Source organism: Moschus berezovskii, chromosome 2 (assembly GCF_049115385.1).
Source record: "Moschus berezovskii isolate FMDL1 chromosome 2, NW_MosBer_1.0, whole genome shotgun sequence".
Lineage (NCBI taxonomy): Eukaryota > Metazoa > Chordata > Mammalia > Artiodactyla > Moschidae > Moschus > Moschus berezovskii.
This window is the reverse complement of record NC_142461.1, coordinates 99385602-99529780: the sequence shown is the minus strand read 5'-3', so window position 1 is coordinate 99529780 and position 144179 is coordinate 99385602. Positions and strand designations below refer to the sequence as shown.

At 39.7% G+C, this 144179-nt stretch overlaps 2 protein-coding genes across 4 annotated transcripts; one reads left to right on the top strand and one right to left on the bottom strand.

Moving 5' to 3' along the window:
• Positions 1-39062: 39062 nt before the first annotated feature.
• On the top strand, positions 39063-45738 carry ERMN (ermin). Its single transcript, XM_055398221.2, has 3 exons — positions 39063-40065; positions 40712-40804; positions 44304-45738. The coding sequence occupies exons 1-3, from the start codon at positions 39825-39827 to the stop codon at positions 44819-44821; spliced, it is 852 nt and encodes a 283-aa protein (XP_055254196.2). The 5' UTR covers positions 39063-39824; the 3' UTR covers positions 44822-45738.
• Positions 45739-48587: 2849 nt separating this feature from the next.
• On the bottom strand, positions 48588-104823 carry GALNT5 (polypeptide N-acetylgalactosaminyltransferase 5). Of its 3 annotated transcripts, XR_008682175.2 has the most exons (11): positions 102882-104823; positions 89319-89485; positions 87671-87790; positions 72305-72440; positions 71605-71724; positions 69008-69125; positions 67680-68003; positions 61739-61819; positions 58074-58235; positions 55220-55729; positions 48588-53678 (listed from the first exon to the last, which is right to left on the bottom strand). XR_008682175.2 is itself a non-coding variant. In XM_055398218.2 (10 exons), exons 1-10 carry the CDS (start codon positions 104336-104338, stop codon positions 55589-55591), a joined length of 2826 nt encoding a protein of 941 aa, XP_055254193.2. In that variant the 5' UTR covers positions 104339-104823; the 3' UTR covers positions 48588-55588. The 3 variants fall into 3 exon arrangements, 2 of the variants coding, with proteins under 2 accessions (XP_055254193.2, XP_055254195.2); XM_055398218.2 differs by having other exon boundaries at positions 48588-55729; XM_055398220.2 differs by lacking the exon at positions 61739-61819 and having other exon boundaries at positions 48588-55729.
• Positions 104824-144179: the final 39356 nt, after the last annotated feature.

The window sequence follows — 144179 nt, the reverse complement described above, 5'->3', positions numbered from 1 at the left end:
TAGGATCCGATGCTATAAAGAGCAATATTGCATAGGAACCTGGAATGTTAGGTCCATGAATCAAGGCAAATTGGAAGTGGTCAAACAGGAGATGACAAGAGTGAACGTCGACATTCTAGGAATCAGTGAACTAAAATGGACTGGAATGGGTGAATTTAACTCAGATGACCATTATATCTACTACTGTGGGCAGGAATCCCTTAGAAGAAATGGAGTAGCCATCATGGTCAACAGAAGAGTCCGAAATGCAGTACTCGGATGTAATCTTAAAAACGACAGAATGATCTCTGTTCATTTCCAAGGCAAACCATTCAATATTACAGTAATACAAGCCTATGCCCCAACCAGTAATGCTGAAGAAGCCGAAGTTGAACGTATGAAGACCTACAAGACCTTTTAGAACTAACACCCAAAAAAGATGTCCTTTTCATTATCGGGGACTGGAATGCAAAAGTAGGAAGTCAAGAAACACCTGGAGTAACAGGCAAATTTGGCCTTGGAGCACGAAATGAAGCAGGGTAAAGGCTAATAGAGTTTTGCCAAGAGAATGCACTGGTCTTAGCAAACACCCTCTTCCAACAACACAAGAGAAGACTCTATACATGGACATCACCAGATGGTCAACACCGAAATCAGATTGATTATATTCTTTGCAGCCAGAGATGGAGAAGCTGTATACAGTCAGCAAAAACAAGACCAGGTGCTGACTGTGGCTCAGATCATGAACTCCTTATTGCCAAATTCAGACTTAAATTGAAGAAAGTAGGGAAAACCACTAGACCATTCAGATATGACCTAAATCAAATCCCTTACGATTATACAGTGGAAGTGAGAAATAGATTTAAGGGTCTCGATCTGATAGAGAGAGTGCCTGATGAACTCTGGACGGAGGTTCGTGACATTGTACAGGAGACAGGGACCAAGACCATCCCCATGGAAAAGAAATGCAAAAAAGCAAAATGGCTGTCTGAGGAGGGCTTACAAATAGCTGTGAAAAGAAGAGAAGCGAAAAGCAAAGGAGAAGAGGAAAGATATAAGCATCTGAATGCAGAGTTCCAAAGAATAGCAAGTAGAGATAAGAAAGCCTTCCTCAGCGATCAATGCAAAGAAATAGAGGAAAACAACGAAATAGGAAAAACAAGAGATCCTGTCAAGAAAATTAGAGATATCAAGGGAACATTTCATGCAAAGATGGGCTCGATAAAGGTATGGTATGGACCTAACAGAAGCAGAAGATATTAAGAAGAGGTGGCAAGAATACACAGAAGAACTGTACAAAAAAGATCTTCACGATGAAGATAATCATGATGGCGTGATCACTCACCTGGAACCAGACATCTTGGAATGTGAAGTCAAGTGGGCCTTAGAGAGCATCACTAAGAACAAAGCTAATGGAGGTGATGGAATTCCAATTGAGCTATTTCAAATCCTGAAAGATGATGCTGTGAAAGTGCTGCACTCAATATGCCAGCAACTTTGGAAAACTCAGCAGTGGCCACAGGACTGGAAAAGGTCAGTCTTCATTCCAATCCCAAAGAAAGGCAATGCCAAAGAATGCTCAAACTACCGCACAATTGCACTCATCTCACACGCTAGTAAAGTCATGCTCAAAATTCTCCAAGCCAGGCTTCAGCAATATGCGAGCCGTGAACTTCCAGATGTTCAAGCTGGATTTAGAAAAGGCAGAGGCACCAGAGATCAAATGTCCAACATCTGCTGGATCATGGAGAAAGCAAGAGAGTTCCAGAAAAACATCTATTTCTGCTTCATTGACTATGCCAAAGCCTTTGACTGTGTGGATCACAGTAAACTGTGGAAAATTCTGAAAGAGATGGGAATCCCAGACCACCTGACCTGCCTCTTGAGAAACCTGTATGCAGGTCAGGAAGCAACAGTTAGAACTGAAGATGGACAACAGACTGGTTCCAAATAGGAAAAGGAGTACGTCAAGGCTGTATATTGTCACCCTGCTTATTTAATTTATATGCAGAGTACATCATGAGGAATGCTGGGCTGGAAGAAGCACAGGCTGGAATCAAGATTGCTGGGAGAAATATCAATAACCTCAGATATGCAGATGACACCGCCCTTATAGCAGAAAGTGAAGAGGAACTCAAAGGCCTCTTGATGAAAGTGAAAGAGGAGAGTGAAAAGGTTGGCTTGAAGCTCAACATTCAGAAAACGAAGATCATGGCATCTGTTCCTGTCACTTCATGGGAAATAGATGAGGAAACAGTGGAAACAGTGTCAGACTTTATATTTTGGGGCTCCAAAATCACTTCAGATGCTGATTGCAGCCATGAAATTAAAAGACGCTTACTCCTTGGGAGGAAAGTTATGAAAAACCTAGATAGCATATTAAAAAGCAGAGACATTACTTTGCCACCAAAGGTCTGTCTAGTCAAGGCTATGGCTTCTCCCGTGGTCATGTATGGATGTGAGAGTTGAACTGTGATGAAAGCTGATCGCCGAAGAATTGATGCTTTTGAACTGTGGTGCTAGAGAAGACTCTTGAGAGTTCCTTGGACTGCAAGGAGATCCAACCAGTCCATTCTAAAGGAGATCAATCCTGGGTGTTCATTTGAAGGACTGATGCTAAAGCTGAAACTGCAATACTTTGGCCACCTCATGCGACGAGTTGTCTCACTGGAAAAGAGTCTGATGCTGGGCGGGATTGGGGGTGGGAAGAGACGGGGACGGCAGAGAATGAGATGGCTGGATGGCATCACCGACTCGATGGACATGAGTTTGAGTGAACTCTGGGAGTTGGTGATGGACAGGGAGTCTTGGCGTGCTGTGATTCATGGGGTCGCAAAGAGTCGGACATGACTGAGCGACTGAACTGAACTGAACTGAATGAGAAATATAGAATTATTTGCTGTATACATAAGAGTTGTGAAGGCCAATCAAATGGGAAAAGTATGGAGAAGGGAATGGTGAAAATCAAGGCTGAACATTTGGCTAGTGGTGAGTTTGTCATCTAGAAAAGTGCCTGAAATTCAAATGCCCAATTTTCTTCTGAGCACCAAACAAGTACTCTACAGTTGCTTGAAGAATGTCCTTTGATAATTGGGAGGAACTTAATTGTAGGGCACATCAAAGTTGCTGGAGTAGCAAAGAAGAGAAGCCCAGTCAAAAGCAAAGCCAATCCCTGGAGTTGCTGTGTTGGGTCAACAGAACAGTTCTTTGATAGCTAAAGGTGTTTGAATTCTGGACGTCAGTATGTAATGTTCTATTTCTTCTGTAAACACAGCTATGGGATTTCTGGGATTTCCCTAGTGGATCAGTGGTAAAGAATCTGCCTGCCAATGCAAGAGTTGTGTGTTTGACTCCTGGGTCAGGAAGATCCCCTGGAGTAGGAAATGATAACCCATTCCAGTATTCTTGTCTGGGAACATACTTTGATAACTGGAGACTTCCTTTTTTACTAATGAATTTCCAGAGTGAACCTCTATTAAATGAAGTAACTGGAAAATGCCTCCAGTTCTTGGTAACTTCTAAGAGACTAGATAAGAAGTCTAATCATTCATCAACCCATATTTTTCTCAGATACCTTAGTGGATCATTTTACCATGTATAATAATAAACAATCCCTTATCACTACAATTTGTTAGTCCATGTTCATCGCTCTAGAAAAACACCAACTAAGTCTACACATTATCCTTATGACAATCTGTTAACTGTGGAAGATAACTACCTCCCCTCAGCAGCCTCAAGCCTCTAGCCAAATATTTATATCATTTAAAATATTCTCAGATTCCCCAGTAATGTCATGTGACATTGTTCCCAGAACGTTAAACATTGTTAATGTCTGATTCTTCTTTAAGGTTTCAAGGTTTTATCCAGGGTCAGACATGCCTCACTTGATATTGGCATTATACTCTTTTTAATATAGCCTGAGATTTCATTGACTTTCAGCTTTGTTACCATCTTTTGACTCATGATAGCTCTGCTCCTGAGCATTTTAAATAATATTGTTGCCATGAATTTTGTTCCTGCATAATCAGACTTTCAGTTCAGTTCAATTCAGTCGCTCAGTCGTGTCCGACTCTTAGCGACCCCATGAACCACAGCACGCCTGGCCTCCCTGTCCATCACCAACTCCCGGAGTTCACTCAAACTCATGTCCATTGAGTCGGTGATGCTATCCAGCCATCTCATTCTCTGTCGTCCCCGTCTCCTCCTACCCCCAATCGCTCCCAGCATCAGAGTCTTTTCCAATGAGTCAACTCGTCGCATGAGGTGGCCAAAGTATTGCAGTTTTAGCTTTAGCATCAGTCCTTCCAATGAACACCCGGGATTGATCTCCTCTAGAATGGACTGGTTGGATCTCCTTGCAGTCCAAGGGACTCTCAAGAATCTTCTCCAGCACCACAGTTCAAAAGCATCAATTCTTCGGCGATCAGCTTTCTTCACAGTCCAACTCTCACATCCATACATGACCACGGGAGAAACCATAGCCTTGACTAGACGGACCTTTGGTGGCAAAGTAATGTCTCTGCTTTTTAATATGCTATCTAGGTTGGTCATAACTTTCCTTCCAAGGAGTAAGCGTCTTTTAATTTCATGGCTGCAATCAGCATCCGCAGTGATTTTGGAGCCCAAAAATAAAGTCTGACACTGTTTCCACTGTTTCCCCATCTATTTCCCATGAAATGATGGGACCAGATGCCATGATCTTCGTTTTCTGAATGCTGAGCTTCAAGCCAGCCTTTTCACTCTCCTCTTTCACTTTCATCAAGAAGCCTTTGAGTTCCTCTTCACTTTCTGCCATAAGGGTGGTGTCATCTGCATATCTGAGGTTATTGATATTTCTCCCAGCAATCTTGATTCCAGCTTGTGGTTCTTCCAGCCCAGCGTTCCTCATGATGTACTCTGCATATCAGACTTTAAAAATATCCAGTTTCTTCTTTAAACACAGCTCTGGAAATTCTGAGACTATCCAATGCCAGATTTAACTTGCCCTCTATTAAATTCCATTTTATTGGCTTAGCTCCATTATAGCTTTTGATATCTTTTCCAAAATGCTTCCCATAGAACGTTCATGTGCTCACAAAGGTAGCAAGAACACACAAACATACACACAAACAAACACACGCACACATTTCCCGTTATGTTATAAGTCTGAGAAATTTTGGGTTAAAGGGAGGCTGAAAAGATTTCTCTCTGCACAAACTCTCAGAGCTTAATCTCTAGAAGAGAGAAATGTGATAAGCTGCTTTTCAAAAATTATTTACTATGAAATCCTTTTTTGTAAAATACCTACCAACAGTTGCAGAAACAAAAATATCTGTGTGACCTCAAGCACTTTATGAATCTTCTAGAATCACGGCCTCCTAATCTAAAAAGTAAAAATAATAATATTTGTCTTATAAAGTTATCACAAATATTAAAGGAAGTGATATACTTGACCTCAAGAAAGAGTTTTCTCTTTTTTATTCTCTTTTGTTAAGATTTTTAGTTCAGTTTATGACTTTTATTGACATATGATTATATTTAGTTTTCTAAGTCCAGCAAAATGTTTATGTTTGTCTTTAATTTTTCAATGAAATTACCAGACTCTTTTATTATTCTTTCTCTATTCTTCTATTCTAGAATTATTTCAGCCTTCTATTCAAATATCACATTGATATTCTACTTTATTAGCTAGTTTTAAGTTTTAGCTAGTTTTAAGTTCAATTCAAGCTGTTTCTTGAGCTTTCTTTCCAAGCTTGTTGACCTCGGCCTTCTTAGCCATGCATCATGAATCCTCATTCCTCCTCTCCATTCCCCTCTCCTGGGAATACTGTGGCAATCCAGTGGTTAGGACTTCTTGCTTTCACGTCTGAGGGCCCAAGGTTCAATCCTTGGTTAGGGAACTAAGATCTTGCAAGCTGTATGTTGCCTTTTCCCACTTTTCAGGGTGCAATCACATTGAATCTAAGGTTTTTCCGACTCTTTTGACTGTCTCAGGGTAACCTCTAAATCAGTCATTCAGCTCTTGTCTATTGAGATGAATATTTGTTTACAATCAGGTATTTTGAGGGCGCAATCTTTAAGTGTTCTTGGCTGATATTTGCAAAGGTTTTTCAAGTTTTTTGGTCTTTTAAATTTTTTTCTGTGGAATAAATTGAAAGAAAAATTAAAGAAACACCCGGGAATTAGACAGGGCTTAGAACCATACTTGCAATTTCTCTGTTTTGGTGACTCTTCTCTTCATGCAGAAATTGCAGTAACTCCTCTGACTCCCCACCCAGATGTCTGGGGCTGCCCTAGAGAAGGCCCCAGATGCCTCTTTCAGCTGTGATATGCAGTGACCCAGAAAGGGGCAAGGTAGTGAGGAGAAGGAAGCCAGTGTGAAGAGAAGAGCAAGTATATTTACTTTTAAAATAACTCCATTTGGGAATTTTAGAATCCATTTTACTTTCTCAGTGCCTCTCCTGATAATGTTAATAATTAGTCTGCAGAAAATTCCCTGTTAGGAACTTACGTGTATTGAAATTACTCTGAGTTTATCCTCTCTTCTCCTTTGGGAATCTGTAGTTCCCACCCTGAATGGCAGTGTTCTGGAGAATTTACATGGGCCAGCTCTTCACCTGCCAGACAGTGGATGCAGATGATCAATGTCCGACTCAGGCACAGAAGGGAAATCAGCATCCCCACTTTTTCATACCTCACAGTTTTCTTTACTATTCAAAACTGACTTGTTTCCTCAATCCTGAAGAAGGAAACTATGTTAGACCCATAATTTTATTCCCACAAACAGACTTGGCTTTGATAAATGGTGTGTGTGTGTGAATTATGTTGTCACAATTTGAAAGGACAGCATTAATCTTAACACCTCCTTCTACTCTTAATTTCCTTCAAAAAGGGCAACATCTTCAGGATTTGTCCTCCCTTTCTTAGCAAGACCCAAACCTATTCCTCTCTTGTATCCAGTCCCCAGATTCTTTCTTCCTTTGTAGTAATATGAAAGTTAATGTGTTAATCAAGTAAAATAATTTCTGTATGTAGCTCAGAAGATTTGTATCCATGTTATGGCAATGGCACATTCCCTCTGGGTGATTCTGGCAAGTCTCAATAATTCTGGGCCTCAGTTTTCTCATCTGTAAAATGAGACACTGAACTAGAATAACATCTAAGTTGTCCCTTAGTACTAAGTGAAACTTTCGTTAGCCATGGGTAGTATATATATGTCCAAGGTGGTGAAAATTTCCTTACTGTCGTAAGTGTGCCATTTATTTCTTTGTAGAAAGAGCATGGGGCTCATGGTCAGATAGCCTAGGTTCTTAGTCTCATTTTTTATTAAATTATGTCATTATATCAATCAGAGTTTAATTGGGAAAATAGAAACCACTGTGAGGACATAATGGCCTGCCTACGACCTAGAATTCACTGCTTATTCTTCAAAGAGATATGCAGTCCGCTCTCTGTGGAACTAGAGCAGTGGTGATAAGCAGTTCCATTAAATGATAATAGTAGTGGGCTTCTCCTTATGATTTTGTTTGTATTTCAGAAAACTCTGGTCCAAGGGCTTCTAAAACTTCACAGAAGCACTCTTGGTATAGAAATCCTGTTGGGGTCTCTTTTAACAATTGGTTTATTAGAATAATTCAGGGAAGGGTGGTAGAAATGTAGAAGGAGGGCATATTTTGGAAATAATAAACAGAAAGAGTTTTGACCTAAAGTTATGGTGAAGGAAGGAAAAACTATTTAGGAAAATGAAAATATATGCATGTATACTTATATATAATATGTATACTACCAGCAGCCTCCAGATGCAATAAGCAGATGCCAACATGTATTACTAGTCAGAAAATTTGGGAATCACAGACTTCCATATGGAAGTGTTCAGTAGGCAGCCAACTGTTCCAAGCTTTGCTTTTCTCTAGATGAAAACATGTCTTTTTTGAGAAAGTGGAAAGGGTCATAGACTATTTCCCCAAGGTCTGGTTATATATACATGGGAGGAGTGGGACTCCCCTGATGGTCCAGTATTTAAAACTTTGCTCTTCCACTGCAGGGGGAACAGTTTCAATCCCTGGTTGGGGAATATCCCATGCTTTGAGGTATGGCCAAAGAAAAAAATTTTAAAGAAAGAAAGAAAAAATATTAAAAAATTAAGTGTGGGAGGAGTATTATTTTCAGATTACTCAAGCTTATTACATTTCCAAGTGCTGTTGGTCTATAAGAAATACTGTTAATGAGGTTCAGAAGGAAGATATTCTTGAATATGATAAAACAGCAACAGCAAAAATTATTAGTGGTAAAGAAAATAATCAATAAGGTAAAAAGAAAAACAATTTAAACAGAGGCTTAGGAGTCTGAGCAATGGACTAAATTATAAGTATTAGTAAGATGTGAAATTTGCCTTATTTTCTGTATTTCCTGCAGAAAGGACAGGGCAGAGCAGACATGTTTGACTATGACCACATGTGCACAAAATAACTGTAATAACAATTGAACACAAGAGCTGTTTTACTATCTCAAGTTTGACAGAGGGAATATGAAATATCTGTTGAGATTGAATTTTCTTATTGAACTGATGAGGAAAAATAGTTTCTTCTTAAGGGAAGTGATAAGCTAATATTGGATGCAAGTCAATGGAACACTTTTTTAATTATTGTAAAACACTTTTAAGACTGACATTATGAATAACACTGTTTTGGAGCTGGCTAGTGTAACAGAAAGAAAAGGACTTCTGTAGTGGGACAGACCTGGATTTTAACTTGCTGCTTTTTCGCAAGATCCATAACCTTGAATAACTTAGTTAACTTTCAAAGCTCAGGTTTCCTTCTCCCTATAAGGCAAATAGTAACACTTTATCATTGAGTTGATGAGAGGATGACGGGAGAAGTCACAGAAACAGGGCAAAATGGAACTTGATCTTTCACGAACAGTTACAACAGATTCCTTCTTGAAGGCAGGTGAAATACTGGGAAAATGCTTGCTATCAGCCAGCAGCCAACCTGCCCAACATTCAGAAGATTCAGAAATCTAGGCACTGTTGAACAACCTAGCATAGAAGACATATGTCAGAGTTTGGAATTCTAGTCAATTGTGTTATTTTGGCAGTCAGCCATTTCATTTTTGTTGTTCTTGTTGTTATTGTTAAGGGCCTTAAGAGTAAGAGTCAGAAATAAAGGGAAAGCACAGTACTATACTAGTTGAGAGGATTACACAGGCTTAAAGAAGAACCTAATCAAATGGAAGTGGTGTGAGCTCTATTAGCACAGCTTCAAGGGCAGAGAATTTTAAATCTGCCTTTAGCTGGCCTTCATCTGCAGGCTTTGGTTTTCCTTTTTAGATATTTTAATGGTTAATAATGCTTCTCATGAATATTGAAATATCTTCCAAGATGAAGTTCCTGGAAATATTTTTCATTCCTTTTTGGCTTAGGATTTTGAGCAGCCTTCTTTGTGATTAGAATGTAAAGACGTTATTTTTTTTTCCTGTTGGTTATAAAGGATTTATATATTTCAGACATTAGAAAGTCAGGATTCCACATGAATAGAATATGAATGTGGATGAGATCCCTGAAGAGAAAAGTCAAAAGGTCTCACCTTATGACTGCTGATAAAGACTCTCTTTACAGAGTATGTGTTGTCATGGTGATGGGGAACAGGGACTGAATTGGGACGGGGTTAGATAAGACTTTATAATTACACTTAATGATATATAACTGTAATTGTAGTATATATAAACTCTGGAGGAAAGCACACTTCCTTGCTCTAGTCTTGGGCATCACATAGTCTGCTTACAGGGTACTGACAGACATTATGCTAAACAGTGAAATGTTGTTTGAGTCAGACTGGTTTCCTTCATCTCTACCCTATCTGAGCTATACCCTTAAAGTGGAGAGTAGGAGTTAGGTGTGGAAATTGTCCTGCTAGTTAACATCAGGAGATACCTTGAGAAGAGCTGGGGAGGTACTGATATCATAAATCAGAAAATTCCTTGATATCCCTAAATGTCAATTTAACACATTGAAATATTTACTTAGCAATACTTGTGCACTCAGCACTCTGACAGTTATTGTAGGACACGCAGAAGTAGGATGGTATCTGTAATTTAAAGGAGACAAAAGTCAAATTGCATTTGAATTCTTTTAAAATTCTGTGTAAAAGCATTGGGAATCTGGTGTAGGAATGGGTACCAAATGCTGATTTTTCAAAGAATCGTTTTTAGTAATAAATAACAAGAATATAATTTCATTGGTGATACCAGTATAATACATGAAAATGTGTACACTGAATTATGGGATATTTCCTGAGTCCTTTTTATACTAACTTCATGATTTATTCGAAACCTTAAACCATCTGTACTAGTTTTTATTCAATTAAAATGTCAATTTTCTTTTCATTTCATTTATTTGAAAAAGAAATGGAATTTGGAAACAAATATAGCTGAAATCAGATTGATTATATTCTTTGCAGTTGAAGATGGAGAAGATGGTCAGCAAAAACAAGACCAGGAGCTGACTGTGGCTTAGATCATGAACTCCTTATTGTCAAATTCAGACTTAAATTGAAGAAAGTAGGGGAAACCACTATATCATTCAGATATGACCTAAATAAAATCCCTTACGATTATACAGTGGAAGTAACAAATAAATTCAAGGGATTAGATCTAATAGAGTGCCTGAAGAACTATGGACAGAGGTTTATGACATTGTACAGGAGGCAGTGATCAAGACCATCCCCAAGAAAAAGAAATGCAAAAAGGCAAAATGGTTGTCTGAGGAGGCCTTACAAATAGCTGAGAAAAGAAGAGAAGTGGAAGACAAAGGAGAAAAGGAAAGCTATACCCATTTGAATGCAGAGTTCCAAAAAATAGCAAGGAGAAATAGGAAAGCCTTCCTCAGTGATCAATGCAAAGAAATAAAGGAAAACAATAGAATGGGAAAGACTAGAGATCTCTTCAAGAAAATGAGAGTACCAAGAGGAAATTTCATGCAAAGATGGGCACAATAAAGGACCGAAACAGTAGACCTAACAGCAGAAGATATTAAGAAAAGGTGGCAAGAATACACAGAAGAACTATACAAAAAAAGATGTTAATGATCCAGATAACCACGATGGTGTGGTCATTCACCTAGAGCCAGACATCCTGGAATGCGAAGTCAAGTGAACCTTAGGAAGCATCACTATGAACAAAGCTAGTGGAGGTGATGGAATTCCAGCTGAACTATTTCAGGTCCTAAAAGATGATGCTATGAAAGTGCTGCCCTCAGTATGCCAGCAAATTTGGAAAACTCAGTAGTGGCCACAAGACTGGAAAAATTCAGTTTTCATTCCAATCCCAAAGAAAGGGAATGCCAAACAATGTTCAAACTACTGCACAATTGCACTCATCTCACACACTAGCAAAGTAATACTCAAAATTCTCCAAGTCAGGCTTCAATAGTATGTGAATCGAGAACTTCCAGATATCCAAGCTTGATTTAGAAAAGGCAGAGGAACCAGAGTTTTCCATCAAACTCTGTTTGCCAACATCTGTTCGATGACAGAAAAAGCAAGAGAGTTTCAGAAAAACATCTACTTCTGCTTTATTGACTACCCCAAAGTCTTTGACTTTGTGAATCACAACAAAAAGTGGAAAATTCTTAAAGAGATGGGAATTCCAGACCGCCTTACCTGCCTCCTGAGAAATCTGTATGCAGGTCAAGAAGCAACAGTTAGAACCAGACAAGGGACAATGGACTAGTTCTGAATTGGGAAAGGAGTACATCAAGGCTGCATGTTTTCACCCTGCTTATTTGACTTATATGCAGAGTACATCATGTGAAATGCTGGGCTGGCTGAAGCACAAACCGGGATCAAGATTGCCAGGAGAAATATCAATAACCTCAGATATGCAGATGACACCACGCTTATGGCAGAAAGTGAAGAGGAACTGAGGAGCCTCTTGATGAAGGTGAAAGAGGACAGTGAAAAACCTGGCTTAAAATTCAGTATTAAAAAAAAGTAAGATCACGGCCTCCAGTCCCATCACTTCATGGCAAATAGATGGAGAAACAATGGAAACAGCGATAAACTTTATTTTCTTGGGCTCCCAAATCACTGCAGATGGTGACTGCAGCCATGAAATTAAAAGATGCTCCCTGAAAGGAAAGCTATGACCAACCTAGACAGCATATTAAAAAGTAGAGACATTACTTTGCTGACAAAGGTCCATCTATTCAAAGCTATGGTTTTTCCAGCAGTCATGTATGGATGTGAGAGCTGAACCATAAAAAAAAGCTGAGTGCTGAAGAATTAATGCCTTTCAATTGTGGTGTTGGAGAAGACTCTTGAGAGTCCCTTGGACTACAAGGCCATCAAACCAGTCAGTCCTAAAGGAAATCAGTCCTGAATATTCATTGTAAGGACTGATGCTGAAGCTGAAGCTCCGATACTTTGGCCACCTGATGTGAAGAGCTGACTCATTGGAAAAGACCCTGATGCTGGGAAAGATTGAAGGCAGGAGGAGAAGGAGGTGACATGGGATGAGATGGTTGGATGGCATCACTGACTAGATGGACATGAGTTTGAGCAAGCTCCAGGATTTGGTGATGGACAGGGAGGCCTGGGGTGCTGCAGTACATTGGGTCGCAAAGAGTCGAACATGACTGAGAAACTGACCTAAACTGAGCAACAAAAATAAGTACAATTAAAACTAAATAATGTAATTAAATTCTAGATAAATGTTGTCTGCCTAAGGGTGTGTCTACTTTCCCTTTGTTTAAAAAAGAGAAGTTCTAGTAAAGTGTGAAATGATACTAGCACCAGAGTTTTCTTTACATAATTAAAAAAAAATCAAAGCAGGAGGAGAAGGGGATGACAGAGAATGAGATGGCTGGATGGCATCACCAACTCGATGGACATGAGTTTGAGTAAACTCCGGGAGTTGGTGATGGACAGGAAGGCCTGACGTGCTGTGATTCATGGGGTCGCAAAGAGTTGGACACGACTGAGCGACTGAAATGAACTGGACTGAAAGTTGTTTTCTTACTGTGAGCTTTAATGTTACTTAGTACATGTCCAACAGTCATAAAACATCATGTTTGATGTCCCATATTTTGAAAGCCTTGAGGCTTTCAAGGTTAAGACCATATACTTTATTTCATTTACCCTTACAAGAACCTAATGAGGTTGGAATTAATAAATGTGTTCATTTATTATGCCAATTCCTGAGATGTGGAAACAAAGATTAAAGAGGTTAAAAGACCACCCCTACCCTTGTGTTTAGTCAGTGTTAGGTACAGACAGGGTCCCAGATTTCTTATAAGCAAAACTTTTTCCAACTATAAAGTCATTGTATTATATTATTATGTTACACACTATTATTGTGTTATACATTATGCAACTATTTCAAGCTTTTTGTTCCTCTTTTCTTCCCAGCTTAATGAGATATAAATACATAGACAACATTGTGTGAGTTTAAAGTTTACAATGTGTTGATGTGATACACTTAATTGTTATAAAATGATCACCACCCTAGTGTTAGCTAACACCAGCATCATATCACATCACATAATCATTGTTTCTTTTTCATAATGAAACTATTTAGGATTTAGTCTCTTAGCAACTTTGAAGAATATAATATAGTATCATTAATTATAATCCCCATGCTGTGTCAATAGATTCCCAGAATTTACTTGTCTTATAGCTGGAAGTTTGTATTCTGTGATCAACACCTCCCCCATTATTTTACACTCTAGCCCCTGGTAACCACCATTTCTAGTCCCTGTTTCTGTGACCAGTTTTTAAAAACTCTACATAAAAGTGAAGTCATACAGTATTTGTTTACTCTGTCTGACTTATTTCACCAAGCTCTTTTATAATTAAACATCTCAAATAAGTAAAAGTAGAAATTATAAAAAAAAATTATCAAGATATAAGAAACTGATTTTCTTTATTTCAATACCCTGATGGTTTTTGGGCTCCAAATCACTGCGGATGCTGATTGCAGCCATGAAATTAAAAGATGCTTACTCCTTGGAAGGAAAGTTATAACCAACCTAGAGAGTATATTAAAAAGCAGAGACATTACTTTGCCAACAAAGGTCCGTCTAGTCAAGGCTATGGTTTTCCCGTGGTCATGTATGGATGTGAGAGTTGGACTGTGAAGAAAGCTGATCGCCGAAGAATTGATGTTTTTGAACTGTGGTGCTGGAGAAGACTCTTGAGAGTCCCTTGGACTGCAAGGAGATCCAACCAGTCCATTCTAAAGGAGATCAATCCTGGGTATTCATTGGAAGGACTGATGCTAAAGCTGAAACTGCAATACTTTGGCCACCTCATGCGACGAGTTGACTCACTGGAAAAGACTCTGATGCTGGGAGGGATTGGGGGCGGGAGGAGAAGGGGAGGCAGAGAATGAGATGGCTGGATGGCATCACCGACTTGATGGACATGATTTTGAGTGAACTCTGAGAGTTGGTGATGGACAGGGAGGCCTGGCGTGCTGTGATTCATGGGGTCGCAAAGAATTGGACACGACTGAGCGACTGAACTGAACTGAACTGATGGTACACATTTATTAATTGGCATTCAGCCTGTGCTTGTGATTTATTTTAAGAGGAATATAGTTTAGTAAGTGAATTTCATTCATCTGCATTCATATATAGTATAATAGAGAAGGAAGAGATTTGGCCTGAGTTGCCATATAGAAAATGTACCACACTCTTCAATGACCTCAGATTTAGATCAGGAAAAATAAGGGCTCCTGATTTTGGAAAAATTTAAGGAAATAGCAAAGGGGGAAGCAAAGATCTGAAGATCAGTTTTATTTTTATTTTTTTTATTTTTTATTTTTTTAATGATTCCACCCAAAGACTTTTTATTTTAAAGTCATTTTTCTTATCTTTACACTTCACTTTTTTCACAAGCTGGGGGAAATAAGCATTAAATACACTCACTGCCCTTCATCCCAGGTAGATTTTGTATCTTTTTTTTTTTTTTTGTATTTTACAGACTTTTATCTATGCATCTACAAACATACACACACATACACAACTGTAATGGAGGATAGTGTTTTTGAATAAGATTATACAATGGCAAGCCACTCCAGTACTCTTTTTTTTTTTTTTTTTGAACAGAGGAAAATTTATACGTCGAACCTGGACTGGTCACTTATGATAATATACATGCTACAATTCCATTCTCCCCAATCATTCCACCTTCACCCTCTCCCACAGAGTCCCAAAGACTGTTCTAAATGCCTATGTCTCTTTTGCAGTCTCTTATACAGGGTTCAGGTTACCATTTTTCTAAATTCCATATATATGCGTTAATATACAGTATTGATGTTCTTCTTTCTGGCTTACTTCACTCTGTATAATTGGCTCCAATTTCATCCACCTCATTAAAACTGATTCAAATGCATTCTTTTTGATGGCTGAGAAATACTCCATTGTGTATATGTACCAAAGCTTTCTTATCCATTCATCTGCAGATGGAGATCAGTTTTAAAAAGACTAAGGTCCAAAGTGGCCTGTAACTTATGAGAAAGTCAAGGATGAACAAACAACCTTAGTTACATTTAGGACAAGAATAAGATCAACAAGAGAACAGACTCAGGAACAGGGAGTTTTTTGTGATAAGAGTATAAAGTTGCTGGCTGAAATAGGAGGGTAGACCTTTATAATTCCTAATTGTCCTTTCTGTGAGATAGACTGACTTTTATATTAAACTGTACAAAATAAACACTGGTAAGGCAGAATAGGAGATAAAAATGAGATAAAACTATCTAAGATAATTCTGCTCCTAAAAATGAGTTCAAGTTTCCTGCTGTGGCAATCAGAAGTACAATTTCCTAGGGTGCAAACGAGGAGAGTGCTTTGTGAAGCGATTTGAAGGATAAAGGAAAAGTTGAAGAGAGGAAAATGCAAATGTAGATTCAAATTTTAAAAAGAGGAATAAAAAGAGCATGCTCTGCCATTCTGGATTAGGGAGCTTTAAATTAAAGTTGGGCAAGGTTCCAGAATGAATTATTAAAGAGATGATTCAGAGAAACCTAGAAGATCCATCAAAAGTTCACTGAGATCAGTTTATGACAGAGTAACGTCATTTCCTCTTTTAGCAAGAAATATTGCTTGTTGTATGAGTGTATCTGATCTTCCACAGGCATATTGGAAGTTCCTTCATAAAGTTTCTGAGGAAAGGATGAGAAAGAATAATGGCAACCCACTCCAGTACTCTTGCCTAGAAAATCTCAGGGACGGAGGAGCCTGGTGGGCTGCCATCTATAGGGCTGCACAGAGTCGGACACGATTGAAGCGACTTAGCAGCAGCAGCAGCAGCAATGCAATGATAAATATCCTGTTGGAAAATGTGTCTGAACAAGGGCTGCTTAACAGAATGATGTCATCCAAAGAGGAAGTTCTAAATGCTACTTCCCAAGACTCTTCCACATTTAACATTTCTTGCAGGATAGATCTGCTGGTGATGAATTCCCTCAGTTTCTCTTTGAGAAAAGTACTTGTCGTTCATTTTCAAAGGATGATTTCACAGGATGTAGAATTCTAGGTGAGGGTATTTTTTCCTTGAAACACTCTTTAAGTGTTTTACTCTTGTCTTACTTGCAGGGTTTCTGATGAGAAGTCTGTGGCTATTCTTATTCTTTCTCCTCGACATATTTTGGGGAAAAATCATCCTTCTGGCTTCTTTGATTTTCTTTATTGGGGTTCAATTTTCTGCATATCTTTGAATAAGATATGGTTAAATTTTTGCTTTGCTTTTCTTATTTATTCTGCTTGTTATTCTCTGATCTTCTTGGTTTGGTATCTGATATTAATTTTGCAAAATTGTTGGTCATTATACTTTAAATATTCCTTCTTCATTCTCTCTCTCTTTTTTTTGTACTAGTATGCCAATTACACGCTATACCTTTTGAAACTTTCCATGCTTCTTAAATGTTCTGTTGTTTTTTTCTATTACTTTTTCCTTACATTTGAATTTTTGGAGGTTGCTACTGACATTTTTTTTTTAAATTTGAAATATAGTTGGTTTACAATGTTGTGTTAGTTTCAACTGTACAGCAAAGTGATTCATATATATATGCATATACATATATACATATGTATACATAGGCTTCCCAGATGACACTAGTGTTAAAGAACCACCTGCCAGTGCAGGAGATGTAAGAAACGGGGGTTCAATCCCCAATGTGGCTTGGGAATATCCTCTGGAGAAGGGCATGGCAACCCACTTCAATATTCTTGCCTGGAGAATCCCATGGACAGAGGAGCCTGGCGGGCTATTGTCCATGGGGTCACAAAGAGTTAGACACAACTGAGTGACTAAAACACACACACAAGTGTGTGTATACGTAATTGTTTTTTCAGTCTAAAAAGATAACTTTTTCTCTTATCAGTTCAGTTAAGTTCAGTCACTCAGTCGAGTCCGACTCTCTGTGGCCCCATGGACTGCAGCATGCCAGGCTTCCCCATCACCAACTCCCTGAGCTTGCACAAGCTCATGTTCATCGTTGGTGATGTAGGTCCTTTTCAGTTATCTGTTTTATATATAGTAGTGTGTAAATGTTAATTTTAACTCCTTATTTATCTCCCCCTTCCCCCTTTGGTAACCATATGTTTGCTTTTGAAGTCTGTGGATCTATTTCTGTTTTGTTTATAAGTTCATTTGTGTTTTTTTTAGATTTCACATTCATGCTGTATTATATATTTGTCTTTCTCTGCCTAGCTTATTTCACTTAGTAAGATAATCTCTAGGTCCATCCAAGTTGCTGTAAGTGGCATTATTTCCTTCTATTTTATGGCTGAGTTGTATTCCCTTGTGTGTATATATACCACATCTTTGTCCATTTGTCTGTTGTTGCTTAGGTTGCTTTCATGTCTTGGTTATTATGTATAGAACTACATCGAACACTGGGGAGAATATATCTTTTTAAATTAGAGTTTTCTTTGGATATATGCTCAGGAGTGGGATTGAATGGCAGCTCTATTTTCAGAACTTTAAGGTACTGTTCTCCATAAATTAGAGTGTTTTTTTTATTTGGAACATTTTCTTGTAATTACTTTTTAGAGTTTTCATCTCTCTTTTAATTCTTTTTTAAAATGTTCATCTCTGCTTGCATCATTTATCTGATCTTGAATGTTATCTACTTTTTAAAATTAAAGCCCTTAATACAATAATCATAGTTATTATTTTGTAAAATATCAGTCTGACCTGTTATATGTGAGTCTGGTTCTGATTGATTTTTCTCTTCAGGGTATGTTTTTTTGCTTTCCTTTTGGCATGCTTAGTAATTTTTTGGTTGAAAATTAGTCATATAAATAGGTAATAGGCTTTTAGTATAAGGATTTATGTTAATTTGGCTAGTAGTTGGTCTGTGTTTAGTGTTCACTATAGTATTACAGTGCCAGAGATTTCAAATTCTTCCTTAATTTTGTCTCTCATCTTGCCTTTTGGCTTCATGTGTAGTTTTCCTCAGAAATAATCTGTGTCTTGAAGATCCTTCATTGGCAACCCACTATTATATTGGAGCTTCATGGCTGTGGTGGAGGTAAGGAGAGCAGAAACATTCAATAATTTTATGATTAAATCTCAGTCCTTTTGGGAGCAGTGTTTCTGGGCTGTCACCTTCACAAGTATTTCTGAAGCAGCATAGCTTTATAATTTCTCCCCTAGGTAAAACAGGATAGCTAGAGGGGACTGGAGAGATAGGAATGCCCTCCTCAGTGAGAATAAACCTCAGGGAAAGTCTTTCCCCAGGAGGGTAGGCTTTCGTTATGAAGAAGACTCTGGGGCATATTTCACTATTATTTTTCTTCCCTTTTGTTTTCTGCCAGAGTCAGTAGATGATCTTTCTCAGATCTTTATCCTGAGAATCTGGGTGGATTTGTGGAGGTAAAGCCCATAAATGTGTAAGGGCACCTCTGAGACTGTACCCACCAGAAATTTCTCCTCTCATACTAATCTTCATTCAGCTTCTAGCAGTTTGTCAAAGTTATCATGTGAGTGTTCCTAACAGTTTATGACTCTAGTACTTTCTACTCTAAGTCAGCAGATAACAACTGTGCCTCTCTGGATGAACTTTTCTCTCCAGATTTGAGGGTCAGGTTTTTGCCCTGAAACCTCAGTTCTTTGATAGGTCTAAGAAAAAACATCTATTTCTCCTTTATTCACTGTGCCAAAGCCTTTGACTGTGTGGATCACAATAAACTGTGGAAAATTCTGAAAGAGATGGGAATACCAGACCACCTGACCTGCCTCTTGAGAAACCTATATGCAGGTCAGGAAGAAACAGTTAGAACTGGACATGGAAAAACAGACTGATTCCAAATAGGAAAAGGAGTACGTCAAGGCTATATATTGACACCCTGCTTCTTTAACTTATACACAGAGTATATCATGAGAAATGCTGGGTTGGAGGAAGCACAAGCTGGAATCAAGAATCAAGTTGGGAGAAATATCAGTAATCTCAGATATGCAGATAACACCACCCTTATGGCAGAAAGTGAAGAGGAACTAAAAAGCCTCTTGATGAAAGTGAAAGAGGAGAGTGAAAAAGTTGGCTTAAAGCTCAACATTCAGAAAACTAAGCTCATGGCATCTGGTTCCATCACTTCATGGGAAATAGATGGGAAAACAGTGTCAGACTTTATTTTTCTGGGCTCCATCACTGCAGATGGTGATTTCAGCCATGAAATTAAAAGATGCTTACTCCTTGGAAGGAAAGTTATGACCAACCTAGAGAGTATATTAAAAAGCAGAGACATTACTTTGCCAACAAAGGTCCGTCTAGTCAAGGGTATGGTTTTTCCCATGGTCATGTATGGATGTGAGAGTTGGACTGTGAAGAAAGCTGATTGCTGAAGAATTGATGCTTTTGAACTGTGGTGCTGGAGAAGACTCTTGAGAGTCCTTTGGACTGCAAGGAGATCCAACCAGTCCATTCTAAAGGAGATCAATCCTGGATGTTCATTGGAAGGACTGATGCTAAATCTGAAACTTCAATACTTTGGCCACCTCATGTGACGAGTTGACTCACTGGAAAAGACTCTGATGCTGGGAAAGGTTGGGGGCGGGAGGAGAAGGGGATGACGGAGAATGAGATGGCTGGATGGCATCACTGACTCGATGGACATGAGTTTGAGTGAACTCCGGGAGTTGGTGATGGACAGGGAGGCCTGGCGTGCTGTGATTCATGGGGTCACAAAGAGTCGGACACGACTGAGTGACTGAACTGAACTGAACTGAAGAAAAGTCAGTGTTTTTTTATTTTTAGGTTATCTAAGATTTTTAATCACAAGGATGGAGGTGATGACTTCTGATCTCATTACAAGTTAGAGTTGAAAGTCCTCAATTCTTCTATGTTTAACATTTATGATTCCGAGTCTAAATGTAGAGAATATGGTCAGCCAGTGTAAGGATGAATAAACAAGAGGGACAGTGACTACATAAGATGGCAATTCATGATACTGACAAGTTGGAAGAAGTTATGAATTTAACCAAAGGTAATATAAAAGGGGTAAACTTTAGTTTCTGCCCTTGGGTTCAAAACACTTTCTTCAAGGATAGGAAAAGAGAGCTGATCTTTAACAATGGTATCCATGGAGCTTTAGTCCTCATTTAGATTACTGTGAATCAACATAGAGGATCAGCTTCCAAAGTAATTAAAGCACTGGTTCATCTAACTGCTTTGGGTATTACATAAGAATAAAACTTCAGATACATTGGGTTAAACTACTTTCTTTTTTAAAAAATAATGTTTACTATCTATTTATTTTGGGTTATGCTGAGTCTGTTGCTGTGCCTGGGCTTTTCTCTAGTTGTGACAAGAGAGGGCTACTCTCTACTTGGGGTGTGAAGGCTTCTTATTGAGGTGACTTTTCTTGTTGTGGAAGACAGGTTCTAGGGCTCATGGACTTCAGTAGTTCCAGTTCTCGGGCTCTAGAGCACAGGCTCAGTAGTTGTGGCGCAGGGGACTTAGCTCCTCTGCGGCACATGGGATATTCCTGGACCAGGGATTGAACTGGTGTCTTGCAGGTAGATTCTTGACTGCTGAACTACCAGGGAAATGCCCTAAACTGCTTTCATTACTTAAAAAACTTTTTAGCATCTTTAATATGCTCAAGTTCACCATGATTTTCTATGAGGCTAAAGAACCTGTAGCATTTGTCAAATTTATCTGACCATTGGTCTGTTTTTGAATTCTGGCCCTGGCATTGAATAGTCGTAAAATGCTGAATAAGACACATGACCTCTAAAGATTTTAGTATTTTTACTTCTAGAATAAGAATAATGATGATTATTGCACAGTCGATGCTATGAAATTTAGATGAGAATAATGTTTGAAAATGCTTGCCATTATTGCTGAGCACATAAGAAGTTCTGAATAAACATTGGAAGCTTTCTTTTTGTATGCTCAGTCATGTCCAACTCTCTGCGACACCATGGACTATATCCTGCCAGACTCCTCTGTCCATGGGATTGTCCAGGCAAGAATACTGGAGTGTGCTACTATTTCCTCCTCTAGAAGATCTTCCTGACCCAGGGATTGAACCTGAGTCTCCTGCATTGGCAGGTGGATTCTTTACCATAGAGACACCTGGGAAGTCCTTTAAGTTTTCTTTAAGTTATCTTTAAAAAAAAAAAAAATTTGGCCATTACCTTGAAAAAGAACTTAGAAATGGGTCATATTTAGAACATCTAGCAACTAATATAGGAGAAGGCAATAGCACCCCACTCCAGTACTCTTGCCTGGAAAACTCCATGGACAGAGGAGCCTGGTAGGCTGCAGTCCATGGTGTCTCTAAGAGTCGGACACGACTGAGCGACTTCAGTTTCACTTTTCCCTTTTATGCGTTAGAGAAGGAAATGGCAACCCACTCCAGTTTTCTTGCCTGGAGAATCCCAAGGAAGGGGAAGCTTGGTAGGAGGCTGTCTGTGGGGTCACCCAGAGTCGGACATGACTGAAGTGACTTAGCAGCAGCAGCAGCAGCAGCAGCAACTAATATGATTTAGTCATTTACTAACAAACATTGCTCTAGGAACAGCCCTTGGATATTGGTCATGCCAGTATCAAGAGGGTGCCAGGTGATGTGCAGTGGTGAATAGTGAGGGAGAGATTTAGAACCATGGCTTTTTATTAATTATAATGAAATTATTTTAATATTTTAGTTGACAGTGTGTATATACTAGTATGTATCTGACCCTTGTCAGCCCTGTACATAGCACACAGCAGTATGTTCGGGGAAGAATGTTTGACCGTGTAAAGCTGCTCAGTACAATGTTACATGATGAACAGCCAAAGGAACCAGAGAAGTTTATTCCAGAAAAGGGAAGACTTGGGTGATGGGGGCGGGCATGAAAGCTGTCTTCAAATATCTGAAAGGTTGTCAGGTGGAAGACAGACTAGACTTGTTCTGGGTGGCTCCAAAGAGTTCAATCAAGCACAGTTGATGTGTGAAAGCTTAGGGCATGAAAGTTCACCTCCACACAGGGATACATTTTCAGAACTCAGATCAGTTTAAGCATGGCTGCCTTCATGAAGTGCTGAATTCTCCATTATTTAAAGATATTCAAAAAGAGAATAGTCAAGTGATTTGAGTGGGTGCTATAAAAGGAAATTCAACTATTGGACAGTCAGTGTTAAAGGTTCAACTCAAAGATTCCTTCGTTTCTGAGTCACTTTGATTCTCTGACCAAGAAGCAGGAGTGTCAGTGGTAATTCTTCCATTTCTGTGAACTACTTACATACATTATGTCAAGTTTATTCCCCTCTTTAACCCCCAAATAAAATGAGAGCAGAGAACTGCATAGGTTAACTAGTGAGATAAGCTGCTGCTAAGTTTGACTATGAGTTGAAAACCTCTTTATTCCTGAAGGCTACTAACCAAAAGGAGACAAAAACAGAGGTGTACCATCGTCAAGGTGTACACGGCAACTCAAACCTAACTGAGTTCAGCTCATTTTTAAGAAGCTTGTCTAAAGCTTGGCTACTTGCCTGGCTCTTTTGCCTCTTTTATGCCCTAACTTATGCTTCATGAAGCTATCCACTTCTAGGAGGTTTGAGTTTTTCCTCTATAAATGCAATGGGTTGGGTGAGATACTCTGTTTGTTCATTTTACTAGCATTTATGAAGTAGGTCCTTGGTGGCAGGCATTGCACAAGTTCTTTGTGATGCAAAGGGACATATCCTGGCTCACCCACGTGCTCTGAGCCCACATCAAGAGAGCGGCAAGACAGCTACGGTCCTGCACGGCCAACATTGTCTTTAAAAAGCTCCTCACTGGGCTTGGCCTGAAATGATTTGGTTCATTCATATCAAATGAATGATTGTAGAAGACTGTGAACACTCGAACTCTCTATCTGTACATATACTTTTATGATCCAAAAGCCTGTGTGCAGAGACTGTGAGTGATTAGACATGAGAAAGACAACAAATCACTGTTGAATTTCTTCCAGTTTCCCCTTAAGGATAACTATGAGTTCTGAGTCCTGTCATTTTTTTTTACTCAATTTTTATTTCTCTCTCAGGATTTGGGATGGAAAAAGTGGTAAGTTCCTTCTTAAAATTTGTTGCAAAAGCAAGCCTCAGGCATGAATTTTACGCTCAGCCATAGTCTCCTGAGAACATAGCCTGGGAGACATTCCCCATTAAATTATGTCTCTTACTGTAGATAGTAAACTAAGTACAATCTTTAGGCTTTTAAGTATACATTAGCTCTTTCCCTCAAAACCAGCCTTTTATAGAGGTTGCTAGAACTTTTCCACCCCTTTAGTCTTTCTGAACCTTGACTTTTAGTGAGGATGTATTGGTTTTATTAGACAGCTCTTTCTTTTTTTTTTCATTAAAAAAGCAGACAAGTGTAGATTGTTGCAAATCTACCCATGAATGCCAGACTGAAGAATGTTAACAATGCAAATTCAACATTGGGATATTGTAAAGTGAAAGAAGTAAAGCCTTTTTTTTTCTTAATCACAGCAACAGGTCTGTTTAGAGAGCATGTATTAGACACCAGTCACTGAGGTCTCTGGCTAGGATCTTATTAAACCCTTGCAAGAGGCCTCTGAGAGCACATTTTATCATGATCTTAGTTTTTCAGATCAGACTTGTGACTTCATGGGTTAAATGATTTGCCCCGGAGCTGCTGGTGAGGAGGCACACTGAGGGATGGGGTGGGGGTCTACTTGGCTAGAATCTAGGATTCCTAAAAAGGTCAAACCAGTCACATCCTGTCTGATTACATGCTCCTCCTCTTTTGATGGTTTCTGCTTTGGGATATCTGACCCAAAATATTTACCCCCAAACTAGTCAGACCTGATCTATAAAACTCTCTATGTGAAGACTGCATTAGCCAATGTGTATTTTACTGAGAGGTTCTGTCCAGTGAGCAGCCAGGAGCATGAAGACCAGAAGGCTTCAATTCAGTCACTCAGTCGTGTCCGACTCTTTGCGACCCTATGAATCACAGCACGCCAGGCCTCCCTGTCCATCACCAACTCCCGAAGTTCACTCAAACTCTTGCCCATCGAGTCGGTGATGCCATCCAGCCATCTCATTCTCTGTCGTCCCCTTCTCCTCCCGCCCCCAATCCCTCCCAGCATCAGAGTCTTTTCCAGTGAGTCAACTCTTTGCATGAGGTGGCCAAAGTATTGGAGTTTCAACTTCAACATCAGTCCTTCCAATGAACACCCAGGACTGATCTCCTTTAGGTTGGACTGGTTGGATCTCCTTGCAGTCCAAGGGACTCTCAAGAGTCTTCTCCAGCACCACAGTTCAAAAGCATCAATTCTTCGGCGATCAGCTTTCTTCACAGTCCAACTCTCACATCCATACATGACCACGGGAAAAACCATAGCCTTGACTAGACGGACCTTTGTTGGCAAAGTAATGTCTCTGCTTTTTAATATGCTGTCTAGGTTGGTCATAACTTTCCTTCCAAGGAGCAAGCGTCTTTTAATTTCATGGCTGCAATCAGCATCTGAAGTGATTTTGGAGCCCAAAAAAATAAAGTCTGACACTGTTTCCACTGTTTCCCCATCTATTTCCCATGAAGTGATGGAACCAGATGCCATGATCTTTGTTTTCTGAATGTTGAGCTTCAAGCCAACCTTTTCACTCTCCTCTTTCACTTTCATCAAGAGGCTTTTTTAGTTCCTCTTCACTTTCTGCCGTAAGGGTGGTGTCATCTGCAGATCTGAGGTTATTGATATTTCTCCCGGCAGTCTTGATTCCAGCTTGTGCTTCTTCCAGCCCAGCGTTCCTCATGATGTACTCTGCATATAAGGTAAATAAGCAGGGTGACAATATACAACCTTGACGTACTCCTTTTCCTATTTGGAACCAGGCTGTTGTTCCATGTCCAGTTCTGACTGTTGCTTCCTGACTGAGAGACACGGGCTCCGGCGGTGGCGCAACTGACCATGCGCAGAAGTGTGGCGGAGAGGAGCTCCCCCACGTCCAAGGTCAGGTGCAGCAGCTGCGCTTTGCTGGAGCAGCTGTGAAGAGATATTCCACGACCAAGGTAAGAGAAACCCAAGTAAGACGGTAGGTATTTCGAGGGGGCATCAGAGGGCAGACAGACTGAAATCATAATCACAGAATACTAGTTGATCTGATCACATGGACCACCGCCCTGTCTAACTCAATGAAACTAAGCCATGCATGTGGGGCCACCACCCAAGACAGACGGGTCATGGTGGAGAGGTCCAACAGAATGTTGTCCACTGGAATAGGGAATGGCAAACCACTTCAGTATACTTGCCTGGAGAACCCCATGAACAGTATCAAAGGCAAAATGATAGGATACTGAATGAGGAATTCCCCAGGTTGGTAGGTGCCCAGAAGGCTTAAGGAACAGGTTTTTGTGGCACCATTGAGCTTTTTATTTCACTTTCACTTAAACTCTGCCTGTTTGCCAGTAGGTGGCGTCTTCTAAAGCAACACTGCAATCTGACACTGTAGAAAACCAGACTCAGAAAACCCAGCTCCTGTATCCCTAATTGTTGTTATTGTTTGGTCGTTAAGTTGTGTCAACTCTTTTGCAACCCTATGGACTGTAGCCCACCAGACTCCTCTGTCCATAGGATTTGATTTCCCAAGCAAGAATATTGGAGTGGGTTGCCATTTCCTCCTACAGAAGATCTTCCTAACCCCAGTGATCAAACTCTTGTCTCCTGCATTGGCAGGCAGATTCTTTACCAATGAGCTACCTGGGGAGCCCTAATACTTAATTTAAGTAGATAAAAACAGATATATAAAATAAAGATAAAAAGGGATCAGAGATATATTAAAATGAATTTTTACTGTGACATTCTGATGCCAGAAATTTCTATTGTCAACTCAAACCTTGTGTATATAACATAAACCATGAACCAGGTAGTGTGCAAGGATCTGACAACGTATTATTAATAAGTAGCACTGTTGCTACCCACTCCGGTCCTCTTGCCTGGAGAATCCCAGGGATGTCGGAGCCTGGTGGGCTGCCATCTATGGGGTCGCACAGAGTCGGATACGACTGAGCTACTTCACTTTCATGCATTGGAGAAGGAAATGGCAACCCACTCCAGTGTTCTTGCCTGGAGAATCCCAGGGACGGGGAAGCCTGGTGGGCTGCGGTCTATCGGGTCTCACAGAGTCGGACATGACTGAAGCGACTCAGCAGCAGCATTGTTGCTATTATTCAGCTCTCACTGTATGTCAAGCACTATACCGGGTGATCACAGGTATTTTATTACATGATTTAATCTTCTCAAAAACTCCATGAGATAGGTATTCTGCAGATGTTCTGAAGTTCTAAAAGTTCCAGGCATGGGGGAAAGAATAAGCTAAGAATGGAAATGGGACTCACATTTGGTAACATGGAATACTTCTCTGTGGCAAGTGTAGAAAAAAAAAAAAGGGACAATCTGGGTAGGACTTCCCTGGTGGCTCAGTGGGAAAGACTCCACCAGCCAATGCAGGGAATGAGGGTTTGATCCCTGAGTCGGTAAGATCCCTTGGAGAAGGAAATGGCAACCCACTCCAGTATTCTTGCCTGGGAAATTCCATGGACAAGAGAACTTGGCAGGTAGAGTCTATGAACTTTTGAAGAGTCTGACATGACTTAGCAACTAAACAACTATCTGGGGTGATTAATCAAAAGTTGTAGTGTTATTTTACAAGGAGCTGGTACTGCATATCACATGCAATGGAACAAAGAGCAAAAGCTGAGTTTCTCTGTGTGCTTATGGAAAAGAGATAATCTTTTAAATCATGTTTTTATTGAACCTCTACTATGAACCAGATAATGTACTTGGGATTTACTATATTATTATTTGGAGATGGGAGACAGAGGATTGAAAACTGGAGTTGGGGACCAGTTAGAAGACAATTACAATGGCCCACATCACTTGGTTGTGCAGATCCTGTAGAGTGAGTGTCTGTTCTTCTCCCATGTGTGGTTCCTGAAGTGCATTTCCCTTTTGACTTCAAGTTTTAGGGGGTAAATGTACTAATCACTAAACAGAACTTTCAAATTATTGCTGTCCTCACCTAAAGGTCAGGAGAATCTTCACCACTGTCCGATGATCCTCATCTGGATTCAGCACAAGGCTTTACAAGAAATTCTAATCTCTCTGCAGACGCATTTCACTCATTGAGAGTGTGTGAATTTTTCCTGCTTACCCTGAGATAGAGTCTTCTGAGCTTAATGACCAGTGGCATTTTAGGAGAAATTATATTTTTTCATGGTTACATCATAGCACCTTGGTACAAAAAACAGAGATGACTTGTTTTTCTTTTTCCTGAATAAAAAATGTGTTTAATTATTTTGTTGCCTTTCTTTGAAAAAACAAAACAAAACAAAAAAGTCCTGCTGCCTTAAACTCCTAGTGACATTCAAAATAGTTCAGGAGGGATGCTGCTGACAGTAATATGAGCTTCATACAGCTCTGCTTCCCCAGGAGGATGATAAAATGATTTCCAACCACCAAAGAATGTGTATGCCTCTACAGTTAAAGTTCTCTTTCTGTGGTTTTATAAACACCTGCACAAATTACTTTTGTATCCCACTAACATATATGGAGTGTATGTGTATAGAGAAATTGAATAGAGAAACCATTCTTTCCATTAAAGTGCATAACAAATCCCACTGTAAGTAAGACAGGATTATAATTGCCTGGCTAAAAGCTCTCAAGAGCCCAGCTCACTGGGGACACGTCTTCATGCATCTAGGAGATAATACTCTTAGAACAGGCTAATAGAGTGAAATGATTTCATTTCATGGGGCTTCCCCTTCGTCACCTTGTGTGATTGCAATGCAAGTCTCAAACATAATTCATTTTCTAGTGCAAGGACAGGTGTGAGAGAGAGAGATCTTGGGATCAAGGTTTTCATAGTCACCTGGTATTTCATACATCTTAGGGTCAGTTTTCACCAAGTCAGTGTGCTGGGGTATTTGTAGTGGCCATAGTGGCTCATACACTAATCCCAATTTAAGGCAGAAAGGATGAAGCCATGGTACTCATACAGGATACAGGTGTGTATTATTATGTGGAACAGAAACCACTACTGTTTGCAATGACCGACAGGCCCCCCCCACCCCCCGCAACAAGTCATTCTAAAGGGTGTTGATGACTGAAGTTTTCCCAGGGACAATAGAAAGGGACAGGACTGAAGCTACATTAGATCTAAGCTAGACATATGTGTGTCAGTCTCAGGAGCAGCCCCTGCATTGCTTCCTACTGAGTGAAAAAGAGCCTTTCAATTATCTAATGCCACCTATCTCCAATGTCAAATTACAGAGTTTGGCTTGTAAAAACAATCTGTGCATGTGTAGGTAAGATCGGCCTTCTTTCTCAGATAACAATACAAATAACATCTCCTCTTCATGATTCTCTCTCATGTGCCAGCCTTGTGCTAGGCACCTTGTACACATTAACTTGCTTTTTATTGTCACGTGACAATAAAATGTGTCATCAGTCCTATTAATATGAAGGAATAGGCTCAGGTATGTTAAGTGGCTTTTCCAAAGCTACAAGGTTAGCAGTCATAATAATAGTACCATAAATAAGAGTAAAACAATAAAAAAAGAATGAATATCTACTATGCCACACTGTGCTAAACAGTTTCACTGAATTAACTCGTTTAATTTTTACAATTCTAGGATGAATATTTAATTAGAATCTATCTTCTACTGATGAAAGATTGGAATCTCTTCAAAAGGTCGGCATCTGCTAGTGTCTGGCTTTTGTTTGTTCTATAGTCCTTCTCATTGTTTTTTTACCAATTTTTCTGCTCAAGAGTGGACCCCTAACACAGACATGGCCCACTGGAGGATTCTATCCCCAAGTTACAACAACTGGCTCAGGAATTAACCTATATCCCAAAGAGGCCCAGTGAGGGCTATCCCAGGGACTTGAGCTGGAATTATGGGAAAGAAGTGCTCCCTTGTTTTACAAGAATATTTATCTTGATAATGTAAGCTTAGGGTGGCCAGGGAAATATTTGTGATGACCTAGGGAGTATTTACCCGAGGAGTGACAGGAAAGCAGAACAATAAAAAACATAGAGAGAGAATATTTCGGGAAGCTGGAATAATTCTCCTTTCTGTGGAATTTGTCTTCAATTGACTCTCTTTCACTTTCAGCCAGTGAAACATTATATATCAAAGAAATGGACACCAAGAGTGAAAGGCAGATTATAGACCTTAAGATGTGGGATTGGATCACTAGGAGTGATGAGAAGCAATGAGAATTCTCTCAGTCCTGACTGGGCAGCTGACCATCATCACTTTAAACTGTTCCCCTCGAATCTTGATTCAGACCATTTCCTACTAAAGATTGAATTTTAGGAGACTTGAGAGAAAAATATCAGGATGCTGGGGAGTTTGTAATTTTCTGAGAGTTCTTAGAAAACTGCTTTAAAAAAAACAACAAAATCTGTACTGATGGACAGATGAGAGAGAAGAAAATACAATCTTATGAGCGTATGAGAGGTCTTTTTCAGCCAGTATGAAGTAATCCAAGGTAACTGAGATTCAAAAATATATATCCCATAAATAGTTGGAAGAGATGAATTTTCTGCTCAATCAATTTTTCATTTCAATCAATGAAAATGAAGGCAGAGAAAGAAAAAGCTCCATGTATTAGCTTCTCATTGCTGCTGTAACAAATTATCACAGATGTAATAGCTAAAAACAGTACACATTTATTGTCTTTTGGTTCTGGATGTTGGAAGTCTAAATCAAGGGTTGTTTTCCTTTCAGAGGCTTTGTATTCCATTTCCCTGCCCATTTCATCCTTTAGAGACTATCCATGTTTCTTAGCTCATGATCCCTTCCTCTTCTGACTCTAGCCTTTTGCTTTCCGGTCACCTTCATGTGTTTGTGTGCTAAGTTGCTTCAGTTGTGTCTGACTCTTTGCAACCCCATAGACTATAGCTCTCCGGGCTCCTCCGTCCATGGGATTCTCCAGGCCAGAATACTGGAGTGAGTTGCCAGGCCCTCCTCCAGGGTATCTTCCCAACCCAGGGATTGAACCCACATCTCTTATGTCACCTGCATTGGCAGGTGGGTTCTTTACCAACAGTGCCACCTGGGAAGCCCCTAAGGCTGTGTCATCCAACATTGCCTCCTTTTTAGCAGGACTGTTGTGATTATTACATTGGATTCAATCTGATAATCCAGGATAATCTCCTTATCTCAAGATCCTTAATTTAATCACCTCTACAAAGTCCCTTTCACCCTGTAAGGTAACAATTCAAAGGGTATGGGAATTAGGGCTTGGACACCAGTGAGGGGTGGTCATCATCCATCCTATCGCACTCAGCTGGAGATCTTATGGGACCTAGAAAAAAATTTCACCTAAATACCTCCTATTAGTCACCCCTTTCTTGGACCAGAGAGAGAAAAGTTACCTGTGACATTGTTTAAATCTTTAGACTGAAACAATTATCGATATAAAGCCAATTCTGGACTTTCTAATGAAACGGTCTGCTAAATTCACAAAGTTGAAGATTCTTTAAATTTCTGTAATCTGCAACCTGAACACGTGTGATTTGTACACCTGCTCAGGATCACAAAACAGCAGAGCTTGGATTTCATGCCAGGTCACTTGATGCCTAGAGTCCATCCTGTTGATCACGACAGGGGTCGCTGATGATAATGCTCATTAGCCCTTTATTTGAGTGCTGTGCTTTGTATAGTCACTCAGTCATGTCTGACTCTTTGTGACCCCATGGACTGTAACCCACCAGGATCCGCTGTCCATGGGGTCTCTCTCTCGGCCAGAATACTGGAGTGGGTTGCCATGCCCTCCTCCAGGGGATTTTCCCAGCCCAGGGATCAAATCCAGGTCTCCCGAGTTGCAGGTAGATGCTTTACCATCTGAGCCACAAAGGAAGGCTCCTTATTTACAATTCTTGGTTGGTGCTCTCCCTCCTTACCCTTACCCTGCCTGCCTTGGTCACAGGGATTTACTTTGTGGCTTCTTTGTTCAGGGATACACTCTCCTCTAATCCTCACCAAATTCCTAGCCTGTTTCTTCCGGTACTTTAAAAAAAAATGGTAAAGAGTGACTCACTGGGAAGACCAGCCCCAGATTCTATGGCTGCAAAGATATGCATCTTTCCTGAGATATAAAAAAGACTTTAATAGTTAACCATCCCCTTCCAACCTGACCTACCACCAAGACTGGAAAACATGCTTTTAGTCAGACGTAGTTGAATTTTCATATTTTTTTTTTTAGGTAATTAATTTATTTTTTATTGGAGGCAAATTATTTTACAATATTATATTGGTTGGTTTTGCCATACATTGATATGAATTTGCCCCGGGTTTACATAAGTTCCCCCTCCTGAACCGCCCTCCCACCTCCCTCCTCCCTTTATCCTCCCTCTGGGTCATCCCCGCATGCCAACCCCGAGCATCCTATAACATGCATTGACCCTGAACTAGTGATTCGTTTCACATATGACAACATACGTGTTTCAATGCCATTCTCCCAAATCATCCCACCCTCACCCTCTCCCATAGAGTCCCAAAGACTGTTCTATACATCTGTGTCTCTTTTGCTGTCTCGTATACAGGGTTATCATTTGCATCTTTCTAAATTCCATATATATGTGTTAGTATACTGTATTGGTGTTTTTCTTTCTGGCTTACTTCATTCTGTATAATAGGCTCCAGTTTCATCCACCTCATTAGAACTGATTCAAATGTATTCTTTTTAATGGCTGAATAATACTCCATTGTGTGCAAAACACTCTCCGACATAAATCACAGCAGGATCCTCCATGACCCACCTCCCAGAATATTGGAAATAAAAGCAAAAATAAACAAATGGGACCTAATTAAAATCAAAAGCTTCTGCACAGCAAAGGAAACTATAAGTAAGGTGAAAAGACAGCCTTCAGAATGGGAGAAAATAATAGCAAATGAAGCAACTGATAAAGGATTAATCTCCAAATTATACAAGCAGCTCCTGCAGCTCAATTCCAGAAAAATAAATGACCCAATCAAAAAATGGGCCAAAGAACTAAACAGACATTTCTCCAAAGAAGACATAAAGATGGCTAACAAACACATGAAAAAATGCTCAACATCCCTCATAAACAGAGAGATGCAAATCAAAACCACAATGAGATACCATTTCACACCAGTCAGAATGGCTGCTATCCAAAAGTCTACATGCAATAAATGCTGGAGAGGATGTGGAGAGAAAGGAACCCTCTTACACTGTTGGTGGGAATGCAAACTAGTACAGCCACTATGGAGAACAGTGTGGAGATTCCTCAAAAAACTGGAAATAGAACTGCCATATGATCCAGCAATCGCACTCCTGGGCATACACACCGAGGAAACCAGAATTGAAAGAGACACGTGTACTCCAATGTTCATTGCAGCACTGTTTATAATAGCCAGGACATGGAAGCAACCTAGATGTCCATCTGCAGACGAATGGATAAGAATTTTTATATTTTGTTACTTTAAATTCTTGAACCTCAAGTACCACCCATGACTTCACTATTGGCTGCCAGGAAGACACCATCCTTTACTATAAGACCTTATATTGCCCAAATACACAGCTGATGCTTCATAGTAGCTCAAATATAAACAGGAGTATGAAGATGGCACAAGATAGTCAATTTAATATAATTTATGCTAGGTAGTAGACAAATTGTTCTTTGAAATAAGATACGTGATTACTGATTGATTTTATGATGTTATGATACTTTGTACTTCCATAACAGTTCACTTCAGCTGGGTTGTCCCTTCAATTTAGAATATTCGTCCCTTAAGTGAGCCGAATTAGGTTATCCTATCTCCCTAGCTGGACCTAATATAGCCTTAACATTAATCATTTGACATTTGACAAGTGAAATGTGGGCATTTACATAATGTAATTTTGATACTTTTTAGTCCCATGTGAAGATTCTTTCATTATCATATTTCATTATATATTTCAGAATGGTTACATTTATATGACATCCTTTACTAAGAATAGAGAAAAAAATACTCCAGTAAATTCTCTTTAAAAAGTCATGTTTACATATGTTTTCTAAGAGTCTCCCTTCTAAGAAAAAAAAGAATGTAAAAGGTAATTTGACCATATTTTTCAACTCAAAATTGATGATTTTGTACTATGAAGTATACAGAATTGCTTTAGGCTTTGTTCAGACTAACATACTGGAAGAGTATCTTTTATACATCTTTTTGGAAAAACCATATAGACTTATTTTTGAAAAGCATTATGGAGAAAAGTGTACATGGAAAAATCTCACAAGTACTTGAAAAAAAAATACACTTTTCTGATTATTAGATCAGCCGTCAAATTGGTATATTGATGTTAATTGAGGCTTGGCATAATCATACTATATTCTGACTGAAATGAATTTATTTTTCTTCACTACTTTGTAGTTATAATCTGTTCAGCTGTGGCCTAGACCAAGCAGATTTTACTTATTGCAATATATGCACAATCTAATAAAGCAATGTTGGATATACTAGGCTTAAAGAGGTAAGTCAGTTAAAATACTTGGAAATGACACTAATAAAAGCATTTGACTTTTCAAAAAAATGAAAAAAGCTCATGTTTCATGCAGTGAAGATTATGCAATAGTGTTTGAATTGAGAATCCTTATTGCAAATTCTAACACACTTTAAAAATCATAGGTTGTTACAAACAATGGTGACAGCATGCGTCTTGATGAATAAAATACTCTATATTTTATTTGGTAGTTAGATTTATCTTGGAGCTAAATGTTTTTTCTGTTGCCATCTTCTTGTAGGAAAACTTACACGTTACCAAACATTTTAGCTTCATTTTATAGACGTGAACACACTGGTTAGCTGCGGATGATAGAACTCTAGATCATTTTTCTATATTTATAAATCTAAAATAATTCTAATGAAAGAAGAATTAAACACAAGGTTTAGAAAATAGATAATCCTTGGCCCCTAAATTTTAATCCCCATAAAAACTAAGCTATAAAATGCAAATTGTTACAGGATCATTGAAATCTAAGAGTAAGAGAGAGAGAGACCCAAATCTGCTGTGTCCCTGAACTGAAGTGCTTAGCAGTCTTGGAACTGACAGATGTTGGAGACAGGATGTTATGGCTAATGTAGGCGATTTTTTATTTCTGTGTTTACTGCTGGGAATTCGGTTGAATTAGTACTGCCCTTAAGGATCTCACAATCTAATATGAACCCACACATTCCTAGCGTTGGTCTTAATCTCTGTATCCCCTCATCTGATATCCCCAATATTTTCTTCTTGCCCTAGACTCTGGACTGTTCTAAATCAGTGAGGGTGGACAAACCTGGCCCTGAAGCTCTGGACTCTGATTCTTGAATTAAGAGAATAGCTCTGTCATACCTGGTGGGAGAAAATTCCCTGAACATCCCAACCTATCCTCAGCACCTGGATGTCTGTCTCAGAAAGATCTTGATACTACGTCAGGTCATCTGTTGCCCTTTCCAGCCTAGAGTTGCTTCTGCAGCCTAGGCAGTTAATTCATCGAGTTGGTGGAGCCCTTTGCGGGCCCAAGGAAACATCAGCACCCAGACCAGAGATGGTTCTCAGCTTCACCTAAGTTGCAAACTCTCAACAGTAGGTTTACTTGAGCTGTGTGACCTTGAGCAAGTTTCTTAATCTCTGTGCTGAATTTTTCTATTCTGCATAATGAGGCTAATAATAGCACCTCTCTTACAGAGCTGTTTTGAAGATCAAATGTGTTACCATTTGTGAATCAGTTGAACAGCGCCCGACGTATAATAAATGCTATGTGAAAATTTGTAAATAAAAATATTAAAAACAAACAAATGAAGAGCATTAGAATTATGCCATCCCAAAATATGTCTCTTTGACATAAGGACTATTTTGAGCTAATTATTTTTGAGAGGTAGCATACATTGGAGAAGCTCAGAAAATAGAATATTATCTTTTGTAAGGGAAATTGACTCTTATAAAGAAGATCTTCCTTTGTAAAGGTGTCTCTATACCAAGAAGAGAAGAATGACTCTAAATCACAACAGACTCTTTGTCAATGGAGAAGGCAGCAGCTTAAATCTGCACAACAAACCATATCCCTTTTTACTGTGTCTTTGCTGGAAACTTCTAACTGGCCTCCCTGTTCCATCCCCAGAACACACCTTTCTCTCTTTTGACTTCAGCTGGAGATGGTAATTAAGGGAGTGATTTAGGTCATCTTAGGGAGTTACTCGGAGAAGGCAATGGCAAGCCACTCCAGTACTCTTGCCTGAAAAATCCCATGGATGGAGGAGCCTGGTAGGCTGCAGTCTGTGGGGTCGCTAGGGGTCGGACACGACTGAGCGACTTCACTTTCACTTTTCACTTTTGCACACTGGAGAAGGAAATGGCAACCCACTCCAGTGTTCTTGCCTGGAGAATCCCTGGTATGGGGGAGCCTGGTCGGCTTCTGTCTATGGGGTCACACAGAGTCGGACACGACTGAAGTGACTTAGCAGCAGCAGCAGCAGGGAGTTACTCGGAGAAGGCAACGGCAACCCACTCCAGTACTCTTGCCTGGAAAATCCCATGGATGGAGGAGCCTGGTGGGCTGCAGTCCGTGGGGTCGCTAAGAGTCGGACACAACTGAGCAACTTTACTTTAACTTTTCACTTTTATGCATTGGAGAAGGAAATGGCAACCCACTCCAGTGTTCTTGCCTGGAGAATCCCAGGGACGGGGGAGCCTGGTGGGCTGCCGTCTATGGGGTCGCACAGAGTCGGACACGACTGAAGTGAAGCAGCAGCAGCAGCAGCAGCAGGGAGTTACAGGGTTTCCCTGGGTCTCTCCCATATGTCTTCATGATCATCATGCATGTGTGCTCAGTTGTGTCTGACTCTTTGTGACTCCATGGACTGTAGCCCACCAGGCTCCTCTGTCCATGGGATTCTCCAGGCAAGAATACTGGAGTGGGTTGCCATTTCCTTCTCCAGGAGATCATCCCGACCAGGGATCAAACCCATGTCTCCTATGTCTCTGCATTGGAAGGCAGATTCTTTACCACTGAACCACCTGGGAAGCCCATATGAGCATTGTTGTTAAAAGGTTTCCCAGGTGGCACAGTGGTAAAGAATCCGCCTGCCAAGGTAGGAGATGCAAGAGACACCAGGTCCATCCCTGGGTTGGGAAATTGCCCTGGAGTAGGAAATGGTAATCCACTCCAGTATTCTTGCCTGGGAAATCTTATGGACAGAGGAACCCGGTGAGCTACACACATAGCACATACAGTGTTGAAGTAATTAAACAAGGTGGCCCTTGGTCTAATGTGGGTCTAGAGTCTGGTGGCCTACATAAGCAAACCAAAGTAAAAGTGTGTAAATGCTTCAAGCTTACAAGATCAAAATGTTAAGGATAACCAGTCACAAATAACCAAATAGGTTTGAAGCTATGAAAGTGTGAAGGTGTTAGTTGCTCAGTTGTGTCTGAATCTGTGACCCCATGGAATGTAGCTTCCCAGTCTTCTCTGTCCGTGGAATTGCTGTATGGCTCAGGAAACTCAAACAGGGGCTCTGTATTAACCTAGATGGGTGGGATGGGGAGGGAGATAGGAGGGAGTTTCAAAAGGAAGGGGATATATGTATACCTATGGCTGATTCATGTTGAGGTTTGACAGAAAGCAGCAAAATTCTGTAAAGCAATTATCCTTCAATAAAAAATAAATTAATTAAAAAAAGCACTGGAGTGAGTATCCATTCTTTCTCCAAAGGATCTTCCCAGACCAGGGATTGAACCCAGGTCTCCTGCATTGCAGGCAGATAATTTACTATCTGAGCCACCAATCAATAATTTCCTCACTTCCCTTCTGCCTTTTCTCCGTAAAAGTCTCCACATTTCCTGTCCTGTGGAGTGTTCCTAGCCACTTCCAGTTCAACATTACTCAATTAGAACTGATTTTTGCTCAGAAAAACCTCTTAAAAATTTTAAAATGCCTCAATTTACTTTTTAACAAGATATTTAAACCTCTATTCCCTTTTCTTATGAATCTATCTTTTATTACAGGTAGATTAATTTGATAGATTACTTGATCTCAGACAAGATTTCAGAAGCAGGTAGAGGGAAATTTATTTTCCACCTGTACAGAAACAAATAATCAGTGTTAGAGAGAGAGCATCTGGAAATGACAAGGGAGAGAATTATAGAATCTCAGAGATGTCCTCCAAGTATATGGGAGAAAGGGATGAGACCAGAGTGCCTTGTACTTGTCATTCCTGATGTAGACCCTAATGGGCTTAGCCCTAGACACAGTTTTAAAGGTGATATATGCACAATTACCCTCTAACCTCTGTTCTTCTTCCCTTTAGAAAAGATCCAAAATGTATTCTCTAGGGAGCAACATTTATTCATTTACTCAAAGGTAATTTTTTTCTTTATTGAGTACCTACTTATTTCAAGGACGATGCTACATGTTGGGGACACATGTAAAGAAGTTAACCATGGTCCCTGCCCAGATAAAGCTCAGATTCTACTTGGTGAGAGACATTAAGCAGATAATTGTGTAATTACTTTTTAAATCACAACTGTGAAGAGCATTCTGAAGGACCAGATAATGTGTAACAGGAGTCCCATTCTAATCCTGTGGGTCAGGAAAAGTGACTTTAAAGAAATAGTATTTCAACTGAAAGTTGAGCACTCAGAGGAGCCGGTTAGGCCAGAGGTTTGGCCTTGAGGAAGAGAAGGGCATTCCAAGCTGAGGGAGCAGCTTGAACAAAGGCTCAGGAATTATTTTGCACTAGAAGAGATTCAACAAAGAAGAATTAGCATAAAAAATGGTGCAAATGAACTTATTTATGAAACAGAAATAGAGTTACAGATGTAGAAAACAAATTTATGGTTACCAGGAGGGAAAGCAGGAAGGGAAAAATTGGGAGATTGGGATTCACGTATACACACTACCATATTAAAATAGGTAACCCTGTTGGCTCAGAAGGTAAAGAATCTGCCTGCAATGCAGGAGACCCAGGTTCAATCCCTGGGTTGGGAAGATCTCCTGGAGGAGGGCATGGCAACCCACTCTAGTATTCTTGCCTGGAGAAGTCCATGAACAGAGGAGCCTGGCCCGTTATAGTCCCTGAGGTTGCAAAGAGTTGGACATGACTGAGCAACTGACTTTTCACATATAAAATAGATAACTAATAAAGACCTACTGTATAGCACCAGAAACTCTATTCAATACCCTGTAATGGCCTATATGGGGAAAGAATCTAAAAAAAGAGTGGATATACTTATATTGATTCACTTTGCTGTACAACAGAAACTAACACAACATTGTAAATCAACTACTCTCCAATAAAAAGTCAAAAAAATAAAACACCATGGTGGAATTAAAACAATAATAAAAATAAGAACAGATGATTGTCTGCAAGAAATCCACACACAAACAAAGAATTAATATCTTACTTTAAGAAGGAAGGAGTGGTAGGTAACAGATGTTTTATATAATCACCTGTTTCCCCCAAGGGCAGACAGTATTGGTATCTTATCATTTTACAAGCATCATGCAATATCAGTAGGGGATATTGAAAGTAATTCTGATTGGGGAAAGGGAAAATTTCATGGAGGCAATTATTCTAGGGTTTTACAGGATGAATTGAGCTATTATAGAAGTGAATAAATTAAATTAAGAAGCTATAGACCGAATAAATTACTCTGAAATGTAAAATTTTTGATATTAGCTAAATGGCAGAATTTGTGTTTGTTTTTTTCTTAGGTCTATTTCCATGGGTTCCTGAAAGCATACTGTGGAATCTGCTGCCAGAGAGATGTACAATAAAGTTGCCCTGTTTACAGGTTTTTGATAAGCTGTTTTTATTCTTTAATAAATAAGAAATGATGCCATTGTCCTTTACAAAATAACTGAGGTTTTACTTGAGCAAAATCTGTTTGGAAATGTTAAGCTGGTTACACAGAACTAATATGCCTCAAGGTGGTCATTCTCTCTGGATTAAAGCTGTGGAACAATTGTGGCTCCTGTTACAAGGAAAATGACAAAGGACCATTATGAAAAGGGACAAAAATCTCTGTTCCCAGAGGGGGACTGACAAGCTGAAAGTCCCCCTCTACATGCCAACACAAAAGCCTGATTGCCTCGGATTGTTTGCTTATGTAAATAAAAAGACTGCCATTAATTCTGCAAGTGGAACTGCCGAGCAACAAACAAGGTGGTGATTGGCTGGATTCTGGCTCATGGATTGGTGCAGATCTGACAAATTCTATTACTTTTGTTCTACTCTCTATCTGGATACCTTTAGGAAAAGAAGCTTGTTATTATGCACTAAAGTAAATAATTTGTGTTCTTAGAGTTGGATTTGAAGGCAAGAGAACTTATCAAGGATCAAGGATCTTCCCCAAAGCTCTCTCCAAGTGGGACTCAACTGTTACATGATGACAGACGTATCAGTGACATTCAGTCAGGTGGAGTGTAATGGGGATACACCCCCTGAAAACGGTCAACAAAAGATTACTAAAATCACAGAAGAAGCCAGTGACGTGGATGGCACCCCACCATACTGCAGGGTAGAACCTAGACTTGATGTACCCACAGAAAGAAATCAGGAGAAAAGTGAAAAATTACAAGAGGGCATACTGCTCAGCTCGTCCATGGATGAGAAGATTCTAAAAGGTAAAGCATTTTCCTTCTCTCTAATTTGCTTTGATTTGATTTGTGAACTCACTCAGGAGTCTTTGGATAAACTGTTATGAAGGAGTAAATGGCACTTCCTTCTACTCTTGTCCTTGCCCAAATGTGGCCCCTTATCCTGTTGGGGCTTCAGAGCATAAGAACTAAACCTCTGCCTAGGGTCAAATCCAAGCTCATTTATTTGAGAGTTCTGTCATCCTGGACAACTTTCCTGGCCTCCTGAAGCCTTAGTTGTCTCATTAGAAGAAGGCAGAAAATAGTACTGATATTTGTAGAGTTATTGTGAAAATTATTATTTGTTAAATGTTAACTTCTGTTATCATTAAATGGGTAGCTCCATTATTATTTGGTTAAAGGGAATTTGTAAATTCAATTTTTCTTTCTAAATCTACCTGAAAGTATCAGAATGCATGGTACTATACCTTATATAAACATTAAAGAAAAGATTATCATTATGTTTACAAGTAAAGAACTCAGTGAAGAAATGAGTTTGAAGAGTGAAATAGTTATTTTAGTGACCACACACACACACACAAAAATCTACCTCATTAGAGTCTAAATTGTTAATTTATTTATCTTAAACTACTTAAAAGTTAAGATATTTATCTTATGGGGTTTTTCCCTCCAGAAAAACCAGAAGAGAAGCTCTATGTTGTTCATAAGGCTATCACAGATCTTTCTCTCCAAGAAACAAGTGTTGATGAAATGGCATTGAGAGAAGGTAAGAACTTCCATTTTGTACACAGAAATTGTTAGGCTGGATACGGAGGGCAGTTTTTGCATGGGATGTTGTGTGAGTGTGGTATTAAAAAAGGAATCCAGATGTCATTTTTGAAGTCATGCTGTTCTAGGCAGATAAGGGAGTCTGGACTTATCTGTGGGTTCTACCTTAGAAAGCATTATAGACTCTTCAAGACTGAAACTGCATGGATTTGTATAATTGCTTGGCACACTTTGACTTGATGATATGACATCTGCATCTTGATAAGTTAGTCAACAGTATCAACCTTTCCTTTTGATTTAGTATCTTCAAGTCTGTGTCAGGCACCTTGCAAATTGTAAATGTTTCAAAAATTGATTTACCCCAAAAGTTTACCGTTGGCATACAGTTTAAAATAATCTTATAAATTTATCTGATCTATAGGAAAATTCTAGGCCTCTGATGTAAGTACAAAATGGTTACCTAATTCTTGTCAAAGAAATCTTCTGGGTGATGAAGTTAATTCTAATTGTGTCCTTTCAGAAAATGCCTGAGTAAAAAGAACATGGATTTTTAAATGATTATATTATTTTACAAATAAACTCAAGAGTCTAAGAGACACAAAGTGTTTCAGACTTCTAAGGAAATACTTACATTCAAATAATTTCCAAATAAAAAGTGCAAGATAATAATCTATTAATTAATTATTCATATCATCTCTTCCAGGCATAAACATCTTATCTCAAAATTGAAACCAGCTTGGTAGACCTAAGTGACTCAGCTTATTTAGGACCTTAACACGCAAAACACTGAAGAATTATTGATTGAAATATTAGAACATCATGTAAAATAGTAGATGCCAAGTTTGTTGGCAGTTTCCTGAGTTTGTCCACCTTGTCTGGACACCTCTCAGATTGTCTGCTGATTGCATACAGTGGTCCACTCAAGGAATACTGTCATAAGCAGCAGTCATTGTCAAGCTTTTACATTATCACAGTTAATTTGTAAGACCTAAACCCTATGACATGAACTAAATAATCTCTTGCCCTAACCCTTCTGCCGCCAATGAGCAAGCAAACTTTCAAAGACAGCCATCTCAACTTTTATCTAGAGTCCCTTTCAAATTTCTGACCAGAAGGTCAGCTGGAGACAATAGTTCTCTAAGATCTTTCATTTTCTTTAAATGAAGAATAAAAGCAGTCTTGATTTTTAAAAGTGGATAGTCTCAGGGTGAATTTTTCCCTGCATGAATCCTATTGTGTATGGTGGAACATATGTTTCTGCTGTAGGGTTAGAATGACACATTTTGGTATCTTTTATTTTCACAGTGGCAAACAGCTAAAAAGTCTCTGGAGAGAATACTCTTGGGTTGAAAAATAGAAAAATATTAAAAATACTGAGAAAAATACTATACTTTAAAGACAGAAGTAATTTCATGTATGACAACTCTATGCCCGAGTCATGAATATGAGACAAAAGATCAGTTTCTTTGGTTCTTGTGAAAAAAAGAAAACCAAACAAGATTATAGTAAACATTATAATGTTCATTTATTTATAATGTAAAGAATACTGACTGGATGCCAGTGGCCTGATAGGAGCTGTGCACAAGTAATGAGGAGTGATGATCCATCTGCACTTCTATCCATTTGTGTAACTTTACAGTTATAGTTGGGAAAATAAAATGAAAACAGAATGAAAAGTCTTTGATAGAAATGGATTTGTTAACACCTTTCAGTGAAAATAGGAAGCTGTGGAGGAGAAAGGCAAAGAGAAACAGTGCCTCTCATTTTATTTAAAGACTTTAGTGTTCTTGTCTGGGAAATCCCATGGACAGAGGAGCCTGGCAGGCTACAGTCTATGGGGTTGTAAAGGAATCGGATATGACTTAGCAACTAAACAACAACAACAATGGTGTTGAAAGAGAATAGTGAGCATAACCCTGAGTCAGGCACACTGCAGGCTGAAGCTTCCCACTGAAGTCCTTTAGGGGTGAAAGCTCTGAAAACAATCTCTGCTCTCTCCTTATTAATTGGTTTTTGCATGCTCAATAAATGTTATTGAGGATATGCTGATAGGATCTGTTTGAAAAGTGAAATTTGCGATGAATTAAATGAGCCTTTTTAAAGTCACTGCTGCTGCTGCTAAGTCACTTCAGTCGTGTCCGACTCTGTGCGACCCCACAGATGGCAGCCCACCAGGCTCCTCCATCCCTGGGACTCTCCAGGCAAGAACACTGGAGTGGGTTGCCATTTCCTTCTCCAATGCATGAAAGTGAAAAGTGAAAGTGAAGTCGCTCAGTCATGTCCGACTATTAGCGACCCCATGGACTGTAGCCCACCAGGCTCCTCTGTCCATGGGATTTTCTAGGCAAGAGTACTGGAGTGGCTTGCCATTGCCTTCTCCTACATGGTACCAAACCACTTGAGTTAATTAGTTGTCCGCTAAGGACATGTCTAAAACAGTAGGCTAATCTAGCATTAGCTAGATATGACCTCAATGTGATTTTTAAATCTTGACTTGCTAGCAATCAGTGGCAGATCCTAGACTATACTGTGTGTCCTTTGGTGAACTTGGTGCCTTGATTAGCCCAGCACGTGTCTCTTGGCCATCTGTGGTTGCTGCTCCTTCTTTACACCTACTTTAGGACAACTCTGAGAAGCATGGTGTCAAATACTGAATTTGCTACTCTGAGTGAGACCAGTCATTGGCAGTCGTTATTTCATTATTTTTACTGTTGGAAGGAGTTTTTTTTCACTGTGAGATATTTTTCTAATTTTCTTTGAGGAATATCCATGTGTGTTTAGGAAATAGGTCCCTGTGTTTTTTAAACATATTCATATACCCAGTCATGATGAGCTAGACAGGATTTTTAAAAGTGTGTCTCATGGAATACCAGTCTCACTAGATACAGTTGCTGTTTAGTCGCTAGTTGTTCAGTTGCTAATTTGTGTCTGACACACCAGACTCCTCTGTCCTCCATTTTCTCCCGACTTTGCTTGAATTCATGTCCATTGAGCCAATAACGCTATCTAACCATCTCATCCTCTGCCACTCCATTCTCCTTTTGCCTTCAATCTTTCCCAGAACCAGGGTCTTTTCAAATGAGTCGGCTCTTAGGATCAGGTAGCCAAAGGACAGGAGCTTCAGCTTTAGCAACAGTCCTTCCAAAGAATATCCAGGGTTGATTTCCTTTAGGACTGACTGGTTTGATCACCTTGCAATAGTAGTCCATAACAAAAATTTCCATAGTCAAATGAGGTTGGGTTGCTAGATCCTAATATTCATTAGCATTTTAAAGGTTCAGATAAATTCTGAGGAAGTTTATTTGTGTTTAATGCAGTGTTTTCTGAGATAAATTGATGGGGTAGCCTGTTCCATTGTGTAAAACATATTAATAATACACAGAACAATATCTCATAAAATATATGCTGGAAAATGGTTGTACAGAAATATAATCTGGAGAATATGTGGGTATTTTGAAATCTCTACACATGTCAACTACCAATTGATTTCACTACAGGGCATCAGTGGGAGAAGATTCCTTTGAGCAGGAGCAACCAAGAAATAAGCAGACAAAAGGAAAGGATTGCTGAACAACCTCTAGAGGAGAGAGAAGATGAGGAGCTGGAGAACACAGCTCTTCAGGCAACTGAAATTGAATGGTTAGGATTTCAGAAACCTAGCCAGGTTGATATATCACATTCTAAGCAGGATGAGGAGCAAGAGGTTTGGGATGAAGAAATTAATAACGATGATGATGATGATTGCAAAGATGATGAAGATGAAGTTCGGGTGATAGAATTTAAGAAAAAAAATGAAGAGGATACTCAATTAAAAGAGGAAGGTGATGCAAGTGAGGACTCCCCACTGAGCAGCCCCAGTTCCCAACCTATCACACCTGATGAGCAGCCGACCTTCGGGAAGAAGGGTGATTTCTCCAGAAATGCTTATTCAAGATATAATACGATATCCTATCGGAAAATCAGAAAGGGGAATACCAAGCAAAGAATCGATGAATTTGAGTCTATGATAAACTAACTGGAACTGAAAAGTTCTCATGCCCACTAAAGCAAAAGCTAATTTGGTTTTCCTGATATGTATCTTTGTTGCCTTATTTGAGTTGTTCCCTTTAAAGAAGTAGAAGCGGAATCTCTGTTTCACTGTAGAGTAATGTGGAAATAACCCTAGTAAAAATTCAGTCTGGTAATCTCAAATCAAAAAGCTTTAGGCTCGTTCTTGGACATTTGTTTTTTAAAACTTCACTAATATAGCCTTATGTGCTAAGCACTAAACAGCGAGTACCACTGGGAAATCCAACATTTAAAAGTTTGGCTTTAAAAGTAGCAATGCTGGGAAATGTAGTCATCAAATGAAAGAGTACTCTTTGAAATGAAATGTAGTTCTTTTTGTGTCTTTCTTCCTGTACACTGAGGGGGATAAAAAGTCTGGTATCAGATTTCTCTTTATTTAAAACGTGATTTTAAAGACTCTGGCAATAACCTTTCCAAAATACTTTGCCTTTCCTATTATCTTCAGATTTTAAGTTGTTTTTCTTGGCATCTACGAAGTGAAATTCTGTATAGGTCGCCTTCCTAGGTGTTACCATTCACTGAATTTTCTCACTAGAGGGGCTGAGCAATTGTCAGTCAGGAAAATTCTGTTTACTAAATGTTGGCTTTATGCTCTCAAGATGAATTAAACCCATTGTGAGATTGCTAGAAGGAGGGGTTGGAAGATTTGTGGGCAATTGACTAAAGAGTTATATCAGATAGTTTATTTCTGCAACTGAAAACAAAATCTTGTCTAGCACAGTTAAAGTCATTAAACATGAAAATGACAGCTTTAGCACAATTTTAAGAAAATACCCCTCTCTATTACTACACTTTCTCTTATTAACAGAATCTCAGAATAATTTTCTTTCCTTAGAAACCTGAGACAACTCTAGTCATAACTGTACTAGTTACTATGAAAATGGAAATAATTATCTTAGAATATTTTCAAAGTAGACTGTGAGTGTGTATTTTTAGTGAGAAAGCTCTGATGGTTGTTGGGAATATATAATTTACTGGACCTCAGCCCAAATCAAGATGCTTAAAACTGTGCTTGTGAAGCTTCACTCAAACCAATGTGTCAAATAATGTATTGAATATTTATGAAAAGGGAGAATCTATATTTATATTCTTAGATCCATAATTTTTCATTTCATGCTTCTATATATATTACCCTCAACTTTCTGTCACCACAGATAAAGACATTTTTTTTGGCCCTGGGAATAAAAAGACAATTCCTTATTGTCTGAATGTAATACAGTCTTCATTGTACTATTCAACCCTTTGTTTATTTATTTTCATTTTGTGAAAAACCCTGGGTTATCCCTTCTCAGATTATTGCTTATTTATGTGTAACAAATCCCACACATTCTAAAGGCACTTTCTTTAATTCTCTATTGTCATATAATATGTTTCCATAGTATCATACACTATTATTGTTTATGAGACTCAATTTTGAATTTTTCCCTTTGTTTTTTTCAAGCAGATACTTTATAACCTGACCATATCAAAGTCTGTCATGCTTAGTCTATAGAATCTATACATTTTATTCTCGACAATGTAATTTTTCAGAATAAAGCCAGGAAAATCAGGTCTTTATTGATAAATTTAAGTAGAAGATTGATGTACTAGGACAATTACCTGTTTATTTAGTGCCTTTAAATCTTTTTACCTGGACAACCTATTTTCTTTTTTGGATTGCTGGTGACCCCTATGATTTTCTACTTAATTTCAAAGCACAGTATTGTATTATCCATCATAGGACAGGACCAATTGTTAACCTACAATCAACAGAGCCTATATTTTGAATTATTTCAGCAGAGGTGGCAAATTCCAGTGGAACTTGAGTGAGGTGTGTGGTCTGTGGTCATTTTATGTGGCCAATCAACTATCTCTAATTGGGCTCCAAAATATAGTAATCCTGGCCCTTTTAGCTTTGTGATATCTTACCAGATGATTAACCAACTATGAAAGATTTCATCAACAAGACTATTTCAGGGTATGTTCAATGAGTAAATGCTTAATGCTCACAGAGGAGGCAATGTAGTTGCAGAAGAACATTGGAACTACTATTTGGCGTCAGTGCTCATTGCCCTGTGCTGCCATGTTACAGTGTACCCCAGAATTAAGGAACCATGAGTACCTAACAGTGATAGGTGTGATTCTTTCTAACTTAGGAAAGACAAAGGTCTGGTTCCAGTTGTAGGGGGTGGGTATTTAACATTTGAAAAACATATGGGACATATTAAGAATACAAATTGGGAGCTACATTTGAAGGCTTACTGCCTTTGGGATTCAAGGTTCAGGGATGGAAGAAGGACTCTGGTAGCTGTTACGAGGGAGAACTGATTTATTATGAAAACGCTGATATGTCTTGCATGACTTTTTATTTTCCTTAGATGCTGGGTGAACAGGAAATAATAACAGCTCTATTTCTCTGTCAATATAAAACTTACCCTTCATATAATGCTACCTTTAAAGACACAGCATGTATATCAGACTCTATCGATCTACCTATTAACAGTTTAAACAAAGAACTTCTGTGTTTGCTTGTTCTCAATAAAAGTTTGTATCCTTGTTTTTTTTGGTGTCTAGATTTTACTTTCTCTAGTTGCCTTTTAAAATTTAGAAGAACCCTTGCATATCAGCGCTATTAAGACCATCAATAAATGCTTTTTCAAAAATCAAGAGAACACCTTATTTTAACTCATTTGCATTATTTATTTCTAAAAGGTCTTAAAATACTTGTATATGAAATTGCAAAAAGAATTTCTGATGGGTAGATATGTAATGTTCATGAAACATTTCTATTTTTTTTTTACGGGAACTGAACTATTGTTTTAGATGCATCTTAATTCCAACAACTTGAAACACATACATATTTATATATCTTTGTAGTCTCTAAGGTAAAACACTGATGTAAACTATGCTGATGTTTTTATAGTAACTGTTTTATGTATTTACATGGTGTAGTACTTTTGGAACATTTTCAAATGGAGAATGGGCATTTAAGTTTTTCAAAATGATAAGAAAACATTTAAAATAAGTAATAATAGAGAATTATAGAAAAAGAAGAAACACCAGCATATCATAAAGAAGAAATATGTCTGACCATATGAGAAAGGTACTACTTCTTTTAAAGCCTAAATTTTCACTGCTCCATAAAAGTAAGAGGGCTATAAAAAGTAATGTCAAAAGTATAGCAAACATTTGCTAATATTATAGAATATCAGACAGTAACAAATAAATATGAATACCAAAATGTGTGAAGAACAGAAGGTAAGTAGAACATGCAATCAACATAAACACATGGGTAGTAATGAGCAGTGGAAATCACCCAGATATATGCAAAACTATAAAATCAAAGAGCTTTGTAATTAACTACCAGTTTGAAAGAGTTTGGGATATGAATCTGAAAGGTAATTGAACTTTTACTTAGAAACTTAGGTAATCAATAACAAAATTCACTAATTAACCTTTGCCTTCTCTTTTTTTGTGCCCACCTCTTATAGTTAATATGCATAAAACTAGGAACATTCCATACAGTAGTCATGTATGGATGTGAGAGTTGGACTATAAAGAAAGCTGAGCACCGAAGAATTGATACTTTTGAACTGTGGTGTTGGAGAGGACTCTTGAGAGTCCCTTGGACTGCAAGGAGATACAACCAGTCCAAAAGGAAATCAGTCCTGAATATTCATTGGAAGGACTGATGCTGAAGCTGAAACTCCAATAATTTGGCCTCCTGATGTGAAGAACTGACTTGTTGGAAAAGATCCTGATGCTGGGAAAGATTGAAGGCAGGAGGAGAAGTGGATGACAGAGGATGAGAAGGTTGGATGGCATCACTGACTCCATGGAATTGAGTTTGAGCAAGCTCCGGGAGTTGGTGATGGGCAGAGAAGCTTGGTGTGCTGCAGTCCATGGGGTTGCAAAGAGTTGGACGTGGCTAGGCGACTGAACTGAGCAACATTCAGGCAGTTGTTTGAGGGAGAATTAAGACATATGTATAAACCTAAGCTGAATAACAAGGATCCTGATAATTTAGCTTGATTACTCCTCTAATATCTGGAAAATAATAGCCAGAGTAAAAGTCCACATGAGATTCTTTCGTACAGAAAGCCAGATGCAGACAAAGCTGTGTACTTAAAAGAGACTTAAAAATATCTCAAAACATTTTAAAATTTTTCTTTATTTGTAGAAACTCTTGGTTTTACTTTCTGTCAGTTCAAAGTATAAAATATAGAAGCATCAGTTCAGTTCAATTCAGTTGCTCAGTTGTGTCTGACTCTTTGCAACCCCATGAATCGTAGCACGCCAGGCCTCCCTGTCTAATTGTTTAATCACCAACTCCTGGAGTTTACACAAACTCATGTCCATTGAGTCAGTGATGCCATCCAGCCATCTCATCCTCTGTCGTCCCCTCCTCCTCCTGCCCCCAATCCCTCCCAGCATCAGGGTCTTTTCCAAGGAGTCATTCTGCACATGAGGTGGCCAAAGTATTGGAGTTTCAGCTTCAACATCAGTCCTTCCAATGAACACCCAGGACTGATCTCCTTTAGGATGGACTAGTTGGATCTCCCTGCAGTCCAAGGGACTCTCAAGAGTCTTCTCCAACACCACAGTTCAAAAGCATCAATTCTTTGGTGATCAGCTTTCTTCACAGTCCAACTCTCACATCCATACATGACCACTGGAAAAACCATTACCTTGACTAGACGGACCTTGGTTGGCAAAGTAATGTCTCTGCTTTTTAATATACTATCTAGGTTGGTCATAACTTTCCTTCCAAGGAGTAAGCGTCTTTTAATTTCCTGGCTGCAATCAGCATCCGCAGTGATTTTGGAGCCCAGAAAAATTAAGTCTGACACTGTTTCCCCATCTATTTCCCATGAAGTGATGGGATCAGATGCCATGAGCTTAGTTTTCTGAATGTTGAGCTTTAAGCCAACTTGTTCACTCTCCTCTTTCACTTTCATCAAGAGGCTTTTTAGTTCCTCTTCACTTACTGCCATAAGGGTGGTGTCATCTGCATATCTGAGGTTACCGATATTTTTCCCAGCTTGATTCTTGATTCCAGCTTGTGCTTCTTCCAGCCCAGCATTTCTTATGATGTACTCTGCCTATAAGTTAAATAAGCAGGGTGACAATATACATCCTTGATGTACTCCATTTCCTATTTGGAACCAGTCTGTTGTTCCATGTCCAGTTCTAACTGTTGCTTCCTGACCTGCATATAGGTTTCTCGAGAGGCAGGTCAGGTGGTCTGGTATTCCCATCTCTTAAGAATTTTCCACAGTTTATTGTGATCCACACAGTCAAAGGCTTTGGCATAGTCAATGAAGCAGAAATAGATGTTTTTCTGGAACTCTCTTGCTTTTTCCATGTTCCAGTGGATGTTGGCAATTTGATCTCTGGTTCCTCTGCCTTTTCTAAAACCAGCTTGAACATCTAGAAGTTCACGGTTCATGTATTGCTGAAGCCTGGCTTCGAAGATTTTGAGCATGACTTTACTAGCGTGTGAGATGAGTGCAATTGTGCGGTAGTTTGTGCATTCTTTGGCATTGCCTTTCTTTGGGATTGGAATGAAGACTGACCTTTTCCAGTGGCCACTGCTGGGTTTTCCAAATTTGCTGGCATATTGAGTGCAGCACTTTCACAGCATCATCTTTCAGGATTTGAAATAGCTCAACTGGAATTCCATCACCTCCACTAGCTTTATTCATAGTGATGTTTTCTAAGGCCCACTTGACTTCACATTCCAAGATGTCTGGCTCTAGGTGAGTGATCACACAATAGTGATTATCTGGGTCATGAAGATCTTTTTTGTATAGTTCTTCTGTGTATTCTTGCAGCCATTTATATATATATATATGTTTTAGTTTCAATATCTAACATAAAGACTTTATATAGATATCTAGGACCAACATCCTTGAGTGGGAAAAATCCATCCATCAATAACAAAATAGGAAAGCCTCATTTCCAAAGAAATTATTTGTTACAACTTATTTGATGGCAAACGTTGTCATTAGAAACTCAGTATATTAGAAGTTGCTCTATTTGTTGGAAAATAAAGAATTTTGTGTTTTTGGAAAGCAAAGACTCACAATAAACTTTCAAAGAGACCCCAATCATAGTGATAGCTACCAGTTGACTCTTTAGGTTGAAAGCAGGGGCATTAAATCTATTTAGTGTCATGGTATTTATTTTTCCTTTATTTTAGACACAAATACCAGAAACACTCGAAATTCCATCCACTAAACTTCACCAGGAGTAGATAATATTTTTTATGTTTTTTAATTATTAAGTCATGTTCGATTCTTTATGACCCCACGGACTACAGCATGCCAGGCTCCCCTGTCCTTCACTGTCTCCCTAAGTTTACTCAGTTCATGTCCATTGAGTTGATGATGCTATCTAACTATTTCATCCTCTGTCGTCCCCTTCTCCTTTTGCCTTCAATCTTTTCTAGCTTCAGGGTCTTTTCCAATGAGTTGCCTCTTTGCATCAGGTGGCCAAATGATTGGAGATACTGTTTTACATGACTTGTTCAAAGCCGTCTGTGAAATGACTATTTGTCCAAAATAAATATTTATGTATATAAGCTGTGGTTACTGTTCCTTTTCTCATGTCAAGGTTCTTGGCTTCTGGCAATTGTTGAATACACTCATGCAAAGTTTTTTGTAAAAGCACTCTGGTGACAATCTACACAGTGAAGTGAAAGTTACAAGACTTGGTTTTTGTTTTAAATTTAAGGACTCTAATTTTCCACTTCCCACCTGTGCTCAAATTAAGCAATCTGTCAGCTTTGATTAATGGTTAAGGGAACAAAGAGTTGGTAATATCATTCACAGAGAAGCAGTCTCTCTATGTCCACTTCTCTCTCTCACACTTGTTCTAGGAAATGGAAAGGAATAAGTCCTGCGTGAAGTCAGGAGATAAGACCACTGTGAAGTGTGTGAATATAACTATCCTTAAGCCTACACTTCAGTTGTTTAACAGAAAGGAGTGAAGCCTCTATTTCCTGTTGGTTCAAGATCCCAAAACGATTTGACCAAAATGTCACATCAAATCACCAAAAATCACATCTCATCACCAAAAAGATGTGACTCTGTACCAAAGGGTTTTAACTGAGCCCACCTGAGTTACCTGCCGTACTTATAAAAGAAGAAATAGAAAGAAAAGGAGAAGAAAAAGAAAAAAGAAGAAGAGGTAGAGAAAGGAAGAAAAGGAAAAAGAATAAAAAAAAATCATAGAAGCATGGTTTAGTGAAAGAGGCTCACTGTTTGTTTGTTTTTTTTGAGCCTGATAGAATGGAATCTGGATTTTAACTCTTTCCAGGGTGTGACCTGAGATAATCCCTCTCGATCATCCTCGTCTAATGAGGATAATGAGGAGGAGACTCACCTCACTGAGCTGTGCACAGACTGAGCCGAGGCACAAACAATGCCTAGCACATAGTAGGTACTCAGGTAATTAGTCCCATCTCTTTTCTCTTTATTTCTTGTAATTTCCTTGTTTTTATTCAAGATCGTGGACTTTCTTTTGAGATGGAATTTGTTTTCTATGTTTGAATGTGGAAGATAAAGCTATTAAAACAAAAACGGTACTGTCTGGTGTACTGCAATTCCTTTCTCTTGCATGACAGCCTCTTGAAAATCATTCTAAGCCATCCATAAAATCAAGATTGACTGGGAAAATTGAATTCCTACACTATAACTGGTACATTTTCCCCTTTACAATCTCAAAGGTTATTCTAAAGGAAATATGCTTTAATATTCAAGAAAGTATTTCCAAATTAGTCAAAAGCTAATGATACATTATGATCACGGTGCATGGTAATTTTTTGCCCTTGTGAATGACAGTTGATTGAATATCAACAATCTGAACTGAGCAAATTTGATGCTGGTGATAAAACACAGTTGTACTAACAACAGCTGTGTCATCCTTCAAGAGAGTAGCGGTTGAAAATGAGAAAAGAATTGTGCAAACTGGAAGGCTCAGAAGTACTCAGATGGTTTGGTAAGTTAGTTTTTGAGCCAATAAGACCTGTAAAATATTATCAACTATGCTTGTGTTCAAGGTAATAAGATGCATATATATTTTTCTAGGAAAAGGTAATAAATAGCTTAAGCTAATCCAGGGAAAACTCTATAAAGGCCCTAAGAACAGAACCCCTTATTGAAGAACTCAGGGCTGATTAAGACCCTAATGTGTCTCATCCAAGGGTTTATCATTAGAAGTACCAGAATATCTAGAGGCATTTATACCTTTATTACTGTTTCCAGAAAATAAAAATTTAGAGCACATTGCTTAAAAGAATGTTGGTAGTAGATTTCACAATTAGTCAATACTCTTAAGGTGAGGTCCATATGATTTCTAACTAATGATTATTGCCTTGCTTCTTAGAGAAAGTGGGAAAACATGGTAAAAGCTGTCTAAAAAATTCTACCCAAGAACAAACATGTGATGTATGAAAATAGTTCTTTGCTATACTGACAATATGGATTCAAATATAGTTTCCCATAATAAGTATGTCAAAGTAAAGCCAGGAGGAGAATACACCAAACAGGTCACAGAGGGTTCTTTTGAGCAAAAACATTTGAATTTCTTCAGCTGGTATACCTAAAGATAAACCTATCCAAAACATAACTCATCTTTTTCTGAATAGAGTTGACAATTTTGGTGGAAACTGTTTTTTAATAAAAAGAGATTCATTAGACTGGCAGAAAACCTTTCAACATTTTTGCACTTACACAAAGAATTGCATAGGGCATCCAGCACATTGAGTTTGGTCAGCAACTCAATTAGTCCTTTGGCAACTGTGTTTTATCCCCTGCGTAGTGCTGTTTTGAAAAGAATGATCTCATTTACTAGTCATTTTCTCATCTCATCTGCAATATCAATTATTTACATAAAATATCTTAAATATGATACAAATGTTCAAAACTATTTCCCCTTCCAGTTCTTAGTTATTGCTCTGCTTTTGTGTAATTAATTGGAAATTAAAGTTTTAATAGGAAATCAGAACTAAGGACACCAAGTTTCACCGTCAACTCAATTGCACATGTTTCTTTTTTAAATATTAACAAGCATGAAGGCAATGGCAAGCCACTCCAGTACTCTTGCCTAGAAAATCCCAGGGACGGGGAAGCCTGGTGGGCTTCTGTCTGTGGGGTCGCACAGAGTTGGACACGACTGGAGTGACTTAGCAGCAGCAGCAACAGCATGATTATTCTCCAGACACCCGACCTCAACCAAAAAATTTATGTATTTTTTTTTAAGAGTGTCATGGAGCAATTTTGGTTAGGCTGGTGGCCCCATCTCTGGAGATCCTGATTCCAGAGATCTAATGTAATCTAACCCTGATTCTAATTCTAATCCTGATTCTCTTACTAACTGGCCTGGGATTTTTAGATAGGTAATGTGTCTGCTGGACATCAAATTTCTACCAAGTGAATGCAAGGGTTATCAGGTTTTCTAAGATATCTTTCAGTATGACTAAGTTTTGGCATACCTAAGATTAGGTACTCAATTTGGATCAAAGTAATACTGGGATTTTCTCCAAATTTATCAGTGTTACCTTTAGGTCTACATCTAGGCATTTATTCTTTTCTCCCCCACAGAGGTGCAAGATCCCCTTCCTTATTTTGGCTAAATCTAGGACATTTTTCTCTTAACTCTCTTCCTCACTGTGGTTATTGTTCTCTTCCCCTTTCTTAAGTCTCCTTCACTTTATTTCTACCTTGAAATCATGTGAAGCCTGTTTTAGCATACTTAATCTGTGTGAATGCTACTGAATATAAAGTAGTGTTTTCACATAGAGAACTTTAATATTTTTCAGTGCTCTATTTCTGCTTTATTCATTTTAACTTCTCTTATTTGGTTCTATATTAGAGTAGGTTCAATGATGAAATTTATTTTCAGTTACAACTGTGTGAAGTGATGCAGTCTGTATTTCTTTGCATTTTTTTTCCCTTGTTTAATATCCACATAAATCTAGAAGCTACTTGTATGGCCATTTTTTAAAGTGCAGTTTAAAAGCACAAAATGAATGGGAACATCCATGTCTAGAATTGATTAAGCATTTGACTTCCTCACTTAGAAATTTTCCACTGACTCAGAGTAGGAAAATCATTATACAGTCATCTAGATCAAAACCCTGCCATCAAGGAGTATTGTATTAATATTATTTCTAACATTAGGTAAGCATGCATGTGGTTGGGAGAGATTTCACCAAGGTGAAAGCTGTGTGTTTCTGAGGCCTTTTAGTCTAGGAACGCAAGTACTTTTCTTTCTTTCTTCCTTTCTTTCTTTCCTTCTACCTCTTTTATTTTTGAGGAAAAACTGGCGACTAAAGGACCAGGTTCTCATTAATTATACATACTTGTGGGTCAAAAGAGCTGGTTATGATCAGCCATCATTGAACGTCACTGTGCTTCTCCAAGTTCTGTCTTCATTTCTGGTTACCTGTTAGATGGCATGGGACAACTGGCAGGCTTTGTTCCAGCAGAGAGTGGAAAGCAGGCAATTCAAAAGGACACCTAGTGCTGAAGAAGGACTCCAATTCAATGTTGGATTGTCTCCCTGAGTTAAATTTTGGTATCTCAAATACTGTGATTTTTTAAAAAAAATCTTCCATTTAAATGTTATTAATTTTGAAAATTTTAAACTATCATGGGGTAATATAGTCATGAAGTTCACTGTCAAATTCGCAGTGTCTGTGGGCTTGCTAGGTAAAAATATCAGTTCCTCTTCAGTCTTCATAATAGTTTTCAAATTTCCACTTTTGATATGGCTTTGCTGGGTCACAAGGAGCAATTTTCAGAGTCTTCTGAGTAAAATTGCCTTCCAAGCATAACAACTGATGATAGTTTCCAAAAACAATGTGGTTCACCTGGAGAGAAAGGGGATCTGATAATGAGCCATAGGCTGAATTTAACAATTGTGATGCAAAGAAATTAAAACCAATTACCAATTTTTAAAAAAGGTAATTTCATTTTTTATTTTTTAGGAATTCCCCTGAAATAAATTAATAACATAAACCAGACTTTAGACAGTATTAAATTTGTCTTTATCTTAAACTAAATTCTCACACTCTCCAAGCTACAACTTTTAGTTCTTCATGAAGCAAAAGATGAATTTTCTGATGATATGGCTGATAACTGTATTATTTAAAGGAAATAACTCCAGGTGGTGTTTACTGTATATGGTGACTGGCTCCCTCATGGATGGTAGTAAAGAAAAAAAAAAAAATACCATCACAAAAAATAAGTTAGTTAATTTCTTAAGTTCATGCCTTAGAATGAAAATTTACAATAAAATGTGTTAGAAATGATGTATTTTATTTACGAGTTCCTTACCATGTTCTCTGATAGAACATAATGCCCAATGTCCAGAAAGTCCAGATATAACTAGAAGAAGTCACAGGTATTTCAGAGGGTTCTATTATTGATTAATACTTATTAAACATCCTAGAAATTGTCAATAACTTACTTACACCTTGCTCATGAGTTTATAAGTTTTTCACCTATCAATCCTCTCAAATATCCATAACTGTGACAAAGGTCATTTTAAACATTTTTGCCTGGAGAATTCTATAGATAGAGGAGCCTGGTAGGCTACAGTCCATGGGGTTGCAAAGAGTTGAACACAGCTGAACCACTAACACACACACACACAGGTTTTGAAATGCTCTAAAATTTTATCAAATAGAGGTGACTTTACATAATTTATTTTAAAGATATTCTTACAAAAACATTGTCACCCTTGGACTTCCCTGGTGGCCCAGTGGCTGAGAATCTGCCTGCCATTGCAAGAGACACAGGTTCAATCCATGATCTGGGAAGATTCCACATGCCGTGGAATGTGGGCAACTAGGCCCAGGTGCCACAACTTCCGAAGTCTGTATTCCCTAGAGCCTGTGCTCCACAGCGGGAGAAGCCACCTCAATGAGAGGCCCATGCACAGCAACTAGAGAGTGACCCCTGCTTGCTGCAACTAGAGAAAGCCCCTGTAGCAGAGAAGACCCAGCACAGCCAAAAAAAAAAAACAAAAAAAAAACCAGAATATTGTCACCCTTTTAGAATTTTAGAAATAAGATACTTGTGTAACTTCAAGGATTTGTAAAAAAGATGACACTGAGATCTGGATTAGCTATAGTAATCTGCTGGTGAATTGTAAAGAGATCCCTCAAATATAATAGGGATGAGGTACGGAAAGGAAGATTGGAGAGTGTGATGCTTAGGTCCTAATTTTATCCTGAGCAGGAAAAAAAAAAAAAAAGTCATGAAGAGATCAGTCACTGGCTTTGACATCAGAAAGAATGGAGACATTCCAATGGAAAAAGTGTGCAAACTTTGGGGTCATCCCTGAGCAAGATGATGGTCTCCACACACTCACTACTCATTCAGTGGGTTTGGTGGTTACCTGCTAGTGAGACAGAAGAAAATTTGAGAAGGCAGGCCTGAAATTATTCCTGCCATTCAAAGATCCTACAGAAAACTTATGACTTTGTATCTTACTAAAATATGATTGGGGAAAGCAGAGTACTTGGACAGTGAATAGGATAGGGCATGGTTGTTCTGGTTAATATCTACAACTTGACCTCTGGAAAACCATCCCTTGATTTCTAGCATGGGGTTTTGTAAATACTCCTGTCATGGTTGGTTTCAAATCACCAATGTGACATCACTGAATGTGAAGTTGGCAAGAGCTGCACACGGTCAGCACCTGCAAGCTGGTTGGAACGGACTGCAGCACCCAGAGACTCTACAGAGCCTAAGTCTTCAGGAGCCAGAGGACATGAGAAAACCTCTTTAAGGAAAGGAGGCAGGAAGGGGAAACAGATTCATACTAAGCGCAGGGCTGGGGGAAGCACACTGCTTCTTGCTTTCCCATCTACTCTCCCTATAAATTTTTCTGGTAATCAATGAGAACCAGTTCTAAGCCATAAGCCTGACTTTTGGCATTGCTAACTGACTTTAAGAAGCAAATGACTTTCAGAAATAAAGATGATAACAGAAATAATTGAAGTAAATTTTGTTAAAAGAATCAAAAAGGGCTCAACAATTTATATATTAAAACAATCTGTTTATCTCTGTGTGAGAACTTTTACACTGCCTCTATTGTCCCTTACACATTTAAAACCTCTGATTGAGGAAGCTGACAAGGAGGGTTTATGTTGCATTTAATGAAAAGTTGGATTTGTGGTAAGGAAGAGGTACAAATATTTTGCTTACCAGTTCTGGACGGAAGACTGATGTTGATTTATGCAGCCATCTTAGCCCTTTGTTTCTGTTATCACAAAGGTGCAGCCTCAGGGCCCCGTTATCAAGCATAGGAGCTAAGCACCACGCTCCGTGTTTAATAAGCCTTAACCAGGTGTAATTAAATTGCTGAAGCTGTGGGGAAAATGTATAAGGAGAAGGTGACTTTCGGCAGCAAACTCTTTGCTAAACATTTTTATTAGTAATGCTTAAGAATATAGGCACTCTAGTCAGATGTTTTATGTTCAAAATCCTGGTATTGCCACTTTTAATTCTGATAGTATGGCCGTATTTTTACCCTGTCTGATCTCATTTTTGTAATTTTTACGTTGGATAGCAACAGTGTCTATCTCTAAAACATGGAGTAATGTCTGACAAGTGTTGAGCACACAGTAAGACATCAATGTGCTAGCTGCAATAATAAAACAATCATTTAGTACAATTAGTTCATGTCTGTGAATGGGTGCCCTTTTAGGTGTTCTGAGTGCCAGGCTAACCTAGTACTTGAAGTATTGGAGCATTCAAACCACCACATGATCCAGGCCCCTAGTCACTGGGGCTAGAGGAAAAGCCAAGTCCCAGTCCTAAATGACTTCAATGGGAATTACTATGCTTATTTTTTTAATACTAGAAAATTGGACTCCTAGAGGCTGTGTTCTATTATAGGAAAGGTTAAAAATCTTTCTTTACTGATAGCACAAAGAATCACCAGGTTGCATTGTGTTAATATCCCCCAGTTCACAGAAACTCCTCTTGGAGAAGTCCAGTTTGGGGGAGTTGCCAGTGTCTAAAATAAATAGATTTAGGTAATGGGACTGTGTTTTTAATTTTTATAATTTTTTAAAAAACTTAGTTCTATCTGCCTGGTCAATATACTCTAAAGCACTGGGTCTATAGGAAATTTGTTGTTTTCAGTTCAGTCGCTCAGTGGTGTCTGACTCTTTGCGACCCCATGAACCACAGAATGCCAGGCCTTTCTGTTCATTACCAACTCCCGGAGTTTACCCAACTCATGTCCATTGAGTTGGTGATGCCTTCCAACCATCTCATCCTCTGTCGTCCCCTTCTTCTCCTGTCCTCAATCTTTCCCAGCATCAGGGTCTTTTCCAGTGAGTCAGCTCTTTGCATCAGGTGGCCAAAGTATTGGAGTTTCAGCTTCAACATCAGTCCGTCCAATGAACACCCAGGACTGATCTCCTTTAGGATGGACTGGTTGGATCTCCTTGCAGTCCAAAGGACTCTCAAGAGTCTTCTCCAACACCACAGTTCAAAAGCACCAATTCTTCTGTGCTCAGCTTTCTTCATAGTCCAACTCTCACATCCATACATGACTAGATGTATGGTCTTTGACTAGATGGACCTTTGTTGGCAAAGTAATGTCTCTGCTTTTTAATATGTTGTCTAGGTTGGTCACAACTTTCCTTCCAAGGAGTAAGCGTCTTTTAATTTCATGGCTGCAGTCACCATCTGCAGTGATTTTGGATCACCCAAAAATAAAGTCAGCCACTGTTTCCACTGTTTCCCTATCTATTTCCCATGAAGTGATGGGACTGGATGCCATGATCTTAGCTTTCTGAATGTTGAGCTTTAAGCCAACTTTTTCACTCTCTTCTTTCACTTTCATCAAGAGGGTCTTTAGTTCTTCACTTTCTGCCATAAGGGTGGTGTCATCTGCATATATGAGGTTGTTTTACACCAATGTAAACATATTTAAAAAAATAGACTGCTGCTAAAATCTACCTAAATAGTTTTATCTAATGCATCATTGTAATGTGATTGGGATTTAACTTAGATTATCAAGTATGTTACTGTGTTAGAACTTTCCATTCAAACAGTAGTCCCTGGACTAACATTAGCATCTCCTGGGAGCTAGTTGGAAATGCTGAATTTCAGTCCTTGCTAAGGACCTACTGAATCAGAATCTGCATTGTAACAAACTCCCCAGATGACCTGAATGCACATTGAATTAGAGAAGCATGGATGTGTGTCATAATACAAGGATTTATTGAAAAGGGACATTTTAACTGATTGAAAAGTTAGTAACTAAGAAGACATCTTAAGTAAGGTGAAGCTAGGGCTTGATGGTTCAGTCCTAGGGTTTTATTTCTTTTGAGCTTTTATGGATGAATCCTACAGTTAGTGGCTTAATATTAAGCCTTGTTAATTCTGCCAAAAATAAGTTAACTTCCTCCATGATTCTTTATGTTTAATTACTCAAACCAACCCAATGAAACAGAAGCTAAAAATGAGTGACAAGACAAAAAATGAAGATGGAAGTTTGTGGAAAGCAGAGGCGACATGATTCATACTTTTTACCTTCTAGCATCCCTTTGAGAGACTCAATGGTTATTGAGAACTTGGGTTTTCATGTAAAATACTGATTAATCAGACAAAAAAAGTCACTAAAATGATGAGTCTTGAAGGACTGCATATTATTTAATAGTTTACGTTCATATAATTTGGATTATTTATGGTTTTGTCTTATACTTTATGACTTGATTTCCTTTTTGAATTCTTAATGCATGAAAATTATTTCTTTCAATTAATTTTTGACACTTTCTCTTCCCTTCTGTCTCCTCTTTCCTAATTAAGAAAGAATTCTATTAACTTCAAGTTTACAATCCGTGGCTGAATTATATCAACAGAGATGACAAAAATATCTTTTTATTTTCCTAGCAGCAGCTTTGAATTAAGAAGTAAACATGGGATGTGCTTGAAAATAAAGTAATATCTCTAACAAGGCAAAGCAAGCCGAGATTCCCATCACAAAATAATTTCTTTGGCAAACAGTTATCTGCAGTTTTAGGAGGTTGAGTTTGACTCCTGAATCCATGTTCCTGTGAGTCCAATATAGCAGCCAAGCTGATAACTGTCCGAGCAGAATGAGAGTGGGTAGGAGCATATGTTGGAGAGGGAGGTGCCATCGCTCAGAGCTCTACAGAGTCATGGCTCTGTTTTCCCAGGCCCTACGCCCTCCCCTAAATACTGTGCTCGGATTTGTTGAAGTTTGGCTGTAGAGCTTTCCACCGTGGATCATGAATTGTGCTATTTGCGTTACTCCCTCAGGAGTACCCAGGTCGGGGAGCAGGGAGGACGGGTGGAATCGGAGAACAAAACTGCTCCCTTAGATCAATTATTTAAGAATTTGTATGACTTTATTTTTATCATTTTGTCTTTATATGTAATGCGTTACTTTTCTCATTTTTGTCTTTATTACTATAGCAGTGAATATTTATAGAGCACCAAATATTTGATATTATTTTATAGGCTTCCTGTGTAGTATGTAATTCCATCCTCACAACAGCTTTGGGGCCAGCACTATTATCATTGCCATTCACCTAAGGGTTAAGGAATTTGCAGTTAATGCATTTTTACAAATGATGGAACCAGAACTGGGTCCATGGTGGGTTGACTAAAGTATCCACCTTTATTCCCTTTGTCACTGTCTTTTACATTTACAGATGGACCCTAAATGTCACCAACCTTATGATGATACAAAAATGTGAAAATTAATTATAGTTTCCATAGGCAATAAAACCATCTCCAGTGAGTGATGAATGTGTGACAGCCTTCACCTATCAACCACACTAGCACTATCAGCTATACTGACTGTGAGAGAAAACCCCAGCTCAGTGTACCTTGCTGCTCCCATCACAGTCTTCCAGAATGGCTGTGGTGTTTCTGATGGAAATGCATTTACCCAAGGCCACATTAATAAGCTAGAAAGCAAAACATAAAATACGCATTAAGAACAAAATATTTTAAAGTAGAACAAGACATTCAGAAAACACAGAATATAAAACAATAATAAGGTTAAAGATAGTTAAGTTAATAGCTTAGCATTACTTAGCACTATACGATTTTATTGGTTGCTATCTCTAACAGGGACATAATGTAATCTTGCTGAAGTACAGCTTCAATCTGTCAATTTAGGCCTGTGATTCAGCCGCAGAGCCAACACACAGAAGCTTTTAATTAACCCTTTCCTGGAATGCTGAACAGGAAAAGAGCAAAAGGTGGCATGAAAAGCAGTTATTTTCTTGTTTCAAGTTTGTCTGATGCATATATTAAAAGTCAGTGCACATACTTGCAATTTAATCAAAGCAGTGGTTATGAGCTCTGTTCCCTGGTTGACCCCTCCAAGCTATCTGACTGCTTAGGCACTGAATCATAGATAAATTGAGTCTTTCAAAAACAGCAGATTCCAGCTGACTCCCAGTCAGAATCTTCCTAATGACTCAGGCAAGCTACAATTCATTACAGGGAAGTCACGAACGCTAGTATGGAGCCAAGCTTAAAGACACTTTCTGGCAGACCCCCAGGTTTTTAATGGATTTGCAGGGTCCAACATGGAGGCAGCTGTCTGTAAGTCACCATTTAATGCAGAGAAATGTTGATTCCCTTGCTCCCTCTGACATTCTGGGCAGGTCTAAAGAGAAGGTGGGTTAATGGTATAACACAATTTGAATTTTAAAGACTTCTGGAAGAGCTGTGCAGAGTTCAGTCTACACTCAGGGAAGCGCCCTGTGCTGGCAAGTGGGGTGGTTTCTGTGGCCAGGGACACTATTTGCATCCTCTCCTGTTCCAGGGTAACGAACCAAGAGCTCTAACTAGGGAGCACTGTAGGGCACAAGTTGGGGTGCTCACAGAGTTGTCAGATTTCATAACACAGTGCTCAGTGAGTTGGTTTGCACTTTTACATGCTTAATTTTTCCTACAAGAAAGTAGGGGGCATCTTTAGGGTCAAGAAAGTGAAGAACAAAACCTAAAAACAATAGGTAAAATGGCAAATACTGGTAAGCAGGGGACTGATCCTGAATATGAAAAAACCTGGAGTTGAGTTCTTCCACACATGATGGAAAGCGAAAATGTTAGGCCCTGGGTGGAATGGTGTACAAGGAAAAACAATTTATTCATTAGCACTGGGAGATAAAGGGGAAGCTTCTCCCAAGGGAATCTGAAACCTTACATCAACCTTCATTTGAGTTTGAGATGCACACACCAGTTGCATTGACTAGGAAACCTGACAGAACCCTCAAAGTACTGAAAAAAAATATTAAAATCTACCAGTTTTGTTGTTTCTGGGGTGACCAACATGCAAAACAATTCTAGAAGAACAGACTCTCCAACAGAAATCCTCAAAGGAAGCTCTATTCACAATTTATTTATTTATTTTTAATTTTTATTTAATAAATGGTACAAAGCACAATGCCAAAAACACTAACAGTTAAAATTTCATCAAATGAAAAAATACTATAGAATACACAGTTGTAAAAAGCTACATTAAGTTATTTTACAACTGCCTCAAGCTGCAAAAAGAAAAAATTTAAAGTGCCAGATTTGGGAGAAGACAATTGGCTTCCCAGGTGGCACAGTGATAAAGAATCAGCCTGCCAATGCAGGAGGCACAAGAGATGCAAGTTCAATCTCTGGGTTGGGAAGATCCCCTGGAGAAGGAAATGGCAACCCACTCTAGTACGCTTGCCTGGAAAAGTCCACGGACAGAGGAGCCTGGTGGGCTACAGTGCATGGGGTTGCAAAGGATCAGGCATGAGTGGGTGACTGAGCTCATGCACACATGCACACACACACACACACACACACACACTCTATCATTAGTGGGAGCTGTCAGAACTCATAGGAGGAATCCACCACCATGAACTTCAGGAAAGAGTTAACAGTCATGTGTGGAGGTAGAATAATCCTGGAGTTGAAAGAAAGGAAATGGTGTCCCTGTTGATCTTAACAGAGAAGACAAACAAACAAAAACTCCTGTACCTGTAGATTATGCAGAAAATATCTTCAAGTGAGTTTGGAAAACTGACTTTAGGACAGCTGACCAGGTTGCCCTACTCCGGAACCTCTCAGAACCTCCGGTACTGAGTGCAGAGGGAATGTGGTACAAGAGTTTGCCAAATACATGTGACCACAGAATCCTCTTTGACAGCAAAACTTTGCCCAGAACAGTGTTTGGGAACCCCTGGTTTAATTGATTGCTTTGTATTTATTTCTCACAAACCCTTCTTCCAAGCACTAAAAGGCACGAGGAGGAGAGAAACATTTTCTATTCCTTGCTTCCCTCTTCCTCACTTTATTTGAAGATATATTTCTCTTCCCTCCTTTTAGAAATTACTGGGGAAACTGCTTTCCTTCATTCATATAGAAATGGTCTATGAAGTGCTAGAATTGATATTCTTTCTCTCGTTATGAATAATTTTGAAAACCGGGCTCTCCTTAAAAAAAATACATCTATGCTTTTATTGTAAACCATACAATCGTATTTCCTTTTTTTAATTTTATTTAATAAATGGTACAAAGCACAATGCCAAAAACATTAACAGTTAAAATTTCACCAAAAGAAAAAATACTATAGAATACACAGTTGTAAAAAGCTACATTAAGTTATTTTACAACTGCCTCAGGCTGCAAAAAGAAGAAAAACCCAATGCCATACCTAAGTTATCCCTCTCTCAAAATAATGCCATTTATGTTATAAACCATGAGCACCCCATCAAAAGATGGGAACTGCTTTTGTTAATTCATATATATATATATGACTGTATCACTTTGCTATACACCTGAAACAAACACAGCACTGTAAATGAAATATAGTACAATATAAAATAAAAATAAGTAGCAGACCTTTCGGAGAAGGCAATGGCAAGCCACTCCAGTACTATTGCCTAGAAAATACCATGGATGGAGGAGCCTGGTAGGCTGCAGTCCGTGGGGTCGCTAAGGGTCGGACACGACTGAGCGACTTCACTTTCACTTTTCACTTTCCACTTTCACACATTGGAGAAGGAAATGGCAACCCACTCCAGTGTTCTTGCCTGGAGAATCCCAGGGACAGGGGAGCCTGGTGGGCTTCCGTCTATGGGGTCACACAGAGTCGGACACGACTGAAGTAACTTAGCAGCAGCAGCAGCAGCAACAGACCTTTGGGGCTTTACACTGAGTTAGAGTTCCTATCAGAGGGATAACAGCACCACAGCCATACTGAATCCTCATGAAGGAGGCACACGAATGACTGGATTACAAGAGTTACAGGAATGAGAGCTGCTCACTTCCCAGAAACTACAGCTCATAGAAAACCAACAAAGGCACGAGATACAGACCATTTACTTATGAATGTGTAAAACTCAAGAAAGTCCACATTATTCCTACAACATGTTAAAAGTGCTTCAGAATTCACACAATACTAATTTTCTTTTGGTTCTGGTTAAATCATATATACCAGTTTATAACAAATGGTAAAATCTGTAACTCTGTTCAAAGTTTTAAAAGATTACTTAAGAATGGCTTCTTGTATTTCTATGCCACCTTTATAGTTTAAAATCAGGAAGTATGTATAAGTTTTAAATTATCCATTTTGATTTATTTCATTCTCCCATTTAGGAGGTTGGAGTTTTCTATGGTTTATCCCAGAATTGGTAGACGCTAGACTAGAAGCTGTTTGCTGAGTTAAATCCAATAAAGTTCAAATTATTGCTGAGGTTCTTTTATTATTTCCAAATATTTTTGGTTCAGTGAAAAAAGATTTATTCTTATTTTTAAAAAGTCAAACTTTCCTAGGTGTGTAGGTTGAAAGAAGGAATGATATGGAGCAAGTAACAAAAAGTTGTGGATTTTAGTTTTTTGGAACTTTACAAGATTATTGATCCAAAATAATGATTTAGTTAAACTTCCTTTGAATTTCCTGGAGAAAGGTCCTTTTTTTAATGGTAATAATGCTCCCTACTTGTTGCTTTAGAGGGAACAAATGTCATCTTTATTAAAATTGGTCTAAGGAAGGCAACAAATAAGGAGGAAAACAGAAAGAATTTATTAAAATCATTTCTGCATTTTGTTGTATTGTAGCTCAGGCATCAAGAGAAAGCTCTTTCATTAGAAAAGCTCTTCAAAATTTGAATAGTCAAGCTAGCCTCAAAGAGGAGGCAAAAGATAGTTTTTTAGTTCCCTCTGGTGGTTAAAGTCCAGTAATGCTCTTACTGAGATTCTGTGTTTTTAGGACAGGAAAAAATTACTATGTTGAGAATTTCGTTTTCTTTTATCCTGCTTAAGAAATAGAGTTTTAAAAAATGTAAGTTTATTTTACAGGCATATTACTTGAACAGTATATAAACTCGGGGTATTCTTCCTAAAGAATTATCTAAGATAAAATAATCAAGTTGAACCTCTGAAGTTATTGCATTTTGATCTACAAAGACGGGCATTTATGTTATACACAAACCGGTTACATATACTTATGTGTCAGTTGAATTTTATGAAAGCAGAACAAATTCTTAGACTTGTTTTCTCTCTTTCCCACTTTTCCAGAATCTCCCTTATGCCATCAAGGGAAATGGCCTAAGTGTTCTTATCATCAGGAAATTCGGTAGGTAGAGAAAGATGGTTTGTACAATACACTTCCTAGGGAGAAATGGAAAAAAAAAATGGGTCTTCGCTTCTCTAAACTTAGTATATGGTAAAGATCCTCATCTCTTGCCATCCTCTTCAAATTAAGCCTCACTCCTAGAAAGGGTTTGAAATGGCTTTTTAAAAGAAAAAAAAAATGGGTCTTCGCTTCTCTAAACTTAGTATATGGTAAAGATCCTCATCTCTTGCCATCCTCTTCAAATTAAGCCTCACTCCTAGAAAGGGTTTGAAATGGCTTTTTAAAAGAGTTTTTTCTCCTTCCTTAAAGTTTTCTTAGCTTTGTACTCTGTCCAACCTATCAAGTTTGACTTCTTTCCTTTTGGTATGTTATTTTGTGCCCTGGAATTTTCTGTGCTGTTGTCTGACAGTTTCTGTTATTTTTCAATCCCTCTTTGAAATCTATAAAACTCTAAATAAACCATGTCATCCCATTGCTTAACCCTACTCAGTAACTTCCAATTACATTCTGAAAAAAGAAAGAGAAAAAGATGAGAGAGAGAAAATCCTTACTCTTCCACAAGGACCTGTGTGAGCCAACTCCTTCTCCCTCTTGACCTTCATCTGGCGCCATTCCTCCTACCTCCTCACACCTTGATAACAACATCCACCTTCTTTCTAGTTCCTGAATGCCTCAAACTGTCACTTGAGTTTTTGCATAAGTGACATCCTTTGCCCGGGGCTCTCTGCAGCATGGTGGACTCTTGGTCTTTCAGACCTGGCCTTCAGTGTCTTCATAGAGTTGACTACTCAAGAATAATTCATCACTTGTGGCCAGTTCCCTGATTAAAAGCTACTATATTTTTTAAATTTACACTTTGCTTGCTTATTTCTTTAATATCTTTCTATCCTACTCAGCTTTAAGTTCCACAGAGAAGGGATCAATCTACTTTATTCATTACCCTATAGTCCGGTTCTTAAATAATGCCTGGTTTCTTGACACTTGGTAGGTGTTTGCTGAATTAATCAATAAACATGACTTCCTGGAAGCCTTCCTCAAGTTTACCTAATATGTGCAGTCAAGACAAACCACACTTTGTCTCCTCTGCACTCATACTTGGTGCTTATTTACAAAGTAATAATTCATTCTTCCCCATACATTTTAAAAAGGTTTTTACCTTGTATTTTCACAAAGTCAGATTTGAAGTTGCTGCTTGAACTTACCACACCACTTGCCCTCACAATGGGAGCCTTCAAGTCTGGAAAAACATTCTCCAAGTACCACTTGAAGCTTTTGCATTTTAGCTTCTTTCGAAGTTCACGCTGTTGGGTGAGGTTTCCGACATCTAACCCTTGGTCTATGAGGTGATCCCCGTGGCCGTAGAAGAGCTCTTTGTACTCATCCAGCCAGACCTCAGCCACTCGCACCAAGTTCCGCTCCACCGTCTTCATCCGGTCTTTGGGGAAGGAGTAGGGATTGTCATTTCGGAATATGTGTCCCACTCGGGAACAGGGAATGATCTCAATTTCGCCACCACACATCCACACCTGCAACAGTTTAAGAATATGTACCAGTTATCAAATGATTGTCCACAAATCATAGGCAATTAACAATAACAAAAAAGCACCTGGTGACATTTTTCCCCCTGTTAGAATAATACTCTTCTAATATCCTTTTCAACAGAAAATTAAACTCAACAGGTTTATTTAATTTTATTCTATTGCTGTGAACCATTTTAGGATTACTAAATTATATATTTTCTCTTGTCCTCTCCTGAATTGTAAATCTTTCCCTCCCACCCTACTAAAGAAATTCTCACAGAATCCCAATATATGAAATGTGTAACACAAGTTCCTGCTTTAGTAGAATCAAGGAAAAGAGTATATGTTTCAATTTTCTCAATATCCCCTTCTCACATTTGGGATGATCTACCTGACTTGTGGAACACAACTTGAAAACTGTCCTTCTTGATCAAGAGCTCAAAGTCACACCCCATTACTATATACACCCAACTCCATAGGAAAACAAGTCATGCAGATACTCTGCACTATGGCTGCCACCACTGCTTTCTCAGATATTAATCAAAGGTTATATAAATACCCAGCATTATCTGAGCTTCCTTAAGTTGCTGTAGTATGGCCTTTTGGTGGCCTGCTCTAGTGGCTGTTTTTAATGCTTCTGTCTTGTGCTCTCCAAGATGGCCTATTACAAATAATTTCATTACTTCTAATATATTAGAAAAATATATGAGTTATTTGTATCAAATATTCATCCCACAGCATTTACACTAAATGGCAGACAATTATTTCCCTCACATTCAGATGCAGAAACTGTGTTGTGAAATATGAGGGAATGCTAATAAATTTCATGAGAGTTATTGATTCTTCCAAATTCAATCTGGGATATGAAGACATTAATCCAGAGGCCCTAATATTTCTGTGAAGTTTCCTCCCAGAGGCAGTCACATATCTGATTGTATTAGCAAAATGAAACCATTTAAAAGTGCTAGACTCTTAATTGTAAAGATAATTTGAGAAACACTCAGCAATACCTTGAAAGAGAGCTCCATATTTTCTCCACCCCAAACATCGAGCCCAGGATCATATGTTCCAAGTTCAAAAAAGTAATTTTTATCAATAGAAAATAATCCACCTGCCATGACGGGACACCTACAAAAAGAAAAGTTGGCTTTTAAATCTTGCATGTCAGGGGAGCTCAACTTTTAGGGAGTGTTCCCTAACAAGAGGCATTTTAGAATAGTTACCACATGCGGGGAGGTCTTGGATAAAGTCACAAAGAACACCTAAGTGGCAAGTTCCCTGGTTCTTACGGCAGAACTTGATTAGAGTCAGCAAAGACAGGGTCTGGAACTAGGACTCTTACTTGGCCTTGACTCTTCAACACAAATTCTCCTGAGATGTTATTTTTAATAAGTTATTTAGTGCTCAGGCCTCACAAAAATCCTGTGAGTATGTACCCCTAAGAAACTACAGCCCCAAAAGGCAAGAAAATTTTCCAAGTTCACAGACCCACTGGTCTGTGGGCTGTATATCTTGGGTTCACATTTAGAGGATCTGGCTTGACTCTAAGATCTCTTCTCCACTATACTGCCTCAACAATACAGAAACTTTACAACAGTTTGTTATGTAGCAAACACTTATATATATATATATATATTTTTTTTTTTTTTTTCTTGGCTGGGCTGCAGGGCTGTGGCTCTTAGTTCCCTGACCAGGGATGGAACCCTGCACTAGGAGCTCAGAGGCTTAACCAATGGACCATCAGGGAAGTTCTTTGCAAATATTTTTTAAAGCACTTTATATATAGTATTATCTGATTTAATTCTCCAAACAATCCAAGAGGTAGCTACTTCTGTTAGTGTTAATATAAAAGTGAAGAAACAGAGACATAAAGAGGTTAAGTAGCTTTTTAAAGCTCACACCACTAGTACATAGTAGAGTTGAGACTTAAACCCAAGGGGTCTGACTCTAGAGTCTTCACTGCTGTTATTGATCATGGGGAAGAGAAACTACACTTGAGTCAGCAGTTATAAAAGGCAGTAATCACGTCCCATGGTGGTTGCCATGGAGCCAGCTGAAAGAGGTTTGTATGGAAGCTCTGCAGCAATCTCAACGGTAATGTAAACGTTGCCCCACACCTAGCTCTCTTCCCCCATGATTTATGTGTATTTTTAAAATCTGAATCCCAAATGTCCTTTCCAGACTATCCAGAATGCATTCTCTTTCTAACATGATGTTAAATAAATCTGAACTCAATCACTACATTGACTCTCAGAATTGGAGTCTGAAAAAGGCAAAGAGGTTCTTTAGGTGTAGGATCAGAGCAAGTATATTATATCCAGGCAGATTTGGGTTTGAATCCCAATTTCTTCTTTTGCAAGCTATATATCCCTTGGACTGCAGGGAGATCAAACCAGTCAATCCTAAAGGAAATCAACCCTGCATATTCACTGGAAGGACTGATGCTAAAGCTCCAATACTTTGGCCACCTGATGTGAAGAGTCAACTCATTGGAAAAGGCCTCAGTGCTGGGAGATTGAAGGCAAAAGGAGAAGAGGGTGGCAGAGGATGAGATGGTTGGATGGCATCAACAACTCAATGGACATGAGTTTGAGCAAACTGTGGGAGACAGTGATGAATAGGGAAGCCTGGTGTACTGCAGTCCATAGGGTTGCAAAGAGTTGGACATAACTTAGCGACTGAACAACAGCAACAAATATCCCCAGGAAAATTACTTAACTCTCTTAGGTCTTTATTTCCTTATCTCTATAATGGAAAATCCACAATCTCTCTCCTAGAGTTATAGAGAGGTTGCACAGTGCTTAATAAATGGTTGTACTCTTCCTTCACTTGTTAGGAGTATCAATTGTGAAACATCACATTCGGAAGAAAATAAGGCACTATTTGGAGGGGTGAGTTCAGGAAAAGGATGCTTCAGTGTACAGGCTGGGCTCGGACTTTGTTTTGGGACTTTCTGGCTTAAGTTCTTTCTCCAATAAGGAAAGCTCCAGGGTTTCTGCTGCTCTGCTGAGGCTGGCAGAGTGCTTGTCCTACAGGTATGGGAGGGGGAGGGGTTATGAAGCCCCCACTTTAGCTTCAGGTCTAAAATCTGTTCTTTAATCCAGTTTCTCCAGCAATAAAGCCCCAACTTTAATTTACATCTAGTTTCTGTGTCTGTTTCTCACTTTATTCACAGATTTTGGCACTCCTCCCAGAGAAAGTATAGGATTAGACTCAAAAACAGTTAGAATGATATTTCTATTACTATTATTTATTCTTAATTTTCACTCCTGTTTACTTCAGTGTTATATGTGTTTATATAGAATTTATGCAGCACGTTTAAGTGGCTTCTGTTTCTGAGTTTGCAAATCCCAGAGAACAGAAATAGTATCAGTGAATTTCTCAGGTTGAGGGCTGAATAAGATATAATTAGCCACTTAAAAGGTGAGTTTTGGCTGTGGGCAAGTAATTTCCCAGGAAAAGTTTTTGCTTTTGTTCATCTGTCGGCTAGAACTGTAATTCTTGGTGTTCTATGAATGACAGTTTATGCCTGTTTTGTGGAATTGCTTCCTATGCCTTTGTAAGAAGATACACAACTCCTTCCTAGTCTTAAGTTTCACACACTTACCTTATTATATCAGTTTCTTTAATTTTGTTTTTTGCAACAACGTCTGGAGGAATTGTTCTCCAACCAAAGTTCATTGGCCACACAAATATGCCTCTTTGAAAGTTGTCCACTGTCATGTAACTAGTCAAGGAAAAAAAAATGCTACCTGAGATCATTCACATAATCAACCTGACACCATGTGTTGTGCAAGTGAATGAAACAAGCACTTGTGAAGATGATTTTAGATCACCACAAAGCTTTTAATAACATTTCAATGAAAGATATGAATATAATTAGCATTAGTGCTGGATTGCTTGCTTTTAACATACTGTTAATAATATACTGGCCATTTTGAGGGAAAAAAAACCTACTTAAGAATATACATGTGTATGTACATATATATATACACATACCACAAAAAGAACTAAGCTTAAGAAAAATAAATATTTGGCTGTTCAGCTGAATAGAAAGAGGAAAGTCCTGGACACTGAGTATTAGTATTTATTGACATTTAGGGTTAAGAATTTGTGATGATCAAATAAACAATTGGATAGATCTGCTTTGATCTCATGATATATATCAAGTATTTCATTTTATTTAAACATATAAACCATGTATTACTTAGATTTACAAAGTTGTACATTTTAGGAGTATGACCACTACCTTCTGCTGCTGGTTAAAAAGTCACTTAGAAATATCCTGTAGAATATGACAATATTACCTCATATCCTTATCATTGATGACTTCAATTACTGGACAGGCTACTTTCTTTCTGCTTAAGTAAACTCTTTCCAGGAGAGGTTCCAACCAGCCAATGTTACATTCCACGTGAGAATCTAAGAATGTCAACACATCACCTAGAGAGCCAGAAAAAAAAAACAATTTGAAAATGCAATATACTTAGTGTGTGTACTTCATGTTCATAGGTCCTGGAGATTGTTCTAGAAATGTGGTTGTAAGTATAGTAGTCTTTTCTTTTTACTGAATTTCTTGTCTCTTTAATTTCATTCTATAGTGAAATGAAAAAAAGTTGGTTTCTAGTAGTCTTTTGGGACAAGTATCATTTATGGTTAAAAAAAATTGATAAGCCACTTAGAATGAGGAGTCAAGGCTCTGAAGCAAATATTTAGTATAAAGGTAGTTGCTTTTGTCCTTTCTAAGCAGGGTAAATCCCATTAACTCTTGTGGGTGGAGGACTGAAACTTTGTTTTGCGGAAGACAAAGAAGAATCTGAGATTCCAACTTTAGCCTTAGAAATGATGAAGAGGAAAAATCGTTCCACATTATAAAAGTGAAAAGAAATTAAAGTGGGGGAACTAGTAAGATAGGAGGTAGCTTTAAAAGTGCTACAGAGGGGGAACAAGGAATTGTTTAATGGGTATAGAGTTCAGTTTCACAAGATGAAAGGAGTGCTGGAGATTGGTTGCTCAACAATGTGAAAGTACTTCACAGTAAACTGTACTCTTGAAAAATGGCTCAGATAGTAAATTTTATGTACGTATTTTACCATAATTTAAAAAAAAAAGAGTTACAGGAGAAGAGAAGAGAAAAGAAACGTGGAGGACAGGAATAAGTATGAATTCTTTTTTGTTCTATTAGTTGTATGAAGTAACACTCTCTTTCTAATGAAAATTTTCGCAATGGTCTCAGTTCAGTTCAGTTCAGTCGCTCAGTCGTGTCCGACTCTCCGCGACCCCATGAATCACAGCACGCCAGGCCTCCCTGTCCATCACCAACTCCCGGAGTTCACTCAAACTCATGTCCACAGAGTCGGTGATGCCATCCAGCCATCTCATTCTCTGTCATCCCCTTCTCCTCCCGCCCCCAACCTTTCCCAGCATCAGAGTCTTTTCCAGTGAGTCAACTCGTCGCATGAGGTGGCCAAAGTATTGCAGCTTCAGCTTTAGCATCAGTCCCTCCAATGAACATCCAGGATTGATCTCCTCTAGAATGGACTGGTTGGATCTCCTTGCAGTATAAGGGACTCTCAAGAGTCTTCTCCAGCACCACAGTTCAAAAGCATCAATTCTTCGGCGATCAGCTTTCTTCACAGTCCAACTCTCACATCCATACATGACCACGGGAAAAACCATTGCCTTGACTAGACGGACCTTTGTTGGCAAAGTAATGTCTCTGCTTTTTAAAATACTATCGAGGTTGGTCATAACTTTCCTTCCAAGGAGCAAGCGTCTTTTAATTTCATGGCTGCAATCAGCATCTGCAGTGATTTTGGAGCCCAAAAAAATAAAGTCTGACACTGTTTCCACTGTTTTTCCATCTATTTCCCATGAAGTGATGGGACCAGATGCCATGATCTTTGTTTTCTGAATGTTGAGCTTCAAGCCAACCTTTTCACTCTCTTTCACTTTCATCAAGAGGCTTTTGAGTTCCTCTTCACTTTCTGCCATAAGGGTAGTGTCATCTGCATATCTGAGGTTATTGATATTTCTCCCAGCAATCTTGATTCCAGCTTGTGCTTCTTCCAGCCCAGCGTTCCTCATGATGTACTCTGCATATAAGTTAAATAAGCAGGGTGACAATATACAACCTTGACGTACTCCTTTTCCTAATTGGAACCAGTCTGTTGTTCCATGTCCAGTTCTAACTGTTGCTTCGTGACCTGCATCACAATGGTCTACATTGTTGTAAATGATTCTGTACAAGTGGATTGCATGTGCGTGTGCGTGTGCATGTGTGTGAATCATAACCAGAGGAATCTGGGTCCTGGCCAGAATCCTATGTGTAATCTCAGACCCAGTTGTGCATGCATGCTAAATTGCTTCAGTTGTGTCCAACTCTGTGCAATCCTATCGACTGTAGCCCACCAGGCTCCTCTGTCCATGGATTCTTCAGGCAATAATACTGGAGGGGGTTGCTATGCCTTCTCCAGGGAATCTTCCTGACCCAGGGACCAAACTCATGTCTCTTATTGTCTCCTGCATTGGCAGGCAGGTTCTTTACCACTAGCGCCACCTGGGAAGCCGAGGCCCAAAGCTATTACAAAAGCTTTACCTGGCAGGCCTCTTGAGGGAAAGCTGCCATCTCCACACCAGACTTGGTTCACGGTTTGTGCCCTAGAGTCTCTGAAGGAAGATATAGTCAAGGACTCAGGTCCTCCAGCCCCATAGCTGGACGTGCACTTATAAAGAACTGTGTTCCTGACCCAGGTTCACCCGGTTGGAGACTGTCTCAGGCCAAGACCTCTTTCTCACCTTGTGGATGATGTGTAGATCTTTCGGACATTTTTTCTTACTGCTAGACCTTCCCCCTTCCTTTCATCCTGGCCCCCAGGCTCTAAAACAGGAGGAACCTTATTTCAGGCTCTTTGGTCAGTAAGATGATCTACACATCTGCTCTGATCCACCAGCCCATTCTTCCATGGGAAAATACGGAACACTGGGGGAGTCAGTGCTGTCTTCTGTCTGGCTTCCTACCTATACTTTTTACCTATGTGATTGCAGGAAGTGCTCGAAGACTTGACTGTTACTTTTATTTTGGTTCATTGTTTTAATTGACCACTCTTACTCTTAGCTACACCCCTCAGTATCTGAAAACCTACAATAACATCACTGATTTTTGATTTGTTCTTATTCTGTGCCGGATACTCTTCTGAACATTCTGAATGACTGTCTTATTGTCTTATTTAAGGTTTATCCTTGTGACAAACCTGAAGTATAGGTCTAAGTTTTATCCACATTTAAGAGGAATGAAACACTTAGGCAACTTTGCCAAGTTTGCAAAGCTAAGTGGCAGCCTGATACTAGAAAATATCTGCACACACCCTCTTGCCTCTCCCCTCCCACCCCCCGCAAATGAGAAAGAGACAGAGATGAGTATGGGAAAGCTTAAAGTAAAAGCAGAAGACAGCAGCAGGCAAATAAAAAGGTGCAAATAAATACCTGGATAATAGACTATTATCCACTGAAATCTCTAAACTACTTCTTAATAAATGAAGTGAAGAAGTGAAGTCACTCAGTCGTGTCTGACTCTTTGCGACCCCTTAGACTGTAGCCTACCAGGCTCCTCTGTCCATGGGATTTTCCAGGCAATAGTACTGGCGTGGATGGCCATTTCCTTCTCCAGGGGATCTTCCCAACCCAGGGCTCGAACCCGGGTCTCCCTCATTGTAGACAGACTCTTTACCATCTAAGCCACCAGGGAAGTCTTTCTTACTAATTACCTGATTAACAATGGAATTTTTGCATAAAGGTGAAGAGACTAACCTTAGCCAAAGTCTTGATGGGAAGTGGTCTTGAGATGTCTCTTTAGATAGGAACAGGCTGTGCTAGCCAGACCCCCCACCCCCGCCATCTCATCCACTACTCTTGGAGGTGCAGTTACATCTCCTGATCATGCTGGGACTGGTGGGGGGGCAGTTCCTATTTTCCAGGAGTTATGGATTGCTTGATAATGGAAGCTACTGTTTCCTAAGGGTGCTCTCTTGCATAGACCTCTCCTTATCCTGGAAAGGCTTTTAGGGTTCATCTAGGTGTATAGGGTATATAAGTATGTTTGCTTAGTCCTATTGGGCTTCCCTGGTGGCTCAGATGGTAAAGAGTCTGCCTGCAATGCAGGAGACCTGGGTTTGATCCCTGGGTTGAGAAGATCCCCTGGAGGAGGGCATGGCAACCCACTCTAGTATTCTTGCCTGGAGAATTCCCATGGACAGAGGAGCCTGGCAGGGGCTACAGTCCATGGGGTCGCAAAGAGTCAAACATGACTGAGCAACTAAGCACAAATGGTCTAACGGTATAGAACGTATAAAAGACGGTCCTCTTTCTCTCACCACTCCTACTCCTGGTCCATTCAGTCCGGGCATTTAAAGAGTCTAGTCTCTACTAGATTGCCGTTCCCTATCTCCGTGGCAGGGTTACTGGGTCAAAAGGTCTGGATCTACTTCTTCAGTTCTCAGTGGCAGCAAGATGGATCCTCAAATCTGCATTTTTTTCCCTACTTGTGGGCATGGTGAAATGACATAGGATTGAATTTCCCCAGAACTGCGTTCATCATAGTTCTGCTTTTCTTGGCCACATTGGATAAATTACTTAATCTCTTTGAGCTTTACCTTATGGAGATATTTCTAAAGTATACCTAATACCTAGATTCCTAATAGATAGCTATTATGATGACTGGTTTTCAACGATTGTTCAGCCTAGAGCTCAAAATAACTAACTCCATATTGATAACTACCTGGAAGGTTGTTCTGAGAGTAGATTCCAGACATACTGGATTGTTTGCAGATGGGTTTGATTGTAACTTACTTAGTTTTCAATTTTTTGTGCCAACTCAGACATGCTCAATGTGCCAAGTAGCTTTGGCTCCTTGTTGAGCATTGATACCCCTTAGATTTAGCTTACCAGCTTAGGATACTGCTGCTAGCACCAATTGGTGATAGTGTTGTGTTTAGAGTTCCTTGATGAATGTGGACCTGCTGCCTGTTTAATTTTAAAGAATGATTTATAAGTGATGCTAAGGAAGCTAGCTGTTTGACCTGCAGAAGAAATGAGTTGGAGAAATTTATAAAAGGACTGTTGCTCTTCAGGGAATGTCAGCATTGGCCAGAAGTTAGATGTCACTTGTTGTTCACATATTTAAAATTAGCCAACTGATTCTTCGGAATGCTCACAGCATTACGACTATTTTGCTAACTGCCATATTATATAGGAAATGAGAATCTAATCTCTACTCTGAACTTCCATAATCAGAGCACTATTAAACCTGCCCACCCGCAGGCTGCTCTTGTCAGGGTTATAACTGGCTTGGTGTGTTCAACACTATCATGATATCTGGCTTGTTCTTTGTATCCAAATTACCTCTTTTCTTTTTACTTCTGTTGCCTTTGTGTAAAAGACTTTCCCTTGAGACCCAATGACCAAGGCCTGTCTTTTAAGTTTTGAAATCCTGCTTGACCTAATTCCTCATTTACAGTAAACAACTGATGACTGAATCAGATTGAGAGAAAGAATCTGTCACTCCCTGGAGCCTGAATGTGGAGTGGACATTGCTTGAAGTTAGAGAGTTACAGATTTGCCCTTATTTCTTTGTGGAAGACTCTAAAAGACTCGCAGAGAGCCTGATAGTACTCTGAGGCCAAAACGGGGCCACTCGACTTCTGCTTCTGCATGTCCATGACTAGCTGATCTCAACCTCACCTGTGGTTCCTCTTCTCTTTTCTCTGAACCCTAAAAGGTCAATCAGTAGCTCAAGGCCTATCAGATTCTGGATTCAGATTCTTATCTTTGATCTCTTTGTTTGGTTATGCATTCTAGAAAAGATTCTGCAGTAGCATCAATGCAGATCTGTATCATAGAGATTCTTCAGACCCAGAGCCATCTGCTGTCTGTACTCTACCTGGGAGGGCTGGGGAGTGCCCAGGGGGAGTTTGGGAGGACTCATTAGGCTGGTCAGCCCTGCTCAATGAGGGCCCTGAACGGTCCGTGAATCACAGCCTTGGTGTACAGGAGACAGGGATCAAGACCATCCCCAAGAAAAAGAAATGCCAAAAGGAAAAATGGCTGTCTGGGGAGGCCTTACAAATAGCTGTGAAAAGAAGAGAAGCAAAAAGCAAAGGAGAAAAGCAAAGATATAAACATCTGAATGCAGAGTTCCAAAGAATAACAAGGAGAGATAAGAAAGCCTTCCTCAGTGATCAATGCAAAAGAATAGAGGAAAATAACAGAATGGGAAAGACTAGAGATCTCTTCAAGAAAATTAGAGATACCAAGGGAACATTTCATGCAAAGATGGGCTCAATAAAGGACAGAAATGGTATGGACCTAACAGAAGCAGAAGATATTAAAAAGAGGTGGCAAGAATACACAGAAGAACTATACAAAAAAGGTCTTCATGACCCAGATAATCACGATGGTGTGATCACTCACCTAGAGCCAGACATCCTGGAATGTGAAGTCAAGTAGGCCTTAGGAAGCATCACAACGAACAAAGCTAGTGGAGGTGATGGAATTCCAGTTGAGCTATTTCAGATCCTGAAAGATGATGCTGTGAAAGTGCTGCACTTAATATGCCAGCAAATTTGGAAAACGCAGCAGTGACCACAGGACTGGAAAAGGTCAGTTTTCATTCCAATCCCAAAGAAAGGCAATGTCAAAGAATGTTCAAATTATTGCACAATTGCACTCATCTCACATGCTAGTAAAGTCATGCTCAAAATTCTCCAAGCCAGGCTTCAACAATATGTGAACTGTGAAATTCCGGATGTTAAAGCTTGTTTTAGAAAAGGGAGAGGAACCAGAGCTCAAATTGCCAACATCTGCTGGATCATAGAAAAAGCAAGAGAGTTCCAGAAAAACATCTATTTCTGCTTTATTGACTATGCCAAAGCCTTTGACTGTGTGGATCACAATAAACTGAAAAATTCTGAAAGAGATGGAAATACCAGACCACCTGACCTGCCTCTTGAGAAACCTATATGCAGGTCAGAAAGCAACAGTTAGAACTGGACATGGAACAACAGACTGGTTCCAAATAGGAAAAGGACTGCATCAAGGCTGTATATTGTCACCCTGCTTATTTAACTTATAAGCAGAGTACATCATGAGAAATGCTGGGCTGGAAGAAGCACAAGCTGGAATCAAGATTGCCGTGAAAAACATGAATAACCTCAGATATGCAGATGATACCACCCTTATGGCAGAAAGTGAAGAAGAACTAAAGAGCCTCTTGATGAAAGTGAAAGAGGAGAGTGAAAAAGTTGGCTTTAAGCCCAACATTCAGAAAACTAAGCTCATGGCATCTGGTCCCATCACTTCATGGGAAATAGATGGGGAAACAGTGGAAACAGTGGCTGACTTTATTTTTCTGGGCTCCAAAATCACTGCAGATGGTGATTGCAGCCATGAAATTAAAAGATGCTTACTCCTTGGGAGGAAAGTTATGACCAACCTAGACAGTATATTAAAAAGCATATTACTTTGTCAACAAAGGTTCATCTAGTCAAGGCTATGGTTTTTCCAGTGGTCATGTATGGATGTGAGAGTTGGACTGTGAAGAAGGCTGATCATCGAAGAATTGATGCTTTTGAACTGTGGTGTTGGAGAAGATTCTTGAGAGTCTCTTGGACTTCAAGGAGATCCAACCAGTCCATCCTAAAGGAGATCAGTCCTGGGTGTTCATTGGAAGGACTGATGTTGAAGTTGAAACTCCAATACTTTGGCCACCTGATGCGAAGAGCTGACTCATTTGAAAAGACCCTGATGCTGGGAAAGATTGAGGCCAGGAGGAGAAGGGGATAACAGAGGATGAGATGGTTGGATGGCATCACCGACTTGGTGGACATGAGTTTGAGTGAACTCTGGGAGTTGGTGATGGACAGGGAGGCTTGGTGTGCTGCAGTTCATCAGGTTTCAAAGAGTTGGACACAGGAAGGAACAAGATGGCAGAGGAATAGGACAGCGAGACCACTCTCTCCCCCACAAATTCATCAAAAGGACATTTGAACGCAGAGTAAAGTCCACAAAACAACTTCTGAATGCTGGCAGAGGACGTCAGGCACCCAGAAAAGCAGCCCATTGTCTTCAAAAGGAGGTAGGAAAAAACATAAAAGATAAAAAGCGAGACAAAAGAAGTAAGGACGAATCTCCGTCCCAGGAAGGGAGGCTTTAAAAAGAGAGAACTTTCCAAACACCAGGAAACACTCTCACTGGCGAATCTGTGGCGAGCCTTGGAAGCTCAGAGGGCCACATAACCCTCTTTTTTTTTTTAAGATTTTTTTAAAACCCACAGACTACCCGCCAAACGGTAACTCCCAGCGGAGAAGCAGCGCAGACTGCTGCATACGCCATTAGCAAGCGCGGGCTGGGCAGGGAGGAGCCGGCTGAACTGCTTAAAGAGAGGACTGGGCTTGAATGCCGCGAGAACAATTTGAGAGAACTGGGGAAAGCAAAGCAGACTGTGGGATAGCTTCCCCACGAAAAGGTGGAAAGCTCTAACCTAAGACTCGGCCAGCCCCGCTCACAGAATAAAGGACTGAGCAGAGGGAGCCAGCTGCGGTCGGCCCATCCCCCATCCCCCGCCGAGACAGGCAGGGAGCGCAACCAGAGCCAGAGCGGGCAACCGCGGCCCTAGAAAGGCATCTGATACAAACTGCAGACAGGCTTGTTGCTAATCAGGACTTCTTGGGCTCGGGCCGGTCGATATCCCCCTGAGAAGGTGCGCCAGTTGTACACCCAGAAAACTGAGTGGCGGGGACTGGGGAGGCGATAAGTGGCAGAGACAGTGCTGGCCAAACACCTGGTACCCTGAACTGCTCGGACCGGGGAAGGCACAAAACACAGGCCCAACCAAATCTGCGCCTTTGTGGAGTACCTGAGAACCTGAACTTGAGCCGCTCAGACCTGGGAAGTGCATACAACCCGGCTCCAGCCTCAGACAGTTCCCGGCAGAGCAACCTAGAGCCTGTGCAGTGTAGACTGGGACAGCATATGTGCTGTGAGTGGGGGCAAACCCAGTGTGGCCGAGACGCTGCGAGCACTCCCCACAGACGCCAGAGATATTCGTCTGCAGCGTTCCTCCCTTTCCAGAACAGGACTGAATAACTGAGCCTTAAAAAGTGTCCACCCACTCCCTAATATCAGGGTGGAAATTAGACACTGAAGAGACCAGCAAACAGAAGCTAAAACAGAGGGAACCACCTTGGAAATGACAGATAGAGAACTCTATAGACTACTCCAAGAATAAGACCAAAAACCAGAGGCAAGAGGCTTAAGCCCGAATCCTGAGAACACCAGAGAACTCCTGACTCCAGGGAACATTAATCGATAGGAGCTCATCAAACGTCTCCATACCTATGCTAAACCCAAGGGTCAACAAGTTCCAGAGCAAGACATACCACGCAAATTCTCCAGTAACACAGGAAACTAGCCCTGAGCTTCAATATACAGGCTGCCCAAAGTCACTCCAAACCCACTGACATCTCATAACTCATTACTGGACACTACATTGCACTCCAGAGAGAAAAAATCCAGCTCCACCCACCAGAACACCGACACAAGCTTCCCTAACCAGGGAACCTTGACAAGTCACCTGTCCAACCCCACACACAGCAAGGAAACTACATAATAAAGAGAACTCCACAAACGGCCAGAAGAGGGAAAGGCCACCCCAAGCAAAGCATTATAAGCAAGATGAAGAAGCAGAGAAATACCCAGCAAGTAAAGGAACAAGATAAATGCCCACCAACACAAACAAAAGAGGAAGATATAGGGAATCTACATGAAAAAGAATTTCGAATTTTGGTGGTGAAAATGATTCAAAATCTTGAAAGCAAAATGGAGTTACAGATAAATAACCTGGAGAAAAGGATTGAGAAGATGGAAGAAAGGTTTAATAAGGATTTAGAGGAAATAAAAAAGAGTCAATATACAATGAATAATACAATAGATGAGATCAAAAACACTCTGGAGGGAACAAACAGTAGAATAACAGAGGCAGAAGACAGGATAAGCGAGCTAGAAGATAGAATTGTAGAAATAAATGAAACAGAGAGGAAAAAAGAAAAACAAATTAAAAGAAATGAGAACAATATTAGAGACCTCTGGGACAATGTTAAACGCTCCAACATTCGAATCATAGGAATCCCAGAAGAAGAAGACAACAAGAAAGACCATGAAAGAATACTTGAGGAGATAATAGTTGAAAACTTCCCTAAAATGGGGAAAGAAATAATCACCCAAGTCCAAGATACCCAGAGAGTCCCCAACAGGATAAACCCAAGGTGAAATACTCCAAGACACATATTAATCAAATTAACAAAGATCAAACACAAAGAACAAATATTAAAAACAGCAAGGGAAAAACAGCAAATAACACACAAGGGGATTCCCATAAGGATAACAGCCGATCTTTCAACAGAAACTCTTCAGGCCAGGAGGGAATGGCAAGACATACTTAAAGTGATGAAAGAAAATAACCTACAGACCAGACTACTGTACCCAGCAAGGATCTCATTCAAATATGAAGGAGAAATCAAAAGCTTTACAGACAAGCAAAAGCTGAGAGAATTCAGCATTACCAAACCAGCTCTCCAACAAATGCTAAAGGATCTTTTCTAGACAGGAAACACAGAAAGGGTGTATAAACTCGAACCCAAAGCAATAAAGAAAAAGGCTACGGGATCGTACTTATCAATAATTACCTTAAAAGTAAATGGGTTGATGCCCCAACCAAAAGACAAAGGCTGGCTGAATGGATACAAAAACAAGACCCTCATATATGTTGTCTGCAAGAGACCCACCTCAAAACGAGGGACACATACAGACTGAAAGTGAAGGGCTGGAAAAAGATATTCCATGCAAATAGAGACCAAAAGAAAGCAGGAGTAGCAATACTCATATCAGATAAAATAGACTTTAAAACAAAGGCTGTGAAAAGAGACAAAGAAGGAAACTACATAATGATCAAAGGATCAATCCAAGATGAAGATATAACAATTATAAATATTTATGCACCCAACATAGGAGCACCGCAATATGTAAGACAATTACTAACAAGTATGAAAGGGGAAATTAACAATAATGCAATAATAGTGGGAGATTTTAATACCCCACTTACATCTATGGATAGATCAACTAAACAGAAAATTAACAAGGAAACACAAACTTTAAATGATACAATAGACCAGTTAGACCTAATAGATATCTATAGGACATTTCACCCCAAAACAATGAATTTCACCTTTTTCTCAAGCGCACACGGAACCTTTTCCAGGATAGATCACATCCTGGGCCATAAATCTAGCCTTGGTAAATTCAAAAAAGTTGAAATCATTCCATGCATCTTTTCTGACCACAATGCAGTAAGATTAGATCTCAATTACGGGAGAAAAACTATTAAAAATGCCAACATATGGAGGCTGAACAAAACGCTTCTGAATAATGAACAAATCATAGAAGAAATCAAAAGAGAAATCAAAATATGCATAGAAATGAATGAAAATGAAAACACAACAACCCAAAACCTCTGGGACACTGTAAAAGCAGTGCTAAGGGGGAAGTTCATAGCAATACAGGCACACATCAAGAAACAAGAAAAAAGTCAACTAAATAACCTAACTTTACATCTAAAGCAACTAGAAAAGGAAGAAATGAAGAACCCCAGGGTCAGTAGAAGGAAAGAAATTGTAAAAATTAGGGCAGAGATAAATGCAAAAGAAACAAAAGAGACCATAGCAAAAATCAACAAAGCCAAAAGCTGGTTCTTTGAGAAGGTAAATAAAATTGACAAACCACTAGCCAGACTTATCAAGAAACAAAGGGAGAAGAACCAAATCAATAAAATTAGAAATGAAAATGGAGAGATCACAACTGACAACACAGAAATACAAAGGATTATTAGAGAATACTATCAGCAATTATATGGCAATAAAATGAATAACCTGGAAGAAATGGACAAATTCCTAGAAAAGTACATCTTTCCAAAACTGAACCAGGAAGAAATAGAAAATCTGAATAGACCCATCACAAGCACGGAACTAGAGGCTGTAATCAGGAATATTCCAGCAAACAAAAGCCCAGGTCCAGACGGCTTCACAGCCGAATTCTACCAAAAATTTAGAGAAGAGTTAACACCTATTCTACTCAAACTCTTCCAGAAAATTGCTGAGGAAGGGAAACTTCCAAACTCATTCTATGAGGCCACCATCACCCTAATCCCAAAACCTGGTAAAGACCCCACAAAAAAAGAAAACTACAGGCCAATATCACTGATGAACATAGATGCAAAAATCCTTAAAAAATTCTAGCAATCAGAATCCAACAACATATTAAGAAGATCATACATCATGACCAAGTGGGCTTTATCCCAGGAATGCAAGGATTCTTCAATATCCGCAAATCAATCAACGTAATACACCACATTAACAAACTGAAAAATAAAAATCATATGATTATCTCAATAGATGCAGAGAAAGCCTTCGACAAAATTCAACATCCATTTATGATAAAAACCCTCCAGAAAGTGGGAATAGAAGGGACATACCTCAACATAATAAAAGCTATATATGACAAACCCACAGCAAACATTATCCTCAATGGTGAAAAACTGAAAGCATTTCCCCTAAAGTCAGAAACAAGACAAGGGTGCCCACTCTCACCACTACTATTCAACATAGTTCTGGAAGTTTTGGCTACAGCAATCAGAGCAGAAAAAGACATAAAAGGAATACAAATTGGAAAAGAAGAAGTAAAACTTTCACTGTTTGCTGATGACATGATCCTCTACACAGAAAACCCTAGAGACTCTACCAGAAAACTACTAGAGCTAATCAATGATTACAGTAACGTTGCAGGATATAAAATCAACACACAGAAATCCCTTGTATTCCTATACACTAACAATGAGAAAATAGAAAGAGAAATTAAGGAAACTATTTCATTCACTGTTGCAACGAAAAGAATTAAGTACTTAGGAATATATCTACCTAAGGAAACAAAAGACTTGTACATAGAAAACTATAAAACACTACTGAAAGCAATCAAAGAGGACACTAATAGATGGAGAAATATACCATGTGCATGGATTGGAAGAATAAATATTGTAAAAATGAGTATACTACCCAAAGTAATTTATACATTCAATGCAATCCCTATCAAGCTACCGACGATATTTTTCACAGAACTAGAACAAATAATCTCACAATTTGTATGGAAATACAAAAAACCTCGAATAGCCAAAGCAATCTTGAGGAAGAAAAATGGAACTGGGGGAATTAACCTGCCGGACTTCAGGCTCTACTACAAAGCCACAGTCATCAAGACAGTATGGTACTGGCATAAAGACAGAAATATAGATCAATGGAACAAAATAGAAAGCCCAGAGATAAATCCACGCACCTATGGACACCTTATCTTTGACAAAGGAGGCAAGAATATAAAATGGAGAAAAGACAGTCTCTTTAACAAGTGGTGCTGGGAAAACTGGTCAGCCACTTGTAAAAGAATGAAACTAGAACACTTCCTAACACCATACACCAAAATAAACTCAAAATGGATTAGAGAGCTAAATGTAAGACCAGAAACTATAAAACTCCTAGAGGAGAACATAGGCAAAACATTCTCCAACAAAAATCACAGCAGGATCCTCCACGACCCACCTCCCAGAATATTGGAAATAAAAGCAAAAATAAACAAATGGGACCTAATTAAAATCAAAAGCTTATGCACAGCAAAGGAAACTATAAGTAAGGTGAAAAGACAGCCTTCAGAATGGGAGAAAATAATAGCAAATGAAGCAACTGATAAAGGATTAATCTCCAAAATATACAAGCAGCTCCTGCAGCTCAATTCCAGAAAAATAAATGACCCAATCAAAAAATGGGCCAAAGAACTAAACAGACATTTCTCCAAAGAAGACATAAAGATGGCTAACAAACACATGAAAAAATGCTCAACATCCCTCATAATCAGAGAGATGCAAATCAAAACCACAATGAGATACCATTTCACACCAGTCAGAATGGCTGCTATCCAAAAGTCTACATGCAATAAATGCTGGAGAGGATGTGGAGAGAAAGGAACCCTCTTACACTGTTGGTGGGAATGCAAACTAGTACAGCCACTATGGAGAACAGTGTGGAGATTCCTCAAAAAACTGGAAATAGAACTGCCATATGATCCAGCAATCGCACTCCTGGGCATACACACCGAGGAAACCAGAATTGAAAGAGACAGATGTACTCCAATGTTAATCGCAGCACTGTTTATAATAGCGAGGACATGGAAGCAACCTAGATGGCCATCTGCAGACGAATGGATAAGAAAGCTTTGGTACATATACACAATGGAGTATTATTCAGCCATTAAAAAGAAAACATTTGAATCAGTTCTAATGAGATGCATGAAACTGGAGCCTATTATACAGAATGAAGTAAGCCAGAAAGAAAAACACCAATACAGTATACTAACGCATATATATGGAATTTAGAAAGATGCAAATGATAACCCTGTATACGAGACAGCAAAAGAGACACAGATGTATAGAACAGTTTTTGGGACTCTATGGGAGAGGGTGAGGGTGGGATGATTTGGGAGGATGGCATTGAAACACGTATGTTGTCATATGTGAAACGAATCACTAGTTCAGGGTCAATGCATGTTATAGGATGCTCGGGGCTGGCATGCGGGGATGATCCAGAGGGAGGATAAAGGGAGGAGGGAGGTGGGAGGGGGGTTCAGGAGGGGGAACTTATGTAAACCCGGGGCGAATTCATGTCAATGTATGGCAAAACCAACCAATATAATGTAAAATAATTTGCCTCCAATAAAAAATAAATTAATTACCAAAAAAAAAACAAAACAAAGATTTGGACACAACTGAGTGACTGAACTGAACTGAACTAAACCTGGTGCAGGACTCTGAATTTCCTTAAACTCCCCACTGGGTTCAGGTGAACTTTAGGGCCACTGGATTTATCCTTAGGTGAGTCTATTACTATACCCAATTCAAATAGACCTTTTTGCTTCTTTCCAAACTCAGAAATCCATTGTTGCCCTCCATTGTTGCTGCTCTAAGTGTGGGTCATAGACACTGTCATCCATAGGGAGACAGGGACAGAAATTGAGAACACATGTTTTGAAACTTTACAGCAGCTTGCCAGAGTAATTTGTTAATTTGTTGTATACTTCATATATATGAGTGTTCAAATAGACACATACTCACATATATGTAATTATGTATATATCTAGATATATGTATATATAATTGTGTGTATGGCTATATATTTTTCCCATTTCTTTTTTAGGTGATTCCTTTTTATTATCGATCATAAAGGGATCCACAACAATGTTAATTAGGAAAAAGAAAGTCCTTCTATGATAGTTTGGGAATATGCCCTCTACTGAATAGTGGCAAGTAATTAAAATGCACCTAGCTGGAGTTTTTCAGAGTTGTGACCTCTCAGTGAGTCATTAAAACAATTTAGTGGGATACATATTGCAAAAAGTTAGAAACTAGTGGAATGAAATGATGGACATAGGAGTGCTCATTGTACTATTATTTCAAATTTGAAGTGTATTTGGAAAAGGTTAAACTAAAATAAAGATGTAGCCAAAACAAAATATTAGCAGCTTCTTACCTGTTGCCTTTTGTGCCCCTGCCAGCCTGGCTCTTATTAAGCCATGTCTCTCTTTTAGGCGAAGAATCCGAACTTTTGGAAACTGAGACATGTATTTATCCAAGTTATCTTTTAGGTAGTCTATATCAGGGAGAAAACAGACAACGAAATACTTTAAAAATAAGATCTGGGTAAGACCAGATCAAATTCCCAAAACTATGATATTTATCATAGTCACTATATTTTATTCTTCGAGCCATGATGTCATTTTCTTAGATGGATTTTTGTCTGGGCTCAATACTCTAAGTTTCTGTTTTCCTAAAACTCAAATCCACCTTTCAGTGTAGGTGAGTTACCAAGAGGAGGGCTTGTTTTTTCTGAGCATTTGTCAGGACAGGTACAAATTTACCTTGAAATAAATGAAGCTCTGTTTCTGCACAAACTTCCCCTTGTAAAGGCCTCTTCTAAGACCTAGGAGAGAGACTATACATTGTATGCAAATTGAAAAATTTGCAAAAGAAAGATATTGCAACTGCCATTGGCTAAGACCATTGTCACTTCCTACTATAACACCCTCTCCATCACACCTCTGCTCTCTTGCTCTTTTGGGGGGGGTATATTTATGTAGCTTACAGTTACTTCTATGTATGATTAAGCTATTGACGTATCCCAGGTAGGAATGGCTTCTGTGAATACTTCTGCTGCTCACTTTTCTACTAACTGTGTCATCTTTCTCTTAAAGAGAACCTCATAGATCCTTCAGGGCCACAAAATCAGAATAGGCCATTTCGAAAGGGACTGTTATCTGCTTGGTAACTAGATTCTATTTCTGTTGTGCTTTCAAGACCACTTCTCAAAGTTTTCAACCAGGTTTCCTTATATATCTCCCTGTTCCTGGAGCTCAGTGTAACCCTGGTAGGCACTCTAAGAGAGAGAACTGAGAACTGGCTCATGTCCTTGTTGTCATGACCAAGGCTAAAGTGTTCTATTAAGGTTGCTGTCTCTTTGCTACTTTTTAAATTTTTCTGAAGTGGGTTGCATTTGGGGATTTTTGTAATGTGGTCTAGGACCTTTGGCAGTCATGGGACCACTTACATATCCAGTTTTTTACAGTCCAAAGAAAGAGATTCTTCACTGTAATAAACAAAACAAAAGTAAAGACAGTGGTGAATTCTGCCTTTGAACTCTGTTGGAACCTCATTTTTCTCGTCCTATTGGCAACTTGTCTTCTCAACTCTTAGCTGAACATATAGTAAAGCAGAAGCCATAGGGCTTACATTTCATTGTCTTCTATAACTGTTAATTGTGGCATCTTTGCTTGTTAGATTTCATAAAAAGGTGTTTATGCAATTGTACAGAACATCTTCTGGTCTCCAAGACCTCAAAGTACCCATCTCCAAAGACCTGTAATTAGAAAATCACTCTTACACAGCAGAGAAGTCATAGCTGAAGGAGAGTCTGTGGTGACTAGCTGGGCAAGGCCATGGATGGTTGAGCTGACTTTCTGTAATCCACAGAAGTTTGGACTTAGGCCTCTAAGCCACAATATCAGACAATGATTGGACATTTATAAAATATTCATTCCTTATCAAATTATCCTGCAATTTTTGTATCTGAACTGTTATTGCCTCACATCAAACTTTGATTTTCCAGGGGGTAGTTTTCTTACCTTTGGTGCTGAAGTCATCCACCAGTAGAATCTCCTTGATGAGGTGGGGAGGAGAGCGGTTGAGGACGCTATGTACAGACCTCAGGAGAGTGGACCACACCTCATCAACAAAGCACATGATGACACTGGTGGTTGGGAGGTTATTGTGAACAAGTTGCTCTGCACACCTGGGCCAGAATACAAGCAGAGCACAAAAGTTGTGACAACAAGATCCACAAGGTGCAACAGGAAGAGACAGCAGAAATGGAGCACACTCTCTCTGAGGACACAGAGAGAGGTGACTGTCTATAAGTTGAGGAAAGAGGCCTCACATAAAACCCAACCTGCTTGTGCACTTCCAGGCCATAGAACTATAAGAAAATAAATGTTTCTTGTTGTAAGTCCTCTAAGAAAAATCCACAAGGTGCAACTGTGTGTAAATACACATAAACTCAAGTTATCTACCTATCAATCATCTATCTGTCTACTTATCAATCCATCCATCCATCTGTCATCTATCTATTTCTTTATGTTTATCTGTCACCTCATGCGATGAGTTGAGTCATTGGAAAAGAGTCTGATGCTGGGAGGGATTGGGGGTGGGAGGAGACGGGGACGACAGAGAATGAGATGGCTGGATGGCATCACCGACTCGATGGACATGTGTTTGAGTGAGCTCCGGGAGTTGGTGATGGACAGGGAGGCCTGGCGTGCTGTGATTCATGGGGTCGCAAAGAGTCGGACATGACTGAGCAACTGAACTGAACTGATCATCTGTCTTGGAGAAGGGCATGGCAACCCACTCTGGTATTCTTGCCTGGAGAATTCCATGGACAGAGGAGCATGGCTGGCCACTGTCCATAGGGTTGCAAAAAGCCTGACATGACTGAAGTGACTTAGCATGCACACATATCTATCTATCTATCCATCTATCTATATGATGGTTTTCTTGTGCACTTTTGTTGGAGAGAGTTATACATAAAATAAAGGGCAGAGGAAGGATTTTTGTTTTTGTTTAGTTGCTAAGTTATTTCTGTCTTTTTGGCAACCCCATGGACTGCCTGCCAGGCTCCTATGTCCATGGGATTTCTCAGGCAAGGATACTGAAGTGGGTAGCCATTTCCTTCTCCAGGGGATCTTCCCGACTGAAGGATTAAACCTGTTGCTTCCTGCATTGGCGCAATAACAATTGTTGCTAAGAGGCCTAACCATGCAAGACACAAGAACTTCCTGTGAAGGCATCACCCTGTAGTGGAAAGGACACTGGCTTTATAGGTGGTTAAGACACTATTTTGAAGCCCACCATCAAAAATTTTCAAATTGTCATCTAGATTCTTTACTTAATCTCTCTGTGCCTCAGTTTCCTTATCTGTAAAATGAGGTAATGTGTCTTATTGAAAAGAGATTTACAGCTTAGTAAGAACGCATGTAAAATATCTAGCATAGTTTCTGGGCTCAGGAATTCACCAAATGGTAGCTACTGCTTTCCTAATTAGGTTATAGACCACAAGAGAACATTCCTATTCTCTTATTTAATGTTACTTAATTAAAATTAATTTACTTAATGCTACAAAGCAGTTTATGATTGCCTTCTCAATTGGCCTTCTGCCAAGTGCCAAAGAAAATATTCTTTCCCAGTGCATGTGAATCTATTTATAGATATATATGATATGTATTACATATTACTTAAACTCTTAAATAGATAGCTTCCATATCTATTTAAGGGGTCCTTGCTGAGACTTTTTGTGCTCCAGGGTAGCCACAGTTGAAATCATTTTGCTGGCATGGAAATGAGAACACGACTATAGTAGGAGCTGGTATTCAGGTGGGTTGTAATTGGTCTTGGGTTTTCTCCATACCCTGAAGTGCATCAAGCCTCATTGCTGGCAGTCTTCCATCTCCTGCCTGGGTAACTCTTCACATGATGGTTCTCTGTGGACACTCACAAAGAGTACTTGCCATTTTTCTAACTCAGATACTCTCTGTAATGTAATAAATAAATTATGATGATCATAAATGAATATTATCAGCCTTCTGCATTATTTCATTTTAAACCTCAAACCAACAGCATCTCTTCTTCCCTCTTTATAGAAGAATAATTGAAATCATGGGGAGACTATGTCATAAGTAAGTGGTGGAGTTGGGACTCAAGCTCTGGTCCAGTTTGGCTCCATTAATAGCTATTCAGGAAGTCGTAAATCCACAAGAATAAAAGCAGCTGGTAGTAGATGTGGCATTTTGTGGAAGCAGGCATTTCTGCGAGACAACAAAATGGCACTGTGCTTAGTCCACAAATAAAATATATGAGTAAAAACCACAGAAAAAAGAACATTTGCATGGCACTTTACAGTTGGTAAAATACTATTATGTACATACATGCAATCTTTTTAACAACTACTTGAAATGCATACTATTATATTGTTCTTGAAATAGAGCAGACTGAAGTTTGAGAAGTTAAGTGACCTACCCAGCACCATTCATTAGGAAGGCTGTGTATGGAAATGTGAACAGATGGTCTAATCCAGATCTAGGGATCATCAGAGAAAATGAGGTAGAAACAAAAACGGTGGAAGATTTTGAGGGTACTAGTGTAGTATGGTTAAATAGTCCACCTTAGGTTCTAAGCTGGGTAAAAGAAAGTAAAGTGAAGAGGAGTTGATTAGTCTGAGTGAAAGAAGAGTATAGAGAACATCCATGACCTCCCGTGACCCCCTCATCTCTAATTTTATAGTGTAAATGAATGGGAAATACTCATTTCACACCTAAATATTCTTTACAACATTTGTCCTTGAAAAAAATAAATCAGTTCTAAAAAGGAAGGGTCAGCTGCATAAGTTCTGCCTGAGCTATATGAATCAACAAGCTTTAGTTGTGAAGTCCCAAAGTTGTCTTATCATTAAAATATGGTTGACTTGAGAAACATCTAGTTACAAATGAAAGTACATTGGGGAGAATTAAGCAAGCAGGCTAAAGTTTTCACAGTATAATTCAGTAGAGTTTTGGTTTCTTTTAGAAGAAAGTTCTAGGAGGTAATGTGAGCCACTCTGAAATTAGAGGTTGACAGAACCCTCAGAAATTTGAGAGGTTTGGGAAAGGTAGCACTCTTCACCAAATATCTGTCCCTCCTCACCTGTCAACCTTAGGTGATGCTTTAATTTCCCCATCAGGACTCCATATGGGTAGATCATGAAGAATTTCACTAGATGAATATGTAGATTTCTATCCCAGGAGATGGCACCTCTGCCAGTTATGAACACGTATATATTTTAGATGCATTTGGGGAATTACACTGAGGATGATCCTGTGCAAGATTATGTTTACAGATCATATGGTGCCTAGAAAAGAGGGTGACATTAAATATGGGGAAGAGGGACACAGAAGGAGATGGGGGGTTTCAAATGCAAAGTTTTGTAGTGTGTCTTGGTTTGGGTGGCTGAGATGCTTGGCCACTCTACATATGAGGCTACCTGGTTTTCTGCATTACTAAACAGGTTAAGCATGTTTCCAGGTGTCTAGAAAACCCAGCATGCTTGTTTTGTTGAAAGGCACAGTGTGTCAAACTGGAAAGTCTTTTGGTCTTATTAACTCTTACATCATTCTTACACACTGACCGTCATCCACTTCCCATAGGTGGTGAAACTATTTAAATGTTATCCTACACTGACCCAACTGAAACAAATTTCCTTTCCTCCAATTTGCCCATTGGAAACCTTTCTGCTATACTGGAAGGAAGAGTTGCAGCTCAGGTAAAGTCTAAGTTAATACAAGATACTTCTGAGTTTAAAATCTTTTTTGAGGTTAAGAAATCATATTTGTATCCTATATGCCCATGCATGGCACAAGTGAGGTGTTTGGAGTCTGCAGACCTTGTGGTATACTTACAAATTAACCCAAAGATGACTATAGTCAATTCAAATACTAAAAACAAATGGAGACTAAGATGGGGACTCCCCTGTCCTGCCCACTGTGGATACTCTACTGTGGTGAGACAGACACACCCTGAACTTGAGGAGGATGACAAGGAACTCAGGATTTAGACCTTTCTGATACTGACTGTGTGACTATGGGCAAGTCAGAACTTTTCAGAACCCCAGTTTCCTCATTTTCAGGATGAAATTACACTGCCTTCATCATAGACTGTCTGTAAAAATTTGATGAGACAATGAAGATAAAAATACTTTGTAAACTCCATGATAAAAAGAAAAAACAAAAATGGCAAGGTCACAAAACACAAGGTCACAAAACACATGCACACATTTTGACTGGGTGCACTGCCCTTTTCCCAGGCAGTCCTTTAATCCAAGTCCATCGAGGACTTGTCATTTACTAAGAGACTCAGAAAGTGATGTGTTTTGCCTTCTTGCCTTGTGTGTGCCGAAGGCTCAGCCACTAAACTGCTTTGAATGTATCCTATTGAATAAAGAAGGTTTTAAATCAGATGATTGAGAGGATGATAATATTCCCTCATGTCTATGAATTTTTCATTTTTATTCCAAAACAGTCAAAATGGACTATGTGGGTCAAGTCTCAGTGTTCGCAGGTTTGAACAGAAGGTTGAGGAGAATATTCTCTCAGCTTTTATTTGCAATTCAACTATTGCCTCAGTGTGAGCGTTCTGGGGCCTTCCCTCCCCAAGCTCTGGTATCTTTGGGAGGATCAGAAAGAGAATAGAGCATTTATCTGAGGAGCTCTGTCCAGAATTATATTATTTTCTGTAAGACCTTAGAATTATCTGGGCTTCTTCTATTCTTCTCACTGATAAGGAGGTATAGTTGTTCTATAAAACTTTTACGTTTTATTCTTTCAAGGGTAGACTGTGCTGTGCTTAGTCACTTAGTTGTGTCCAACTCTTTGTGACCCCATGATCTGTCGCCCACCAGGCTCCTCTGTCTATGGGTTTCTCCAGGCAAAAATACTGGAGCAGATTGCCATGCCCTCTTCCAGGGGATTTCACAACCCAGGGATAGAACCCAGGTCTCCCACACTGCAGGCAGTTTCTTTACCGACTGAGCCACCAGGGAAGCCCAGCCCTGACATTTAATCAGAATCGCCTGTGACTACAAAGTGAGAAGATTTTAGTCACACTCCAAAGGCTGAATCTGTAGTCCTGAGGCAACCATCTACCTGTCAGAGCTCCTGGACTCAGGCTTAGAAACAGAAGCCACCAGCCACAGCATTCACCACTTTGACAACAGCCTATTGAGCAGGCAGCTGTCAGAGTGGGGATGAATGGGAGCGGGGAGAGCAGGAGGTGGTGTGATGTGACAGAAATAGTTCTGGGTTGAGGTTAGGGTACCTTGAGGGTAGTTCTGTCTCTTATGGAGGGGCCTGGGATCTTGAGCAAGTCACTTCCCCCCTCAGCCTTCTCTGTAATGTCAGGGGTAGGATTAGAGAGCTTTTGAAGGAAGTTTTATCTAATGTTAATATTCTGTGATGCTCTATGCAGTTTCAGCCTCCCTCTGGGTCAGAAGGCATCTGAGAAAAGGTAAATTAAACTGTTGCTTTGGGTTTTAAGTCTTTGGGTATTTTCCCGTTGGTCCTTGAAGCACTTTAACAAGGTCCTACTTGATCTGGACTCATGCTTACTTCTATGGTCTCATTTCCACCCTCTCTGCTCTCCCCAATCTCAGGTCAGATTTCCCTCAGTTTCTCAATGGATCACTCTTTTTACCCCTTCCCCCTATTTTTAACTCCCTTCAGTTTGTAGCTCAAACACTTTTGCCCTCTCTCAGGCCAGGCTCAGCCTTTCTCATCCTTGCTCGAGTAGTTCACTCTACTTCCGAGGAACATTTTGTTCTATTTGCCTTGAAGGTAGGATCTATGCTCAGATGTGAGATAGCAGAGTAGAAAGGAACTCAGAGATATTTGTTTACTGCTAAGCTGTGGTTGTTGGGCAGTTTTAAAGAATCATCTTTGCTTAATGCTAAATAGAAGATGATTGCCTATAAATTTTCTCCCTGACAAGATAACTGATGTGAAAACTAATTCTCCTCAAATACCTCTGACTCTATTCCCCACTCCCTCCCAGGTATAAGGAAGACAGCTGTTTTAATTTCTGCTCAAGTCATACGATTATAGGGAAACAAAGGAGAGAGGAGCTGTATCCAATGGAAAGAGTATTAGAATTAGAAAACTTTCTTTTGAACTGCGAATCTGCTATTAGGTTGCTGGGAGAGCAGATCTATCATTTTTTTCTTTCAGAGTCTCACTTTTCTGACCTGTAAATCACATACGAAAGTATGTCTTTCATAGTGTTGTTTCATAGTGTCACACACACACAATCACTTCCTGGAACATAAATAGGCACCATTTTGGTGAGGCTCAGCAAGGGAGAGATTCCCTTATTGAGAGAGACCTGGACAACCCCGGGAGAGGTGCAGATAGGATGGTTGCCATGAGGGCAGAGCAGGTGTCGATGTGAGAGCCAGCCTGGGATATAGAATTATTGCTGAGTGAGGAGAACCGGAAGACTAAGGGTTGGATCCCAACCTTGCCATGCATGAGCTGTGAGTCCCTGGGCAAGTTACCTTTCCCTGTGCTTTATTCGCTCATCTGTATCACTTTATCAATCTGGTATGGCTGTCTCAAGGATCAGATGAGATAATGTACATGGAAGATGAAAGGTCCCAGCTGCCCAGGTTATGACAAGCAGTGAGCAAACAGATGTGGAATAGAATGAACTGCCCCAACCACCTTACCTACCGCCATCTGAGACCTCAGCCTCCTCTCTAAGTCTCAGCTTCTCTTTTGGTAGAGCTGGGATGGTGACAGTACCCGTCTTGAGGAAAGGTTTTAAGGAACGGATGAGAAGGCAAGTATTAAAGCCCTTTCTGAATACTCTGCCTCTCTCTATAGCTCCTTCTCACACATATCTGTACACTAATGTTTTAGAAGTGGGGCCAATTTAGAAGGTATTTTAGTGCAGAATAATATAGATTGCTTTTTAACATAGAGGAGATTCTAAAAAGCTCCCTTCCTTCTGAAAGCAAACAACAAAACAGAGTTTCTAAACATTGCTATTTTTCCCCAATTTTCTGAGCCTTGATCTAAAACTGTTCTCTTCTTAGGAAACTCTATTCTAAATGGTTCACCCAGAACAGCCCCAAAGAAAGCTATTTTATGGGATGAGTACTCACTGCAATATCATTGTAAGAATTTGATAAATTATTTTATGATGGTTAAATTGGGCCTCGGATGAGGTCTGTACAAAGAAGTGTACACAGGTTCAAATTTCTACATTTACTAATTCCTTTCTCCCATAAATATTTCTAGTTCTTCGGCTATATTTAGGAGACAAAGTCATTGATTTCCTTTACCATTTCTCAGTTTTACATTAATTAATCATTTCTTACCCGTTTTCTTCTCAAGTCAGTAGCAGAAGTGTGTTTTATACTTTCTGATCATTTCTCTCCTTATCACCCCCCTAATTGTGAGGAGAGTGTGATAACTAAAAACATCAAAAACTCTATAGTCATCTTTTGGCCAAGATTGAGGGCGGGAGGAAAAGGGGACGACAGGGAGTGAGATGGTTGGATGGCATCACCGACTCGATGGACATGAGTTGAAGTGAGCTCCGGGATTTGGTGATGGACAGGGAGGCCTGGCGTGCTGTGATTCATGGGGTCGCAGAGTCGAACACGACTGAGTGACTGAACTGAACTGAACTGAACCTTTGTTTTGTTATAGTCTATCTTGCACCTTTTAAACAAATTCTGCTGTGTATTTCCAGCTTTCAGATACAACTTTTTAGTGAAATGGCACACTGCCCTCTAACACGCACAGACACACAAATGTGCATGAACGTGTACACACACGCACAATTCAAAAGCAACACGCAACATTGCTTTGTGTATATTCATAGAAGAAAAACCAGGAATTAACCTACTAAAATCCATCTTCTGAGATTTTCTTCCCCCCTGCCCTTGTTTGGTTTCTTAGTGAGATCTCATAGCTTTTCCAGTCAGTTTTAGATAATGTTCTTCTATCACTGAAATCACAAAAGCTATCTCATTTCACCAACTGAAATATTAATCCAATGTAAAACTAAGGATATTGAGCTTCATTTCACTGTTAAGTTTCTTTTTCTTTCAGCCTGATACACCCAGTTAGAAGCCTGAAGTGTGGAAAGCTGTGTGATCAGTCTATTTTCTCTCTTCAAGCTCCTCCTCCAGTAATTCATTAGTTGTGGTTTTTGACCTCAGTAGGATTGGAAGAACAGGGGAGACAGAAATTAAGGATCTAGAAAGGTTTTTCTTTTCTCTCAGTAAATTAGACTGTTTTGTGGCAAATGCACGGTGCTATCTTTTGCTTTTCATATGTGCCAAAAGAAAACTCTCTTTAGCTGTGTAGGAAGGAATCAAATTATTGGTTGACAGTCCCAGCTCTGGGCTAAGAGAATAGGCCCATTTTAATTGCTTTATTGAGGGGCTTGCCAGAATACTGTAGGAAAAGCAAAGCATTAAATTAAACAATCGACTAACATCGTGACGACGCAGCAGCGCTAGAGGAGCATGCTGTAATTCTTACTGTCCTCTAAAAAACTAAATGCTGGCAGCAAACATGTCCTTGAGTCATTTTTCTCTAAATGCAGATTCAGGAAGTACACTCTTAAAATAGGTTCCTTTTCGGAGTTTCATCTTCCCTCTAGCTGCAGGCCACAGGACAGACCTCTCTAAGGAGAATTGGCTTGCATTTCCAGTAGGCAGGGCTCTGTCTCAGTAAATCCTGTGTGGGTGTATTGATTATTGCTGGCTAAACCAAGCTTCAATACGAGTAGTAACTGCAAGGATTATCTTTTTATAAAGAAAGGGTTAAATATGGAAATGTGAAATGAAAAAAAGTGAAAATGAAATTGCATTTTACTTATGGGCAGAAAACTTTTCTTATGAGTGAAGCAAGGAGATTTTCATCTACTGAAAATCAAAACATTAAAATGCAAGACAAACAACAACAGAAATATGAATTAGTAAATAAACATGGCTTAATGAATAGATCATAGTGTTAGAAGAGGACATATTTACCTTAAACAAGACACTAACATATTCCATATATCCAAAATGAAAAATTAGGAAGTTATTATTAAGTCATTATTACTAATTTGTAAAATGACTTCTCACAAACCTGATCTGAATAGGCATCTATCATTCATTTTTTAAAAATATAGTGTCAATTTTAAAAAATCATTTAAGAGAAACTTGTCTTTAAAACCATATTGCATAAACTTGAATCTTTTGAGTGCCCAGTGCTGTGCTCAGTTCTGTTGTTGTTTAGTCACTAAGTCATGTCTGACTCTTTTGAGATCCCATGGATGGAGCCCTCCAGGTTCCTTCTGTCCATGGGATGTCCCAGGCAAGAATACTGGAGTGCATTGCCATTTCCTCCCCCAGGGGAGCTTCCCAACGTAGGGATCAAACCCCATCTCGTGCACTGGCAGGTGGGTTCTTCACCACTGGTGATCTGTGCTCAGGGGATACAAAATGAAGTAAATGACAGAGTTTCTTCCTGAAGCTTTGAATTTCACTGACAAGGTGAAACAGATTCTCAAGGCTCTGGTTAGTGAAAAGCACATAGGAAGGAGTGTTTTAGTAACAACAAGGGCATTAAGGGTCATTGAAGCACAGCAGTTACAGTCAAATCATGGTACAGGTGAAGGTGAGGTACAGTAAGATGTTAAACAATGTCAGGTTAAGATGTTTGGGGGGAAATGGTGAAGACTGCAAGGTGAGGATAGTGGGAAGCTGTGGGAAGGCGCCAGTTAAGAAAAACATCAGTGGGTAGTAATGAACTTGATGTGTAGAAAAAGATCATGAGACTAACTATCCTTATGCTGAAGGCCCACATTGGAGAGATTGGCACACACTATAAGTGATAGCCACAGGGCAAGGGGTAGAAATCTGGGTGGCACTAAAAAGGACAGTAAAATAATGCTGATGACAGAAAGGAGTTTGTGCTTTTGAAAAAGGCCATTACTGCGTCTCAATACCTTAGAATGTTTCTTTGGGACTCAGGAGAAAAGGAGGGAAGAGCAGGTTTTAAAAAGAGTCTGATCTTAGAACAGGAGCAGGAGAAGTTGTCCTAGAAATCCTGCTTCTCTCTTCTTCTCTATGTTACCCTCATCCTAGCGTATCAGTTAAATCGTCATTGTTAAGAACTAGTAACTACTTATCTTTACCAGGGGGGAACTAAATCGAAACAAACATATGAGCAAACCTATGGTTTTTAATCCTTGTTTTGATTTAATGTATATTCAATAGCCAGTTAGGATATGAATTTGGGGGAAATGAAAGAAGCAATAAGGGAGATAGTCCCCAGATCTCTTGAACTTTAAAGGTTTCAGTGGATTGTTACTGCAACTAATTTTAAGCCCTGTTCTCCTGCATTCTTATAGATTTCTTTCTTTTCTCTTCTCCCCCCTCTGTTTCACACACACATACATGTATTCTTACTGTATCCTATAGCAGTTTCTCCCATTCAGACTTCTAAAAATTATTATCTCAAAAAATCTTGTAAGTGTGTACTTACAAGCATATACCTTTTGAGCAAAGCTGGAAAAAAATAAAATCAAAATAAGAAAACTTTAAATCATGCCAACCTGAAGAATCAAATGTTTTTCACTTTTATTTTCTTCCAACTTTTATCCATCTGAATACATAATTTGCACATACTTGTAGTCAGTGTTTGGATAAAAGAAAAGAAAAATAATCTATTCTCTTTCCTGTAAGAATGGCACAAAAGGGGCTCTGTACCTAGGATCCCTGCTGGTTAAACTGTCACTTCCATCCTGTTGGAAGAGTAGAGCATCAGATAGGCAGCTTGCTAGGGGCACCTATATTTAGCCAAGGTGGGTTGTGTGATAAGAGGGAGGGGCCCTGGCCACACGCTGTCTGACTCATGCTCTCAAGCACACGTGTCACTTTCTCCTACAGTTGGGACAGCCTCCTTCAGAAAAGAGAGCCTGACTGTGACTTTCCTGGGCAGCAACCCTTAGCTTCCACAGATCAAATTTTAGAAAATAACAAGCACTGGAAGCCATTGAGCCTCCAATAAATCACATGGACGATAACATCATTATTGCTTGCTTTGGCTCTCATACAATTGCCCTTTCTCTGGTTTGGAACTGAAGCCTGGACTTCTGTGCAGTGTCTGATTTTTTTCCCCAAGCTCCAGAGCAGTCTGCCAGACCACAGAAGGGATATTAAAATAAAGCTACTTTACTACTTCATTCCCTGGCATTTTGTATTGAAAGTTGCCATGGATAGTATATGGCCATATAGTGTATGCTACATAGGGTATGTATAGTAATATGCCATTCATAGTGGCATATATAGAATATGCTGTATCCTGGCATATTTGAATATGCCATATGTAGTGTATGTATGTAGTAACATAGTGATATGTGTGTGTGTTCAGTTGCTCAGTTGTGTCTGACTCTTTGGGGCCCCATGGACTGTAGCCCACCAGGCTTTTCTGTCCATGAGATTTCCCAGGCAGGAATCCTGGAGTGGGTAGCCACTTCCTGCTCCAGGGAACTTCCTGACCTAGGGATCAAACCTGCCTTTTCTGTGTCTCCTGCGTTGGCAGGTGGATTCTTTACCACTGTGCCATATGGGAAGCCCCAATATAGTGATATAGTATGTCATAAATATATGTGATATATTTGACATGTCATATACAGGATTTCATATCAGAGCTGGTCCAACATAATTTGGGGGATTTTTTTGTTGTAGTAATTAGCAAGAGATGGGCGATCAATAGCACAACATAATTTTGAGTATGGATTTTAATCATTTCTCTACAATTACTAGCTCTATAAACACTGACAATACAGCCTCCCAGGACCTCAGTTTCTTCATTTTTATTTTGGGATGTTAGGTATATTTGTGTTCTCCTCAAGGTTGTGAGTTTCACCAGGGAGAAGAACATGAATGGCAGAGTGCTTGTTCTAAACAGGTGATTAATGCATGGCCAGTAGACATCTGCCAATGGCTAAGAGCTGAAAATGATTAACATCACAATGACGAGGCCCTTCTTACCAGTATGAATACAGGCACATCTCTATCTGCCTTCTTCCTAGTAACACTAATACCCAGATCACAAAGAAGAGTTGCTTACTTTTACAGAGGCCAAAAAAGGGCATTATTTACATACCACATATTGTAAGTCTGAATCTTGACACTCCCTAATTTCAACTTCTTGGGAAACATTGGCTCAGGAATCGAATATCAAGGCATGTTGGAGCTGTATTAACAATTAATGGGTACTAAATATGTGGCATGTACCGAGCTGTATTAACAATTAATGGGTACTAAACATGTGGCCGGAGAAGGCAATGGCAAGCCACTCCAATACTCTTGCCTGGAAAATCCCATGGATGGAGGAGCCTGGTAGGCTGCGGTCCATGGGGTCACTACGGGTCGGACACGACTGAGTGACTTCACTTTCACTTTTCACTTTCACACATTGAAGAAGGAAATGGCAACCCACTCCAGTGTTCTTGCCTGGAGAACCCCGGGGACGGGAGAGCCTGGTGGGCTGCCGTCTATGGGGTCGCACAGAGTCAGACACGACTGAAGTGACTTAGCAGTAGCAGTAGTAGTAAACGTGTAAACATATTGCTCATACCTTCACTTACGAGAGGGCTGAAAAGAGCCAGGAACCAACTATGTTTGAATCAGATCAAGTTCTATGATCTACCTTTTAATTACAGGAACTTAATTCTTTAAAACCTGGTTCACAAAGACTCATTGGGCAGTGGTAGAGCTCAGTTACCTTGGGAAAGCAACATAGTTTCTGAGTGTCCTCACTTGCTCATTTAAACCCATAATATCTGCCATCTTTGTAGGGCTCTTATGAAGTTCATGTGATTTGTATGCAGTTGTTCATAAATAGTAAAACTCTAGAAATATAAAATATATTCCTGTGTGTCCTGCAGGTGTTTGCTACTTATTAGCTGATTGACTGTTTCCAACATTATTATTCCTGCATCACTGAGCTCCTGAGCTATCTACCGTCCTCATCTCCAAAGGCTATTAAATCCTAGGGAAAAGAGTTACTTCTTCACTTGCTATTATGATAATCATTACTCACAATTAGGCAGAATTCTGCTGCTTAAAATATGATTCCAGAGAGGCCTAGAAGGCTCCTTCTCCATGCTCCTTTTCCAAATAGACTCCTGACAAACTTGCTAGTAATAAAAAGTTCCAAAATTGAGAATTCACTTCATTGTCACTGTATTAATGAAATTACATTTTAAACTCCACTATTCATATACAGTTTATTAGGAATTGAGTTCCTCTCATCATTTTAGTAGGTTTTCAATGCAGAAAAGGGAACAGAACCATGAGCTAACAGGGATGAGGGCCAAACTCTCAGAGAAGTAAAGGAATAAAGAGAGTTCATTGGGTCTGCTGATGGCAGAACTTTTCTCTGGGAGGATGGTAGACTATCTGAACTCTGCCTAGTGATTACTGTTTCTCTAATTCTCTAGGCAACCAAAAATCACACAGAATTATCTAAAAATTAATCCTTTCTATATAAGACCTGAAATACCTGGGGCTGAGGAAAGAGAAGAGAAACGGATCTTACCCAGCAGGTCTTGTGTCTTCAATGGCTCTGTCCACTGGGATCAAATCACTGAGGTAGACATTGAAATTTCCTTCTTTCCATCTTCTTTCCACCTCCTTCTCCTTTCCGTGGGGAACAACTACTGGACGTCCAAACTGACCTGGAGCTTTGGGGTCCCTTGGAGAAAGTGTCACATCAATTCTTAATACACGGTGCATTTTGCCATCTTCAGGTGAAAGGGCTTTTGTCTGACTTTGGTTAAGTTGTGCAGGCTGGGTCTTGGCAGTTAAGTTGATCCTTACTAACTCCCTTCCCCCAGTTAAGGCTTGATTGGTTTGAGACACTGCTGCTCTCTGTAGAGTGAGTGGAGTGAAAGATGCCTCATTGCTCTTCACGCCAATGTGTTTCTCTTGGCTTTTGCCCGATACTATAGGAGATGTAGTTTTGGTGTTGGAATTGGGGACCTCTTTGGTGTCTGTCTTTAGCTCCTCCTCCTTGGTTATAATTACAACATGGCTTTCAGACAAATTGAGTTTCTTCCCACCAGCCACCTTGGCTCCGTCATCCTTCAGCCAGCCTCCCCACTGTATCTCATTAATAGATGGCTTCTTTAAGCGATCTGAATTGGCAATGAGCTCGGAAAAGGTAAGGTTCTTATTGGCTTTGTGTTTATTTGCATTCAGTTCTTTGCTCTGAGTCTCAGTTTTATTTAAGGCTATGGCTTCCCTGGGTCTTGGCACTGGTGGGCTGGCAGGGTAGGTCCTTTCATTTACTCCTCCCTGGTACTGCTGCTTTGATCTGTCATTACTAAGACTGATGGTCACATCTGGGTACCTCTCAGCTGCTTGCTTTGATGTGTCACTGCTGGGCCCATGGCTCTTCGGGCCCTGCTTGTTTATACCGACAGGTCCTGTGTGCACAGATATTTTGGCCAGTGGAGTTCCCCTTGCTGCAATGAATGGAGTTTTCTCAAGCCCCTGAGCTGTCGTTTGCTTTGGTATCATGGGGCGAGAGGAAACTGCCTGTCGGATGTCTCGCCCCTCTGTCTTCCACTTGGTAAAAGTCACTGGGTGAGTCTGCCTATATGCAGGATGCCACAAAGGCGCAACCTTGCCTCTTCCCAGAGCGTTCTGTACTTTTGTTTCCTTCTGGGTTTGGTCCAAATCATCCTCGACCTTGAGCTTATTACTCTCCTCAGTCTTCCTAAAGTTCTCTTTGCCCCACATGCCCTTCCCGTGTCCCTTCGGTGGGGGCTTCGTCTCTCTCCTGCTGCTGTCCAGGCTCTTCACCTGGTCTGACTGAACTCTGAACCCTACCCGCTCCCTCCGAACAATGTCTTCCTTCAGGATCTGCGTGTTGATCTCACTGAATGAGAGGCGGAGAGCTGCCATGTCAAAGAGCAGCCAGACGACAGAAGCTGCAAATATAAATGCCAGGACTCGCCCACTTCCTCGGAAAAACTTTCGGATCTTGTTCATGGTACAAAGGCTTCCCTTGCAGCCTGCCCTCCCTCTGAGCCTGCTTACCTTGAGTGGAGAGGGAGCTGAAATAGTAGCAGTAGCAGCAGCTGCAGCAGCCAAGTTGCCAGAAAGCGCCCCCCTCCCGTGAACACAGCAGGAAGCAGCCGTCCAAGGGGAGAGCTCAGCTCCTACTGCTTGTCAGTCTCTGCCTGCGTGGCATTTCACAGCAGAGCATCCGTGCCTGCTCAGCTGGCCCCTGGTGAAGCCCTGCTCAATACTGCCCTTTGGTCACTCTGGGAGCAGTCGATTCCAGCCACCAGACAGTTCAACAGATCACTCATCTCATCTCCACGAGCCCATTTCCACCTTCCTACAAGCCCCAGGAAAGGTGGGGGCCCGGCTGGGGCTGCGGCTTCTCTCCTCCCAGTTCTCAGTCTGCACACTGTAACTCAACACCACTTCTCATAAGGAAAACATTTCAAGCCATTACCCAGAAAACTTCATTCAGCTCTCACCTTCCGTGTTATGTGAGAGTGTGTTTGTTTTCAGAGCAATTAAAGAAAGCTATCTAACTTGGAGGGCATGTGTTCCTGGTTTGTAACCCCACCTACTACAGTCCTGTTTATTAACCCTGTTGTACCCATGTCTCCAAGTAATTTGCCCCAGCAATTATTGGCCCTCGATGTTTCAGCTTTGAGAGGTAACAGCTTAGAGAAGGGACTGGGCAATCCTCCATACCAGAGATGGGTTTTTGAGTATTCAGAATGCCTCTTTGAGGCAGGGTAATCAAAATGTTTCTTTGGAAGTCAGCTTTTTGTTTTAAATGAATTCACCTATTTTATTGCTAGATTCAGTAGATATAAATTTAATTTGTCACATTGCTCTAAAAGTTTCTCAACTCTTACTCGGTTTGGGTACTTATCTTGTCACAGATGCAACAGTTTGCAGACTGAATCAGAAATTTGGATCAGCCCCTTGAGTGGCACTGGTGGACTGGTAGGTAGAACCGTGGTTCCCACAGCTTTGTAATGAAATTTCACTGAAGAAATCTTCCCAAATTCTGATCAATTTATGGGGGAAGGAGTAAAGATGACCACTGGTCTGCACTGTGCTTTTAGAAGCTTCCCACATCTTTCTAATGTACAGCCAAACTTGAGAAACACTGTGCTATGCTGTGCTTAGACAATCAGTCATGTCCGACTCTTTGCAACTCCATGGACTGTAGCCTGACAGATTCCTCTGTTTATGGGGATTCTCCAGGCAAAAATACTGGAGTTGGTTGCCCTAGAATAAAATGCCTAACTGTAATTTTTTGGGTTTTTGAACACTGCCCACAACTTTTGTGAAATTTTCCCCCAGAGAGAGTAAAACCTAATAAAAACTATACATTCCCAGAACCATTCAATCAGAATCTGTCTTTTTATAAGTTTAATTTGTATTTTATATTAGAGTATGGGGCTTCCCTGGTGGCTCAGAGGTTAAAGCATCTGCCTCCAATGCGGGAGACCTGGGTTCGATCCCTGGGTCGGGAAGATCCCCTGGAGAAGGAAACGGTAACCCACTCCAGTATTCTTGCCTGGAGAATCCCATGGACGGAGAAGCCTGGTAGGCTACATACAGTCCACGGGGTCGCATAGAGTCGGACATGACTGAGCGACGGAACGGAACGAACGGAACGGATAGGTGATTTATATTCCTGGGTGTTCATTGGAAAGACTGATGCTAAAGCTGAAACGCCAATACTTTGGCCACCTCGTGCGAAGAGTTGACTCACTGGAAAAGACTCTGATGCTGGGAAAGATTGGGGGCGGGAGGAGAAGGGGACGACAGAGAATGAGATGGCTGGATGGCATCACCGACTCAATGGACCTGAGTTTGAGTGAACTCCAGGCGTTGGTGATGGACAAGGAGGCCTGGTGTGCTGTGCCTCAGGAGGGGTCGCAAAGAGTCGGACACAACTGAGCGACTGAACTGAACTGATAGGTGATTTACAATGCTGTGTTAGTTTCAGGTATACAGCAAAGTGATTTAGTTCTACATATACATATATCTGTTCTTTTTCAAGTGTCTGCTTTTTAACCTCACCTGCAATAAACACTGTCCCTAAAGTCTGAGAGGCACTGCCCGGGAGCACTGTTCTCTAAGAGCCTCTGGATGATCTACAGATAGTGATGCCATGTATTACTGCAGTGTTAGGAGCAGGATAGTGTCCCTGCTTTGAGATAAACTTAGGCTCCCATAGACTTGGGATTATAAGAAGGAAAGATTCTGAATTTTTTTTGTACTTACTCATTGTCTTTCATAGACAAAATAAGTTTGTATTTTACCCCATGGGAAGGAACCCAGGTGAATGCAGCCATGGTAATGTGTTTCTTGAATCTCCGATTTTTCTTTTCACTCAGTGCCTACCCTCCCGTTTGGAATGCACCCATGGCAGCATTGGTGGCTTAGTCATTTCCTCCATGCATCCATGCCTCCATTTACCCATCTTTCCAACATTTTGTTGAGTCTGTCCCATCACTCAGGCCCTGTTTTGGGTGTTGAAAGATATTGAGTAAGAAGGACCTAGTTCTTATCTTTGAGCTCTCACAGTCTAGTGGGGGGACATAGATAGGTAATAATTACCATAAAACACAGAGTAAATAGTATGAGAGAACTATATCCTGGATCTTTGGGGATGATTTTTGGTGATGTTATCCTTAGACTTGAAGGATAAACAAGAACATAATTATCTCTGTTCATACTGTGTTCCAGAAAAAGAAGTACTAGCTGGATGGTGAAAAACAGATAAATTAGCAAAAACAGAGAGGTGAAGAGAGATTACTTATGGTCATAGGACTTACGGGAAGCATGCATTTCTAAGAACCAGCATGAATGGGCTTCCCTGGTGGTTCAGTGGTAAAGAATCTGCCTGTAATGCAGGAGACGTGGGTTTGAGCCCTAGGTAGGGAAGATCCCCCGAAGAAGGAAATGGCAACCCACTCTAGTATTCCTGCCAGGAAAATCCCATGGACAGAGGAGCCTGGTGGGCTATAGTCCACGGGGTTGCAAAGAGTTGGACACGACTGAGTGACTAAACAACGGCAACAACATGATTGGAAAGTCAGGATTATGTGTATGTGTATCACTTCATGGGAAATAGATGGGGAAACAGTGGAAGCAGTGTCAGACTTTATTTTTTTGGGCTCCAAAATCACTGCAGATGCTGATTGCAGCCATGAAATTGAAAGATGCTTACTCCTTGAAAGGAAAGTTATGACCAACCTAGATAGCATATTAAAAAGCAGAGACATTACTTTGCCAACCAAGGTCCGTCTAGTCAAGGCTATGGTTTTTCCCGTGGTCACGTATGGATGTGAGAGTTGGACTGTGAAGAAAGCTGATCGCCGAAGAATTGATGCTTTTGAACTGTGGTGCTGGAGAAGACTCTTGAGAGTCCTTGGACTGCAAGGAGATCCAACCAGTCCATCCTAAAGGAGATCAGTCTTGGGCGTTCATTGGAAGGACTGATGCTAAAGCTGAAACTCCAATGCTTTGGCCACCTCATGCGACGAGTTGAGTCACTTGAAAAGACTCTGATGCTGGGAGGGATTGGGGGTGGGAGGATACGGGGACGACAGAGAATGAGATGGCTGGATGGCATCAGCGACTCGATGGACATGAATTTGAGTGAACTCCAGGAGCTGGTGATGGACAGGGAGGCCTGGCATGCTGTGATTCACGGGGTCGCAAAGAGTCAGACACGACTGAGAGACTGAACTGAACTGAACTGAATACCCCATATGCCTCAAACTCTTTGCTAAGCTCTTTCCATTGAGTATCTTATTCAACCTTCACAACAATCCAATGGGAAAGATATGATTCTAGTCATCACTTTGTAGTAAAAACAAAATCTTAGAGAGGTGCAAAAGGGATGGCAGTAGTTGGATTTGGAATGAATGAGTATATGATGCTACAGTCCATGTGCTTGAATACTACACAGTACTGCTTCTCTAGCTGTACGACCTTGCAAGGTAAGCTCATTTTATGTGTTTACTTAGCCTACAAAAGTAAATTATTTCTGTTTTGCAGATGAATGCAAAGACTAGAGAAAATTAAAGTTCTTGTCATTGGCATATACTTTCTAAATGATAGTCACTGCCTTTAACACTGTTGCTGATACTTTGTTGTGATAGGAATGTGGGGCGCATGTGGGAGAAAGCATTCCCGTTCTTCACAGGAACTGAATAGAGGGCTGATGACTAACACGACTTTGGCAACAGGACGAGAAGTACATCTGAGCTTTTTATTTTTTTTTCTTGCTGTTCTTATTTTCCTTTTATTATGGATTGAATCAATAAGCAATTGTTACTAAGAACTCCCTATATGCTCAAAGCACGAAGCAGGTGATATTGTTTCTGCCCCCCAATGACCTTAAAACTACCATGAATAGAACCCTTGCAACATAACACAACTATTTAGGATCCACCTTCCCAAATAAAGTAGGAAATTTTTTTCAGTGTCATGGATAAGTGGCTTGCATTACATATTTTAAAACTATGATATAGAATGCTTCAAAAATACTTTCCAAGATTTAAGTCTTATCTAACCATATCCCCACCCCAAACAGCAGCTGGAATTGCTCAAACTCCTATTTGAAAAGTCAACATGTGTTACATCCTTACTATGTCTGACAGCTTTAAAACACTGCTTGAAAAATATCTTCTGTCTTCTGTATTCATTTGATCTAAGAACAATGATTTATTCCTCTCTCTCTCTAGTCTGTCCATATTAATTGAAACATAAATCACTTGCAATAGGAGAGAAAAATGTTAAGAAAATTAAAGGAAAATCTTGGCTTATTTACCCTAAGAAAAGCTACTTATTAACTGTGGCTTAGTCTTCCTCTCCCCCTGACATAGAATTCAGGATAAGACACGAAGAGTATACGAGAGGAAAGAAGCATTGCTGAAATTCCTAGAAAAGGAGGAGTGGAATGATAGACCTGTCTCAAGTACTGATTTGACCATTAATATACATGACCACTGATATGTCACACTTGAAAGAGCTTCTCTAAAAGTTTCTTCCCAGTATTTTCCACACCTTTTGTCCAGTGAGTCTGTGAGAATCTGTAAGGATGACAGAAGTTGATTATAAGCCCCTCTATAGACTTAATACTAAGTATCTTCAGAAAATCAGTAAAAAATCTCTACTGGTGGTCCCCACCAGTATACATTTCTCCTCTTTTTCTTCCCCTTTTAGCTGGACTCCCATGATGTTCACAGCAATGACAAAATAGGAGTAAAAAAGAATGGAAAACAAAGAAATTAACCTTTACTTTTAAGAGTAGTCAAAATACAGTTTATCCAACAAATGAACTTTCATATAAATAAAAGATTCTCTTTTTTGGCTTAGTTGTATTAATTTCCATATTGCCAGAAAAAAACTAAATATATAGGTGGGTTAGGTACTCCTGGTTGTCATTCCCAGTGGTAGACTTACCTGGTCAAATCTCACAAGAATCTGCACATACTTAGTTCAAGTGGGCATCATTCTAAAACCCTAGGGTATGAAGTGGTCCTTGGGAGGCTTTTGAAAGGGGTTCCCTAATTCTAATTTTGAGTCCACCTATGTAGTGAAAAATTAAAAATATATATTTTAGTTTCTTCTGTAAAATGAGTATATCAGTAGAAGAATCTGTCCTTAAACTCTATCTGTTTGCTATAGGAATTATCATGTTGATAGCTATCATTTATTGAGAATTTACTGAGTGCCTGACACTGGATTGTCCTAGACCAAATTGTGAACTGTTTAGCAGGACAGTTCTGCACATAGTAAGAGTAGAATCTGTGTACCTTTCTTCTGCTCCCATGGTGAATATCTCTGAATAATTCTTATTGGTAATCAGTAGGAGTTCAATAAACATTTTTAAAAATTTCTCTTCTCAAATTTCCCCAATTGGAATGCAGAATATTAGAAGTGCTGGTTTCAGTTCACTGGGTTTGTATCTAAAGTAACTCTCTTAGAATATTTGAATGTTTTTTGACTATGTAATACCAGACCACTTGATCTGCCTCTTGAGAAACCTGTATGCAGGTCAGGAAGCAACAGTTAGAACTGGACATGGAGCAACAGGCTGGTTCCAAATAGGAAAAGGAGTACGTCAAAGCTGTATATTGTCACCCTGCTTATTTAACTTATGCAGAGTACATCATGAGGAACGCTGGGCTGGAAGAAGCACAAGCTGGAATCAAGATTGCCGGGAGAAATATCAATAACCTCAGATATGCAGATGACACCACCCTTATGGCAGAAAGTGAAGAGGAACTAAAAAGCCTCTTGATGAAAGTGAAAGAGGAGAGTGAAAAAGTTGGCTTGAAGCTCAACATTCAGAAAACTATGATCATGGCATCTGGTCCCATCACTTCATGGGAAATTGATGGGGAAACAGTGGAAACAGTCGCTGACTTTATTTTTTTGGGCTCCAAAATCACTACGGATGCTGACTGCAGCCATGAAATTAAAAGAGGCTTACTCCTTGGAAGGAAAGTTATGAACAACCTAGATGACATATTAAAAAGCAGAGACATTACTTTGCCAACCAAAGTCCGTTTAGTCAAGGCTATGGTTTTTCCTGTGGTCATGTATGGATGTGAGAGTTGGACTGTGAAGAAGGATGATCACCGAACAATTGATGCTTTTGAACTGTGGTGTTGGAGAAGACTCTTGAGAGTCCCTTGGACTGCAAGGAGATCCAACCAGTCCATTCTAAAGGAGATCAGTCCTGGGTGTTCATTGGAAGGACTGATGCTAAAGCTGAGACTCCAATACTTTGGCCACCTAATGCGAAGAGCTGACTCACTGGAAAAGACTCTGATGCTGGGAGGGACTGGAGGCAGAAGAAGAAGGGGACGACAGAGAATGAGATGGCTGGATGGCATCACTGACTGGATGGACATGAGTTTGAGTGAACTCCGGGAGTTGGTGATGGACAGGGAGGCCTGGTGTGTTGTGATTCATGGGGTCACAAACAGTCGGATACGACTGAGCGACTGAACTGAACTGATTGACTTTTATATTATTTACTCAATTGCTTACCCTTAATTATAAAAGATATAAAAGGAAAATATATTTAAATATATATTCTTTACAGAATAATGAGAATCTACTGATGCATCACTGAATTTGAATTTAGATTTAAATTTGGAGATTCCAGTTAAAGGCATGGGATGAAGAAATTATTCACTTGGGAAATTTGAATGGGAAACCTAAGTAAATATTAAACATCATTTTGCTTTTGTATTTTAATATGATCATTTTTTTTTTTCCGAATTCCTTTTTTGGTAAAAAGAGAAATAGTATTCAAGAAAATAAGATGGTCTTGTGAACAAAATTTATGAAAAAATGACAGTTGAAAATAATAATTTAAAAACTGAAGTTTTTATAAAATCCACGGGTATCATAAATATAAAAATTATAATTCTATTACAATTTAACTGATTCTTCCAGTAAAGATGGATGAATACAATTGGTAGCCATAGAAGCACTGGTGTATGTATCCTTTTTTATAAGATTTGGAAGCTGGTTAACAAACAGCCTCACCGTCCAAAGCCCAGAGAATGAAGACTGCTGTGATCTTCCCTCCAACATATGTCCTTGAAAAATTTTCCCAAGTTAGTGGTGGCAAAGCATAATCCATTTAGCCTGAGTTTGCAGAAAGCAAGCCCTCTACCTTTGAAATATAATACACTGTGTTTAGACCTCAGATTTCATTAATATTTGAAGAGTGGAGTCTAGCCAACATTTGTGCTTTATAGGTCCCTCACCAACTTAAATTTTTTAATATTTTATTTTGATTAAGAAAAATTTAATAAATTAAAAATAAGACATCTATTGAGCATCCATCTTGGATAAAGAACTGTACTATTTATCAGAAGGGGAAAAAATTGCCCTAAGAAACAGATTGTGAATGAATCTAAGACTTTTAACTCAAATACTAAGTTAACAGAGCCATTGGTATTGGTTAACTATAAATTTGGAGGAAAATGGAAAATAGCTCAGGATGACTGATAAAGGCTGTACTAATAAAGACAGAAAAGGTATGAAGAACAATGATAGTTTGGGAAAAAAAGAAGTTCAGATAGTAACATGCTGGGATTGAAATACATGTGGAATATGTAACCACGTATATAGTGAGCAAGTATTTAAGTACTAACTGTGCACTAGTCTCTAGGAAAACTAAGAAGCTGAAACTCACAGTTTAATATAGTTATTTTCAATTTTTTTTCATATCAAAAAATCTCATGGGCAGGGATACAGATTCTCATCTTCTACTCTCAACAATTGTGAGGTTGGATATAGGGCACAGGAATCTAACTGCTTAACTAGAGTATCAAATGAGTTTGATATGAATGGATCAAAACCTACACTTGGTTCAGTGGCAGAGGCAAAATATTTATATTAAAATGGGAAAGGTGAACAAGCAACTATTAATAATTTATCAAGGTGGTTGGGAAGGCTTCATGATGGTAATGATTGAGTGTGAACTCACCTTACTGATAGGGAAGGAGAAACTTAGGAAGAATATTCCAGCAGAGGAAAGAGCAGCCTCTAAGCACTGAGGGAGAAAGACTTGAGAATGATATGGGTGAATAACTGTTTGAAATAACTGGATTCTATAGTGGATTGCCAAGCAATGAGGCACAGATTGTTGGCTGCACCTGGGTTGCGGTATGCTCTTAGGTCAAGTTGGGATTTAGAAATTTTCTCTTTCAGGGAATAGAAGCATTTGGAGCTTTTTTAAAGTTGGAGTGTGATACATTCATGTTTTTAAATAGAAAACTGGTGGCTGTATGGAGAATTGGTAGTCGGTAAAGCTGTGGGCTGGGAGACCAGTTAGAATGGACACTCCCTATTCACTTTCACTGCCCTTCTTGCCATCAGTCTAATCAGACATGGAAAAAAATCTAAACTTTAATTGTAGGTGTTTAGACTGTTTAAAAGATATTTTTCTAGATACACAGGGTCATTTCCTATTAAAAGAATAGGCCTTATTAAATACACAAACTCTCAGAATACAGATAAAACACACTATGAATGCCTCTGCGTGTGTGCGTAATCTCGGTACCTCAGTTGCTCAGCTGTGTGTCATTCAGTTGTGTCCAATTCTTTGTGACCCCGTGGACTGTAGCCCACTAGGCTACACTGTCCATGGAATTTTCCAGGCAAGAATACTGGAGTGGGTTGCCATTTCTTATTCTAGGGGATCTTCCTTATCCAGGGATCAAATCTGTGTCACCTGTGTCTCCTGTATTTACAGGTGGATTCTTTACCACTGAGCCTGTACCCCATCTTTAAAAGCCTAGGGTATGTTTAACTTTTAAGAAACTGCCAGAGTATATTCCAAAAAAATTATATCAATAGAGTTTTATATTTCCACCAGTACTGTATGAGAGTTCCAGTTGCTCCAAATTCAACATCATTTGAATTTTTAATGTATGTCTTTCTTTTAGGTATGCAGTTGCATCAATTTGTGGTTTTAAATGTATGTTTTCCTAGCTACTAAACAACAATAACAATTACTAATGATATTGAGCAAATTTTCATGTGCTTGTTGGTCATCTGCATAAACTCTTTGATAAAGGACCTACTCATACCTTTTGCCCATTTTTAACGAATTAATTTTGCTATCTATTAGGGACACAAAGGCACTTTTAAACATGATAGATTATTGTGATTCTGGTGATGGTTTCCTGAGTAACACAATGTCAGAATTTATCAAATTGTACACCTTAAAAGCATGTGTTTCACTGTATGTCTATTCAGTTCTGTTCAGTTCAGTTCAGTCGCTCAGTCGTATCCGACTCTTTGCGACCCCATGAATCACAGCACTCCAGGCCTCCCTGTCCATCACCAACTCCCGGAGTTCACTCAAACGCAAGTCCATCGAGTCGGTGATGCCATCCAGCCATCTCATTCTCTGTCGTCCCCGTCTCCTCCCACCCCCAATCCCTCCCAGCATCAGAGTCTTTTCCAGTGAGTCAACTCTTCGCATGAGGTGGCCAAAGTATTGGAGTTTCAGGTTTAGCGTCAGTCCTTCCAATGAACATCCAGGACTGATCTCCTTTAGAATGGACTGGTTAGCTCTCCTCACAGTCCAAGGAACTCTCAAGAGTCTTCTCCAGCACCACAGTTCAAAAGCATCAATTTTTCAGCGATCAGCTTTCTTCACAGTCCAACTCTCACATCCATACATGACCATGGGAAAAACCATAGCCTTGAGTAGACGGACCTTGGTTGGCAAAGTAATGTCTCTGCTTTTTAATATGCTGTCTAGGTTGGTCATAACTTTCCTTCCAAGGAGTAAGCGTCTTTTAATTTCCCGGTTGCAATCAGCATCTGCAGTGATTTTGGAGCCCCAAAAAATAAAGTCAGCGACTGTTTCCACTGTTTCCCCATCTATTTCCCATGAAGTGATGGGATCAGATGCCATGATCTTTGTTTTCTGAATGTTGAGCTTCAAGCCAAACTTTTCACTCTCTTCTTTCACTTTCATCAAGAGGCCTTTGAGTTCCTCTTCACTTTCTGCCATAAGGGTGGTGTCATCTGCATATCTGAGATTATTGATATTTCTCCCGGCAATCTTGATTCCAGCTTGTGCTTCTTCCAGCCCAGCGTTCCTCATGATGTACTCTGCATATAAGTTAAATAAACAGGGTGACAATATACAACCTTGAAGTACTCCTTTTCCTATTTGGAACCAGTCTGTTGTTCCATGTCCAGTTCTAACTGTTGCTTCCTGACCTGCATACAGGTTTCTCAAGAGGCAGGTCAGGTGGTCTGGTATTCCCATCTCTTTCAGAATGTTCCACAGTTTATTGTGATCCACACAGTCAAAGGCTTTGGCATAGTCAATGAAGCAGAAATAGATGTTTTTCTGGAATATTCTAGCTTTCTCCATGATCCAGCGGATGTTGGCAATTTGATCTCTGGTGCCTCTGCCTTTTCTAAAACCTGCTTGAACATCTGGAAGTTCACGGTTCACATATTGTTAAAGCCTGGCTTGGAGAATTTTGAGCATGACTTTACTAGCGTGTGAGATGAGTGCAATTGTGTGGTAGTTTGAGCATTCTTTGGCTTTCCCTTTCTTTGGGATTGGAATGAAGACTGACCTTTTCCAGTCCTGTGGCCACTGCTGAGTTTTCCAAATTTGCTGGCATATTGAGTGCAGTACTTTCACAGCATCATCTTTCAGGATTTGAAATAGCTCAACTGGAATTCCATCACCTGCACTAGCTTTGTTCGTCGTGATACTTTCTAAGGCCCACTTGACTTCACATTCCAAGATGTCTGGTTCCAGGTGATTGATCACGCCATCGTGATTATCTTCGTCGTGAAGATCTTTTTTGTACATTTCTTCTGTGTATTCTTGCCACCTCTTCTTAATATCTTCTGCTTCTGTGAGTCCATACCATTTCTGTCCTTTATTGAGCTCATCTTTGCATGAAATGTTCCCTTGATATCTCTAATTTTCTTGAAAAGATATCTTGTCTTTCCTATTCTGTTGTTTTCCTCTATTTCTTTGCATTGATTGCTGAGGAAGACTTTCTTATCTCTATTATACTTCTATAAAGCATTAGGAAATGAAGAATAAAAATAATTCTTAACAAGAAGACAAGTTAAACATTTTAGTTTCATAACACTTCAGATAGGACAAAAATGGGAGTAGCCATTTGTAATAGGCTGAAGTTTTATAAGAAGTCAGGTCCTAGTTCTCTGTCCTAAGAAGCATCTGCAGTCCTGTCAGAGGGGCTCATCTGGGCCATGCAGAATCTATGATTTGTACTGTGTTGCTTCAGACTATCTGGGAAAGTAGGTTCTTGTGTAATTGTGGTTATTTCTTAAGCATTAATGTACATTTTTTTGTTTAATGTCTTACCCTCACTAGATTTTAGGTTCCATGAAAGCAAAGACTGAATTTCTTTTACTTACCACTATATCTTTAGCGTCTACTACTCAATCAATACTACTTTTCACAGTGTTCTGGGCACCAAGAATACAACAGTGACTAAACCGGAGAAGTTCCATCATCTTGCAGTTCACACACAACAAAATAAACAGACAAAAATGTGTAATTTTAGGTACTCATGCATGCTAGAAAGAAAATTAAAGGAAATGGGGAAAGAAAAGTGAGAATATAAATCAGGAAAACCTCTTTTAAGAGGTAACATCTGAGCAGTAACCTGAATAAAGTAAGAGAGTGAGTGAGCAATGAGAAAATCTGGGGGAAAAGATTCCAGATGGTAAAAACAGAAAAATCAAGATCTGAAATTGGAAGCAAGCCTGGCATTGTGGGGATTGATAAGAATGTGAGTGTAGCTAGAGTAGGATGAGTGAGGACAGTGGAAGGAAATGAAGAGGTATGCAGGGTCCAGATTTCCTAGCTAATTTATTGTGTATATTATTCATTTGGTTGAAAGAGTGGACTAACATTTATGGCACTACCTGTATTACCTCACGTAGTCTTTACTTAAAATCAAGTTTATGATTTAGGTGTGATATCTCCACTTTATAGGTAAGAAAACTGAGACACAATGAGATTAAGTAACCTGTCAAAGGTCACACAGCCAGCCAAGTAGTGGTAGGTTCAGGATGTGAACTCAGGATGTGGTCTGGATCCTCTACATCAGTGTTTCTCAATCTCTTTCTCATTATCAGAGCCCACTCCTTGGGAGAAAAATTAATTTAAAACTCTCCCCGAAGAGAGAGAATTTAAATACTAAGAAATATTACTTTGTATTTCTAACCCTAACCCTAAGCTTTGGAGGGCCAGAACCCATTGCAATATTGTAGAATGCTTTTATTCCCCAAGAACTAATTTTTGGCTTCTTGAGGATGGTAACACCTCTTTGAGAAAACTGCATACACTGCACTGTAATATCTCTTATAAACACATAATTTTTGTAATAAAATTTTTTATAAATAGAATACTTATAATATTCTAAATATGATGTAATATAATTAAATATTCTAATATAATAAATTATATCTCTTTTATATATGCATTTATAGTCTTTTTTTTGTAAATAGGGCAATAAAAGAGGTTTAATCAGTAGCTTGATGAACTGCTTTTTATTTTCAGATGAGCTAGACTTGAAATTTTTGAAGACTAAGGCATAGGGGTGGGAAGGTTGAAGACAAAGAGCAGGTAAAGCCTTATCAGATTAAAGTGAGGTCTCAGAGGAGACAGGAAATAGGGTTAAGAACACAGGTGGATTATTTAATTCATTTTAGAAATGACTAGGGGCATGTTTCATTTTGAAATTGTACCTGTTCCAGGGCAGATAAAAATGAGAGCAGTTGAAGGAAATAAAGTTCAGGGAATTCGTACACAATGGGTTTCCAATGATTTTACATAAGCACGAGACAGACAGTGGAGTTGGGAGTTGGTAGGCAGGGGACAAGGCACTTGGTGAAAGTTGGAAACAGTTGTTATGAAGAGAGGGAAGTGCAGCTAACTCACCACAGGAACAAAGATGGTCAGAGAGCTGTGAGCATCCCACTGACTTTTAAACCAACGCCTCTAATCCAGGGGAAAACACACTGAGTGACAACAGAACAGAGTGGGCTGTAGACAGCCCCACAGTGTCCATGAACGGAGTGACAAAGGGTGATGGGGAAGCAGATATGGAATGGTGGTTTCTAACCAGCTTGGTGGAGAGGAGGATGTCATGGGATGCTTCCTATAGGAAGTGGAAGAGTTGGCTCTTGAGGCATTGGTAGTTTCTACAGATAGTAGGGTTTTGTTGGTTGTTTCTTTGTTTGCTTGGTGGAAGGAAATATTCTCTAATAACCAAAGGCATGTTAGGGACTTTATCCTTCAAAAGCCTGTTAGTAATGATGTAAAAATTTCCCCTCTCTTTCTCCCTTGTCTCTTTTGGCAGAAATTGGATTCATCTTCAGTTACTCTCCGATATCATCCACTTAAGTTTCAACGACTCATAGGCAAGGCTTGAGTTAAAGAAACAAAGACCTGGGTGAGTCTCTGTAGGGCTTGGCCAGAGCAAAACTGTCAGGTGAAGTGAAATGAGTGCTTGGTTCCCTCCCTCTGCCCTGAGCCCCGAGGAGCCCTGTGTGCTCAGCTCGGACCACCTCTGCCAGATTCCAGATGCTGCACTAAAGAGGCCCTCCGGACATGTCCCGACTTTGTCTTCTTATTGTCCCACCCTGGAACCATTCTGTTCTCTCTGTGGCCTCCATTTTAACGAAGAGTAGAGAAGGAAGAGTGGAGAAGGAGTAGAGATAGGAATCTTGTGGGAGGGGAAGAAGGTAGGCGCTATGGAGGGCACTTGAGGGCACTTTTTGTGTGCTGTGAAGATGTAGGATGAAATGGAATCCTTGAAAAGGAGTTAGAGGCTGCTTCATATCTCTCCCCACCACCTCCAGCTCAATTTCTGCCCCCAGGAGCAAGATCAAAATAACTTTCTGTGGGATGAAAGGATGACAATGATTTTGGATCCAATTACATTATCATAACCTGGAAACAACCCTTGCATTGGAGGTTTGCTGAAGTACTGAACTGTAAAACTCAAATTGCAATACGAGAAATGAAAGCGATTTGAACTCATGGCCCTTTGGACATTTTCCTTGATATCAAAGAAGGAGGATTTCCTTTTTCTGCTTTCTGAAAATAAGATAGGAAATGGACAAGTGATGAACTAACCAGAAATGATGGGAAGAAATATTTAACTGGAAATAAAACTAAGAGAGGAAAAGACAAGTGGGTTTAGATTAATGTCAGGCTTGCAATTTCACAGGACCTGAATTTTGTTTACATGACACATCTTCAGAGTTACTCTGCTTCTCTGATACAGAATTCTAAGTGTTTTCCTTCCCCTTGGAAGCTGAAGATTAGCTAGCTACTCAAGGCTGGGCACGTAGGAGATAGGAACATGCAAGTATCTGCTCATGGTTGAACTAAGGAATTGTAAATATAACCCTAAAGTCCCCACCTTATTTCCAGGGGGATGAAATAAGCCTGGAAATAGATGAACTCTCTCCATGAACTTGGATTGGATGGGAGCCATGCAAAGAAGAAATACTTGAAAGAAAAGGAAAGATGAGCAATGTGTATGTTTTACATGTGTGTACACATATGTGTCTATATATTTATGTGCAAACACACAAACTCCATGTGTGGTTTATGCTTGTGTGTACATATTCATATTTATACACATATGTATGTACAGAGTTCACAGAGCACTCCCAAACAAATACACACCAGATGTGCTGATTTTGAGTGCTCCAAAAAGATTATTATTGAGAAGGAAATGAAACAGGGTTTTTGAGGACACTGGTCATACTACCAGGTATACTGATTTTTGGAGGGCAGATTCTATGTTGTGCATATGTTTATTCTGGGTAAAAAGAGACACAGGGCAACATAATAACTGCTTCAAAATTTTGGAGAGATATCATGTGGAAGAAGGATTTAACTCATTCCATATGGTTCCAGAGGATAGAAATGAGGCCGAGGCATAGCAGATTTCTGTTCTAAATGAGAACAACTTTCTAACAATTAGTACTACACAAAAGAGACATGTATTCCTTCTAAAAGGAGATAATGATCTGTCTACTCTTGGAAATGACATGTGGCAGGGGCTGCGTGGCCATCTGTTACAGAAGTTGCAGGGGGCATTTTTCCATTTGGTGAGGGGTTTGCACTGTAGCTATTGTTGGACCATCTCCATTCTGAAATTCAATGGTTCTAAAATATTCATACCTTTATGGGTATAAACAAACACCTTTTAAGGGGTGTTGAGTCTAATAATGGTTTTGGTTTTCTGAGTGCTTTTATTTTATTTAATGACTTATGAGCAGTGAACTCCTATCTCAATAGGTACTAGACATAACAATTTTTTCTGTCTTCTATTTGATTTCTGTTTCCACCTACTTCTTTTTCTTGCTTTTAGGTTTTTTGTTTTCTGTTCTCTTTTCCTTATCTTTTCTTCATCCTACCTGTACCCTCTAGATATTAGAGGTGGAAGGAAGGCAGTGTTCATTGAGACAATAACATGAGGAAGAAAGTGTTTAACTTGGTTAACATTTTTTTTTTCCCCCTGAAGGGAAGATCCTAGCTGTGTATCAGTATGTGAATATGTGTATGTATACTGGAGCTTGTGTGTGTGTGTGCGTGCAGACCCTCAGTGAGCTGTCACATTGCCTGGAGAATAAGGCTTATTGTATTTTTAACCTAGAGGAGTCCTTTACCAAGTGGATTCCTGTAAGAGCTGGGGATTGGGAACCACTTTTTATTGTCACAATGACTGGGAACTGTTACTGGCATTGAATGGGAGGAGGGAAGGAAAGCTGAATGTCCTGCACTGTATGGAGCACTCTCATCTGATCCAGAATTATGCCATCCAAAATATATCTACCCAACTGAGGTAGATGAGGTGGAGATTTTGGAGACAGACAATCTGGGTTTGAATTCTGGTTCTACCCTCTTTAGCTCTGTGATCTGGGACAGGCACTATAACCTGCTTGGATTTTTGTTTCCTCATCTGTATTATGAAGGTTAATAAGAGAACCTCCCCACAGTGCTGCTGTGAAGATTAAATGAATTAAAATTTCAAGTGCTTGGATTTTTGTTTCCTCATCTGTATTATGAAGGTTAATAAGAGAACCTCCCCACAGTGCTGCTGTGAAGATTAAATGAATTAAAATTAAAATAGGCAATAAAACACATTCAACAAATGTCAGCTATGATTTTTATTTTTATGAAATGGCTGGGAATGGGCTCTTTAGATTCAACTTACAGGTTGAATGTATGAGAGTTTCCATATACTTTACCAAGCTTTTAGGAAACTAGAACATAATGAACCAATACTTACAAAAGTGTGACCTATGGACCCTTTGAAGTTGTGAGGCTGCTGTGGTATCACCATGGATTTATGTGCAGTGAGCACTGACATGACAACACCAGTTTACCTTTCTTTCTCCTCTTCATACGTATGTAAATACATACCCAACCATTTCCCTAGTACAGCATTGTAATTAACAAAATTAAAAAATTCATTTAAAGTCATAGGAATTTTGTTCCTATGCATTTGCTCAATAAATGGATACAAAAATATATTTACAATATATGAGAGGAGTATGGAATTTTGAAAAAAAATTTCTTTAATTCCTCATGCTTGGAAATGTTGTGATTCATACAACAGAGCACTCTTAATCCTGCACTGATACTAAAGATTATTTTATCTTTTTCAGATTCATTCAGCAGGTGTTTCAAGATTTGACTAATCCCCAGGTTATAATCATGGATTTTCATGATAATTTTGTTAAAAGTCAATTTAAGAAGGTACACTTGATTAAGCAGAATCTATTAAAATGTTGTAGTGCAAACAAATTGCTTTAAAAAAATCCCAGACATTAATTTGATTACTTTTCATTTTTAATCTGTATTATGAATACAGAGTCAATCAAATTCTTCATAACAGTGTGTACTTTGTGATGATAAACAACATTTTCAATTGATTGTCTCCTATTTGTTTACAATGATTTTGTCCCATCTCTTTTCCACTTTGACTGACTCTTTGAAGGGAAATACAAGTATATATGATAATATGTGGAATGAATCATATTATTCCTTCAAGATATGACTACTGTATTTTTCTATGAATATATATTGAGAAGTGTTCAACTTTTCCTTGCCTTTCATGTATGCATTTGTGATCAACCTTTGGCACGTTCCCAGCATCAGGGTCTTTTCAAATGAGTCAGTTCTTCACATCAGGTGGCCAAAGTACTGGAGTTTCAGCTTCAGCATCAGTCCTTCCAATGAACATTCAGGACTGATTTCCTTTAGGATGGACTGGTTAGATCTCCTTGCCGTCCAAAGGACACTGGTTAGATCTCCTTGCCGTCCAAAGGACACTCGAGTCTTCTCCAACACCACAGTTCAAAAGCATCAATTCTTGGGCGCTCAGCTTTCTTTATGGTCCAACTCTTACATCCATACATGCCTACTGGAAAAACCATAGCTTTGACTAGATGAACCTTTGTTGGCAAAGTATTGTCTCTGCTTTTAAACATGCTATCTAGGTTGGTCATGACTTTTCTTCCAAGGAGCAAGTGTCTTTTAATTTCATGGCTGCAGTCACCATTGCAGTGATTTTGGAGCCCCCAAAATAGAGTCAGTCACTGTTTCCACTATTTCCCCATCTATTTCCGATGAAGTGATGGAACCAGATGCCATGAACTTAGTTTTCTGAATGTTGAGTTTTAAGCCAACGTTTTCACTTTCATCAAGAGGAGATATCTTACAATTTATTAAGTTAAGAGTACACCACATGCTTCTGAACTGTGATGTTGGAGAAGACTCTTGAGTGTCCCTTGTACCGCAAGGAGATCCAACCAGTCCATTCTAAGGGAGATCGATCCTGGGTGTTCATTGGAAGACTGATGCTAAAGCTGAAACTGCAATACTTTGGCCACCTCATGCGACGAGTTGACTCACTGGAAAAGACTCTGATGCTGGGAAAGGTTGGGGGCGGGAGGAGAAGGGGACGACCGAGAATGATATGGCTGGATGGCATCACCGACTCTGTGGACGTGAGTTTGAGTGTACTCTGGGAGTTGGTGATGGACAGGGAGGCCTGGCGTGCTGTGATTCATGGGGTCGCGGAGAGTCGGACATGACTGAGCGACTGAACTGAACTGAACTGAACTGAACACCACATACCATGCTGATGCAAGATCTTGATAGTGGGGAAAGTGGTACATGAGTGGGGCAGTGAATATGTGGGAACTCTCTGTACTTCCTCTTATTTATTTTTGTGGAAATAAAATTTCCCTAAAAAGTAAAGTCTATTATGTGCTTGCTGTGTATGTTTGTATGTTAGTTGCTCAGTCATGTCTGACTCTGCATCGCCATGGACCATAACCAGCCAGGCTCCTCTGTCCATGGAATTCTCCCGGCAAGAATACTGGAGTGGGTAGCCAGTCCCCTCTCCAGGGGATCTTCCAAACCCAGGTATCGAACCTAGGACCCTACATTGTAAGCAGATTCTTTACCATCTGAGCCACCAGTGAAGAACATTAAGTGCTTACAACATATTTTGGGGATTAACATTGGGTTCTAAAGGAGATCAGTCTTGGGTGTTCATTGGAAGGACTGATGTTGAAGCTGAAACTCTAATACTTTGGGCACCTGATGCAAAGAGCTGACTCATTTGAAAAGGTCCTGATGCTGGGAAAGATTGAGGGCAGGAGGAGAAGGGGACGACAGAGGATGAGATGGTTGGATGGCATCACCGACTCAGTGGACGTGGGTTTGGGTGAACTCCGGGAGTGGGTGATGGACAGAGAGGCCTGGCTTGCTGTGGTTCATGGGGTCGCAAAGAGTCAGACACGACTGAGCAACTGAACTGAACTGAACTGATCAGGGTACATAAATCCAAAATTTTAAATTATTTCTTTTCTCTCATGTGTATCTCAACCCTCAGCTCCAATGAGGTGGTAACACTTACTAGAATTTGATTATATGAAGAATTTCATTCACTAAATTGTATCTTTCTGCCTCTGAGGGAGCCCAGCCTGGAAAGAAAAGCAAACAAGCAGTCATCTTCATGGTTGTATGACTGGGACACTCAAGGTGCTGCTGAGTACCTCTGCTTTCAAAGGCCTTTTAATGTTAAAACCAAACATAGGCTACATGGGAGGAATGGCATATAATGGCTGACCTTGGCGACATTTTGTGTACAAGGCCTTTGGCCTCTTCTTAAATCATTCAGCCCAATGAGGTCACTGATTGAGTTACATCAAGGAATTTCCTTACTCAAATTTAATGCTTCTCACTCTTCAATTCAGAGCTTGCTATAAATTTTTGTGCTTTACTTAAAAGAATTACAAGAGCCACAACTGCACTGGAGAAGCAGCAGCCCCTATTGCAGTCTTCCTATGTTCTAATATATCTACAGCAGCAACTGTAGGTACTAAACTCTTGACTTTGTCACCATTCACTCTTCCTCTTGTCAGATGGAGCATTTACTGTCTCTACCATGATTCCATGTATCCTCACCAGGCGAAGTCCTTAAGGGAAATAAATTTCATGATTATGGAGTCACCAGTAATTTGTTCTTTGAGAATGGTGCCCTTAGAGCTGTGTAGTACTGCAACTCTGCACTGTATGTAAGTATAATATTTATCCACTTTTGGCTTGACTATTAGTCCATCTTCCTTAACCTGTGCTTTTTACTATCTCCTTATACAACTCACTGGAAAAGACTCTGATGCTGGGAAAGGTTGGGGGCGGGAGGAGAAGGGGACGACGGAGAATGAGATGGCTGGATGGCATCACCGACTCTGTGGACATGAGTTTGAGTGTACTCCGGGAGTTGGTGATGGACAGGGAGGCCTGGCGTGCTGTGATTCATGGGGCTGCGGAGAGTTGGACACGACTGAGCGACTGAACTGAACTGAACTGAACTATACATCTTGTTCAGCTCAAAGTTCTCTCTGACAAACCACAATAATTTTCTCCATACTAATTAGAATAAAATGAGATCTTCTTGTTCTTGACCTAAGGCCAGTCTCAACACTGGCTTCCAGGAGGTTGAGTTAGGTGGGTGGAGAGTGCTGTGACTATTTCTTCTTTGATGACTTTGTTCTGGTTGCATGCTTCCACTCTGTGGCAAAAGCAAATTTTAACATTTTGAATAGAAGTTACCTGTGTTACTTTTAAAGTCTTTTGAAGGCCCTCTTTGCAGTCAGACAAGTTGTGCACAGACATTTGTAGTTTATTAACATAACCACCAAAGACCGCAAGACTATCAAACAGAGAACCTTGATCTCTCTTTCCTTGTTCTTTTTCAGTCAGTTCAGTTCAGCTCAGTCGCTCAGTCGTGTCCGACTCTCCACGACCCCATGAATCACAGCACGCCAGGCCTCCCTGCCCATCACCAACTCCCGGAGTTCACTCAGGTTCCCTAAAATATTGGGTTGCCATTTTGATTTCCTCTCAATCATTAGCTGGAGAGACTCCTTAGTCACAGAGAATGATTTGTCTTATTCTGCTATTGTTAACACTTTGAAGCACCTCTCAACTCAAATCAAAAACTCCTTACTTGTGAGTTTGAAAATATAGCCCTTCGTGCTATTTTAAATTTGGAGTGGTATCGACTTAACTAATAAGTTAATCTACATAGCAGTGACTATTTTCTCAAGGAAGGACATGTTGTTCAAAAAGACAAAAATGTGTGTATTTATTCAGAAATTCAGTCTACAGTGCTTGCTATGGGAATGTTTAGTCATGTTAATAGAAATAATTTTCAGGGTGCAGGCCAAAAACTGAAAATTTAAAAGTATAGAGTGTTGTCTTGGGACTCCTTGTGAGAAAATATCAATGACCAGCTCTTTAACTAAGCTTTGTCAAACAAACTTCATTTTAAAAAAATTACCTTCCTTCACCTTTTTCAAAATGATAATTTTTTAATTAAAAAAGTGACATATTAACTAATTGTTATTGAAAGTTTGACATAGAGATCTGTTTATAACTGGAAGAAATAGGCATTTTTTTTTTCTTTTCTCTTCTTTTTAAAAAGAGTTTCTCATTTCATTTTAACATAGAATTATCTACTTTATTTTCATTCCAATTCCAATGAAGGGCAATGCCAAAGAATGTTTAAACTACTGTACAGTTCCACTCATTTCACATGCTAGCAAGGTTATACTCAAAATCCTTCAAGCTAAGCTTTAACAGTAAGTGAACTGAGAATTTCCAGATGTACAATCTGGGTTTTGAGAGGCAGAAGAACCAGAGATCAAATTGTCAACATTGGAATTCCAGAAAAACACCTACTTCTGCTCCACTGACTACTCTAAAAACCTTTGTGTGGATCACAATAAACTGTGAAAAATTCTTAAAGAGATGGGAGAAGCAGACCATCTTACCTATCTCCTGAGAAACCTGTATGTTAGTCAAGAAGCAACAGTTAGAACCGGGCATGAAACAAAATACTGCTTCAAAATTGGGAAAGGTCCCTGGTGGCTCAATGGTAAAGAATCCACTGGCAATGCAGGAGCCACAGGGATGTGTGTTCGATCCCTGGGTCAGGAAGATCCCCTGGAGGGGAGCATGGCAACCCACTCCAGTATTCTTGCCCAGAGAATTCCATGGACAGAGGAGCCTGGTGGGCTAAAGTTCATAGGGTTGCACAGAGTCAGACATGACTGAAATGACTCAGCATGCACACAAGCACATATATACAATATACAAGGGTATATATTGTCACTCTGGTTATTTAGCTTCTATGCTGCTACTGCTACTGCTGCTAAGTCACTTCAGTCGTGTCCGACTCTGTGTGACCCCATAGACAGAAGCCCACCAGGGTCCCCCATCCCTGGGATTCTCCAGGCAAGAACACTGGAGTGGATTGCCATTGCCTTCTCCAATGTGTGAAAGTGAAAGTGAAGTCGCTCAGTCGTGTCCGACCCTTAGCGACCCCACGGACTGCAGCCTACCAGGCTCCTCCATCCATGGGATTTTCTAGGCAATAGTACTGGAGTGGCTTGCCATTGCCTTCTATGAGGAGTACATTATTCGAAATGCCAGGATGGATGAATTACAAGCTGGAATCTAGATTGCAGGGAAAAATGTCAACAACCTCACCTAATTAGATGATACTACTCTAATGACAGAAAGTGAAGAGGAACTAAAGAGCCTCTTGATGAGGGTGAAAGAAGAGAGTGGAAAAGCTGGCTTAAAACTCAACATTCAAAAAGCTAAGATCATAGCACCTGGTCCCATCACTTCAAATAGGAGTGGGAAAAAGAAGGGGAAAAAGTGGAAGCAGTGACAGTTTTATTTTCTTGAATGCCAAAATCATTGTGGATGGTGATTGTGGCTATAAAATTAAAAGATGCTTTCTTCTTGGAAGGAAAGCCATGACAAAGTTAGAAACAGTGTTAGAAAGCAGAGACATCACTTTGCCAACCAAGGTCGATATAGTCAAAGCTATAGTTTTTTCAGTAGTCATGTATGAATGTGAAATTTGGACTGTAAAGACAGATGAGCACTGAATAATTGATGCTTTTTAACTGTGGTGCTGGAGAAGACTCTTGAGAGTCCTGTGGACATCAAGGAGACCAAACCAGTCGATCTTAAAGGAAATCAACCCTGAATATTCATCTGAAGGTCTGTATTGCATCACTCAAGAAAAGAAGAATTTCATAGCAGGAGAACATTTTATAATCCTCAAGTATCTGGAGAAACATCCTTCCTTTTCCTTCTTTTGCATTTATTCATCCACAGTATCCACCTTCCTGGTATGGTGCTAAATGCTTGCAATATCAAAATAGAATAAGATTTTGTCCCAACTATCTGGAAGTTCTCTGAAACAGGGGTGGTTTCCATTATTCTATCTTCCAGGATGCTTATGTGTTCTCCTGAAATAGAGGAAAACAACAGAATAGGAAAGACTAGAGATCTCTTCAAGAAAATTAGAGATACCAAGGGAACATTTCATGAAAAAGATAGGCTCGATAAAGGACAGAAATGGTATGGACCTCACAGAAGCAGAAGATATTAAGGAGAGGTGGCAAGAATACACAGAAGAACTATACATAAAAGATCTTCATGACCCAGATAATCACGATGGTGTGATCAATTACCTAGAGCCAGACATCCTGGAATGTGAAGTCAAGTGGGCCTTAGAAAGTATCACTACGAACAAAGCTAGTGGAGGTGATGGAATTCCAATTGAGCTATTTCAAATCCTGAAAGATGATGCTGTGAAAGTGCTGCACTCAATATGCCAGCAAATTTGGAAAACTCAGCAGTGGCCACAGGACTTCATTCCAATCCCAAAGAAAGGGAAAGCCAAAGAATGCTCAAACTGCCACACAATTGCACTCATCTCACACGCTAGTAAAGTCATGCTCAAAATTCTCCAAGCCAGGCTTCAGCAATATGTGAACTGTGAACTCCCAGATGTTCAAGCAGGTTTTAGAAAAGGCAGAGGCACCAGAGATCAAATTGCCAACATCCGCTGGATCATGGAGAAAGCAAGAGAGTTCCAGAAAAACATCTATTTCTGCTTCATTGACTATGCCAAAGCCTTTGACTGTGTGGATCACAATAAACTGTGGAACACTCTGAAAGAGATGGGAATACCAGACTACCTGACCTACCTCTCGAGAAGCCTATATGCAGGTCAGGAAGCAACAGTTAGAACTGGACATGGAACAACAGACTGGTTCCAAATAGGAAAAAGAGTACGTCAAGGCTGTATATTGTCTCCCTGCTTATTTAACTTACATGCAGAGTACATCATGAGAAATGCTGGGCTGGAAGAAGCACAAGCTGGAATCAAGATTGCCAGGAGAAACATCAGTAACCTCAGATATGCAGATGACACTACCCTTATGGCAGAAAGTGAAGAGGAACTCAAAGGCCTCTTGATGAAAGTGAAAGAGGAGAGTGAAAAAGTTGGCTTGAAGCTCAACATTCAGAAAACAAAGATCATGGCATCTGGTTCCATCACTTCATGGGAAATAGATGGGGAAACAGTGGAAAGAGTGGCAGACTTTATTTTGGGGACTCCACAATCACTTCAGATGGTGATTGCAGCCATGAAATTAAAAGACGCTTACTCCTTGGATGGAAAGTTATGACCAACCTAGATAGCATATTAAAAAGCAGAGACATTACTTTGCCAACCGAGGTCCATCTAGTCAAGGCTGTGGTTTTTCCCGTGGTCATGTATGGATGTGAGAGTTGGACTGTGAAGAAAGCTGAGCACCAAAGAATTGATGCTTTTGAACTGTGGTGTTGGAAAAGACTCTTGGACTTCAAGGAGATCCAACCAGTCCATCCTAAAGGAGATCAGTCCTGGCTGTTCATTGGAGGGACTGATGCTAAAGCTGAAACTCCAATACTTTGGCTACCTCATGTGAAGAGTTGACTCATTGGAAAAGACTCTGATGCTGGGAGGGATTGTGGGCAGGAGGAGAAGGGGACGACAGAGGATGAGATGGCTGGTTGGCATCACCGACTCGATGGACATGAGTTTGAGTGAACTCCGAGAGTTGGTGATGGACAGGGAAGCCCGGCGTACTGCGATTCATGGGGTCACAAAGAGTCAGACATGACTGAGCGACTGAACTGAACTGAACTGAATCATCTATTAATAATTTGCTGTAGATTACCTCTAGTGTATTTTTCATTTGAGTTATTATATTCTTCAGTTCTGATTCATTCTTTTTTATATTTTCTAACTCTACTGAAGTTCTTATTGTATTTCTCTGTTCTTCTGCCAAGTTTGGTGAGCATTCTTGTGATTATCGCTTTAAAGTCTTTTTTAGGTAAATGACTTCTCATTAGAGTTTCCTTCTGGAATTATATTTTGTTCTTTCATTTTTTAATCAACTCCTTTGTTTTCTCATTTTGTTCGGCTCTCCTTTAACTTGTGTGAATTAGAACAGTTATCTTTGTGCATCTTGGGAGCATGGCCTTGTGTAGACTGCACGCTATGCAGACTGTGTATGCTTGGTAGATTTGGTAGTAGGGCTAAAATTGCCATGGGCTCAGACCAAGCCTTTTCTTGGAGTGTTCCAAGGCGCAGGGACAGTTATTTTTTTGAGTGAGTGTTTAGGGCTGCATTCTTGCTGGTAGAGCTGAAGCTGGAGTTGAGTAAAGGCCGGAGTCATGCTGGGGCAGTCTTAGCAGGTCAGGTAGAATGTCAGGTGCTTTTTCAATCTGCTACATAAAGGTTTGCTTCCCCCAACTTACTAGAGCAATTTATGACACTCATCAGGCTGCAACTAATTATTTAATACAATTTAAGAGATATTCTTGCAGTTGTGTGTGTGTGTTAGTCGCTTAGTCATGTCCAACTCTTTGTGAACCCATAGACTGTAGCCCACCAGGCTCCTCTGTCCATGGGATTCTCCAGGCGAGAATACTGGACGGGATTGCCATTTTCTTCTCCAGGGGATCTTCCTGACCCAGGGACTGAAGCCAGGTCTCCCGCATTGCAAATCTGGAAAATAACTTGTTTCAACAGCGACACTTGGGCTTCCCTGGTGGCTTGACAGTGGAGAAATCTGCCTGCAATGCAGGAAACATGGGTCCATGTGGTTACAAAGAATCAGACAGGATTGAGCAACTAACACACACACACACACACACACACAGCAACTCTGTAATGGGTTTACCAGTGACCCAGGTTGATTTTTGATTGGGTCACTTATTAGCAATGATCTCGGCCCAAGCCAATATGACCAATATGAGGAAAATATGGCCTCACAATCGGCTTTTCTGGAAGCCGGCAGACACGAGGCTACTGCAGGCCAAGCCCTACGTGGGAGAACCTAGTGTTGCTTACTGTGAGAGGGCACCAACTCTTCCTCATTGCTAAAGTCTCCTTTTCCATAAATCCTCCAGGTGACCAACCAGCTGACTGTCTTCATACTGCTATAAAGTCTGCCGGCCCCTTCACCAATAATAAGGCAAATACCACCCTCAGTTTGGTGACTGATGGAAAGTTTGAACAATGATTTCACAAATCTCTGCTGTCTTCACCTCTCTCAGGGATTGATGATGGGCCTGGCCAAAAGCAGATGCTGAGTAGGCTTTTAGATGAATCCAGCCCTCTGTAATGACTGATCATTGTCGCTGCCAGTAGACTGTGAGCGAGTCAACAGAGGGTAGATCAGGTAACGGCTGCTGATCCAGAGTCAGTGAGCTTTGTTTTGTTTTTAATTGGAAGATAATTACTTTACAATACTGTATTGGTTTCTGCCATACAACGTGAATCTGCCATAAGTATGCATACATCACCCTCTCTTTCCCCCGTGTGTCCACAAGTCTGTTCTCTGTCTGTGTCCCCATTCCTATCCTGCAAATATATTCAATGGTACCATTTTTCGAGATTCCATATATGTGTTAATACATGATATTTGTTTTTCTCTTTCTGAGAGTCAGTGAATTTTTGCATGAGTCTTTTAAGAGCAGAATCTTGGCTACCTACAAACTTCTGCCTCTCCGGGTGGTAAGTTTTGCTGATTCTCAAAGCCAGTTATTGGGGCTCATCTCCCTGGTGCCAGACCCCAGCCCTGGAGGGTACTTAGTATGGGGCTTGAATCGCTTGCTCCTTATCCCTTTTGCTGGTGAGTCTTCAGTTGGGGGTGTGAATACTGACTAGGTTGCATCTCTGCCCCTCCTCTTCATCTCAATGTGCTTTTTCCTTAATATTCTTAACTGTGGAAGGGCTGTTCTGCTGGTCTTCATGTTGCCCTCAGAGAATTGTTCTGAGTGTAGTGGTAGTTTTGCCCTGTCTGTGGGAGATAGTGAGTTCAAGATGTTTTCATTCTGCCATCTTCACCCCACCCCTCCACAAGAGACACATTATTTTAGACTGCAAATCAAGTCTCAAATATTTTAAATTAATGAAAACAGAGTATCTTATCAGACTACAATGCAGTTGAGCTAGAAACTAGTCAGCATGACAACCATACAATTCTCACGTATTTGGAATTAAAGGAGCATACTTCCAAGTAACCAATGAGTCAAAGAAAAAATCAAAATAAAAAATGGAAAATGTATAAATTAAATGATTGCAAAAACACTACACATCCAAACTTGTCATATATATATATGTATGAAAACTGAAAGAACATGTCAGTCATTCAGTCATGTCTGACTCTGTGACCCCATGGACTGTAACCCTCCAGACTCCTCTGTCCATGGGATTTACCAGGCAAGAATACTAGAGGGGGTAGCCATTCCCTTCTCCAGGGTATTTTCCCCACCCAGGGATTGAACCCAGTTCTCCTGCATTACAGGCAGATTTTTTACCATCTAAGCCACCAAGGCTCAGTGGAGAAATAACTCTAGAAGGAATAAAGGGATGGAGCAAAAGCAAAACCAATACCCAGTTGTAGATGTGACCAGTGATAGAAGCAAGGTCCGGTGCTGTAAGAGCAATATTGCATAGGAACCTGGAATGTTAGGTCCATGAATCAAGGCAAATTGGAAGTGGTCAAACGGGAGATGGCAAGAGTGAACGTCGACATTCTAGGAATCAGTGAATTAAAATGGACTGGAATGGGTGAATTTAACTCGGATGACCATTATATCTACTACTGTGGGCAGGAAACCCTTAGAAGAAATGGAGTAGCCATCATGGTCAACAAAAGAGTCCGAAATGCAGTACTTGGATGCAATCTTAAAAATGACAGAATAATTTCTGTTCGTTTCCAAGGCAAACCATTCAATATTACAGTAATCCAGGCCTATGCCCCAACCAGTAATGCTGAAGAAGCCGAAGTTTATCGGTTTTATGAAGACCTACAAGACCTTTTAGAACTAACACCACAAAAAGATGTCCTTTTCATTATAGGGGACTGGAATGCAAAAGTAGGAAGTCAAGAAACACCTGGAGTAACTGGCAAATTTGGCCTTGGAGCACAGAATGAAGCAGGGCAAAGGCTAATAGAGTTTTGTCAAGAGAATGCACTGGTCTTAGCAAACACCCTCTTCCAACAACACAAGAGAAGACTCTACACATGGACATCACCAGATGGTCAACACCGAAATCAGATTGATTATATTCTTTGCAACCAAAGATGGAGAAGCTGTATACAGTTAGTGAAAACAAGACCAGGAGCTGACTGTGGCTCAGATCATGAACTCCTTGTTGCGAAATTCAGACTTAAATTGAAGAAAGTAGGGAAAACCACTAGACCATTCAGATATGACCTCAATCAAATCCCTTATGATTATACAGTGGAAGTGAGAAATAGATTTAAGGGACTAGATCTGATTGATAGAGTGCCTGATGAACTCTGGACGGAGGTTCGTGACATTGTACAGGAGACAGGGACCAAGACCATCCCCATGGAAAAGAAATGCAGAAGAGCGAAATGGCTGTCTGAGGAGGCCTTACAAATAGCTGTGAAAAGAAGAGAGGCGAAAAGCAATGGAGAAAAGGAAAGATGTAAGCATCTGAATGCAGAGTTCCAAAGAATAGGAAGGAGAGATAAGAAAGACTTCCTCAGTGATCAGTGCAAAGAAATAGAGGAAAACAACAGAATAAGAAAAACAAGAGACCTCTTCAAGAAAATTAGAGATTCCAAGGGAACATTTCATGCAAAGATGGGCTCGATAAAGGACAGAAATGGTATGGACCTAACAGAAGCAGAAGATATTAAGAAGAGGTGGCAGGAATACACAGAAGAACTGTACAAAAAAGATCTTCACGACCAAGATAGTCACGATAGCATGATCACTGACCTAGAGCCAGACATCTTGGAATGTGAAGTCAAGTGGGCCTTAGAAAGCATCACTACAAACAAAGATAGTGGAGGTGATGGAATTCCAGTTGAGCTATTTCAAGTCTTGAAAGATGATGCTGTGAAAGTGCTGCACTCAATATGCCAGCAGATTTGGAAAACTCAGTGCTGGCCACAGGACTGGAAGAGGTCAGTCTTCATTCCAATCCCAAAGAAAGGCAACGCCAAAGAATGCTCATACTACCGCACAATTGCACTCATCTCACACGCTAGTAAAGTCATGCTCAAAATTCTCCAAGCCAGGCTTCAGCAGTATGTAAACCGTGAACTCCCAGATGTTCAAGCAGGTTTTAGAAAAGGCAGAGGCACCAGAGATCAAATTGCCAACATCCGCTGGATCATGGAGAAAGCAAGAGAGTTCCAGAAAAACATCTATTTCTGCTTCATTGACTATGCCAAAGCCTTTGACTGTGTGGATCACAATAAACTGTGGAACATTCTGAAAGAGATGGGAATACCAGACCACCTGAGCTGCCTCTTGAGAAACCTGTATGCAGGTCAGGAAGCAACAGTTAGAACTGGACATGGAACAACAGACTGGTTCCAAATAGGAAAAGGTATACGTCAAGGCTGTATATTGTCACCTTGCTTATTTAACTTATATGCAGAGTACATCATGAGGAGTGCTGGGCTGGAAGAAGCACAAGCTGGAATCAAGATTGCTGGGAGAAATATCAATAATCTCAGATATGCAGATGACACTACCCTTATGGCAGAAAGTGAAGAGGAACTCAAAAGCCTCTTGATGAAAGTGAAAGAGGAGAGTGAAAAGTTTGGCTTGAAGCTCAACATTCAGAAAACAAAGATCATGGCATCTGGTCCCATCACTTCATGGGAAATAGATGGAAAAACAGTGGAAACAGTGTCAGACTTTATATTTTTGGGCTCCAAACTCACTGCAGATGCTGATTGCAGCCATGAAATTAAAAGACGCTTGCTCCTTGGAAGGAAAGTTATGACCAACCTTGATAGTATATTAAAAAGCAGAGACATTACTTTGCCAACCAAGGTCCGTCTAGTCAAGGCAATGGTTTTTCCCATGGTCATGTATGGATGTGAGAGTTGGACTGTGAAGAAAGCTGATCGCCGAAGAATTGATGCTTTTGAACTGTGGTGCTGAAGAAGACTCTTGAGAGTCCCTTATACTGCAAGGAGATCCAACCAGTCCATTCTAAAGGAGATCAATCCTGGATGTTCATTGGAGGGACTGATGCTGAGGCTGAAACTGCAATACTTTGGCCACCTCATGCGAAGAGTTGACTCACTGGAAAAGACTCTGATGCTGGGAAAGGTTGGGGGCAGGAGGAGAAGGGGACAACGGAGAATGAGATGGCTGGATGGCATCACCGACTCTGTGGACATGAGTTTGAGTGTACTCCGGGAGTTGGTGATGGACAGGGAGGCCTGGCGTGCTGTGATTCATGGGGTCGCGGAGAGTCGGACACGACTGAGCGACTGAACTGAACTGAACTGAACTGAAGCCACCAAGGAAGCTGATATATATTTGTATGTCTATATGTTAAAAAAGAATGACTGAACATCCACAAAGCAAGCATCAGTTTCAATAACTTAGTTAAGCAAAGCAAATTAAATCCACTGAAAGTAAATAATAAAGCATAAAATAATATAATAAAAATCAGTCATAATATAGGGATAAACAAAGCCAAAGTTTGTTTTTTTGCAAAGACTAAGACGGATAAACATTTGGTAAGAATGAAAAAAAAAAGTTAAAAGGCACAGATAATATAAAAATGGAAGAAATGACATTATAGATCTTTCAGCAATTAAAAATATTAAAAGCGGAGATTATGAACTACATAGTAATAAATTTAAATATGGATAAGATCCCCAAAATATAAAACTGACCAAAGGTAACACAAAAAGAATAATAATTTGACTATTAAAGACACTGAATCCTGAATTTAAAAGATAAATAAACTTAAACCAACAGAAAAAAATCCAATTCTGCCACAAAAAATATTCTCAAGCCACTTGTCATCTTTGATGAATTTTATCAGTTTAAAGAACTGCATCAATTTAGATCAATGCTGCCAGAGAATAAAGAAGGAACATTCATCAACTTGTTTTATGTGGCAAATATAACCTTGACACTAAAACCTCAGGAGGGCATTATACAAAAGAAAATGTACAGACCAATCTCACTCATGAAAATAGATATAAAAACCCTAAACAAAGTATCAGCAATCCCAATATAGTAAAATCCAAAAAGGATACATCATGATTAAACTGGGTTTATTCAAGGAATGCAAAATTGGTTTTCCATTAAAAAAAAAATCAATGCATTTACAAATTAACAAAGAATAATCATGTGGCTATCTCAATAGATGGAGAAAAAGCTTATGAGAGAATAAATTTCTTATTCATGATCAAAAGTCTTAGCAAACTATGACTAGAAAGGGATTGACTTTCCATTTGATAAAGAATATCTAGGGAAAAAAAATCCAGAAATACCATCCTTAACCAGGAATACTGAAAGATTTACTTTTGATGTAAGGAACTGAAAAATCTAACTGAATATTCACTGTTTTTCAACTTTTTTCTTGAAGGGCTCTGCCAGTGTGGTGAATCAAGAAAATGGAGCTATGAGAATTGGGAAGAAAGAAATAGAATTGTCATTGTATTTATATCAGGTGATAAGATTGCTTACATAAAATTTATGTAGCATCTATAACTAAATCATTAGAATTTCTAAGTCAGTTTAGCAACATTGCTATATAAGAGGTCAATAGAAAAAATATTGATTGCTTTAAGATATACTACACAGTATATACACTTTAAAAGCTAAAATAAACTTCAAAAATAAGCAATTGCTAACTTACCTAGCCAAACACAAAATTTTAGACAGACTCAGAAGTGGAATTAGGTTCATTTATATTGAAATATAGTTGATTTACATTATATTAGTTTCAGGTGTACAGCAAAGTAATTCAATTATATACACACATGTGTGTATATATCTTTTTAAGATTCTTTTCCATTATAGGTTATTATAAGAGAAGTGAACAGGACAGGGCAGGGGGATAAGCAAATCCTCAGTAGGTTGGAGGATAAGAGGAATTAGTTTTAATCCAATTGAATCTGTGGGAGGATTTTATCACAAATGTCTTTAAAATTCTCTGATATTTGGTTTTTATAGTCTTCTTTTGCAGCATAATTCTACAGGTATATTTATTTGAAAATAACTTCATCTAAAAGAAGGTATTTGAAGAACGAACCTTTTTTTTAAGTTGAGAATATCAATATCTGTGTAACTTCTTCCAAGATAGTAATGATCAGCATACTCTCACGCTGGAGAAGTCATCTTCAGTAGCTAAATGGGATTTTGTTATGCTGCATTTCCTCCCCGCTTTCTTCCCAAGTGTCAGCATCTCCTCATGAGTAGCCTGTCTCTTTCCAAGCCCTCCCTGCGGTGAACCCAAATGTTGTTTATCAAATGGGTGTAATTCAACCCACTAAAATACATCTTTGCCAATGGGACTCACACTATGAACTCCAGCCCCCTCTGCTAGTGACATACACATGTTGTTCTTGGTCTGCGTCATGAAGATATGTAGGCAGATGTAGGTGGTACCTAACAGATGCAATTTTTTAAATTTTTTTCTTTGTCATTTGGACATGATGGTAGAAAAACAGTCATTCCTTAGTTACAAAGGATTCAGAGAGAGAATTCACTTATTCCCAATACTGTCCTGTCTGATGTATCCTGCCTGGTCTCAGGAGAGGAAAGATACCATAGGAGCCTTAAATTCTGAAGCTCAAGTTAATTTACACATGCCCTGATGTGTTTCTACAGCTGGGCCACACTTACCTACCATACATATACTAAAAATAGCAAAAAGGGCAGGGGTACAATGCCTGACTGAAATCTTGACCTATTAACAAAGCACTTTCTTCCCCTCTTGTGTGTGTGTGTGCTCGGTCGCTTCAGTCATGTCTGACTCTTTCTGACCCGATGGACTGTAGCCTGCCAGCTCCTCTGTCCATTGGATTCTTCAGGCAAGAATACTGGAGTCAGTTACCATTTTCTACTCCAAGGGATTTTCCCAACCCAGGGATTGAACCCGCATCTCTTTACTGCTGAGTCACTGGGGAAGCCTGATTTCCCTCTTATATTAATTTAAAATGTGTTTGGCATTATTTACCTGTAAAACTGAAATATTTTGAAACTGACTTCTAGGACTCAGAAAGACATAAGGATATCTTAATTACCTAGCAATCCTCTATATATTTAATACACTTATGAAAAATATAAGAAAATGAGAATGATTATAAAAGGTTTCTTTAAAGAATAAAAACTCTACCAGGAAGAAGAGCAAAATACTCCCCACATTTGGTGTTTGGAAAACCCCTGAGTTGAGTTAAACCTTGAATTAAACAAAATAAAAAACTCCAAATTATTCCCTCTTAATTTTTCCAAATTGTTAAAGCTAAGGTGAATTTCAAATTTAGAGATTTTTTTTCCTGTTGAATATTCCAGGTATTGTTTACAAAAGGTCATTTCTAGTAGTTTGAATAAACTAAAACACTTTGAAAACAATAGGATGTGACTTGGCATATCAAAACAAAATCATTTTAGAAATCAAAATTGTGACATTTGAGGAGGATCTAAAATTGGCAGAATTGTGTCTAGAAAAGGAGCAATAGGTTTTTAAAGTATAGAAGGTATGTGGTTCACAATGAAAGATTTCACCTTATGATCAAATCACTTATTTAAATCCAAAATCTCCCCCCTCTCCTAAACAATAAACATTTTCATCTCTTCCTATCTTTAGATTTGGAACTGAATAATACTTTAGCTTCAGAAGTATTGCCTTTAATTTTTGTTTAAAAGTGTCAGATTTGAACTGTCATTTCATTCATTCATTAGGTTCACTGTAGTCAGTCAGGGTGGCTGTTTTTAGAAAGGAGGGTAAAAATCACATTTAGTATTGTGATTGACCCTGGCGTAAATTCCAGGCTTTTCCCTGCCTGTCAGTGGGTGAATGAGCATAGCCACTTGGGCTGGGTCCTTGCCTTTTAGCTGTGCTAATCTACCACTTTGGGAGTATTGTCATACTATTTTTTAGAAGTCCTTCTCAACATCTGTTTACAAAAGTCCAAGTTATTACTTGAAATATCCCTACTTAACGTTAAATCAACATCTTATTTCATAAAGTTAACAACCACTTCAGGCTTTTGTTCTCATAGTTCTGTTTTTCACCACATAGCCTTTAAAGCCACGTCAGGTGTAGAATATTGATAGTGCAAGATGTGGTAGAATGCTCGAATGTGATTTTTGGTGCTATTTTAAGCACAGATCTGTTTGTGCAGCATAGTCCATCATAGATTTTTTTCAAGACATATTTTAGAATTGGTCACAGTCCATCATCTGAAATTCATACTAATATTTGGAATTTTAAAACTCCTTTGGCAAATAGTCGCTAGCCCCTTGTTCAAAACACATCATGATTTTGCCGGGAGATTAGGTTCAAAGTATAACAAACTCCTAGTTTGTTCAGAACCTGCTCCCATTCCCTGACATAGCAATGAGTTCTGTGTGATGTCCTTCCTGACTCTGGGGGAACACCCCACTCTATTGGAGATCCTCAATCCAGAAGGCAGCCATCTTGGACAAGATCCCATTGACTTGCCTTGAGTCTAGCTACTTTAAGTGGGTGGCCATCCAGCCTAAGGAGGCTTATTTTTTTAAAGCACATCATCTGCTTAAAAGACTGGTTTATCTCGCAGCTGAATTGTCTCCTCTGACAATCTCTCCAGGTCCTTTACCTTCAACATTTTCTAAGCAGGAAGCAGATGTCAATCTCTTCATTCAACTGTGTTGCTGGTCTCCATGGGACACTTTACAAACTCTCCAACCACATCATTATCTCATTTACTTTTGGTTCTGCAAGATTTCCTTGCTGCTGCTGCTGCTAAGTCACTTCAGTCGTGTCCGACTCTGTGTGACCCCATAGACGGAAGCCCACCAGACTCCCCCGTCCCTGGGATTCTCCAGGCAAGAACACTGGAGTGGGTTGCCATTTCCTTCTCCAATGTGTGAAAGTGAAAAGTGAAAGTGAAGTCGCTCAGTCGTGTCCGACCCTTAGCGACCCCACGGACTGCAGCCTACCAGGCTGCTCCATCCATGGGATTTTCTAGGCAAGAGTACTGGAGTGGCTTGCCATTGCCTTAGCTTAGCAAATATTTAGCTGGGAAGTTAAATGCCTGTTTGAATTGTAGGCATTCCAAACTTTCTTCACTTGTGATTGGGAAGCAATTTCTTTCTCTTCTTTACAGGTTGGGAAAGGAAATGGATGACACAACGCTATTTGATGAACCATTTCAACTCCTCTTTCCAGTTTATTTTCTACTCTATAGAGGAAGGAAGTGGATCATTGTAATTGATAAAATCATTAGATTGTTTCTGCCATCTTTTAATGGCAACCCACTCCAGTGTTCTTGCCTGGAGAATCCCAGGGACGGGGGAGCCTGGTGGGCTGCTGTCTATGGGGTCGCACAGAGTCGGACATGACTGAAGCGACTTAGCAGCAGCAGCAGCACAGAGTGTATAGTATATTTTTCGGAAGTTAAATGTACTTCTTGCCTACCATTTTCATTATTGGAGCTTCAACAGAATTTCTGACAATAGGAAAAGTCCCCTCGAAATCCTTACAGAATATTCAGCAAGTTATTAAAAATCGTGACTGGCAATTTTCACGTTTTTGAAAAGATTTAAATATTCTTGTTCAGTAATCACTATCTTTCACATGCTTCTGATTAAGTTTGTGCACACGTGATCCTGTGAAGTGGTTAAATGCATATGATAAAGAAAAAAATCATGAAATAATTCTCCCATTCTCCTATTCCATGTGTCTTTCACTTTGTTGGTAGATAGAAAGTAACGTGCTTCCTATTGTACAAAATGTCAGCTGGAGTAGAACTTGCTCTAATTAACAATGACTTTGGAATTGGAAATCTAAATACTCTATATAAAGTGTAAAGGAGGAATGTCTGAGCTCCTGTGACTAGATATCTACTGGCTGCTTCTTTCTCCCTCCCTCCCTCCCTTTCTTTCCCTCTCTCTCTCCCTTTCTTCCTCCCTCCCCCTCCCTTACTTCCTTTCCTGGAGCTATTATAGCAAGAGATTTCTACCAGAGGTAGGTAATTCATAGTCAAAAGTCAGAAGGATATCCAAGTCAGGTTCACTGGAAAAACCTGAAGCTCAGACACCAGAAGAAGAAATAAAGTTAAGGGTCACAGATTCAGAAGACTGGGGTTCAGTAAAGTTGAATGACTATATTGGGAATAAGTAAGAGGAAGCTCATGAAGAAAGCTATAAACTTTGGTGCATATTTAAGATTTGCTTTAAGGTTTTATGTATATATTTTGAGTTGGCCTGATTTAAATAACCAGAGTTAGTCATGAAGAAAATAGGTATATTTTTCTTATTTAAGTGACTTTTTTGGGTGCAAACCCAAGATGCCTATGAGAATGAAACTTCAAGGTTCCCTGAATTTCTCTAAAGCTATTAGGCTATATATTAAACTCTTGGCAAGTTCTTATGTCTTGTTTATGGTAACAGAAGACAATCTAGTTTAAACATATCATGCTCTCTGGGAAAACAACAATAACATATACAATATGGTGAACCTCGATGGCTCCAAAAGGCAGATTTTAGCCCATGATTTGAAATCAAATTGTGAACCAGGGAGTAAGTGAAACAGTCCTCTAAATGATAAATGACAGTCCAGAGTTGACTCCAGAGGAGAGGTTGGCACACTTTCAAAACCTTACCCAGACAATCACATAGAGAGTAAGGGAGCAGATGAAAAGTGGTAACATATTGACAGCCATGAGAAATAGCAGGTTTCAAGGGAAGGACACAGGGCTTTTCATGCAAAAGTCAGTGAATAGGGATCATTTATGCAGCTCTACCTGCCTTCCTAGGGTATTATTTCACTATACCCAATTCAGTAACTAATAATCAAAATGATAACCCTGAAATTGTCATTCAGTTCAGTTCAGTTCAGTCGCTCAGTCACGTCCGACTCTTTGTGACCCCATGAATCACAGCACGCCAGGCCTCCCTGTCCATCACCAACTCCCGGAGTTCACTCAAACTCATGTCCATCGAGTCGGTGATGCCATCCAGCCATCTCATTCTCTGTTGTCCCCTTCTCCTCCCACCCCCAATCCCTCCCAGCATCAGAGTCTTTTCCAGTGAGTCAACTCGACGCATGAGGTGGCCAAAGTATTGGAGTTTCAGCTTTAGCATCAGTCCTTCCAATGTACACCCAGGATTGATCTCCTTTAGAATGGACTGGTTGGATCTCCTTGCAGTCCAAGGGACGCTCAAGAGTCTTCTCCAGCACTACAGTTCTACAGAAGGTTAAATGCTGTTCTCAAAAAGATAGTTTTCAAAAGTGTCATTGTTAAAAGTTTGCTTATGTGGTAAAAAAAAAAAAAAAAAGGCTAAACAGTTGCTTTTCCTGACATTGCTAGACATATTAGATTTTTCTCATTATAGAAAATGATTGGCATATTACTAATGAACAAAGCCATTAGTCTGGAACTCCTCTGACTCACCCTCACCATGAAATATGGCTGCCCAGTGGCTGTGTTTGGAGTGGTGGTCAAGTGGTCTCACTGCTTACTCTTTCAAAGCCTGCAGAGTTAGATACCTGATCTAGGAAACTTTTAGGACCAGATTTCCCATTGCCAGCCAATGAGCCACACTTGTCCAGTTTTGTGGTGTGTGTCTCCTTCTTTATCCACGGCATAGGTTATGGAGGTCAAGATTAAGAGGTTATTTTAGGAAAGGGAGCCAGAATGAGATTACCAGAGGAGTCTCTGCCTAGAAGACTAGCTGTTTCAGGGCCCTCTGCTGTGGTTGCTGGTGCTACTTGTATTGTGCTTCTTACCATGTGCTAAGTGCTCAGTCCCTTCAGTCGTGTCTGACTCTTTGCGACCCTATGGACTGCAGCCTGCCAGGCTCCTCTGTCCATGGGATTCTCCAGGCAAGAACACTAGAGTAGGTTGCCATGCCCTCCTCCACAGGATCTTCCCCACCCAGGGATTGAACCTGTGTCTCTTATGTCTCCTGCTTTGTCAGGAGGGTTCTTTACCAATAGGGACAGGAAGCTCCATTCTTAGGACTCTGAACAGCTAGGGGAGTAGACACCAACATTACTTTTCTTTTGGCCTTGGCTTCAGTTTAAATTGGTTTACAGATTAAATTTGGTGCTTAAATATTGCAGCTACGTTTTACCACATTTTCTAAAATTATAACTATTTCATGTTCTGCCAAATTGTTTATTTTTTCTTTATTGTGGTATTAATGAATTAGTTCTTTGTCTTCTGATATGTATCTTCTATAGTAAAATTGATAAAAAATTAACTTGAACCAATCCTTAGGCTTCTTGGAATAGAAAGGAAAGGTAAGAAAATTATAAAAAAGAAAGGGGTAGAATATTTCAGACAATGGAAAAACTGTGACTGTAAACAGTGTTAGAAAATGACAAGTGAAACTTAGAAGCTCTCATATGTGCTTAATAAACATCAAAAGGCACTCAAGTTGTATCCATTAAAACACAAATTTCCCTGGGCCGTAATAGTCAGTCATGCCTTATCTATGGTGACAGTGCACTGAACTGGGCACACTTGTTTTCTCACTCATTCATCATTGACTTGGTCCTTAGTGAAATACAGATTTATTGGGTTTTATGACTTTGGGTGTGATATTTACATATTATGTAATCATGACACAAATTTTTTTTTCTTTCCACCCTCCCTTCCTTTCCTTTTTTCTTTTGATGTGAGGAAGAGAAGTTTTCTATTTCATGGTCCGTGCACAACTTCTTTTTTCATTGGGGCATAGCATAACATTTTAGTTCTGTCACTGAGTTACTGAGAAACTGTAGAATTATGATTAGTGTGCTCTCAAAATTGTGGGCACTAGATTTAAGGGTGAATGTTGCTTAGGATGAAATACAAAATATAAACAGAGGCTTTAATCTTTTTAAGTGGTGAAACTGATATAGACATAACTGATAAAGCAATTTGTTGATGAGCAATTTCAGTGAATCCTGGATTGGGGTGGAATTATTCTCCTTACTACTCTCACAACAGGGCTTCCCAGGTGGTTCAGATGGTAAAGAAATCTGCCTGCAAGGCAGGAGACCCAGGTATGGTCTCTGGGTTGGGAAGATGCCCTGGAGAAGTGAATGGTTACCCACTCCAGTATTCTTGTTTGGAGAATTCCATGAACAGAAGAGCCTGGTGGGCTGTAGTCCATGGGGTCACAAAGATTCAGACACAACTGAGAGATTCTCGCACTATTTGAAGAACATAGTGTTTCTCAGTTCTATTGCCTCTTTGTTTCAGGGGATTTTCAACCTATATTTTAATTAAGCCATGGAGTATCCATTGTAAAATGAAAGCTATTTACATCATAAAAAGTGGCATACTTAAAGGAGGCCAGACTACGTTATCAATTTGAATTTAATCTTTCTAATATGGCTCCCAA

Bases quoted from the DNA above. Each gene is read 5' to 3' on its own strand.
- ERMN (XM_055398221.2), top strand. From the start codon at position 39,825: ATGATGACAGACGTATCAGTGACATTCAGTCAGGTGGAGTGTAATGGG. The intron at 40,066-40,711 runs GTAAAGCATTTT...TTTTCCCTCCAG, and splicing joins GGATGAGAAGATTCTAAAAG to AAAAACCAGAAGAGAAGCTC. The intron at 40,805-44,303 runs GTAAGAACTTCC...ATTTCACTACAG, and splicing joins TGAAATGGCATTGAGAGAAG to GGCATCAGTGGGAGAAGATT.
- GALNT5 (XM_055398218.2), bottom strand. From the start codon at position 104,338: ATGAACAAGATCCGAAAGTTTTTCCGAGGAAGTGGGCGAGTCCTGGCA. The intron at 68,004-69,007 runs GTATTGCTGAGT...AAACTGTTGCAG, and splicing joins ATATGGAGCTCTCTTTCAAG to GTGTGGATGTGTGGTGGCGA. The intron at 58,236-61,738 runs GTACACTGAGCT...TTTTCCCCACAG, and splicing joins ACTGTGATGGGAGCAGCAAG to CTTCAGCAATTTAATTACAC.